General features: G+C 48.3%; 1 protein-coding gene across 1 annotated transcript; it reads right to left on the reverse strand.

Moving 5' to 3' along the window:
• Window positions 1-46,772: 46,772 nt before the first annotated feature.
• Window positions 46,773-106,054, reverse strand: LOC135873058 (sodium- and chloride-dependent GABA transporter 2). Its single transcript, XM_065397533.1, has 14 exons — window positions 105,844-106,054; window positions 95,649-95,783; window positions 93,175-93,315; window positions 91,910-91,994; window positions 87,544-87,676; window positions 79,215-79,349; window positions 60,946-61,049; window positions 53,460-53,584; window positions 52,624-52,736; window positions 51,511-51,648; window positions 49,949-50,051; window positions 49,406-49,506; window positions 48,365-48,535; window positions 46,773-46,892 (listed from the first exon to the last, which is right to left on the reverse strand). The coding sequence occupies exons 1-14, from the start codon at window positions 106,052-106,054 to the stop codon at window positions 46,773-46,775; spliced, it is 1,815 nt and encodes a 604-aa protein (XP_065253605.1).
• Window positions 106,055-123,937: the final 17,883 nt, after the last annotated feature.

Raw genomic sequence — 123,937 nt, forward strand, 5'->3', positions numbered from 1 at the left:
AAACAGCCTTTTGAAGGTAGTGGAATAGAAAAGAAGACCCCTTTGAAAAACAAGACTATCTGAAGACACATTCCTTTATTTAGCCCTGTACCTATTGGGTTCCGGGGAGTGGGCGGGCGGAAGCGGGCGGAAGCCCGCCCACTGCTAAAGGATACCCCCCCAGCCTAAGGGGAGGATCTACAGCACCTGAAACCCAACTGATTTCGGGGGACAACCAATGAAATAACGGGGACAGGAGTGTGGTCAGAGGGTCAAAAGAAGGGAACCTGATGGGGACACTGAGCAGAGAACCCCGGACAGCGCCCACTGCTCCTCAAAGGCGTCAAGGGAGCCAGTGGACGCCACCCAGAGGAACTCCACCCGGATACATGAACCAACAGAGGATCGGAAACAGGCCCCACAGTCACAGGAGTGACTCCTCCTCTCCCGGGTTTTATAGATGGCCGTTTTAGCCAGGGCCAGGTGGAGGTTGACCAGGAGGTCCCGTGACTTTGTGGGGCCACGGCTGGGGAGTGCATAGAGAAGGAGGTAAGGGGAAAAGTGCAGCCAGAAACGTAACAGAATATTCATGAGGAGCCGGTATAGGGGCTGCAACCTGGCGCACTCCAAGTAAACTTTGCCAGGGTCTCCCTCATGCCGCAGAAGGGGCAGGTGTCCGGGACAGGGGTAAACCGCGCCAAATACACACCTGTGCTCACGGCCCCATGAAGGAGCCGCCAGCTGATATCCCCGGCGGGCCTCGGGACCAGGGTGGAGTATAGGCTGCCCACTGGGGCTTCTCACCCTCTAGAGGTGGCAGGAGGTCCCGCCACTTTGTGTCGGGGCGGGACACAAGGGTGAGGAAGTGAAGGGTGTGGAGCACGAACGTGTATAGGTGTTTCCTTGGCGCGGTCTGGAAACGAACCGGCTGCAAGTCGTGCAGTCAGCTCACGGAGAAGGGGCGGGGGGGCCGGTTGGGTCCACGGGGCAGGGGCCCGATGAAAAGGTCCGGAGGGCCAGGGGTGGAGGGTGGGCGGGGCGTGCCCTCGTGCAGTAGCCGGTCGAGGTAGGCCTGAGCAGCGGGCGGCAAAGCGGCCGTCACCTCCTGAAGTACGCGCCGGGGAGTACAAGGCCTGGAGAACCCCATGCGCCGAGTGAGCATCAGGGGATCCAGCCAGTCTCCCTGGTCGTAGTCCAGGAGGTCTCCGACTCTGGTGACTTCTGCCAGGACCAACCTCTGGTGCACTGCGGGGGACTCCGCCACCTGCACACGGAGCTGGGGGTTGTGTAGCAGGGGCTCCGCGAGGAGATCTGCCCCCCCCCCCCCCCGGTGGCCGCCACGGACCTGGTCACTGAGAACAGTTTCCAGGTCCGGAGGAGGTCCTGGTAGAAGACCGGCAGCCCGGAGAGGTCTCGTGGAAGACCTCTCGGATCGAGATAAAGGAGCTACCGGTCGTATCAGAGCCCTCGGAAGCGGCGCAGGAAGGCGTGCGCCAGTACTCTCTATGCCGGACTACCTGCACCATAAAGGAGCCTCTGCAGGGCCTGGAGGCGGAAGACATGGACCTGAGTGTGGAGGCACTTCAGGCCCTGCCCTCCCTCCTCCAGGGGCAGGTGGAGGACCCCTGCAGAGACCCAGTGCAGTCTTGGCCAAAAGAACTCCAGAACCGCCCTCCGGAGGTCGGCCAGGAAGCCCGGGGCCGGGACCAGGGTGTTGAGACGGTACCAGAGCATGGACAGGACTAGTTGATTGAGTACCAGTGCTCTCCCACGAAGGGAGAGGCACCGGAGTAGTCCTGTCCATTTCCGGAGCCGCTCCGTCACCCTGCCCTGTAAACCGTGCCAGTTCTCCGGCGGAGACGGATGCGTGGCAAAAAGGTAAACGCCGAGATAGAGCAGCGGACCCGTGCTCCACCGGATGGCCTGAAGCACAGGTGGGAGGGATCTCGCCTGCCACCCATCCCCAACCACCAGGCCAGAGCTCTTGACCCAGTTGACCCGGGCGGAGGAGGCCACCGAGTACACGGTCTGGCAAGCCTCCACCCGCACCAAGTCGCCTGGGTCCTGGACCATGAGGAGCACATCGTGGGCGTACACCAACAGACCAGCCGCAGCTCCGGCTCCCGAAGCACCAACCCCGTCAACCTCCTGCGGAGGAGACAGAGGAAGGGCTCAATCGCCAGAGCGTACAGCTGGCCCGAGAGGGGGCACCCCTGCTGCACTCCCCACCCGAAGCTGACCGGCTTGGTCAGGGTCCAGTTGAGCCTGACCAGACACTCTGCGGAAGCGTACAGCACCTGGAGAAAACCCACAAACTGGGGTCCGAAGCCTAACGCTCGCAGAGTGCCCAGGAGATACCCGTGGTCCACCCTGTCGAACGCCTTCTCCTGATCTAGGGACAGGAGGATGAATGACAGACCATCCCTACACCCAAGCTCCAAGAGATCCCAGACCAGATAGAGGTTATCAAAGATGCTACGGCCCGGGACAGTGTAGGTCTGGTCTGGGTGGATCACATCCACCAGCACGGACCCCAGCCGCAGCGAGATGGCCTTCGCTACGATTTTGTAGTGCGTGCTGAGGAGCGAGATGGGATGCCAATTCTGTAAGTCGCGGAGGTCCCCTTTCTTCGGCAATAAGGCGAGCACGGCTCGCCTGAACGAAAGAGGGAGGACCCCACTCTGCAAGGACTCGGCCCAGACGGTGACTAGGTCCGAGCCAAGGATGTCCCAGAACACGCAGTAGAACTCCATGGTCAGCCCGTCCATGCCCAGAGATTTATTGGTGGGCATGCGGCGGAGGGCTTCCGAGAACTCGGCCAGAGAAAGAGGCAACTCTAGCCGGTCCCGGTCGCCCGTGCTGACCGTCGGGAGTCCGTCCCAGAGCACTCTGCAAGCGGTAGGATCAGTCAGATCCAGGGAGAAAAGGTTTGCGTAGAAGGCCCTGGCCCTCTCACACATCTCCACCGGATCAGTGAGGGGGGTGCCGTCCTCTGCCAAAAGGCAGGTGACGTGCTTCTTAGCCCCCCTCTTTTTCTCCAGGGCATAGAAGAAGCGGGAGCCGCGATCCATCTCCTGAAGGAGGCGGATGCGGGATTGAACAAAAGTGCCCCGGGCCCGATGATCGTCGAGGGCTCGGAGCTCCTCCCACTTCTCCCGGCATGCTCCGCAAAGGGATGGATCCTCAGGGCTGGCGGCCAGACGCCTCTCTAGCTCTAAGAAACTCCCGTTCCAACTGCTCTATCGCCGCATCCCTCCGTCGGCTGGCGCCCCGGGTGTAGTCATGACAGAAGAGCCAGGCGCACACCTTTCCTAGGTCCCACCACCGCCACGCCGAGGGAAAGGCACGCCGCTGCCCTCGCCAGACCAGCCAGAACTCCCGGAAGGATGCCACGAAGCCCACATCCTCCAGCAAACTATTGTTAAAATGCCAATAGGCCAGCCCCGGCCTCTCCACACAGAGAAAGGCTGTCACAGTGACTAGATGGTGATCTGAAAAAGGGGCCGGCCGGACGTCGGAGGAGTGGGCCCGTGAAAGATGGAAGCGTGACAAGTAGATGCGGTCCAACCGGGAGTGGCACGACCAATGGGCTTCCACCCGGACATAGGTGAACGTGGAGACATCGTCCAGGTAGTGGTCGCGCCAGACGTCCACCAGGGAGTGATGTTCCACAATCTCCCGGAGGACGTCCGCGGCGGCCGGGCTCTGCTCGGTCCCCGAGCGGTCCCGCTCCTCGAGGGTGGCGTTAAAGTCCCCGCCCAGGACCAGGCACTTGCGAGGATCCAAGGAGCCCAGGAAGGCGGACGCCTGCTGATAAAAACGCAGCCACTCCGGGCCCGATGTCGGGGCATAGACGTTGACAAGATTGACCACAAGCCGCTCCATGCGAACCCAGAGGTGCAGCAGGCGGCCCGGCACAGCCTCGGCAACCCCCAGCACCTCGGGCCGTAGGTTGGGGGAGAACAGGGTAGCCACTCCAGCCGTACGAACTGTGAGATGGCTAAAGTAGACCCTGTCCCCCCACTCCAGCCGCCAGTTGTCTTCGGCAGCCGGATCCATGTGGGTCTCCTGCAGGAAAATCACAGAGTACCCTCCCTCCCAAAGGAAGGAGAGAACCTGGCACCTGCGGAGACCCACTCTACAGCCCTGGGTGTTCAATGTTGCAAAGGTAATCTGTGACATGAGGAGGGCTGGGGGGATCCTCACTGGCAGGGACGCTCACGGCCCCCGTTGGGCCGCGCAGCAAACTGTGACCCACCCCAAAGGCGAGCAAAGCGTCATGGAAGCTGCGGACCCGCTGGTAAGCCACGGCGCCCTGCTTCCCGGTCCTTTTACCCTCCCCCATGAGGGCCCTCACGGCCCGGAGGATCTGATGGAAGTCCCCCCATCGCTGGAGAGCAAGCAGCACCTTATTGCGGGAGCCACGGACGTCTTCCAAAAACTCCCACAGCTCTTCTCGCAGCGTATGGGGGGTGGGGTCACTGGCTTCTGGTCATCCTCCGCTGGGGCCCCTGGCACGGCCCCGTGGCCCACCGAGACAGGCAAACAAGGGGCAGGCCCTCGATGTGGCACCCAATGGGCCAGCGCCACACGGCCCGCCTCAGACCCCGGCTCAATGGGGGGCGGCAGAAGGAAGATAGCAGCCCCTAGTGGGTCAGGACTGGGGAACACAAAGGGCACTCCCTGGGGGTCATCCCCCGGGAAAGAGAAGGAGACGTCCCCAGGGGCGGCAATGGCATTGCGGGAGGTGGAGGGGATAGGGGCGGGGTCAGGAGTAGGGTCGGGAAGAGGGGCAAAGGCGGGATCCTGGGCCCCATGAGCTGGACTGCTGGAAGGTGGCTCCTGTCAGTCAGGCTCAGGGGTCTGAGGGTTAGGGAGGGGGTCCCCAGTCATGCTGGGCACAGGCTCAACTGCAGATGTAACAGCCATGGCATCAGGAGGTGGACAAGCTTCGGCGGGGCCCCCACCCGGGAAGGAACTCGGTTGCCCCACGCCAACGAGGGATACCCCTGGTAACTCGGGTCCCGGCCACGAGGCACCGGCCGTCGCCCCAACAGGCTCGGCGGCCGTCAGCAGGTTGCCACCCGCAGCCGGGCAGGTTGAAGAGTCCAGGGGCTCCTCGGAGGCAGGAGCAGTGGTTAGGGGCACGGAAGACGGAGAAAGGGGGGCTGGGGTGAGGTCAGCTAGATCGAGGCCTGCTGGCAGAGGGTCATCCTCCCCCTGGGTGACCGGGGTCAGACCCAGGGCCTCGATCTCCTCAAAGACGGAAGGGAGCTCACCTCCCACCCCCCCGGGGTCTTCCCCGCTAGCACCCAAGGTGATGCTTGCCTCGTGCATTGCAGGGGGTGTAGGTGGCAAGGGGGCAGGAGGGGCTGCAACGGGGGCCTCCACGAGGAGGGACTGTGGAGGATGGATGGTGGTATTCTCCGGTGCTGCCACATCTTCCCCAGCCAGCAACGGTAGATGTAATGCACCCACGGGCAAGGCGGAAGGCTCGGCAGCGGTGCCCCCCTTCCTGGTTTTCCAGGGGGCCTCCGCACCGGATGGCAGGAGCAGAGCTCGAGCCTTCCGCTTGCCCCGCTTTCCCTGTGCTAGGGTCCAGCCCTCCATGGCATCGTCTGCGGGCTGGTCAACAGGGGTTGGGTCAGGTCGGGGGGCAGGGACGATGACACACGGACTCAAGGAGGTAACAATGGGGCAGCAGGAGGGGGGGCGGATTCCCCCTGGGGAGGGCCCTCTCCCGCGCCCGGCAACACCCCCACCGCACCCTCCTCTATGGGCCCCGCCACAATGCACGCAGCGGCTCTCCCGCTCGTCCGGGCATGTTGGGGGAGGTACCCCTTGGGCCCGAGCGGGAGCAGTGGTGGCCTGAGAAGGAGGGGCGGCTCTGGCTGCTGGGCAGGCTGGGGCGCCAGCAATGGTGGGGCCAGTGCCCTGCCGGGGACCGGGGGTCCCGGGCGCTCCTCCGTGCCGGGCCAAGGGGCAGTCCCTCCGGACATGCCCCATCGCCTGGCAGAGGTAGCACCGGGCCTCCCCCGTAGAGTAGTGCACCCGGTAGTGGGCCCCCTGATAGGGGACCAGGAAAGACCCCTCGAGCGCCCCTCGGCCATGTGCCACCGGCGGCAGTTGAAGCTGCACGTGCCGGCGGAACGAGAGGACGTGACGGAGGGCGGGGTCTTTGCAGCCCAGCGAGAGAGGGCTGATGATGGAAATTGGTTTCCTCAGGGTAGAAAGGGCGGGCAGCAGGGCGACATTGGGGAGGAAAGGAGGAACGGAGGTTAGGATCACACGGACACCCAGGTCCTCCAGCGGCTCCAGGGGGACGAACACGCCCCCCACCGCCAGGCCCTTCTCCACAGCCTTCTGGGTGGCGGCCTCCAAGGCAAGGAAGAAAACAACCTTGCCATACATTTTGGAGGCCGCCACGATGGCCATGGGCCCCACCACCCTCGCCAACACCCGCATGTAGGTCTCCACGTGGGGCGAGGCGGGCACCAGCTGCTATAGATGAAAGCAGAGGCGGAGGTTGGACGAGGTGATGTAGCGGCAGGCGGGGGGGGCCGCCGCCACCTGGGCATAGGCCCTGGGGGCCGGGGGAGGGGCACCTGCAGAGCTGGTGGAGGGAACAGCGGGGAGGGACGCCGCGGCAGTGTGGGCAGCCCCTGCCATGAAGGGCCCAGTCTTCTTAGCGGGGCTCTTCCCTTTCTTTTTGCCCTGGCCTTTTCTGCCGGCCGGGGAGGGCTCCCCCAGAATCGGAGGGGGCAAGGGACATGGCAGCAGCGGAGGTCACCCCGTTGCCCGCCGCTGCCGATGCCTCAGCGGGGGCAGTGGCAGGTGGTCCGGCAGCGGCGGTTGAGGTAGAGGTGAAGGGGGTCATTGGGGGGGCAGGTGGGGGAGGGGCGGTGGGGCCTACATGGGGAGGCTCGCCCGCCGTGTTTCCCGCCATGATGAGCAAGGAGGGAGTGAGAAAAACACTGGAGAAAAGGGGGAGGGAAGGGGAAGCATGTCAACCACTCCTCCCCGCTAGGCTGCAGGCAGGGGAGGAGGGTGCCAAAACAGGGGGGGAATAGGGGGGCTATCAAGGGCTTGGGGGGGTGCCAGTCACCGACCTAAGATGGAAACCGGCTCCTCTAGCTGCACTAGGGGAGGGAAGGTCACAATAACAGTAGGGGGTGCAGTGATTAACCAAAACGGGGTGGGGGGCACAAGCACATGGGAAGGGGCATGGGCACACGAGGGGAGGGGTCAATCCGGGCAAGGGGGGCGCAAAGGAAGGGGAGCAACCAGGCTGGGAGTGGGGCAGAGGAACCAAGGGGCTAAGTGTAGGGCTGGGGTGGGACAAATGAACCAAGCTGCAGAGGGAAAAGGGCAGGGCAGGCAAACAAACTGAAGCTAGGGAGGGACAAAAGGCTACAGGGGGCAAATGGGGTAGGCAACAAGGGGCAAAGCTGGGGGGCCTGTCGCAAAGGGGAAGGGGTCAGGCCAGGGGGGGTAGGTGCGCCCATGAGCGCTTGCGCAAAGTCAATGTGCGGGCTGCCTGCTGCTGCAGGCCCAAATGATGGCAATAGGGTGTGGCAGGCCAGGCAAGCAGCAGAGTCCCAGAGGCAGGAGCGGAGGCAGATGGTAAATGGGCTGTGGGGGTGGTGGAGGGGGCAACGGTGGTGGTGGGGGTTTGGGGGGGGGACACAGATGGACCAGGGGGCAGGCTCCACGCCACACCCCGTGTCCCCACAAACACAGTCTAGACCCCCACCACTAGAGCACAGTTCGAAAATTACTCAGTCCTGAATGGCCCCCTCCACAGTGGTCTCCAGAGTCCTGTGCGCTCCCCCAGCAGCCGATGGTCGATGTAGTCCTCTTCCTCCACCTCCAGGCTCCAGCAGCTCCCCAGGACAAACACGGCAGCAGCAACAGCAGCTCCAGCAACCCTGGCGGCCAGGCAGGAAGGACCCCCCACAGGTGGTAGTGGTGATGGTGAAGGTGGGGTCCTGGCTCCTCCCTCCAGAGATAGTGGGGAGGGGGGGCTGGCCGGCAAGGCCCCCCCACCCCTCGCTCAGTAGCAGCAGCAGCAGTCCAGGGAAGGAGCTCTAGCCAGCAGCAGCAGCCCAGGGAATAAGGGAGAAGGAGCTCCAGCCAGCAGGGCAAGTGGAGAGGAGAAGGGAGAGCTCCAGCCAACAGGGCAGCCAGAGGACACTGAGCACGCTCTGTAGCAGGGTGGACACCCGATCCTGCCTAGAAGGACTTAAAAGCAGCCCTGGAGAGGGCTTCAGCTCTAAAAGCTGGGCTGATTGGGGAAGCCACTGCAGCTGAGCCACACCCCAATCAGGCCACAGCTAGCGTGTATAAGAGGTTAGGAGCTCAGAAGTCTCTCTCTGCTTGTAGAAAGAGAAGGGCCTGGCTGCAAGGGAGTTGAGCAGGGTACTGGGAGTGGAGCAGGGCTGGGGGAAGGCTAGAGGAGCTGGGGAGCTCCAGCCTGGAAAACCCTCAGGCTGAGGGCCTAAGACCAGTACTGGGACTACAGAGGGGCAGCAGGTCCAACCCAACCTTGCCTGTGATGAGTGGCGTATACTGACGTCTGCCCCAGGGAGTGGGGCTAGATGGTGATTGGCAGTAGCCTTACACTGAGGTGAGGTGGGATTAGTGGGTGGGGGTTCCCCTGGGTGGGGAGACCCAGAGTGTGGGGTACTGCCAGGGGGGCAGCATCCCAGAGAAAGGGGCACTGGGGTCCTGGGAGGGACACGGGGGGGTGCTGGGTAAGGTGGATCAAGGAAAAAAATCAATCAGGTTCTTAAAAAGAAGGCTTTTAATTAAAGAAAGAAAGGTAAAAAATCATCTCTGTAAAATCAGGATGGAAAATAACTTTACAGGGTAATCAGATTCAAAGAGCCCAGAGGAACCCCCTCTAGCCTTAGGTTCAAAGTTACAGCAAACAGAGGTAAACCCTCTAGCAAAAGGAACATTTACAATTTGAGAAAACAAAGATAAACCTAACACGCCTTGCCTGGCTGTTATTTACAAGTTTGAAATATGAGAGACTTTTTCAGAAGATTTGGAGAGCATGGATTGATGTCTGGTCCCAAGAGGGAACCACCCCCAAAACAAAGAGCAGAAACAAAAGCCTTCCCTCCCACCAAGATTTGAAAGTATCTTGTCCCCTTATTGGTCCTTTGGGTCAGGTGTCAGCCAGGTTACCTGAGCTTCTTAACCCTTTACAGGTAAAAGGATTTTGGAGTCTCTGGCCAGGAGGGATTTTATAGTATTGTACACAGGAGGGCTGTTACCCTTCCCTTTATAGTTATGACACCCTCTTTTTAACTTATTAAATAAACACATGAAAAAACAAACCTACCTGAAGACACATTCCTTTTGCATATGTTTTAATGAAATAGAGCAGGCAGAAGCACCCCAGACCTAAACCCACAAAACCCTTACTAAGAAAGTTTTTCCCCAAGGTTTTTAGTGAGAACCATTTGAAACAGCCTTTTGAAGGTAGTAGGTTAGAAAAGAAGACCCCTTTGAAAAACAGGCTATCTGAAGACACATTTCTTTATATGGCACCCTTGGCATAAGTGTTTTAATAAAATGTAAGTCTGAAGAAACAGTTCAGGGTTAAAAACCTGTTTATAAAAGTAATAAAGTTTTTTCCTAGGTTTTAGGCTAACATGGTTATTTTTTAGTAAGCACAATGTGAAAACAGCAGGCTTTTGCAGCTGTCAGCAACAACAGCCTCTGTGACCAGAGAGAAGGCCCTAGGCCTGCTTTTAAAACAAAATTATGCCAAATACTTGTATTAGAACGAATAGTAACTTTAACTGTAAATAAGCTTACTATAATAACTTTTTAATCATTAAAGTTTAAAGAAAAAGTATGTAGCCAGAGGATTTTTTTTTTCCAGGAAAAAACAAGTAAAAGGGCCCCTGCTCTGCTCTTATCTAAACAACCAGGACCTTCTTTTTTTCCCCACATTGTAACAAAAGCTGACCGGGTGTCAGGCTCCCCCCCCGCTTGCCCCACCGGGGACCCACGGCCACCAAAGCCGCTGGGGGAGACCCCGGGCCCGGGCCGGACTGGCCCGGACTCGCTCGGACCCTCTGCGCCCGGCCGCCAGCCCGCAGGACCACCCCGAATCCCTCCGTGGCCACCCACACCCACACTCCCCCCCCCTTTTTTTTCTTCTTTTTTAATGTTTGTCCTTGGTTTAAATTTAAAAAAAAAGGGGGGGGGAGGCTCCATATCACTGGTAAAAAAAAAAAAAAAAAAAAAGCTAACTTTTTTACATAAGCTATTTTTTCTTGTGTTTTTTGTATAAATCCAAACTTTAAAAAGCAATCTTGTTTTTTTTTATTGAAACACATATGTAAACTCCCCTCAATTGCCAGTTTTCATATTCTTACCCAGTTGTTTTGATACTTTAAAAACACTATTTTTAAAAGGACAGGCTAGTATCTTAAGCCTTTTTAGTTCACTAAACTTCTACAAAATATCCCTAAGAGGGGCCTTGTTTTTTTACAGCTCAGTCAATACTGCTTTTTTATAATAAACTTTAAAAAAAAAACAATGCTTCAAATAGCCCTCACTGCATACAGAATATCCTTTAAAAAGGTCATGTTATGTTACATCTCAGTCAATTCTGTATTTTCATGTTAAATGTTAAAAACCTTTATATAATAAAACACTGCATGTTAGCGAGTGTTAAAAGTATGGGGGGGGGAGTCAAGGGTATCTCTAAGCTTCATGCAGTCACAAAGCGGTGGTTTGTGTCTTTTACAATCAGTAAATGGAATAAAATACTTTGCATTGAAAGATACTTGTTATAACTTTCATAATATCACCTTTTTTAAAAACTTTAACAGCATTTAAAAAGTTAGGAAAGCAGTCTTTAAAAAAAAAAAAAAAAAAAAACAAGCAAACTGAAGGAGTGACCCCTAGAGCCTTGCTAAAACAGACTAGCCATGCATGGAGCACTGGCTAACCTAATTAGTCTTATCTGTTTTTAAAATGTAGAGAAAGCTCCAGCCTGTATTGTATTTTAATAAAATCTATGGACCCAAAACAAACACAGGAGCTTGTACCTGTGTCTCAGCACACGGGCTGCAAACATTTAAAACCAAAAACATTCTGATAATGCAACAAAAAAATTCATACTTAAATCTAAAAGTCCTAGGAAAATAACAGCTTATTTAGTCCCCACATGAATTTGTTAAATAGTGGGGAGGAAAATAAACTTCTCTCTAATCCACTGGATTACAGAATAAGGGGCATATAAACTAGCTGTTACTAAGGTTCTGTGGTTTTCACTCTGGGGTGTTTTCTGCATGCTCCTTTTTTTTTATTGAAACACGCTTGTAAAAATGTTAAATAAAGGGCTCTGTCGTCATATAGGCTTGTCTTTTAAAGTGTTTATTCCTTTACAAAACATAATATAACTTTCACTTGTATTTGTTAAAAAGCAGGCAAAGAAGCAGCCTTCTTATCTCTGATCTACTGGTTTACAGAGGCTGTTTTTGCTGACAGCTGCTTTGCTGCAAAAGCCTGCTGTTTCAAACTGTCCTTACTAAAATAAATGACCAGTGCGAGCCTAAAACCTAGGGAAAACTTTATCACTAAACATTACTTTTATAAACAGGTTTTCTGTGTTTTTAACCCTGAGTTGTTTCTGCATACTTACATTTTATTGAAACACTTATGCCAATGGGGCTAAATAAAAAAAGTGTCTTCAGGCAGCCTGTTTTTCAAAGGGGTCTTCTTTTCTAATCCACTACCTTCAAAAGGCTGTTAAAAGTTGTCTCACTAAAAACATTGGGAAAAAGAACAGGAGTACTTGTGGCACCTTAGAGACTAACAAATTTATTATAATGAGAGTATCCAGTTTTGAGAGCTCATTCTTAATCTTTCCCTGTTTGCTGTATAGGATGCTGATCAGGTGGTTTCGCAGTTTCTTTGAGAGTGTGTGACACAGTCTCTCAGCATAGTCTGTGTGATATGTAGATTGTAATGGATTTTTTACCTTTAGTCCTTTTGGTATGATGTCCATCTGCTTGCATTTGGAAAGGAAGATGATGTCTGTCTGTATCTGTACGAGTTTTTTCATGAAGTTGATGGATTTCCACTCCATACGGCTAAATGCAGTGCCTTGCATAATGACAGGTTTCAGAGTAGCAGCCGTGTTAGTCTGTATCCGCAAAAAGAACAGGAGTACTTGTGGCACCTTAGAGACTAACAAATTTATTAATAATGAGAGTATCCAGTTTTGAGAGCTCATTCTTAATAAATTTGTTAGTCTCTAAGGTGCCACAAGTACTCCTGTTCTTTTTGCGGATACAGACTAACACGGCTGCTACTCTGAAACCGGTCATTGGGAAAAAGCTTACTTACAAGTAAGATTACTTACAAAGCGATGCCTTCTTTACATAACAAAAGGAAAATGTTTAGTTTAACAAGTCTTTGGTATAATTTTGTTTTAAAAGCAGGCCTAGGGCTTTCTTGTTATGTTCTGGCCCTCTTAGCTCTGATCACAGAGGCTGTTCTTGCTAACAATGGCTTTGCTGAAAAAGCCTGTTTCATATTGGGCTTACTAAAAAATAACCACGTTAGTCTAAAACCTAGCTAAAAACTTTTTTATCACTATACATTACTTTTATAAACAAGCTTTCTGTTTTTAACCCTGGACTGTTTCTGCAAACTCGCATGTTATTAAAAAACCTATACCAAAGGACTGTGTCTTCAGATAGGCTTGTCTTTTCAAGTGTTTATTCCTTTCCAAAACAGAATATAACTTTTACTTGTGTTTGTTAAAAAACAGGTGAAGAAGCAAACTCCTTCTCTATGATCCACTGACTCACAGATGCTGTTTTGCTAACAGGAGTTTTGCTGCAGCTTCACATTGTTTTTACTAAAAAAATAACCACCGTTAGTTTAAAACCTAGGGGGAAACTTCTTAAAATTGCTAGGCAGCAGTTCTGCAGAAAAGGCTTAACTAGACTGGGACCCAGGAGACCTGGTTTCCACTCCAGGCCATTGACCTGCTGGGTGATCTTGGGTAAGTCACTTCCTGCCCTGTACCTTAGTTTCCCCATCTGTGAAATGTGGATAATGATACTGACCTCCTTTGTAAAGTGTTTTGAGATCAGCTGATGAAAAGTACTATAAAAATCTAGGTATTATTATTATTATTATTAGGCATAGATGTCCCTTAAACTTTTATCTACAGAAATCCCTAAACTGTCCCAGGTTGTTGACTGCTGAAACACAAGTGCGTTTCCCTGTGGCTCAGTGGGGTGGGGAACCTGTCAGACCCCCACACTGTCACAGTCAGCCAGATCTCCTACCAACATGTCATTCTGAATTCTAGCCACTTCTGAGAGTTCTCTCCTGACAGCCTTCTCTAAGCTTCCCAAGCGGGCAAAGCAGCTTTCACTGCCACCTCATCTGCAGCAGATAGGCCACCCAGCTAATGATTTCATCGCAATGCTTCTGCACAAGAGCAAGGAAGGAGAGAGGAAGTGTAGATGCCTCTCGTTTGATCTGTCACAGTCTTCACTACGCTCCAATTTGCTGTAGCCCAGTGCACATCATCACGCAGGATGAGGCTTTTGTCTGTGCTGATGGAGATGTTGTTCGATGCTGGGAGCAGGCGGCTTAACTTCATTTATTTGAGATGGACCTGAAGCAAAACCACAGAGTCAGCCTCCTTTTATTCATATCTCTTTGTATTATGGAAGCCCCTAGGGGACTCTGGTTAAATGGGGGGCCCATTGTGCTAGATGCTGCACCTACACCATAGAAAGAGAGTCCCTACGTGGAGAAGGCCATGGGAGGGAGAAAAGAAGGCTTATCATTATCATCTTAAATCCCCAGTGGCAACAAAAGAGGGGACCCACACCCAGGCAAGTGTTAAATGATGATCACCAGCCATTGACCAGCAGGGGAACTGTAAACAAGGGATTTAGAATTCAATAAGATACAGTCGTGCAAGCACCACACAATGGGGATTACTCAACTCTGACTCAGCAAGGCCCACCGGGACATGAATTGGGATCTCCTCTCTCCTCCCCGACCTGCACTGAAGGCAACAGGAACTCTGGAAAGACAAAGACTTTGAACTGGGGAGATTGGTCTCAGGCTGAGCAGGGAATTCATCCTGTGTATTAAGAACTATAACCTGCCTGTAATATCAGGTGGGGCAAGAAAAGCTGCTTGATTCAAAATTTACTGGGTTTGATAACGTTTAGGATTTGGAATGCGCGTTTATTTTTATTTCTTAGGTAACTCTTTCTGACCTTTATGCCTCCCACTTATCACTTAAAACCTATCTTTCTGTAGTTAATAAACTTATTTTAATGTTTCATCTTAACGAGGGAGTTTGTCTGAAGAGTTTGGGGAATCTGCTCAGATTACAGGCTGAGGCATGTCCACCACCCGTTGAAGGAATGGCAAACTAATTAATGAGCTTGCAGTGGGGCGGGGGAGAGTTACTGATTTTTCCCTGGGTATGGTTCGTGAATGGCATAGAGAGCATTCATGCAATGCAGCTGGGTGTGTCCCTGCATGTTGCTCACTAAGTGATCACAGCGCTTGGAGGGGTTTGCTGCTTGTCACTAGCAAAGCATTGTGAGAGACAGCCCAGGTTGGAGAGTTAAGGGGGCACAGCGATCCCACATTCCCAAGCTGCACCCCAGGGGTTCATCACACCTATTCCCCTCCCAGCTCCCATCCCAATTTTTCACACTTGCTATCTGGTCACCCTAGTTCAGTAGGTAGGACAAAATTATGGGTCACTGGTTCAAAGTGGTTCTGTAGTTTCAGTTAGTTCTGGTCCCTCTCCTAGTGGTGCTGGAACATTTTTAATAGTGGGGGTACAAAAAGCCAGCCCCCTTACCCCTGTCTGCACCCTGCCCCCCAGAGCTGGGGCTGGGAGCAGGGCTGTCTCTCCAGGAGTGGGGAACTGGACAGGGATAAGGGGGCTGAGTCTGGGGCCAGCAGCCAAGACTCCAGGCACGGGGCTGGCAGCTGGGACCTCCGGATGTGGGGCCGGAACCCTGCATGGGGGGCCAGGAGCAGAGGCCAGGTGCGGGGCTGGGAGCCAGGACCCCGCATATGGGGCAGGGAGCAGAGCCCCACGTAAAACCTGGGGGTGCTGCAGCATCACCGTACCCATAGTTCCTGACCACAAACTACCCTGAACCTCAGAGACATCAGGACATGGAGCTGGACTTTGCAGATGGCCCTTCTCTCTATAATAGGCCAAACCAAACTGCAGTGACTCTGCGGTAGTGTATACCATAGCAAGCATGGGATAAACACCTAGGCAGACAGATGGCAAGGAGTGCTGTCTACTAACAGCAAGCCGCAGTGCCTTTGTAGCCTAATTTTCCTATAAAAAAAGATGAGATTAAAAATATACCCGTTATGTCAGATGGCATCCAGGCTCTCTTCTTGGGTCCCCAAGTAACTGGCAGGGCTGCAAGTGACACAGATGCTCAAGGTTTTGTGGTTTACTCAGTAACAGCTTCTCTCTCTCTCACCAGTCACACTATCATGCAGCACAAGTTATGCTGCCTTTTGTCAGTTCACCACCTTTGTTTTGCCTGTTGCTTCTAAGAAAAAAATCTCTGTACAACCCACAGATGTGAGGCCCTATTTCATTCCTTTCCCTCGTGCTTTCAGGTCAGAGGAGATTCTGGATGGTTTCTTGTTTCCTTTTAACACTATCCACTCTCAGGGACCAGCAGCAGCCTCACCACATCATTTTCAGACACAAAGTGTAATGCATTCTGCATCTCTTAAGAGGCTAGTTTTTCCCATCTCCACCTGTTTTGCTATCTCAAATACAGTGGTGCAAGTAGAAATCGTGTCTTGCTGGTATGCTGCACTCATGGGAGGGACACAAAGGGGTAGCATGTGACCTCCCCAAGTGACCCCGCCCTGCCCCCAGCCCAGGGCCCCCACAGTCTCCCTGTCTGTCCCCTTCCCATGATCCACATCTGTCCCACATTAGCTGAGGGTGGGAGAGCTCTGTCCTCCTCCCACTGCGCTGGAGGATTCACGAGATGCAGCTGCATGGAAGGGCTGGGGGCATTACAGCCACACCAGAGGAGCTGCCGGTGGGGGTCCTGGCAGTCCCACATTCTGCTTCTTTTGCCGCTGTGGTTCCCAGGAGATCAGGGCTCTCCAGAACCGCAGCAGGGAAAAGAGCAGAATATGGAGCCGCCAGGCAGCCCCACACCGGCAGCTCCTCCGGCATGGCTGCTGTACCACCCTCAGCCTCGCCCCGCCCCGCTTGCCCTGTCCTCTGGCAGTGCTGCTGTACAGACCTCAGGCAGGAGGACTCAGAAGATGCAGCTGTGTGGAAGGGCTGGGGACGTGGCTGGTGGCGGGCTCCTCCTGTGTCTTTCCAGTACACCGTACCAGCTATACATATATTACTTGTACAGCGTACTGGACCGTAGCACCGTACTTGCACCACTGCTCAAATACCTCGAACTGGAGTAAAAGACACTTGATAGGAGCAGTCTGCAGTCTAGTAACAAAGATGCTCCCAGTCGATACTTCTGGGAGACCATCATTCTCAGTCTCTCCTTCTTCAGAAAGCACCTTCACCAGTAAAGTTTTCCTCCCATTTACATTAAAAAGATTCTATGCTCCATAAAAATATCCTGGATCTGTGTTACAGCCACCTCTTCTGTTCTGTTCCTGATTCTCTGACCACGCTCGCTGATGCCTTTTATTGCAGCTTTCCAAACTCAACACCTCTATCTGGTGCCTTTATCTGCATCTGTAGGCAGCTTGTCTGTGTGCAACAACCAGTTTGTCAGCTTCCAGGGCAGGTGGGCGGTTTCCTATCTGGCTGCTTTAACACATGACACTGCACAAAAGAACTGCAGCTGGGTGGGTCAGCATGCGGCCTGAAACACTGTTTGCAGGTGGCCACTTTTCACTGGAGGGATTTATTGTGGGAGAAATGGGGAACCACATGGGGATTGAAATTCAGACAGCCACTAAAACAAACGACCACAACCTGGAGGTAGCAGTAAGTACAGGCTACACCATTCAGCACATGGCACTTCTATGAAGCTTCTCTTCTTCAAAGTCCAGTCCTAGAATGAGCTGTTCTGTTCTCTCACTAGCCACTTTTTTGTTCGGTATGTGTACAGCCCCTAGCACAATGGGGCCCTAGTCCTAGGCACTATTGCAATAATTAATAAGAATAACCCCACGCAGAACTAAACAGAGCTTACCTCTCCCAGACCAGACACTGCAGGGTGCATCTGAAAAGAACTAGGAAATTATTACATACATTTATAATGGTGCCTGTTGTTGTAGCATTTGATATCACACTATTTAACAAACCCTTCATTAGATTGACTTATAGGATAATGGGGAAGTGGGAAGATCATTCATAAGTACCAAAGAGACACAATGTGGAAAACTGTTTTATCATCTCCATAAACTTGTGTTCATTTCTCCCCTTCTTCTCCTCAGTATGTTTCTAAAGCTTTTCTATCAGTTCAAGTGCTGACAAAGTGGTTGTACTGTGCCAGCAGGTTGCCATGAGATGTTTGCAGAAGTATCTTCAGTGACTTTTCAGTTGGGTTGAGCAAGGCACAGGGAGAAAGCGTCACGTGGTAGTGACCGTGAGGGTTTGAAAATCCGAGTGGCAGTATGACCCGCTGAGCCTGAGCACCGGGACAGCTTGAGCAACCAGTCCCGAAAGCAGATTTTCAAAGGACAAGCGCCACCCACTCTCTCTTTTGAATATCACCCTTGTTGGTTGAGGGTCAGATTTCCAAAGGCGCTGAGCACCTGCAGCTCCCATTGACTTCAATTGGAGCTATGGGTGCTATCTCCACTGAACATCAGAACCTGAGAGCCCAAGAGAGGGCATCCAAATCCTCTACTGAACAACCAACAAAGGAAGATGCTCCTCCATATATTTTCTCCCCCACCCTCCAGCAAACAAGGTGATTGTTTTTGTGAATGCTGTAGGACGAGGGGGATTCTGCTGTCTTAAAGTTCACATCTACATTTGACCACTTCAGCCACATTACCTCGAAGTACATGAGACCCTGACAAATCTTAACATTGAGCAACGAAATGGCAGATGAAACTTACCATCGAAAAATACAAAGTAATTCTTATTGGAAGGAGCCATTTAAAGCATCCTCCTGCCCACTGTCAATTCTGAATGAGCTGTAATCTTACAGCAAAGTAATCTAGTTGGCAGTGTGGACAGTTGGATCACGGTTTCTCAGCATCACTTTTTATTTGTATCACAGTAGCATCCAAAGTGAGGATGAGTAATACATTGCACTGGGCACTGTACAAACAGTCAAAGACATTCCCTTTCACAAGGAACCTACACTCTAAATAGGAACAAGAGGAACAGGGAGTGTAAAACACAATTGAATGGGGCAAGGGAGGAGTCAAAGAGTGAATAGGATGTTGGCCTATAAGAAGGGAATAGAATAACCTGGAAAATGCTACAATACTGTTATATAAAGTGGCAATATATGGTCAGCTAAAATACTGCATTATGTTTTGATCACTGACACAAAAAACAGTGTGGAAAGGGCAGTCAAGCCATCCTGTGGTTCAAAAGCCTGGGTACCATGCTCAGGGCAGACTGTTAGGAAGCAGGGCACAACCCCCAAATTGGTTGTGAGCTCTATACTTAGATTTCACCAACCAGTTATCAAGTGTACAACAGCCTTAAGATGGAGGCTCAGGTAGTCCCCTTGCATACTCCAATCTGTCTTGCTACCCAGGTAAGCTTGTCTTCGTAATAGATGGCCCCTTACAATTCAGGTTACTCCCAGTCCCAAAGGACTAATCAGGTCAATTGCACATTAGATCTCACACCAAAGACAACGCTTGTAGCCAATCCTGTATAAAATATCTAGCTATTCATCATACAGGAAAATGACACAAGAATTATTTATAAGGCTAAAGCAGGTAAACATACGTACACACAAATGAGTTCCAATGTTAAGTTTCAAAAAAATAATTGAAGCATGGGCAGTGGGTAGAAGAGGCTTGGGGAGGCTGAGCCTCCCCAAATGAGGCAAGAAATGCCAGATGCGACAGTTCCCTTTGGAGGCACGCCGGCCCACTGCCTTTGGAGCGCCACCGCTGAAAACTCCTGAGAAGTGGGGGGCCGCCAGAGCCCAGACTGAGGCCCCACCCCCATTTGGCCTCTTCCCCCATGGCCCTGCCCATGCTGCGCCTCTTCTCCCTGACACTGCGCCCTCGCTCCCCCAAGGCCCTCCCCGCCCACTTCTCCCCCCCCCCGCGAGGCCTTCCCCAACCACGCCTCTTCACCCCCTGCCCCGAGGCTCTCCCCACCCACCACTCACTCTTTTCCGCCCCTTGCCCTGCCTTCCATTGTTCACTTTTAAGGCAGGAAAAAAGGGGGAGGGCAAAAAAAAAAAAAAAAAAAGGGTTGGAGAGGAGCGAGCAGCGGTCGGGGGGGTCTCAGGGGAAAAGCTCGAGCTGGAGCGGGGCCTCTGGGCGGAGCGGAGGTGGAGCATGGGCAGGGCCTCAGGGGGAGGAGGTCAAGCAACGGTAGGGCCTCGAGCAGAGCGGGGGGAAGAGCCACAGTCCAGCTGCTGGTGGCCCCCAACTCACACACAAATTTCTACAGATCTCACGCCCAGCCAAACACATGCCACCTATGAACAGAAGCTGCTATAGTGAGCAAACTCTAGATGTCCTTTAGGGCTGACCCAGGCTGAGCACTGGGGCTCTTTTGCTTATCCTTAGCACTTCTTGCCCTTCACTGTCCAAGCAGCATAATAATACAGTTCCTCCTTGTTAGGGGTTTATCCCTACCCCCTTCTGCTTCAAGTTGCAAATTTAACTGATGGGTTGAATTCACTTGCATGTCTGCTCTTCACTGGGGGTGCAGGGTCAGGGGAGAGCCATCAGCAATATTTTTTGTCATCTGATGTTCCATAATGATTTGCCTGGTATCAATGGGACTTCTTTGTCTGGCAGAACATCGACTAGTATTTCACGCTAGTTAATGCTTCTCTCCTGGCTGGTGATTTATGCAGTTACAAAGGCTTACAATGCAAATGTCCAATTATCACCTTATGATATGGGATAGAGATGTTAGACGTCAGATTGATGCCTGCAGGAATTTACAAGCATTCAATACAGCCGAAACACAAAGCACATTTTTATTAATCTAACACCAATTTGACCAATAGTAATACCCAGGTTAGCCAGACTGGTTCCACCTATGGATTTGTCAGTGTTCCACTGAGGCATGGGGTCCTTAGCATAAGCTGGCACCTGATTGGCCAGCATCACAAGGGCAACAACAATGAGGAGAGATAACGGGGGGAGGAAATCCATAGAAGGAAATATTAAAAAACAGGATTATTTAGTGCTGGCCGACACACAGATTTTGCACCAGTAGTACTGTATTGGTTTAGAAAGAGGTATAGTTAAAGCGGTACAAAAGTGCCTCTATTGGTACTGTTTATGCTGTGCCGCTGTAAGATTGCTAGTGTAACATGGAGACTTCAAGAGAGACAAGAAGGTGAATAGCAAGAACCTTACCTCCCAGAGCTGGAATAAATATATACTTGTGACTCACCAGCCACTCAATCCCAGACCCCATCTCAAATATACCAGGATGGGAGAGGAAGGCCAATGAGTGACAATGGGGAGAGGACTCCTGCCTGGAATCACATCAACTTGGCTGCTTTCCACTGATCCAGGCCAGCATCTAACATGGGGCTGCACAGATAGGTGCTGGAACTAGGGGTACTGGGGGTGCTGCCACACCCCCTGGCTTGAAGTGGTGTTCATCAGATACAGTGTTTACAGTTTGATTCAATGGCTCTCAGCACCCCCCACTATACACATTGTTGAATGGGTTCTTAAAGCCTGGCGGGGGATTAGAGGAACTATCCTGCCAAGACAGAGATGGGCCCAAACCAAAAATTCCCAGATCCCAACACCTCTGCATTTTGGAGGATCGGAAATCTGGATCTGAATTTTGCCACTGGGGCCGATCTCCGCTTCCAAAGTCTCACATGTGAGGCCACTGCTTTGGGGGCAGACTCAGAGCCTCAGAGATCACTGGTGGCCAAAGGAGCCAGTGCTCCAGTTCTGTAAAATGAGACCAGTGACTCCTAAGGTTCTTTAGCAAGGTTCAGGGGAGACATAGCCTCTAAGATAGGGTCCTAGGGATAGCACCTGGGGGTGGGGGAGCCCGCCTCTGAATCTGGGCCAAAAGGTGTGCTTGATAGGTGGTGCCAGAGCCTCTGGTTCCATACTGTTCTAGACACATTTCTACCAAACCCTCCCAAACTTGCCTGTGCTTTATGGAGTCTAATCTCTCCTGAAGCCACAGAGCAGGACACACATGGTCAGAGCCAGTCCTACGTCCTGCGAGGCCCTATGCAAAGATTGTTAGGGGCAGTGTGGGCAAGGAAGAATTAGGCAAGATTTTCATAAGCCAGGGAAAGGGTTTGCCAGCTAGAGGGAGAATTGGGTCCCTGTCTTATCCCTTTACACCTAGCAAATGTATCAGCCTATGCAAGTGCACACTTGGCATCCACCGAGGGTCAGCCCTGCTTTCTACATCTGGAACGGTGCTCTAGGGGCCTTCTGCAGGACTCCTGGCACCTCAGGCAGTGTCCCTGGTCAGTCTTGGCACTACATCCAGCAGTACAAAGTGAGCACTGCCTGCTGTCTCCAGGAAGTCATTAACCTCGTCACTCTAACCACAGCAAGTGCATGGACCCTGAACTCCTGGTCAGGTGCAGCGCTGTCAGGAGCTGCCTTCCCTGCTGACAGACAGTCCCATCTTCTGTTGGCAGGTAGGACAGACATACTGTGATAACAGAGCAGCCATGCTCTCAGTCTCTGTGGGTCCCACGACTGGAACAGAAGAGGGTCCTACAGGACAAAACAGAGGAGCATTGGCAGAGATGTGTGTGGCCCAGGACTGGAATATCAAGGGGTCAGACAGTCGCAGTTGGCGGAGCTATATAGGGGAAGCCAGCGTGACACTCGTCGAAGCTGTGCTCAGCTCTGTCAAGGTTACAGCTAGATTTACTCTCACAAAGCACTGAAATTCCCTTCCCAAGTACAGACGGACACAAACCAACAGCAGCTTTCAATTGCAAGCTTTCCCCCAGAGCATCTCTTTAGCCTGCACCCAGCCATCAGGTTCGGACTGCGTCCCTGCCAGTTCAGGGAAATCTGGCTGTTACATCCAAGGTTATGCTAAAGTCCAAAGCTTACTCATCCGGTGTCAGCAGCTGCTGAGTGGAGAATTGGAGCAAAGATATTTCCAATGGGATTGGCAGTGACCATCAAGGACTACACTGAAAGCTCTGCTCATTCAAAGGAGATATGGAATATCTTTCATGAACTTTTAATATAACCTGTTGCATGTACACTCATCCAACAGGCCTGTGCGAACATAGTGATCCACACGAATGTTATGTGTGCGTAGATGTGTACTTGCAGACAGACTGGCATACAGGCACAGACATACAGACCAGTGCCCTCCAGGACCACGCCACCTATAAATGGGAGCAACTCCTATGAAGTCACTGGAGTTGGACCAGCTGAGGATCTGGCCCACAGATATGCCTGTTGGTGCATAGGCATGTTACTTGACCACTCTCACCAGTGCGCAGACAAAACTCCTTCTTCCTAAAGACATCTTAGCTGCACACATTCTCTCTCACTCTCAGCAAGGGATTCACAATTAGAGCTTGGCACATTTTTTCAGGTGAAGAGTTTTTCTGATGAACACTATTCAGTCAACCTGGAACTATTCCTGAACCTAATACAAATTTGCTGAATAGTTTTAGCCAGAGAGAAATTTCCAGGCTAGATTCACAAAACAGCCAGAGGAGGCAGAGGTTGGGGACTTTATAGCTGTTAGCCCAGTGCACTCAGCAGGGATGTGGAGACCTAGGTCTGAATTCCTGCTCTGGAGCAGGGACTTAAACCCACGGGTCCCCCAAGCTCTGGAACAGGGATTTGAATCCAGCTCTGCCCTAACCAGGGGACTCTTAGCTCTTCTGGGGTGGGGCTCTCTCTCCATCTCTCCTGTTGAAATTGTTGTGCTTTGTATAAAATACTTGAATAGTCATTGGGCCGGAGACGTGTACCAATGAGAATAACTCTCTAGTCTGGAGATTAGGGCAGTCCCCTGGAATGTGGCAGATCCAACCTGTGCCAATGTTCATTGGCAAGTCCCTGTGCCAATGAACATTTAATGCCCTAAACATCGGTCTAAGGCTATGTCTACACCAGCACTTTTGTCAATAAAACTTTTGTCAGTCAGGGGGGTGAAAAGACACACCCCTGACAGACATAAGTTACACTGACAGAAGTGTCAGCGTGGACAGTGCTATTTCGGTGGGAGAGATTCTCCCACCAACATACCTAATGCCACTTGTTGGGGGTGGTTTAATTGTGCCAAGCGGGGAGCTCTCTTCTGTCAGCATAGAGCAGCTACACAGGAGACCTTACAGCAGCACACCGGCATCGGTACAGCTGTGCCGCAGTAAGGTCTCTAGTGTAGACATGGCCTAAAAGTTACAAGGGGGCCACCCACCTTCATTCAACCCAGCACAGACTTCTTCAACTCACTGATATTTTCCACAATGTTCAGATCCGGGTCAACAAAAACCAATAGTTTTTCCAGTACCAGCAAACCAAAAAAAAGGGCAGTTCTTCACACTACCCTATTCACAGAGCTTCCTTGGATCAGGACATTCCCCAGCAAACACACACCCCAGGAACCAGGAAAGTTCTTCTCACAGAGCAGCAGCCTGCAGGCGCCCAAGTACACACCAGGACACTGTTCTCCCCGGGCAGATGGTGTTTGAAGAGAAGGAATTTCTATACTTTGCTTACACCAAATGAAATTCCTGCAGCCTGTCCCACTGAGTCCTCCCTCCCACTCCCCATACACCCTCTCAACCCATCCCTGCTTTACAACCCCGTCACTGCCTGCTCCCCCTCAGTGCGTGTCCTTCTCACAGCCCATAACTGTATCTGCCCATCCCTTTTGCTACCTGGCCCATGCACTCCCTAACCCTAATGGTACCTATTGCCTGTCCCTCTCACAGCCCTGTGCTCTCCACCCCACTAGCAATCCCTCGGTGCCCATTCCCTTTGCTATCCATCCACCTCTCTGCCAATCTCTCTAGCATCCCTTGCTACCAAGTCCCCTCACACCCATTTCCCCCTCTGGTGTCCCTACCTTCTCGCCTCAGAATTTCCATTGGAAATCAATAAGGAAAGTTCCCTTTAGTTGGTCCCTCAAAATTAATTCCTTTACTTTCTTCAGGTCCCCCTTCCTAGCCTAACAGCAGTGGGGGCTTCTCCCTCTCACATACTCCTTTGCCCGCCCATCAAAATACTTCATGCACCCCTGGACTCCAGTAAGCAGTTCTGTTGAAATGTTCATGAAGCCTGCAGGGTCACTGCCTAAGCCACAGTCAGGGGCTGTGGAGTTCCCTATGGCCCCAGCACAGGCAGCATGACATACAGACTCAGACAGACACATGGACGGAACAATTACCCAGCTCACCTGAATCCACCTCAAGTCTCCACAGGCAGCGCAGTACTGTCCCACTGAGTCACTGGGTGGCCAACAGGCAACTCATTATATGCAAGAACAGGCAAGTCAAGGTGCCTACAACTCAGGGAGAAAGGGGGTTGGGAAAAAGATTCCTCCCTCTCTCCTCCTTCTCCCCTCCCTCTCTCCCCACTCCATCAGATCTCCCTGTTAAATTATTATCAAGTTCACTTGTGGGTGGAGTGGGAGAGAAGGGGAGTGTGTGTGAGCAATGGAAATTTCTCCTCACCTCCCTTCCAATACTTCCCTCTCCAGACCTTTAACTGTAATAGGAAGCACTGGCAGAGAGAACACGCGGGAAATACAGGCCATGCCAGGCAGAACTAAGGCCAGAAGTTTGCAGGCAGCAGTTACAACATTCAGTGGAACTAATCCAAGTCCCTTTACGCCCACTGGAACGAAGCAAGCTCTCCTCTCACACACAGTTTGATAAAGCCTAACCAGACTGCCTCACACTCCCAGCTCTTTAAACTGTGGAATCCCCTTACAGTGCCCTGGGACATGGAATGAATCGCCTCAAACTCCACCAGGAATGATTATGCTAAACCTGTTTCAGTGCTGGAGCTCAGCACAGAACAACAAGAATGAAGAATCCAGTTGTCAACTTGCCAGTGCCTCCAGTTTTCTCATCAGCATTCAGTATCTTCCCCTCTCTTTGGCCCCTATCCTGCAGGCAGAGACCCATGTGCTAAAGCTAAGTGTTTGCAGGATCGGGGCCTATACATTCACACAGGGATCTAGCACATGTCCTGATCCATTTATCTGGGTTGGACACTACTGGGTGCTGAGCACCTTCAATTGCCATCAACAGTAGCCCATCAGGTGGAAGTTGAGGGCACTTGGGGAGCAGCAGGAAGCACCCAGCCCCTGGCTGTGCTGGGCCTTCTGAGAGAGACTATAGGTTCTTTTATATCATTTCCCAACAAAATCCTGCTTAGACTCTAAAAGGCAGCTGGTGTGGTCATATCTACAAATACTCAATGACTCCTGATGGAGGCAAGGAGCCCAGAGAAGTCTGGGCAGTGTTTAGATGGTCACCTGTGAATGGTAGTTCCATCAGCATAAGCCATAATACAGCCACTCAGGATTGTGTTATATGAAACAGGGGGAAAGAGCCTATGTTCTATTTTGGAGTGCATTTGTCTCCATACAACCACTGAACAGTAGGGCCAGAGCCTGATCCACTCTACCAGTCCTCTGGGCTGCCAGTGCCACATAAAGAGACTTTAAAGCTGCTCTAATCGGGCTGCTGGGAATTCCTCCAGCTTGGGGGAAAGCTGCGTGCTGCCCCTTCCCAGCCCCAGTGCTCCCAGTATAGGGGAAAGATCCAGGCTAGGGTCAGGGGGCTGCTGTATTCTCTTGATCTCTGGCTGGTAGAACAATCCCTTGGAGCTATTACAGCCAGTATAAATTAAAGAAGTTAACTGGGAACCAAACTGGCCTACAGCACCCTTGGGACTTGGGGGAGCATGAAGTAGGGTTGCCACCTTTCTAATGGATAGTAACCGGACCACTGAGGCCCCGCCCCCTGCCCTGCCTCTTCCCCCCAAGGTTCCACCTCTGCACCCCACCAGTTACACAAGCAGCCTGGCCCCGGAGGCAGCTGCTACTGCTGCGCTGCCTCCTTCCCTCTGCTTAGGGTTGCCACAGATTAAAAAAGAACGGACATCAGGGCTTGTCAAATGGCACCCAGACACACAAGCCCAAATCCAAACTGTTCGGGTGAAAACCTAGCATGAAGGTGGCCCTGTGGCCAAACAAAGCATGGCCAGATCGAAGGATCAGAGGCCTAGTTCCAGTATTAAACATGAGCATGCTAGCCACGGTCAAAGCACTTGGCTTTAATCAAGAGATGGGCTGATGCAGCAGTAAGGTCCCCCCACCTGGGCACAGAAATAGGCCTATTCTTGTCTCACTAATGACAGGAAAGTCCAGCTCTATAAGTCTCTAGTGGGGCTAGATTTAAGATCTAACAGGGATAAGTCTGAACATCAAGGGCTTGTCTTAAAGATGTACTGCTTTAAACCATAGCAATAAAGTTCAAGTGGTACAATCCACACTAGTGTGGGTGCAGTTATAATGGGATAAAATGGCTTATATTGGCATCGCTTATTTCTAGATGGGAAAGGGAATATACCGACATTTGTGGAGCTGGTAGAAAATGTTGATTAGAAAATGCCGAAACACTTTGAGGGAACGTATTGATTTTGCTACATTTTTCAAATGGAAATGATCAGCATGTTTAAAACTTTTATGTACTGTAAAACCAAAACAGGTAAATAAGGGCCAAACAAAATATTTTGGAATATTTCGTTTTGCAAAAAATTCCGAGATTTCTACTTTTCATCCCGATCCAGGAGAAAATGAAAACTCAACATCTCAGAATTTCCCAAGGGATGGGAATTTCAATTTTTTTGCCTAGCTATACTAGTATGAGGCACCTTTGTACTGCTATAACTGCATCCACACTTGGAGTGATGCAGGTATAACTATTCTGGTTTAAAAAAAATAATCTCTCGCCCTCCACTCCCTCCCACTCCCCAAAATAGCTATAGTGGTACAAACTCTGTGCATAGACCTGACCTGAAAAAGGCCTATCAAAGCTGTAATACACTCACTGCTCTCTAGCAGCTCCCTGGGGATGAGGGAGACAGTCCCAGATCAGATAGCGCATGGATGCATAACTTGTGTTGATAACCAGAGGCATTTTGAGGCACACCATATGCAGACTCCTAACTAGCATACCTGCAAACGATAAGTGCATGACAGCAAACTGATCTCTGCGTTTCAGGATTTCTTTTCTGGAGTTCCTAAAATGCAAAGGCAACTCTAGGGAATAAACAGCATGTACATGAAGTTCACAGCAGCTACTAAAATGGGGAGGGCAGAGAAATAATAAAAAGGGACCTACCAGCATAGAGGTGAGAAACATGGGCAGGAAACAACAAAATGAGATTCAAGCTGGAAAATAAATCCAAGCCTCTGAGATATCTTGAAGCACAGCTATGCACAGGGAGAAACCTAGAAAGCAGTAATTCTGAAAGCGGGACTCAGGTTGGGGGTTCAAAGGGTAGGAGGTGGTATTTTACAAGCTTCACCCACAAAATAAACTCCACCCACTTGAGTCACCAAAATGAGGTGCCACTCACAGTAGACTACAGATATTCAATATATGATCATGTGCATCACTTCGCTCCACTGGGTTCCCTGACCTCACATCCCCCTCAGTACAACTTCAGTATGCCCATAGGCTCTACTACAGGGGTTCTCAAACTGGAAGTCGTGACCTCTCAGGGGGTCGTGAGGTTATTATGTGGGGGGGGGGGTTGTGAGTTGTCAGCCTCCACCCCAAGCCCCACTTCGCCTCCAGCAGTTACAATAGTGTTAAATATAAAAAATACATGGTTTTAATTTAGGAGGAGGGTCACACTCAGGCTTGCTGTGTGAAAGGGGTCACCAACACAAAAGTTTGAGAACCACTGCTCTACTACATCATTGGGCTTTGCTCCTCTGTGATTGCAGGGGGGAATGCTAGTGGCATCTCCCAAATGCCACCCATTTGTGACATCAAAATGAGACATCATTTGCAGGGAATTGTGCAGATCTGTGATCATCCCTCTCCTTTTCTACATGAGTAATTAAATAGTTAAGGATGTTGAAATTTAAATTCTCATCACTGGGCATCTTACATTATCACCTCTCTGTCATGAATGAGGAAATTCACACCTCTCAGAGCTGTTGTTCCAGGCTCTGTTGCAGAATGATTTGTATATTGGTAACACTCAATTCTCATTTTCGAGTGTAGAGGTTCCAGTAGGGTGTATATGGGCATACTGGCTGTTTCCAAGCCCTAGCTGAAAGCACCTAGCAGCTATAATGGAAAGTAAGTCAGACATGAGTTTGCAAAGAGACTTGGTAGCAAAATAAACCCAATGCTATTTTGCATGGTAGCAAAATAAACCCAATGCACTTTTGAGCTGTGTACACAAAAGTATTATGTCCTGGACTGGGGAGGAATAGTCCTTCTTCAGATGGCTCTGGTACAACCACATGTAGAACATTAAATTCAGTTCTAGTCACCTCATCAGGGTGCATGGTTTGATCCCACTCTGCCCATTATCTAAAGGTTTGGCCGCCTTTGCCATTCATAGTGGTGTTTCCAGTGATAATTTACAAGTTGCTTTAGATGGGAGGAGCCCATCCTTGGGGAAGGATTTTCCTGCACCATTGATGTCAGGAAGCACCATGTCCCCTTGTAGGCTGTCTCAACAAAGAGGCCGAGAACAGACTGGGCCACATTAGAAGTGGTCCCTCCTGGTCCAGCATGAAGCAAATGGAAAGAGCAGTTTGAGAAGCCCAAAGCACTGTTGCCCATACTCCACCTATTCTATGGAGAGGGGCCTCAGTTTCCAAGGGTGCCACCCAGTGCCTTTTGCACTGAGGCTGTCCTCTGGAGGATCACTCATCTATTTGGAGTCCATTCTCAGCTTGCCAGGCACACAACGTGCCTGCCAGACATGGGCCATGAACTCCAACACTCCTAAGGGACTGATGCTGAGCTTGACAGGCTAGTATTTACTCTGCCCCTTCAGCCCCTGGAGGCCTTTGTTATTTTCCATTGGCTGACGATGGGAACAAGTTTTATCTCAGCAGTATTCTTCTCATCCCCGCTCTCTATTCACCTCTTGCCAGCTGGCAGGGCTCCTCTGCCTCCAATTCTCCCTGCCCCTTTCTTCAAGCAGGTGCAGGTTTTAGTCAAACTCTTTGGATCTATTTTTCACCCTTTCACCTCTCTGTTTAGTCATGACATGTCTTCTAAACAATCAGCTTGGGGCCTGGGAACTCCCTTCCTGGCACACCAGAGACACACTGTGGGTGAGGAAGGGAAGGGCTGCCTAGAGGAGGCATGCAAACCTTTCCCAGGGGCAATAACAGTTCCCAGGGTCCTCGTTCATGGAAAAGTAGAGCCATCCCAACATGCCCACAGAGATGCTGCAGCCCATCCCAGTGCTCAAGTCCTGGGAACCACTCTCTGCCCTCAGCAGGTGCCAACATTTTCATGGCTGCATAGTTACAGCGTTGCCATCTCTTGTGATTTTATCACAAGTCTCATTGTCACATTTTTCTGGAACCCCCCAGCTCCTAGAATTACTCCTGGGGGCATTCTGCACCAAAAAATTAAAAATTCTGTGCCTCAAAATTAAAAATTCTGCTAATTTTATTTCTCGAAATAACACTACATAATCGCACCAGTTTCAATTATTTTGGTCATTTATTTCAAAATACCTATCAGCAAGTATGTCTGGAACAATACCGACACACAATAAATCCCCCAGGAATAGAGAGTTAAAGAAACCTGTATGACAACCCAGTTCCTGTTTCTTTGCCCCCTTACTCCCCACCCAGGGCCCAGCCAGGGGGGCCTGACACCCACAACCCGTCCCCACCAGAGCCCAGCCACACACACCCCAGCCAATACACCCAAACCCCTTCCTCCCTAGAGCTCAGCCATGGCACCCCACAGTCCAGATACTCGCCCTCCTTTCTTCCCCAGAACCCAGTGATCCAGAGGGAGAAATAGCCTGATGCTCAGACCCAGGCTTGCACAGAGTTTCCTGCGCACTGTCCTCTCCTTCCCTCAGGGCATGCTGGGAACCCTCTAGCTCCCTCCCCCTCCCCCCAGCTGCGTCTTCTATGTGCGAACTGGGCTCTGCCAGGTCCAGCAGCCCCTAGTGGTGGCTAGCAGCTTTGCAGCCTATTTCTGGGGAGGTGAGGAAGGAAATTCTGCGCATACAGTGTTAATTTCTGCAAAATTCTGCATTGTGCAATGGCGCAGAATTCCCCCAGGAGTATAGAATCATGGGATTAGGGGAGACTCAGAGCGTTCATTTAAAAAGTTTCTAGTTCCAGGGGTTGCAGAGAAAAGCTTGGCAATGTGACCTGAGTGCACGCGAAACGTTCAGAAACCAGAAGGCAAAGAAAAAGAACCCTGACTTAGTTACTTTTAAAGTGTCGTGATTTTGGGGGCCCGGCTCATGATTTCTGAAGGGTGGCATACTAATAATGCACGGACCGCGGCTATTGCTCTCACTGGGACCACGTGGATTTCACAATCATTAGCAGGGATAGAACCCAGATCCTTCTGCTGCAAAGGCCCCTCTAAGGATATGTCTACACTTCACGCAGGAGGTATAAATTCCAGCTTGAGGAGACATACCCAAACCAGCTCCCATCGAGCTATCACGCTAAATATGGAGTGTAGCCACAGTGGCACACGGCGGGGTGCTAGCCGCCCCGAATACAGGCCTAGTGTCTTGGATGATCACGTACTGACTCGGCTAGCCTCTCCCATGGCTTGCACTGCTGTGGCTACTCTGCTATATTTAGCATGCTAGCTTGCTCAGAGCTAGCTCGGGGTATGTGCCCTCGAGGTGGATTTACACCTCCAGCTCCAAGTGCAGGCATACCCTAACCTGAGGTAAAGACAGCTCTGGTAACTGTTCTAGCGTTAGGGCTTATAGCCACCGTGGGCCTCAAGGACAACGCGCGCACACACACACAAGCAGGCCCAACGCTCTAGCTAGCAGAGGGCACACAGCAAGCAGTACATCCAGGCGTGCCCACAGACACCCTGCAGCACCGCCCTAGCAATGACAGCAATTCCTAGGAGCCTCTCTCCTGGCCTGGCAGGCACAGCTCTCCCCCCATCAGCCAAGCTGCCTCCAGAGGTAGTAGAGTACCTGCAGAGGTCCTGGAAATAAGGTCAATTTCAGACAGCACCCCTTACCCCATAGTTAGTGTCGCTCTTGATCCACCAGCAGAGCAAACACTGGGGACGCAAACAGTGGCGCTCAAATACGATTGATGCAATCTAGGAAATTACTGCATTCAAACAGCCAGTGCTGACATAAGGGTATATTTCTCCCAAGTGTTCTTTATCACATGTGCTGCCTTCTCCACAATCAAGTGGGGCTATCAAGGGACAACTCTAATGTCTCCGCTCCCCCCTGCCCCCCAAATCTTTGCACCACTGGATGGCTGGGCACAGCTCACAAGATCCTCTGCTGGTGGTCTAAGCTTCCTGCCTCACCTGCACCTAGACTTCAGCCAACCTCTGGGAAAAAGTGCTCCATGAGTGAGGCGCACTCATGCACTTGTGTGGAACTAGATATGCAGGCATGCATTGTGACAAAGTTCCTCCTCTATCTTGGTGGGTCCTGCGCTTATTGGCGGATTTTCTTGCCTCCGAGATTCACCATGTGGGTTGGGGAACAGCCAAGAGACCTTCCCCTCTGGAAGAACCCACAGTCCAGGTCAATTGGGAGGTTTGGGGGGAACCCGGGCCCGCCCTCTACTCCGGGTTCCAGCCCAGGACCCTGTGGACTGCAGCTGTCTATAGTGCCTCCTGTAACAGCTGCATGACAGCTACAACTCCCTGGGCTACTTCCCCATGGCCTCCTCCAAACACCTTCCTTATTCTCACCACAGGACCTTCCTCCTGGTGTCTGATAACGCTTGTGCTCCTCAGTCCTCCAGCAGCACAGCACACCCTCTCACTCTCAGCTCCTTGCGCCTCTTGCTCCCAGCTCCTCACACTCGCACCACAAACTGAAGTGAGCTCCTTTTTAAAACCCAGGTGCCCTGATTAGCCTGCCTTAATTGATTCTAGCAGCTTCTTCTTAATTGGCTCCAGGTGTCCTAATTAGCCTGCCTGCCTTAACTGGTTCTAGCAGGTTCCTGATTACTCTAGTGCAGCCCCTGCTCTGGTCACTCAGGGAACAGAAAACTACTCATCTAGTGACCAATATATTTGCCCTCTACCAGACTCCTGTACCCCACTGGTCTGGGTCTGTCACAGCATGCACATAGCCACATGCACACAGACATGCATGTTCACACACAGGAAGTCATACAAAGACCTATGCAAACACACACCAGCACACTCATATACAGATGCAGCAGAACCTGGGGATTAAGAGGGGCATTCTGATTTTCTACAGTGCAGCGAGGAGATAGGTCAATAATCAGCAAATGCTTACACTACACCAAAATAAAATCCATAGCTTAGCAAGAGACGCCTGAAATTGTGACCACTCCACAGAGTTGTGTTGCAACCCTTTGTTATGTGCATTATGGTGCCTTTAAGCGAAAGCTGGGAACAATTCAGCCTCCTTTCCAGAAGGAAGGGGGCAGTTCTCTTGGGAGTGAAGCCGCAGTCAAAACCAGCCAGATGCTGCTGGCAGCTGATTGTCACCAGTGGGGAGCACAGGAGGCTGTTCTGGGGCACTGGGAACCCTAATGGGGAGAATCAGAGCCAAATGTTCACCATCCAAGGAGAGGCCTGTTTCACAGAACACTGCTTGACAAACAGACATTCCCCAGCTAAACAGTCACCTGCTAGAACCAAAATGCAGCTTGTAGTGAGGCGGTGTGGCTCCCCGCCGCCCCGGAGCAGGACGAGCCCATCCGCAGGCTGGAGTGGGCGGAGCTAGGGAGCTCTAAGCCCGCCCCTCAGAGGGTAAGGCGGCGACCCGGAAGTATAAAGGCTCGCCCTCAGAGCTCACTAGAGGCCCAGCAGCCGGGGAGGCCAGACGTCTCCAGCCTAGCCCATGACTAGGAAACCCCCGCGGCCCAAAGTGCAGGCCAGGACTGGCCTGACTTGCCCTGCACTCGCTACCAGGAGGAGTTGCCGGGCCTGCTGCTCGCTCACTGCCCCGAAGAACCCATGGGGTGGGATCCCCCAGAGGACAACACCCTGACACAGGTACTACCCGAGGGGGAGGTAAGAAGTAGCCCGGGGGCAGCCGACCCTAGTCTGGCTGCAGCACTGTCAGAGCCCATGTCAGTGTGTTGTGGCCAGGATCCCCACTGACACAGCAGCGGGTCGTCTACCACTGCTAGGGCCCCGGGCTGGGACGCAGTGGAGTGGGAGGGCCTGCGTCCCCCCTGCCACCCAACTCGTGGGTGGCAGTCTCCCCCTCTCCCAGGCCTTTTGGAGGCTTGGGCTTCCTGTCATTGCTCAGCTCTGCCTGAGCTCCTGACTCATTACTGTTTGTACTGTCACTGCTCAGCCCTGCCTGAGGGCCTGAGCTCCTGACTCATCATTGTTGCCCCGCCCTGACCCAGGGCCTGGGCTTATTGCTACTGTTTATACTGCCCCTGCTCGGCTCCTGTCGGAGGAGCCTGAGTGTCTGATTCATTGCTGCCCCACCCTGACCCAGGGCCTGGGCTTACGGTGCTTATTCCAGTTGCCGAAAGGGCTGCTGAGGGAGACCCCCGCGGACGGACTAATTCCCCCGAACATCAACTGTGTGTAGTGAGCCGATGTGGCTCCCCGCCGCCCTGAAGAGGGTTGAGCCCCGGCTAACCCTTGTACACGTGGTGGAGAACGCAAGCATGATCCCTCGGCCCCTGTGACAAGGGGCCTCAGTGGGAGAGCCACCCCGAGAGAGCCATGGAGATGGATCGACTGTTTAAGCTTCTGACGGAGAACCAGGAGGGGCAGCAGGCAGCTGCCCAGCTCCAGCAGCAGCTCATTCAGCAGCTAGGAGCCCAGCTGCAACAGCTGGTGACGGCGTTACCACAACACGTGGACCTGCAGCCAGGAGACGTGGCTGGGTCACCACGCACCACCGCACCGGTGCGGCTAACCAAGACGGGACCTGACGATGACCCCGAGGCTTTTTTGGTAACATTTGAAAGGGTGGCACTGTTCGACGGGTGGGCTCCTGACCAATGGGCCACTCTTTTAGCCCCCTACCTGACCAGGACTGCCCAAACGGCATACCGGGGGCTGGCTACAAAAGAGGCAAGGGATTATAACCGGGTAAAGGCAGCGATCCTGGACGCCTTGGATATCAGCCCAGATACCTTTCGGCAGCGGTTCCAAAGCCAGACATACCCCACAGGCACCAGGCCCCAGCTGGTGGCCCAAGCCCTAAAGGAAGCGTACAGGTGGTGGCTACAGCCGGAGAGGAGGACGGCAGAGGAAGTCACGGAACAAGTCATTCTAAAACAGTTCGTGCACATCCTCCCGGCCCGAGGACGGGCCTGGGTGCTCCGCCATTGGCCAGCGACGTTAACAGCTGCCGTTACGCTGATGGAAGACTTCCTCATGGCCGAAACGCCGGTGGGGCCCACTATCCGAGCCCAACCCCCTGGGCCAGAACGCCCTAACACTGGGGAAAAAAGGAGGAGGCCCCGACCGGGCCGCAGAGCCTTCCCCACGGGCAAGAGGCTCGCCTGGGGCTCCGGGTCAGATGCCCGAACTCCCCCCTCAGCCAGGATCTGCATACCCCCCCCCGTGCCGAGTGTCTTGGGGACCCATCGGAGTCCCCCCAGGGGTCCAATGGGAGCCCCCCACCTGGGGCGGTCTCCCTGAACTGGGGCCCTGCTTTCGTTGTGGGAAATCTGGACATTTGCAGCGGGACTGCATGGAAATGGACTGCAGCTTCGGCCAGGTCTGTGCAGGGGACATCAGGACCCAGTTACCACAGGCTCCCAAGATCACAGTTCTGGTAGTTGTTGGAGACCATCCCACCCAGGCCCTGATAGACTCCGGCTACGGCCAGACACTGATTCGCCAGGCTTTGGGACCCCGGGCGGACCCCCACTTGGGAACAATTTGCCCGCAATGCATCCATGGCGATGTCCGGCCCTACCCCAGTGCCTGAGTCCCGTTAACAGTGGCCGGGGTCACCCGACTAATCCTTGTCGGCCTGGCCCCCCGACTTGCATACCCAGTGATCCTGGGGCAGGACTGGCCCGCATTCGAGGAGATTCTCCACTCGACCCCAGCGCTGGAAGGAGAGTGTCACGAGGCCCTACCGGAGGATGACGACGGGACCCCAGAACCCAAGGCAGGGACTGAGGAAACAGACAATCCCCTGCCAGAGCCCTCTGTCGAACCCTTACTCCATACCGATTTTTGCCGAGACCAGAGAGCAGACCCTACCCTGAGCTGGGCCTATGAACAGCTAGCGGCAGTCGATGGGACCATTGTCGACCCCCAGCGCGCAACCCAGTGGCCCCACTTCAAGCTACGCCAGACCATCTTTACTGGATCGACCACAACCCCCGCACAAAGGAACCACGAACACAGCTGCTGGTACCGCGGTGTCACCGACAAGCCGCAATGAAGCTCGCGCACGACATCCCTGCTGCCGGGCATCTGGGCCATGAAAAGACCCTCGCCCGGATTTTGACGTGGTTCTTCTGGCCCGGTGTTCACCAGGAGGTGAGGAACTATTGTAACTCCTGCCCAGAGTGCCAGTTAGCCACTCCCGCACGAGTACCCAGGGCCCCCCTAGTCCCCATGCCCATAATAGAGATGCCATTTGAGCGAGTGGCCATGGACCTGGTGGGCCTGCTCCCGAAAAGTGCTTCAGGGTTCTAGTATGTCTTGGTCATCATTGACTACGCCACCCATTTCCCAGAGGCCATCCCATTGAGGAGCACCACTGCCCGGACCATCGCCGGTGAACGGGTGAAGGTCTTTTCTCGAGTGGGCCTGCCCCGGGAAATCTTAACGGACCAAGGCACCAATTTCACCTCCCGGTTGTTTCAGCAGGTATGCGAGCTCCTAGGGGTTAAACAATTACGCACCTCCGGCTACCACCCGGAGCCGGACAGGCTGGTGGAACGATTCAACCGGACCCTCAAGGAGATGCTGCGGAAGTTCCCCCCCCAGAGGAGCTACGCCAGTGGGACCAGCTGCTCCCTCCCTTGCTGCTAGCCATCTGCAAGGTACCCCAGTCGTCGACAAAGTTCTCTCCATTTGAGCTGTTATATGAACGCTGTCCACGGGGACTGTTGGACTTAATGCGGGAAACATGGGAACAGTCCCCCTCTCCAACCCAGGGCCTCCTGAAGTATGTCCTCCAGCTGCAGGAGTACCTCGCTCAGGCTGGGGCCCTGGCTTGCAAAAACTTAAAGGCCGCACAGGACACAAAGGAGCAAACGTATAACCAGGAAGCGCAGGTGCGTGCCTTTGAACCAGAGGATCGGGTCCTGCTCCTCCTGCCATCGAGCGAGTCGAAGCTACTGGCCCGTTGGCAGGGACCCTATGAGGTAGCTCGGAAGGTTGGGCCTGTCACATATGAGATCCACCAGCCCGACTGGTGCAAGAAGACCCAATGATACCACGTGAATTTGTTGAAACTGTGGCAGGAGCGGGAGGGCCTGCTGATTAACCCTTACCCGCCAGAGCCTGAGTTGGGTCCCCGCGCGCCCCGACCGAGGACCCCGCTGTCCCCCTGCTCAGCAACACCCTCACGGAGGAGCAGCACAAGCAGGCCCAATGTCTCCTACAGGCATTCCGGGGAACCTTTACGGCCCTACCCGGATACACGACCCTAGTCCATCACTCCATCCAGACCGAGCCGGGAAGGTAATCCAGGAAATGACCAGGCCGCTGCCGTACCGAATGCAACAGGAGGTGGAGGAAGAAGTACAGGCCATGCTGGCCTTAGGAGTGAGTGGCATAGTCCGGTGGTCTTGGTGCCCAAGCCCGATGGCACCCGGCACTTTTGTATAGACTTCCGGCGGGTTAACGCCATCTCACGGTCGATGTTTATCCTATGCCCTGCGTAGATTAACTGCTTGGCCGCCTAGGGGAGGCCCGGTTCATTACCACCCTTGACCTCAGTAAAGGGTACTGGCAGATCCCCCTCGATTATACCTCTAAGGAAAAGATGGCATTCGCCACCCCAATGGGACTCTACCAGTTTATGCAGAAGCCTTTCAGCCTCCATGGGGCCCCGGCGACGTTCCAGCGACTAATGGATCACCTTTTGCGGCCCCATCAAGACTATGCGGCAGCCTATTTGGATGATGTCATTATATATAGCCGCCACTGGGAGGACCACCTGGAACATGTAGCGGCGGTCCAGAGATCCCTGCGACAGGCGGGACTGACAGCCAACCCGAAACAGTGTCGCATCGGGTGGCAGGAGGCCACGTACCTAAATACACCATAGGGGGAGGACGAATGAAACCCCTCGTAGGGAAAGTTCAAGCCCTGGCAGCCTTTCCACCGCCCACCACGAAACGCCAAGTACAACAGTTCCTGGGGCTCGCCGGATACTATCGGTGGTTCATCCCCCGGTTTGCTTCCATTGCAGCCCCCTTAACAGGACTGTTGATGAAGGACAGTCCCCGGCAGGTGCGGTGGTTCCAAGACTGCGACCCTCCAGATGTGTCTCTGCCAGGAGCCAGTCCTATACAGCCCGGACTTCAACCGTGGGTTCATCCTCCACACGGATGCCTCGGAGGTGGGGCTAGGGGCCGTCCTGGCCCAAGAGGTTGATGGAGACGACCACCCAGTCCTATACCTCAGCCGAAAGTTATTTGCCCGCGAGAAGAACTACGCCATGATCGAGAAGGAAGTGCTAGCCGTGAAGTGGGCCTGCAACACCCTACAGTACTCCCTCCTCGGGGCTCTGTTCACACTAGTCATGGACCATGCCCCCCTCCTATGGTTGACGAGAATGAAAAATAATAACAATCAATTACTGCGGTGGTATCTGGCCTTACAGCCCTACGCTTTCACCATCCGGCATAGGGCTGGTAAAGACCATGCGAACGCAGACTTCCTGTCCCGTCTAGGAGGGATGGAAAAGCCTGGCCCCGACGAGCGGGAGCCTGACGTGGGGGGGGGGGGGGGTGTAGTGAGGCGGTGTGGCTCCCTGCTGCCCCAGAGCAGGACGAGCCTGTCCGCAGGCCGGAGTGGGCGGAGCTAGGGACCTCTAAGCCCGCCCCTCAGAGGGTCAGGCGATGACCCGGAAGTATAAAGGCTCACCTTCAGAGCTCACTAGAGGCCAGACGCCTCCAGCCTAGCCCGCAACTGGGAAACCCCCGTGGCCCAAGGTGCAGGCCAGGACTGGCCTGACTTGCCCTGCGCTTGCTACCTGGAGGAGTTGCCGGACCTGCCCTGCGCTCGCTACCCGGAAGAGTTGCCGGACCTGCTGCTCGCTCACTGCCCCGAAGAACCCATGGGGTGGGACCCCCCAGAGGACAACACCCTGACACAGGTACTACCTGAGGGGGAGTCTGGAAGTAACCCGGGGGCAGCCGACCCTAGTCTGGCTGCAGCACTGCCAGAGCCCATGTCAGTGTGTTGTGGCCAGGATCCCCACTGACACAGCAGCGGGTCGTCTACCACTGCTAGGGCCCCAGGCTGGGACGCAGTGGAGTGGGAGGGCCTGCATCCCCCCTGCCACTCAACTCGTGGGTGGCAGTCTCCCCCTCTCCCAGGCCTTTTGGAGGCTTGGGCCTCCTGTCATTGCTCAGCCCTGCCTGAGCTCCTGACTCATCATTGTTGCCCCGCCCTGACCTAAGGCCTGGGCTTATTGCTACTGTTTCTACTGTCCCTGCTCGGCTCCTGCCAGAGGGGCCTGAGTGTCTGATTCATTGCTGCCCTGCCCTGACCCAGGGCCTGGGTCTATTTCTGTTGTACCGCTGCTGCTCAGCCCCTGCCCAAGCGCCTGAGCACCGGACTCATTGTTGCCCCGCCCTGACCCACGGCCTGGGCTTACGGTGCTTATTCCAGTTTCTGCAAGGGCTGCTGAGGGAGACCCCCGCGGACGGACTAATTCCCACGAACATCAACTGTGTGTAGTGAGCCGGTGTGGCTCCCCACCGCCCCGGAGAGGGTCGAGCCCCAGCTAACCCTTGTACACAGCTGTATCTTTTCCTCTGCGCAAGATCTGCACCCCTGAAGCCAATGCACCCCCACACACGTCCCCTACCACAGTTCCCTCCTTCAAGAAAAGCTGCCATTGCAATCAATTAGCAAGAGTCCTGCATTCATCCTTTTGCTAATAAAGCTGGGGAAATAATGGTTCACCTGAGGAGCAACACAGCTGGTTGCCCAATTGATTTGATCCACAAGGCAAGAGATATTGGGGTCATTCATGATATTTCCCAGGAATTTGCTTTTTTCCATAATATCTTATCTGCTAGCAATTCTGACAGTGCCACAAAGCACAGAAGCTTATTTTTGAATATGCTGCATTTTCTTCCCCTCCCCCCAGACTCACACCCTTAATAGAAACCTTCTAGATTTTGAGATCAAGTGGAAACGTGCACACACACACACACACACACGGCTTCCAAAGCCATGACGGCTCTAGAGTTGAGTGTTCCTGGTATTTCTTTCCAGCCTGAATCAAAGGAAGCAACAAGTACTGTAATCTCAGTGAGAGAACACAGTGCACATCTTCCATAAAACATGCTACATCTACTCTACTTCACAAAATGGCAGCTGTGCACACAGATAGGCTGATGCCTTAGAAGTTCAGCAGCGTAGTACGAGTCACACAGATATATCCCCAACAATTCCACACAGCTCAGTGCAGTTCTTTCAGTTCCTTTCCCCAAGATGTCCAACGTCCCATTAGATGAGGATGAATTCTGTCTGATCTCACCTCCCTGGGGGCTCCTGTCTTCCCGAAACACCACATCTGCCCTGAATTCTTAAGCAGGGAAAGGAGACTAATGACATCATCTATCACCCCAATGCACTAATTAAGATAGACCAAAAAATCCTAGCCAAAAATCTTGGCAATGTCCTTCCAACCTCAGTTCCTACCAAAATTGTAACTCAGTCCACAATGTTGCTACTTGGGCTTCCATTGAACTGAAAACAGGCTTGGTCTTTCCTTACACAGTGAAAACTATAATTGGATGTACTGGCCACGCCTTGTTGAAGTGACACATAAATTTGTGGTAGAGCCACATTTCTTATCCTAAACTCTCCATCCCTCCTACGAGGCTTTGGGGTTTTTTCGTTTGTTTGTGGGGGGGTTTTTTGCCCATGTGTTGCTCACCATATCCCAGAAGCTAGCTGAGTGACTGGCTCACATCTTCCATGCATCCATCAACAGTCATCCTGAATACTGGCCAGGAGATGTCACAAAGTCCACAAAAGATTCACAAACTGGGATTCCTTGCCGGTGCTTTCCCCTATGGGAGCACATCATTCCCACCCTTTTGCACTAGTTTGGGTGGAGAGGGGCTGTCAAGGTCTCTCCTCTTCAGGATGGATGTGATGAGGTGAATCATCTATTGCGCTGCACCAAAAAGTAGGGACACAGACTGAGATGGAGAGAAGGCAGAAGGGGCCTCATCAAAGTTCTCAGTGGTAGCAGTAGAAGAGGTGTCTGTATGCAGGGGCATGTAGCTAATGGAGACATCTGCTGACAGTCAGCCTGTGTGATTCTGTAAGAGAGACATTTGCTCTGTTAGGGACACTGGCAGAGAGGGCCCCAGAAGAAAGATTACGGCAAAGCCTTGGGCATCTGTTCTCTCCATGCCTGGGTGGCTGACTGGACAGGAGATGAACCTATTGGAACAAGACATAGGTTCAGGAGACCAGCAGATACCTGGACTACACAGGCTGTGAGGGTGCAAAGAGCAATGTGGATCTGGGAGGACAGGCAAATTGGGGTTGGTTGTGGTACCTGCTGGCAAAGTGGTGGGATTGTGAACAGCTAAGGTGGAGACTCTGAATCACCTAGTACAGCCCTTTCACAAGTACTTATACCATAACTCCCCCAGATACACTTCCCACTACCACTGCTGTGCCTGGTGCTCCAAAAGGAGGCTGCTATAGAGACTCCCTGGATTGCAGGTCAATGACACATGGTCTTGGTTGTCAAACACCCATCATTTTCTCCACTGAAATGCTCATTCACACAAGCATCTAGGAGAGAGTCTTAACAACATTGCGGTGGATCTCTGTCTGGCAGGATCCTGCAATGTTGCCAAGCAGTTCATCCTTACCCTCCTACTCAGGACTCTGCATTTTTAAAATTTCTTCTTAGTGCCGCCTAGGAAGGTGCCCCACCTCACGCTGGTGGGGGGGCACCACCCCCCACCCAGCATTCACCTTTCTCACTATCTGAAGCCACAGAGATGTCACGTGATCCTTTCTGCAACCTAAGAAACCGTTGAGGAAATTGCATCATATTTAGAGTAGCCAAAAGAGCGGTCAGTTTTGGAAAAATCTCCCTCCTCGGGCCCAGAAGCAGATCTAGCACAAACAGGAGAACTCCATTCAAAAAAAAAAAAAAACAGATGGGGAAGCACTGGATGTGGGGTGGTGGTCTCGCTTATTTTCCATATTGTATCACCGTCACCGCATCTTCTTCCGGTTAAAGGAACTCCAGTTTCTTCCCCAGGCATCATTGATGCAAGTGCTGAGGGGGGGTGGGGAAGGAGAAAAAGAGGATAGATTTCTTTTTAAGATCAGATGGAAAAGAAGGGTCTGACCACTTTCCAGGGATTGCTGAGGCAATTCACAATCTCATTAGCCTCTTAATTTTGAATGCAAACCTCTAATTTTAAAGAACGCGTAACAGAGGAGACACAGCTCTCTATATTCACCCCATCTTCCCAAACTATTAGATTCACTTTTCAGGCTAGGTGGCCGATTTGGGACTTCACGAGTGGGGTATCCAAAGTCTTTGCATGCCTCTGAGCTAATGTAACATACTTGTCTCCCCAGGTGGAGCAGGCAGGAGTAATGGTAAAGTTCCTGTTGATTTCAATGGCAGCAGAGTTGGGCCAACATGAGTGCTTGAAAATTGCACACGCTAAATTCTGGTGCATATTCCTGCCCTGCTCAGGCTGGGAGACTCTTAAGTTGCCTAAGAGAAGAGCCATGCAAAGACTTTTGGAACTGGACGTCTGGAGAGAGAATTTCAAATATAATCAGTTCAAATTCAATCCCCTGCCTTAGACTCAGTATACAGGGTAGATCCCAGTACGTACCAAGCTGGGCTTCTTGGTTTCCAAGAGTTATCCTAATTCACGTGCCTTGTTTTACTGGTTCTTTTGTAATGACCCTGTAGATTGATTTCAGCTCAGAGAGTCCTTATCAAGAGCACTCCCATTTAACTTACCTGCTGCATCATCAGTTTGTCTTTTGGGGGCACTTAGAGCAGCTGGGACATTTCACCCCATCAATGAGCTGGCTTTGTCCATGTGCCCTAGTCACTGGAAAAAAAGACTATTTTGATTAAGCAGACGGAACTAGAACACTTTCCACGGACCTCTGGACTCCCTCTTTGATTAAATATAACTCACTGGACATTACACAGCGGTAATATTTATATTAATAGTAACTTGCACTGGAAAACCCTACAGAGATTAATGGAAAATGAAAATCTCTATAGATTTTTTGGAACAATCCTATAAAATTCAGTGGAGAATAGTAGCCCTGCTACTGCATTCTTCAGCAGATTGAAAAACAAAAAAACCCCAAGAACCCGATGGAAAGGATTTCATTCTCTATTAAATCCCATTGGTTTTCAGTGTCATTTTTATAGGTCTGTACTAATTTCATATGGAATCCTATTGCTAACATCTCTATTAAATTCTATGGGACTTTTCCATAAGAGCCTTTCCATAGATTTCAAAGTACTTTCAAATATTGACTCTCATACCACCACTGCAATATAGGGAAGTATTACTCTCTCTATCACAAATGGGGGAAACTGAGGCAGTAAGGTTACAAGACTTACTCAAGGCCACACAAAACCTGTGCCAAAGCCAGGAACTGAACACAGATCATCTACCTCCCAGTCTTGTGCTTGAACAACCAGACCAGCCTTTCGCCCATATACAGGAACAGTAACGGAGTCTTTTCAGAAATCCAAGTCATCGGTTGGGGCTTTAAATGGCACCGTGCCGGGGATGACAACAGAGTCTGGCCACAGGTCCCACATGCAAATAAAATCCTATAAATGAATCAAAATGCTCCATGGTCCCATGAGCAATTCTGGGAAACAGAAAATTGGTGCTTTTGCTCTGGATGCCAGAAATCAGGCTTCCCAGGCCCACCTCTTGCAACCTGCCACCCTGAAAGGGGGTGAATGCTGCCACATGTGCTGATAAGTTATGGGCCTTTTCCTTGCACATGATCCACCCCAGGGACTGCAGTCAGAGGGCCCTGACCCTGTTGTTAAAGTGCTCTCATATTGACGACTTCATAAGAATCCTTCTGAAGAAAAGATTTGCTCAGCCCTTTGGAACTTACCAGAGTTTCAGACGAGAAAGGACCCCCAAGTCACCCAGTCTGATCTCCCGTATATCACAGGCCACTATAGTTCACCCAGATTCCCCTATGTTGAGCCCAATGACTTTAGTTCAACCAAAGCATTTCAGTCCTCAGGAGAGCACACTGTTGTGTGTCACAGGCAGAGAACAGCGGATACAGAGATGCTACCAATTCCTGAGGCCCCTGTGAGGGCAGGGAATTGATTAGAGGAGAAGACACGGCCTGATGATGCTACTAGGTGATCCATGTCCCTTGTTGCAGAGGAGGGCAAAACCCCTCGAGGGTCCCTGCCGGTCTGACCTGGGGGAAAATTCCTTCCCAACCGCAATTCTGGTGATCAGTGTGACCCTGAGTATGTGAGCAAGAACCAGCCATGCACCTAAGTAGATCTCTACACTGCAGGTGGAGGTGATATTGCAGCTTGGACAGACATACCCATGCTAGCTGTAATCCACCGGTACCTAGCACAGCTAAAACTAGCCGTGAAGCCATGGCGGCATGGGCTCCAGTGCAGGCTAGGAACATGTGGCCATTCCACTGCGTCCTCACTGCTATTTTTAGCTGTGCTCGGTAGATTACAGCTCGTGCAGTTATGTCTGTCCGAGCAGCAATCACACCTCTGACTGCACGGCAGACATAGCCAACGAAAGAGGCTGCTGCGCACCACCTCAACGCACCGGTCCACCCGGTCTGGTGTCCTGTCTCCAGCTGTGACCAGTCGCTGATGCCTCAATTGTGTAAAAATCCTTCTGGTCCCCTGTAGGTGACCATATCTATAGCACCTTGCATAAAGTCACAGCTGACACTGTTCCAGGGGAAAGGGATTTTAATTACTATTCTGCCCACTTCTTAGGGCACCAGCTCTGACCACAACAGACCCAAGTTAAGGTCTACGTCCCCCCATGGGATCAGGATCCTGCTGCCCAGGGAGGCTGGGAATGAGAAGCTGAACACTAGCTGTGCTGGACTGTAGCTCCTCCTTGCACCAGGAATGTGATTTCCGGGATGTGAATCTGGCTGCCTTCACAAATTGGGAGCTTCCCAAGCCTCTGGCCAGCTTAGCTGTAAATTCACCCGAATGACTATTTTTGCAATGGTTGCTAATATATTAGCAGGATCTAAAGTAGCGAGGCCACCTTGTGACTACCAGCAGCAATTGCACCTTTTCTGTTTTGTTTTTGATTAAACACCCAATTGGGATATCCTGAGCGGTCCTAGTGAGAGCTCACAGTAAGGGCTCAGGGGACTGAAATCCTGCAGTAACATATACAAGGATTCAGCTGCAATCCAGAAATTGCTGGGAGACTTGGCTCAACGTCGTGTGTGCTCCTGCTTTGGAACACATTAGGTGAGGAGAGAAAAAAAAAGAGAAAAAAGAGCACCTGACCTCTGGAGCCAGGGAGACATTATGGTCTCCACCCACCCTGAATATTTACATGGGAACTTACTGCTTAAAGATGCCATCTCAACAATATTCACAAATAAGTATTACATTTACATTGGGCTGCACAGCTCTGCCTGAGCTCCTCAATTCTGACCTCCCAATACACCAGTCACTAACTGCCATTCCAGTCCTAAGGGCCCAATGCAGATCTGCTAATGCACCTCCATGCTGGCCTCCAGCATCCCCTGCTACTCCAGTTCTCCCTCCCATCCACCCTGCGAAGCACCTGAACTGCAGAAACCTCCAGACCTGCCCTAATACCATAGTCCTGACCAGCAAAGACTTCCTTAGTCCTAAAATCAAGCCTCTCCCCTGGAGAAAACACAAATGCTCTGCCAGTGCATTACTCTACTCCTGCTCTTGCTGTATCTCCTGCCGTTTCAGTCCGGCATCCCCACACAGCCTGGCCAGCACACCTCACTCCTGCCTTGCAGCAGCCTCTACTCTTGGGTTTCAGAGTCACGGATCTGAGCTCCTACCTTCCTTTGGGTTTATCAGCTCTGTTCAGGGCCTGACGAAGGAAGAGGCATCCATGTGGCCCTCCTTGGGATGGTTCTTATAGGTTGGATGTCAGTGCCGCCCTTCATTTAAGATAATTGTAAAAAAACATTTAAGCTCCTATATGGAACCAGGTAGCTGAAACAACAGAGGCCTCCATCCACAACACAGGCACAAGCCATTTGTGGGTGGAGAGGTTTTGTTGGATATTGTTTGGAGAAGGTTTGTGTGTCTGTGGAAGAGAGGCAAAAAAGCAGAGAAGCAGGGAGAATCACAGCAAGGACAGAGTCAGGGTAAGCACTGGGAATGTGGCCCTGATCAAAAGCTGAGAGAGAGTTTTGGGCTAAGTGCTGACTAGAGGCTTGGAACTGTGAGTAAAGACACAATCTCTTATTTAATTCCTACTGTGGTCAGAGAAATGGGACTTTGTACATTCCTTGTAAATAAATAGGAATGCTTGACTCCATCATCAGTTTCTCCTAATAACCACTTGGGTCAAAAAGGAGTAACAGTCTATAATTTTTCTCTAATTCTGGGAGGTGAGTGAGGGGAAGTCGTATCTAATTTGGTGTGGACTTTCCTCTTTAGACTAGCCACACACACTCCATCACCACCTCGGACTTGGCTTCTTGGGCCACCAAAATACCCATCACCCCTGCTCAGAGAGGTGGTCCTGGCAGATTGGACTCTGTGTAGTTTTGGAAACAAGCAGCACCTCTAGGAGCAATGACTCCTGGAGTGGAGGGGAGAGTTCCCTTACAAAGAAAGCACAAGAGACAAAACTGAGGCAGAGCCACTCAGATGTGATAAGATAAAGGATTTAATGGAATGAATGGAGAGGTCCTCAAAGTCCATGTCGGAGAAGAGCCTCTGTGACCCTTTGACAGTCTCCACTCCAGGGCTGAGCCTCTCCTGTCCCATCCACTGGAGCATTGGGGACTCTCAGCTGTTTGAATCCGCTCCTATGTGTGCTCCCCAGGAGACGATTAAGGTGCATCGCTGACTCCACACTGTCCCTGGAGACCCTTCTATGGCAGCCCCTGCTGAGCCCATCAAATCCTCCAGCGAAAGAGAGATCAGCTCACAAGTCCTGCTCCTCTCAGAAAGTGGAGAATCCTTGAGTCATCTGACAGCTAGAAGGAGTGTATCAAACAATCCAGGGGGCCACAGTGCCCCTAACAATGGGACTCTAGCTCTGTCAGCATCAGGAGGCCAGGTCTGGTGGAAGGAAGGGGCTGCCTCACACCCAGACTGAAAGGTAAGTCCTCATCTGGGCAGACCAACTGGCGGAATCTCTGAAAGACAAAGTCGGATGTTGAACAAGGGTGTAGGGACGGATCCGGCTCACTCACAGCCTCCTCCCCCCAACTGCACCCCCACCAAACAGCCCCTTTCTAAGTAGCCTTCCAGCAAGGGCTGCAAGGAGGGGAGAGGCAGGGAGGAATTTGGTAATCACGTCTGGATCTCAGGCTGAATGATTCCCAGTTCATGACATGTAGGCCCTCCCCCTGCTGGGATGCCAGCCTCTTAAGTCCAGGGATGTCCTAGAATAGCCCCAGTTCCCACATCCAGATATGACAATTTAAACAACAGTTGAAAACCACCTTGGCTGTTTGAACAGCAGCTGGGAATCCCCAGGGCTTGTGTGGGACCCAGGGAAAATTCCCTTCCATGTCCCTGACCAGCGCTGTGATGCTGCCAAAACAAAGTCAGCCTCCCACGTATCGACCCCAGCTTTTACACCTGAGCCATCCAGCACGTTTCAAATGCAGACCAACCCCATAATACTTCCTCATAGTCAGGGCTGTACACATCCAAAGGTCACTCCTAGGGTGTGCAGAACGGCACTAACCCAGCCCCTGTGGACATCAACAGATGCTCTGCCGATGGAAATGTCAGCAAAAAGCAGAGGCTTTTCTCCACAGGCAGGGAGACAACAGAGGTTTTGGGCCCAGTTCTTCCTTACAGTCCATCCCCATGCACTGCTCTAGGGGGCGAAAGTTGGTGGAGAAAGCTCAGGGATCCCCAAGTGCAGAAGGTCTCTAAAGCCAGCTTACAGGAGCCTCGTGGCAGGTAGAGGACATTCTGGAGGGAGGTGCATGGTCATAGCATGCTGTGTTCTGGCCCGGGAGAAAAACAGTGCAAGTTAGAGCGGCCCTGAGGCTGCGCTAACTTACACCAACTGCTGTGTAGCCATCTGGCTGCCTCACAATACAGGCAGTGTAAAGGTGGCTTCAAGCCTCCATTGATTCCCCCACCACTCTCCATTCCAACAATGAGATGGGGGGAGGGGGGGGGGGACTCAGCAGGGAACCTAGAGGTCCCAGCATGCAGCCTAGCCTGCATCATACACTGGGATCCATAGTCCCCACAGGTCAGACCTCCACACTTGAGATGAGGGCAGCCCACGGGCTATCTGTAGACCCCAGTGGACTGCGTTTGGCCTGGGGCCTGCACTTGGTCTATCAGCACTTCCCACAAAGCTGTTTTCCTACGGCATTTGACAAGTGATGGAGAGCCAATAACTGCGACGCACAGGAAGGCAGCTAGTTCTGTGTAGCCCTCCAGCCAGCTTGAATTCAATAAAGCCACTAATTCTTTACAGTAATAGACTGAGCTTCGGTAACTTAATTCTACGCTCCTGTTTATTAACCCACAACACACCAATCACACCTCAAGAGGCTGTCACTCCAATATGCCAGTGACCTGTAAGGCCCCCATCAGCCCCTCTGTGGACCATACCCCACTCTCGACGCAGCAGCCTCACCTCTCTCAGGGAGCCCTTAATCATGGAGAGTTTGTAGACAATCCAGAGAGGGATGCAGACCATAGATGAGAGGGCCAGCAGCCAGCCCAGGGTGTCTCCCCACCAGGGGTACACGTACTTCTTGTTGTAGGTCAGAGGGATATATTTAATCAGAGAAAACAGGAAGGTCGCCTGGGGAGGTGGAAGAAGCCAAGAAGAGAGGGAGGGGGGAAGCAATGCCATTAGCCAACACGATCTCCCTTCTGACTTCACACCCGCAGCAGGACTTCCTTGGGACAGACAGCCCCCGAGGGGCAACAATCAGAGCATCCATCAGACCCACTTGGGTGCTGCTGCCCCTTCAATTAGTGTTTGTTATCTCAGCCAAGAGCTCGTCCTAGCAGCAGTCCCTGGCGATCTGTTCCCTCCCCCAGTTATTCCATCCCCACTCACGGATATCCATGGTGATCAGATAGACCACACAGCAGCAGCAGGGTTAGAACCTTTGGCTTCCAAACCACAGGCCACTTGAGCTAAAGTGGGAGTCTGCTCACTAGGGGTATGTCTACACGGCCAGCAGAAACCTGCTGCAGCGAGTCTCACAGCCTGGATCTACAGATTCGGGCCCATTCTATAGCACTAGAAATAGTTGTGCAGACATTCAGGATCGGACTGGAGCTCAGGTTCTGAAGCAGAGCCTAAGCTCCAGCCCAAATGTCTACACAGCTTTTTTTAGTGGCATAGCATGAGCCTGAATCTGCAGACCCCGGCTCTGAGACTTGCTGCCGCGGGTTTCTGCTGGCCATGTAGACGTACCGTAGCTGTCAGTAGCGGTAGGGTTCTTGCCTTCTACGGATCAGCTGCTGGAGGACAACATGATGGCCACACTGAGCCAGTGAGCCATTACAACCTGGCCCTCTCCATGGGAAAGTGCTTACTACCTACTCAATATGTCCCCAACACAGGGGTCCCAGAGCGATCCATTTCCCCCACTCCCAAAACAACCTAAACCAGCCCCACTCCTCTCTCAGGCCCCCAGACCAATGGTCTCCAAGCTCTCACCATGCAGACAGCTGGCGTGATGAAGAGCCAGCAGTATTTGATAATAGGCCATGGCCTGTAACCAATCATGTCTTCAATGTTATCATAGAAACGATCAGCACCTGAGAAAGACAGGGAGAGAGACCCTGTTAACAAAAGGGAACAAGAGTAATGGTCAGGGCCCAGAGAGGATACTGACCGACAGGAAGACCCATGTGGAGAGGAGGGAGCTCAGAAATGGGGCATTATGGGTAATACAGATAAGCGCAAACAAGGGAAATTTGTTAGGGTCACGGACTTCCTTGCTGGCATGAGGCAGCTTCTCCAGCCAGCTCCCCCAGGGCTCTGCTGTCAGGAAGCTCCCAGCATCTAAGTCCCTGGGCACAGAAGTGAGGACACGTTGTGCTACTGTCTGTAAAGGGTTCCAATGTACCAGGTTTACAAAGGGGATCTGTGGCCTGGTGCTCTCGGGGATAACAGAGAGACCAGCCCCAGTGAGGGGACAAGAGTCCACTCAGGGATTCGGAGTCAGTGAAAGCTGCTGGCCGCCAGGCCTGTACTCACCATACACCCAGCCGATACAAAGCGTCTCAAAGATGGCAACGAAGAGCAGGCACATGCCGCTGGCAGCGTAGTAATCGAAGAGCTGGAAGATGTACATCCCACCCTGGGAGGGGGCAAGCAGGAAGAAGAAAGTGAGAAGAAATCTCACTAAGGAACAGGTCAAGCCGTTCAGCTGGAGAAAGAACCAACTCAAGTCTTTGGCACCTTCCTGCCCCACCCTCTCCTGACAGAGCCTGATGACAAGCATTCCCCTTATAAGCCCAACCTGGCCAAAACCTGATCTGCACTGGGGACCTCTGTGGAAATCCCGTTTTCCCCAGATCCCATCCCTGCTCTGTCTGCAGCCTCTCATTTCCAGGAAAGGATAAGTCACTGTTCAGGAGTTTGGAGTTATTTTTAGGAGAGTCTGAAGAAAAAATAAGCCTGGTAGTGGGAAATGGGAAAAGAGACCCACAGGTCAGTATATCTCTAATGTTCAAAAATCAACTCAGACTCCAAATTTGCACCCAGATATAACTGAGTGCAATTTTGCAGGCACAAATCATTGGGGGCCCAAATTTTAGCTGGCTTAGTTGCCTAATTCTACAGGCGCTGCTACAACATGGGCCTGCAATTAATTCCAGGCACAAAATTGCAGGTGCAAAATCAGGGGCAGCTTTTCAAAAAATCAAGCCCAAAGAGAGACAGAAGGAGCCAGAGAGAGAGAGAAACCCACACACAGGAATCACCCCCTCCCACTGCCAAAAGGGAACCTGGGCCCAATTCTGATCTCACACCAGTTTTTACGCCAGCAGAATTCTATTCACTTCCATGGGGCTAATCCCAGTTTACACAAATAGACGTGAGGTCAGAACCAGGCCCAGAGGCTTGCTGTACACATAGTGCTCACGAAGGTCCCATCAAGTAGGGAAGAAAGGGATAAAGATGCTCCAATAGCCTTCAGATGAGACAGGGATAGGGCTTGGTTTGCATGAAACTCTGAAAAGTCCTGACCTTCAAAACACTCTCTCAGAGGCCAGCACAGAGGAATGGTCCACGAGAGTTTAGGACAGGCAATGAAAGCTGCACTATCCAGTTGAAATAATTTTTAGTGAGGCAGAATGTAAAACCCTGCGCTGGAATTGGGCCACATCACTGCAGAGCAGCTCTTGTCAAATACACCCCGGAATCCTTACTGACCACTCGGGTCAGGACTCCCCTTTAAACCCCGCCCCAAAGCTGCCAACTCCAGCAGCACAGTGCCCACTAGTCCCGTGCTGAGATTCAGTACTGAAGTAAGAGGGCAGAGCACCACCTACTGAATCAGTAACACCACTGTTTGCAGCACCTGGGGTGTGCCTTAGAGGTCTCCCATCTGAGCACTGACCCAACACTGCTTATCTTAGGAGAGCACATAGACTACAGCCCCAGGTGGAATTGCTGCAGCTGGGCTCCTAATCCAGCCACAGGGTCTAAAGTCCTCTTTCTGCCCAGAGGGATTTCAGTCAGACGTGACCGGAGCACCCCACAGACTGTGAGCTACAGGAGGGGTGGAGGGAGGGATTCCTGTCTCTGAGCTCTACCTCTGTGAGCATGACCAGTCCTACAAGGTAGGAGAGGATGGAGACAAGCAAGATGAGGATCTCACGGCGGTTTTGCTTCCGGAAGATGGTGGGGTACATGTCGATAACAGCTGTCACCAGGCTCTCCACACAGACGAACTAGGAAGAAGAGAATTCACACACCTGTCAGCACGCTCCTACTATGCCAGCTGGCTGGGCTTCATTGCTCCACGGCCTCTTGCTCTCAGGACAGGTTTCCCTCAGCCAGGAGAGACCGCACACATTCAACATCGGGAGCTAGCCCCAGCCATGCCACGGCTTCCTGGGAACTTCCATTCGCATCCATGCCTCAATCACTTACTAAGGGCATGCTGCTGGAAACCAGTGCCAGGCCATTTTCCAATCCCCCACTAGGCGTGCTGCTGAAATCAGCTCACAGCCTTCCTTCCATCATCCAACAGCCAGGCTCTAAAATCCATACCAGTGCCATGCTGAGCATTCCCACTAGGGGGTGCTGCTGAAACCACGGCCCTGACTCCAGAAGGTATTGCTGGAAACCAGCATCATGGTTTCACAGGACATCTGCTCAGACCCCTTCCCACACAACACCACAGAATGGGCTGCAGCTCTTCCCTATGCTGCATGGGCTGGATGGAAAGAGGAGGCTCGCAGTGAGCATGACATTATTATTATCATAGCGCACAGACGCTCCAACTGAGATTGGGGCCCCATTGTACCAAGCACTAGACAAACACATAGTGGGACAGCTTCTGCGCCAGAGAGTTTACACTCTAGATAGAACAAACAGGCAATTGAGGTGAAGTTACTGGCCCAAGGTCACACAGCAGGTCAGTAGCAGAGCTGGGAATAGAACCCAGGTCGCCTGAATCCCCGTCAAGTGCCCTGTCCACTGGGCCCGTCCGTGTGTCTGAGCCCATACTAGATTAAGTGAGAGCTGACGGGGGCGCTCTACTCTGTCTGGACAGGGGAATGTGCTTTGCTACCTCAGAACTTGTACCCAGGTCTTTCCCTCACCACCTGGCCATTTATCAAGTGGAATGTGTTGGCTGTCAGTTTGAAGGGAAGCTGGCCAGACAAGAAGGAAGCACTCGTGTCCTGTCTGTGCATCTGTACCTGGCTGTCCAGTCCCAGCAGAACAACCATCAGGAAGAAGCAGCAGGCCCAGAATGGGGAGAAAGGCAGCATGACGACAGCTCGAGGGTATGCGATAAATGCCAGGCCAGGCCCTGTGAGAAGAGGGTCATTTATAGTAGATGGTAGAGACCAAATCTAGAAGCCATCAGCTGCACCATCGCCTTGCCAGGCAGTGAGGAAGAGGTCACCAAAGCAGAATCAGGGAGATTAGCAGCTCAGAACTGGTCTATGGCACCCACCCACCTGCAAAACACACCCCACCTTCCCCAATGAATTCACTCCTGGCACTAGGAAGCACCATTCAAGAAACAGTGCCTCCATTGCTGGGTGAGGAAGATCAGAGGAACCAGAGCAGGCTACGGCTCTACTGCCAGGAGTGAGGGCAGACGAGCCACAGCAGGCTGTGGGCTCCACCTCCATGGCTGGGGCTGGGAGCTGGTGGACTCCTAATGTCCATGCAGAGCAAACAGGAACTCAGATCTTAATGTTTCATGCCAAAGATCCACATGCCGTAACCACCTTGGGACTCAGTTTATTTATCTCAGAAGAGCTGAATTGACCCTTCTGGGATTTGAACCTGGGGTTGCAATTAATCTCGTTTCATTGTGGTTCATTGTGCCTCTTAGGGGGTCAGCAGCTTTGGGACACCCCTCAGTCACTGTTCTCTGCTCTGCTCTCTTTACAGGAGCTCTTTTGTCCGAGACAATGCAGAAAAGGAGTCCAGGGTCAATGTCAGGTGACCAGAGATTTTCCCACATTAGCAATGGCCCACCCTACCCTGCACGCTGCTCTTCCTGCACACCGAGCCTACTCACCTGACTCAGCTACCTCAGATATAGGCACGCCTTGTTCCTGAGCCATAAAGCCCAAGATGGAAAAGATTGCAAAGCCAGCCACAAAACTTGTACCACTGTTCAAAAAACACAGCGCAATGCAGTCCCTGGAAGGAGAAAAGACAAGCATCAGCATGGGGGAACCAGCCAGCCAAGCAGAAAAGAACATCAGCATGGGCTGGGCGGGGAGAAGCCAATCAAAAAGAAGCATCAGCAAGGCACAGCAGCCAATGAGATGAAAGCGCCCACATAGAGACACGCACATATGTCTATATTAATCATTTCTATGCAGATGTTTGAGCAGATGTCTTGACAGTGTGCGGCTGTGGATTCATCTGGGGATAAATATAGGACATGTGCATCTTCACATAATAACACTGATGCTGCTTCTTCATCCCACATACTGACAGCCTCATAATGTCACAAAGCCTAAAATAAATTCAGAACTCTTTATTTATTAACATCAACCTGTCTCTCTTTAGATCAGGTACAGTTGGCCCTCCATTACCACAGTGTCTGTGTCCCTAACGATCTTTATTTATCCTCAACACCCTTATGAGGTGGGTATTCTGTCCATTTTTGGGACCAGGTCTCCCAGGTCCCAAACTAGAACCCTAACCACCAGGCCATCCTACTTCTTATAGCAATTGCCATACAGAATCAGACCTGTGACCCATCTAATCCAGTATCTTCGCTATGACCGTGGCCAGTACTGGATGTGTCAGAAGGTGCAAAAAACTGCAGAGAGAGTAATTATAGGATGACCTGCCCAAAAGGGAAGTTTCTTCCCACCACAACCTGATCAATTAGTGGTTGTCTGATAGGATACAAACTCTTATGTTTCAGCTTATCTAATGTACCTGTGGATAGTCTCATTGCTTATATAAATGCCTGATTCTTTTTTGAACCCTAGTCAACTTCTGTCCCCAAGAATATCTTGCAGCAGTGAGTTCCACATGTTACTCACATTAGGGTTTTTGCAATTTTGTTGTATCAATTTTAAATTCATTGCCTTTCAGTGCCACTGGCTGTCCCCTGGTTATGAGACATGATAAACAGAAGCACCCAATTCACTTTCTCTACTCTATTCATTTTGTATACCTCTATCATGTCTTCTTTTATTCACCAAATCTTTAAACTAAACAATCCCAATCTTTTCAGTCTCTCGTCATACTCAAGTCTCCCCATGCCTCTAGTCATTCTTACTGTCTCTGAACCGCTATGTTTCTGTTCTGTCTTTTAGAGATGAAGAGATCAGAACTGAACACTACATTCCAGGAAAGGCCACACCATTGATTTCTATTCATTTATGGCATTTAATATATTCAGTATTATCTATATCCTTTCTTTATACAATTTGTAGCCAAGAATTCAAGACATTAAGTATATTTAGGATATAGAGGTGAAATGTAAGTATTAGTTAATGTTGTAACACAGGGCCTACAGGCATGTAAGATATTCAGTTTAGTGACACAAGGCCTTAGTCCTGAAACAGGTTGGCATAACCCATTGACTGAAAGATAAAAGTGTATCAGCAAAGTGTATGATTACAGTAAAAAATGTGTTAAGTGTTGATGGTCTGGAAACTATGCATCAATAGATTGAAAAATAGGTTGCAATGAGCCAGTTAACACTGCAAGATGCCCAACAGTGACATTTTGCAGGATTCTCTAATCACTGCTCTACAGCCAAAATGCCTCTGAAATAAATGTAGTCAAACTTTACTAATTCTGGGTCACTGAGAACGAAAATGATGCTTAAAATTGTTGATTGGCTCTAGTTTTCAAGATATGCCATTGGGTCAGTATATACGACCCTTGACTTGGGAATGGCGGAGGATAAGTGAGTTATAAAGGGAAGGGATCTCAATTTAAACCAGAAATGACTAAAATACATCTTTGACTGGATCTATGAATAAATCTATGACTGGGTTTGGACAGTACTTGCTTTTTAGGCAAAACAATGAATGATGCAATCTGAAGCTGGTATTGCGTCATACATGATATGAATTGCATCATGTTATTCCTAGAAGTCATGGATAATGCAATCATAACGAAGCTTACATCACTCTGCTGAACAAATTGCCCTATATCAGCTCTAGAAATCATACAGTGTCGTGCTCTCTTATTTGTCAGTGTTTGATTTTGCAAAGGGACACATTTCTGTTTAGCCAAAGTGAGCAGAGATGCCTCGTACTTGTGTGAACAGTGCAGATAACTTCTGCTATGTTTGTGGTGAAGTGACTTTTGCATCACAAAAGCGCAGTATAATCATTATGGTTAAGAAAGCCTATCACCTTTATTTTGGCTGCAAAATTGGAGATCAGGACAAGAGGTGGGCCCCACACATATGCTGCAACACTTGTGCAACAAATCTTCGCCAGTGGTTGAACAGGAAAAGGAAATCTATGCCTTTTGCAGTGCCAATGATTTGGAGAGAGCCAACAGATCATCCCAGCAATTGTTACTTCTGCATGGTGCCTCCAGTTGGGAAAGGTGTGTCAAAGAAGAAAAAGTGGACTGTGCATTATCCAAACATTCCATCAGCTATACGCCCAGTACCCCACGGAGAAGGACTGCCGGTTCCTGATGCACCAGAATCATTTTCACTTGAGTCAGACGAGGAAGAGGAAGAGGATGAAACTTCTGGTCCTGAACCATCAATGTCACAGGACCCACATTTTCTCCCATCCTCCTCCTCTGAATCACACCTCATAACACAAGGTGAACTGAATGACCTTGTCAGGGATTTGGAACTACCCAAGAGTAAGGCAGAGCTGTTGGACTCCAGACTACAGCAGTGGAATCTCCTGGCAAGTGATGTTAGGGTTTCCGTGTTCCGTGACCGTCAAAAGGATCTTGTCCCATTCTTCTTCGTGGAAGGTGATCTTGTAGCCTGCAACAACATCGATGGTGTGATGGCAGCCCTCAACATCGTTCATGATCCAGATGAGTGGAGACTGTTCATTGATTCATCGAAGACGAGTCTTAAAGCTGGTTTACATAATGGCAATGTTTTGCCATCAATTCCAGTTGGTCATGCAGTCCATATGAAGGAAACCTATGACAACATGAAACAACTTTTGAGGTGCATAAACTATGACCAACATCAGTGGCAGCTTTGTGGCGATTTGAAGGTTGTTGCTCTCTTGCTTGGTTTGCAGACTGGATACACAAAGTACTGCTGTTTTCTCTGCGAATGGGATAGTCGTGCAAGAGATTCCCACTACATCAAGAAAGATTAGCCACTCCGACAGTCATTGGAGCCTGGGAGGAAAAGTGTTCAGCATCCACCACTTGTTGAATCAAGGAAGATTTTGTTACCACCCTTACACATCAAGCTGGGTCTGATGAAGAACTTTGTCAAGGCCATTGACAAAACACAAGCAGCTTTCAAGTACCTCTGTGGAAAATTTCCAAGGTTAAGTGAAGCTAAGATAAAGGAAGGTGTCTTTGTTGGTCCTCAGATTCATGAACTTCTTTGAGATGATGCATTTGACCATGCACTGCGTGGCAAGGAAAAGACGGCATGGAAAGCCTTCCAGTTAGTGGCAATAAATTTTCTCGGAAACAACAAGGCAGACAACTACAGGTTGTTGGTGGAAAACCTCCTCAAGGCATACAAAAACCTTGGTTGCAACCAGGGCCGGCTCTAACTTTTTTGCTGCCCCAAGCAGCAAAAAAAAGCGCCGCCCCCGAGCCCCCCCCCCGCCGAGTGCTGCGCCACGCCGCTGGAACCCCCCCCCGAGCGCCGCGCCCCGTGCCGCCCCCCCCGCCGAGCGCCGCGCCACACCACCGGAACCCCCCCCCCCCCGAGCGCCGCGCCGCCGGAACCCCCCCCCAGCGCCGCACCGCGCTGCCGGAGCCCGCCCCCCCCCCCCGCCGAGCGCCGCGCCGCCGGAGCGCCCCACCCCCCCGCGGAATGCCACGCCGCGCCGCCCCCGCCACCCCAAGATTGGCCGCCCCTTACCAGGCGCCGCCCCAAGCATGTGCTTGGTTGCCTGGTGCCTGGAGCCGGCCCTGGTTGCAACATGTCACTAAAGATACATTTTTTGCACTCTCATCTAGATTTTTTTCCACCGAACTGCGGAGCAGTGAGCGACGAGCACGGCGAGCGATTTCACCAGGACATTGCAACAATGGAGAAACAAATCAGGGCAAATGGAGCCCATCAATGCTTGCAGACTATTGCTGGACAGTGACAAGAGATGCTCCATTTAATGAATACAAGAGACAAGCCAAGAAGCGCCACGTAGACACTGAATAGGACTAAACTATGTACAGAATAGTTTTTTGCCTTTTGTTTCATAATAAATTTTATTTATATAACCCTTTTGCTGATTTTTAAAGTGTTACATAAACAGGACAGGTGAAATATTATCGTGTAAAGCAACCATAAACACATGAAAAGACCTAGGTTTACAATTTATGATTAAAACTCTACTATCTACACAATATACATAGACATAAAATGTAAAAACTTAAATATCTTAGAAACAGTAGCCAATCAGTTGTTTTAATTGTCATATTTGAATTCAGCACATCAAAATACATAATAAATAGCACATTTTATCTCTGAAGCAGACGACGTCTCAAAAATTGTAGACCAGTGTAACCTTAAGTTGCTATAGTAACTCATTAACATAGATGTTAATGAGAATAAAGGGAACTAAGGAAATTGCCCAATTTTCTATAGGCTTCTCTAAATTAGTGGGATGTGGAAATATGAAAAAGGGATTGAATCCCTTATGCGTATATATGGGCCTTAGTAGACGTAAGCATAACTCAGGATAAATGGGTGTTGACTGGCCTGTGTGCTGGGGAGCGTGAGGGGGCACGCATGGGAAGATGCCAGGATGACAACACCAGGTGACTATGATGGTGATGAAGATGATGACTGACACTCCAGGGTCTGCCAGCAGGAGATGTCATGCCAGTCAAAGGGCTAAACACTTTGCACTCTCTATCTGCTATTGTATTTCAGTGGTTGTGGGATTGGTTTATCTGCTGAGTGGATTTGTTAATAAAGGGACTTGTGATAAATTGCAATTGTTTCTCATGTGCTTCTAGGGTCTCGGATTCTAATGGGACTGATAATAATAGCCCTCTGGAGATGCTGTAGCCCTTTGGAGACTGAACCGATATTGACCACTATGTTCTAACAGATTAATAAATAATATTAATGAATCCATCCATCAATAAGGCTATAACGCTAATGCTGCATTTGCTTTTCAGACCCCCTGCACAATGAGTAGTTCTCTTCATTGATCCACCCACAATAACACCCAGCTGTTTTTCCAGAAAAGTTACCGTTAATTTAGGACACACAAGGTGAGAGCAGTGCAAATTATTCATTTCTACATAAATTACTTTGCATATGTCAACATTGAACAGCATCTGCCGTTACGTTGGCCAATCACCTAGCTTGGTTAGGTCCCTCTGACATTCCTCACCATCTTCTCTAGTTTTGACTGACCTAAATCATCTTGTTGCTGTCTCACTGTCCACCCCGTTTTCCAAATCGTTAGTGACTATAGGGAACAATACTGGTCCTGGTGATCTATGGGGCACCCTGATGTTATTTTTTTGCCACATTGAAAATTGACCGTTTATTTCTACATAAGCCCCAGGCTTGCAGAAAGTAGGACAGACCCATGAGAAATAGAACTACCTAGGGAAGAGGATGGTATGAAGGACTGGCACCAAAATAAAGAGCTATTCATCTAGCACAGCTCAGCAGTAAAGGAATGTTGTTACTATTTGATGGCTAGATGGTTAAATGGCTTGTATGGAACACCACTATCACTTTCTACTTCAAAGGCACCTTCCATCTGAGGCTATCAAAGTTCTTTACAACCTTGCTGTGAGGTAGGTAATTGTCATTATCTCCATTTTGCAGGTAGGGAAATGGACACACAGATAGATTGCCTGTGTTACCAAGGTCACACAGTAGGTCAGCAGCAGAGCCAGGAAAATAACCCAGGTCTTCCTGTGCCATGCCTCAAACACAAATCCTTTGTTCCTTTCTCTGCCATCCTTCTTCCCCTCAAATGAGATGGGGGGCCTCTCAGTCCAGTTCTCACTGGACAGGTGTCCACGCCACCACAACTGGCAATGAACCTAATCTTAAGGGGAGAAGAGACTGCGGCACCAGAGTGTAAGCTCCTCAGGGCACAGCACAGCCCATGTCTTTAGCTTTTAGAGAAGCACCATGCAAACCTACAGGGGCCACAGTAACAACAAACAAATTCTAATATATTTAAAGACAAGAAATCCCAGTTTAAAGAGTAGTTGAACTGACAGAGTAGGAGGGACTTGTCTGGATATAAACGCAATGCCCCAGTTCTTCCCACTTCGTACAATTCATCTGGATACCGTGCTGACAGATAAACGTTGCATCAAGATAAAAGGTGTTCTGATTGGTGAGTGGGCAGCTTTCTGGGGCTGCACGAGCCTTTCACCGCTGGGGAGACAGTTCCAAATGCTGGAAGCATCTAATGTGAAAATGACTTGGCTCTCACATTCTTTCCCACCTGCGCACTTCACAAGACTACCAGACAACTTGGTATAATTTAATAGGATTGCCAGTTTCTGTTCAAGGATAGCCCAGCGCTAACTAGAACAACAGGGGGAAGGCTGCATGTTAGGAGTCAGATGCATTGGCAAGACTGAATGTGGTTTCCAGGACTGGAATGCCCGTGGTTGCTGTAGGACAAGAGTGAGGTTTAGTGTGTGAGGGACCAGGACTGCAATCGCAAAGAGAATTGCACGGTGAGGGTTGACTGGAATGGCAGAGCTTCAGAGGGAAAGACTCAATCATTTGTGTGTTTTCTAAATCATAGAATCATAGACTATTAGGGTTGGAAGAGCTCTCAGGAGGTCATCTAGTCCAACCTCCTGCTCAAAGCAGGACCAAAACCAACTAAATCATCCCAGCCAGGGCTTTGTCAAGCTGGGCCTTAAAAACCTCTAAGGATGGAGATTCCACCACCTCCCTAGGTAACCCATTCCAGTGCTTCACCACCCTCCTAGTGAAAAATCCACTCACAAGCCTTTGTAAAGGGGAGAATGCTTCTGCTTAGTGGCACCATAAGCAGAATTCCGCCTCAGAGCTTTTAAAGGGTTACAATGTGAGCAAGTGGCAAGCTCGGGGGGGGGGGGGGAGGAGGACCTCTCACCTGTGAAGCAGCTGGGAAACTACTGAAGTTCCTCCTGAGGACAGATCATGGAGGATTCGATTTCAGAAACATGGCAGGAGAAATTGGTTTTCAAGTAAAGCAGCAACTGGCAAGAGCACTCTTCTGCCTCAAGAGGAAAGAGAGCATGAGGCACTTCCTCAAACTTAACCTGGTCAGCTGTCTCCTTTGGCAGAGCCGTCTGCTATCTGCAAGGGCTCAATGGCATTCAGGGAGAAACATGGATACAGTGGGGATGGGGGTCCCTGAACAATAGAATCTCATCCCGATTACCTGTAACAGTTGTTGTGGTACTTGTTGTAGCTACCCAAGGCTGTCAGGCACCCCAGGCAAATGGCGTAAGAGAAGAAGATCTGCGTGCCTGCGTCCATCCACACCTGCAAGGAAGAGACAAACACAGCTGACGAGGCGAAAAGGTCAACATGGCAGGCAGCTACACAGATTCCAGAAAGTGAGGAGAGAGCTGGGTTCCAGAGGCCAAAGGGCTGGAACGGTGACAGTGAGAAAAATTAAACATGGGGTATGCAGATAAGCATGCTCTAGGACAGAATGTCTAGATACAGCTGGGTTCTAGAGCTGCCGTGTACAGGATCTCCTAAATTCTAGAGCATGGTCAAAGCACCCACTGGTGTTTAGAGTCACGTGTGGGAATTCCAAGGACCTTGTAAGGATTCTGATTTTTCCCTTAGAGCAACCTACAAGACTTTGTGGCTATAAGAGCTCTCCAAACAGCGACAGGAGATCAGATGCCACAGAGGAGACTCCAACTACTGGAGCTAAAGGAGGCTCTCCATTTGCTGTTAGCAGTTTAGAAGCTATGACACAGAGTGTGGCAGTTCTGATTCCAATCACTAGAGGGCAATGCTAAACATACAGACTGGCAATGTATTCTAGTATTACTTGACTCTGAGGCTTGATATTAAGATTCAAACCCTTAAAAACAAATTCATGAAAAAACTTACTTGAAACTGTTACAATAAAGAGTTACTAAAAGAGGAAACAGGAGAGAGATTTTAAGTCCCTGTCAGAGATCATGAAGTCCATTTGAACTACATTGCAATCACTGTCAAGGACATGTCTGAGTGTTCTAAGGAAGTCACATCATATGTCTGTCAATGCCACCTTTAATCTAAAAGCCTAGCTCTATGCAATCACCGATACCATTCACATTCATTCAAAAGGCTTCATTATAGCTTGATGTAGAGACAAGCTAAAGGAGAAGTTAATGAGGAAGGAAATAATAATGATTATTAATGATAACACCGCCCATTTCATACCACCTTTCGCCTTTAGCACTCAGGGAGGCAGTGAAAAACAGGGTAGGAAAAAGAAGGAAGTCAGTCTTAGCTAACAACACTGCACGAGAGTTCACTGGGTTATTTACAAAAAGAGAGGCAATGAGGACTAGTTCAATAGGAAGAATATAATTAGCCAAATTACAATGTAGCCAAGACACGAAGGTCAACACCCCTCCTATCTCTTGCAAGAAGTGCTATAAACTACAAGCAATCAGGGCTTTGGTTTTAGGGCCTGATCCAAAGCCTATTAAAATCACTGGAAAGACTCCCATTGACTTCAATGGGCTTTGAATTAGACCCTTCTCTCTCAGGCAACAAGAAAGATGGTCCCCTCCTGCATCTTCTGGGGGCACAGCTGAACCATCTCTCACAACACTTTGACTTTTGGGCAAGCCCACCCTATATGCCCCAAATCACCTCTCTCTGTAGTTGCTCCCACAAAAGGGATAACTTTGTTCTCTCTCTTTTGTACAAGTTCTCCAATGAACAGCAAGCAAGCCCAATGTAGAATATCAGGGTAGGTATTCAGATCGAAGGTGTGGTTGAATTGTTTCTTTCCCAGAACTCTTCTGGTTCATCTGTATGTATTTCTTTCTCCCAGGCTATTGTGTGTGTCAGTGTTGATTTGAGTCAATTGTCATTGGTGGTTTGGTTTTGTCTTTTTTTATTCTTATTCCCATGTCAATGTGCATTGTAACAGGATGCTGCGATCCCTTTCCCTGTTGTTTTCCAGAGGAAAATCTGTTCTAGCTCAGTGGGCAGCTGCATTAAACGTTTTTCCCGCAATCACCATAAAGTAGCAAAATCTGTAAGGATGGTAGAAAAGGCAGAGCTCTTATGTTAAACTTTCTTTTGATTTCTTCCATAGACTGTTTCCCTTCTGTAAGGGATCCAGCCAAAATTCTCAATCCATCCTCCATCAAACTCAGTGGAAAGACTCCCAGTGATTTCATTGGGTGTTATGTCAGAGGTCTATGATCTGTGAGGCCAGAGGGAACAGAGAATGAAGTTTGCCTGGAGATAGCAGGCATGCAGAGGGTTAAAAATGAATCACTCTTGCTATTGTGTAGGCTATTGTCTTTTGGCAATTTAAGGTGAACAGATCCCAGTTTAATCAGGTCAAGGCATGTCTACATGGGGAAAATCAGGAAAGTTCATCCAAATTCAGAATTAAAGTGCCCTTAATTCGATTTAGTTTGTGAATTAAGATAAATTGAATTAATGGGTTTTAATGTGGTAACTAATTCACTTTAAATTCACAACTTCAGTTCATTTGGATTAATTTTCCTGAGTGCCTCCACGTAGGCAAGCCTATAGCATTTTATTTTGGATGTCCAGTGTTAGAGCTTTGGTTACCATCAGAGCTCAGTTTGAACCCCACCAACTCACCATATTGGTTGTATTTTTTAAAAATCCAGCCAACAAAACTGTTGATTGCATACTAGAGATCAGAGGGCCACCTACATATTGCACTATCCATTCACCTGTGCCCAGGGCCGGCTCCAGGCACCAGCCGAGCAAGCTGGTGCTTGGGGCAGCAGCTTGTAGGAGGCGGCATTCCACCCAATCCTAGGGTGGCACGGCCGCTTTTGTTGTTGTTGTTGTTCCGCTTCGGCCGCCCTGTAGGGGGCAACGGCGTGGAGGACGGGAGCGCCCTGCAGGACGGGAGCGCCCTGCAGCAAGCCCGGCAGGGCAGCCTGCGTCCTTCCCTCCCAGCCGACCGGAGTGGCGCGGAGCCCTCCCGGCAGGAGGCACGGCGGGAGGAGCCGCGTGGCAGCGCCCCGCTGAAGCCCTGGCCGCCCCCCTTCTCTCTCTCCCCGCTTCCTCCCCCTCCCCCCACTAGCCAGGGCACATCTGCAGGGCAGGGAGTCCCCCTGCACCCTGGCTCCGGCCGCGCCGCAGGTTTGTTTGTTTGTTGCTTGGGGCGGCCAGAAAGCCAGAGCCGGCCCTGCCTGTGCCCACCCAAGACAGAGCCTCACAAAGCTGGAGCAATCACTGAGCACTTGAGCAAGGGGCTTCATTTCACCTACAAAGTGCAAAGGGTGGAGAGAGCAGCTCTGCCACTTCGGGCAAGTGCTTAGAGAAAGAAGTACTTGCCCTAGCAAGAGTTAATGCTTTAACCAAAACACTTTGTGTTGAAACTAATGCAAACAAAACTTAAGCTTGGCCTGTGAGCAGGGGATACATCTATTCCCCCAAGGCCCTAACCCAGTGGTCCTCAACCTGCGGCCCAATCAGCACAGAGCTGTGGCCCATTTGACATCCTCAGGGCCATATGGTAGTCCACAAAACAAATAAGTGTTAATATTACTCTATCCTATAATCATCTATAAACATATGGATCTACTGTAAATCAACCTAATCAGAGTGAGCACCAACTCAGATTATAGCTATCTTTATTCTCATTGTAAAATTATAAATGTGTTTCTTGAGCCAGGGGACATTCCATTTGTGGTTTGTAAAACAGGTCTTCTCGGCCTCACTGAAGCTTCCTGCTGTTGCTCAAGCAGGCTGCTTAGGTTGTGTATGGTTCTATGATGAGGTCCCCTCTAACCTCCCTCCATTTGTGGTAGTCCCAAGTTCTCCAGATCTCTTGCACAGGTAAAACCACCTCTAGTTCATCATGAAAGGTGCCTCTCTACACCTGATCCAGAGCTATCCTGGGAACAATATTTCTTGTTGGATTACACAGATCAGGAGTTACTTAAAAAAAAAAAAAAAAAAAAAAAAACCCTCTCTCCTGCAACTGCTGAGTTCTCTCTCCCACAAGGACTTGGGAGAAATACATTTTTTCAAACAAAAAATTCCTTCTGCATGTCTGACAAAAATTCCTTGTCATTTATTAATTTTATGATAGTTGGTCATGACCTTTCACCAGATAACAAAAATTAATTTTAATCAGATTTTTTAAAACTTAAATTGGATTTTTTTATTTAAATTATAAGAAATTGTTCTTTTTAAAAATAAACCTGTTTAAAATGAAATCTGAATTTAGTATAAAAGATGCTAAGGCCTAAACATATTACAATCTCTTAAAATATTTAAATACAAAATAAATATGCTGAATCCATGAACCTCTATCAAAAACTTTGCATTAAAAGATGCTTTTCTATATAAAAAAAGAATCAGGGGGGGGAAATCTAACTTTTGAGATCAAGCTTTATAAATACAGCACAATAGGTTGTGTACTATATTAAGGGCTTGATCGTGTGGGGGACCCAGAGGCTACTGGATTCAAGAGATTGGTAAAGTCATCACAGGCGTTGGGACCCTGCCTGTGACTCCAGGAGACACCATTCTCTATCTCAGGGTCTATAACTGAAAGCCATATGTGGAGTTGGAAAGGAATTTTCCCCCAAGTCAGATTGGCAGGGACCTTGGGGTGTTTTTGCCTCCCTCTGCAGCATGTGGGTGAGAGTCACTTGCCAGGATTATCTGGGTATGTCTCACTTAATCATTTCCCTGCCATTGCAGGGGCCTCAGGCACTGGTGCACCTTGGTCCTTCCTATTCTCTGCCCGAGGCACATCATAGTCTAAGCTCTTGTGGGGCTGTAAAGCTTTGGTCTAATTTCAGTTGTTCAGGTGCTGGGTGGTGTTGGTGGCCTGTGATATACAGGAGGTCAGACTAGATGATCCAATGGTCCTTCTGGCCTTAAACTCTATGGCTATGTCTACACATATGGTAATGTGTAGAGTACATGCACTGCACACACACCTACATGAGTACAAACAGCAGAGTAGACAGGGAGGCACTGCTTAGATAAGCAGAGTAAAGACATGCCAGAACCTCAGGGTATGTACCCTATATGGATCTCCACACAACCGAGCAGTGCCTCCATCTACACTGCTATTTTTAGCCTGCTGCTGGAGCCTTTCCCTGCATCCACACTGCAGAATGACAGGGCTCGGACTCAAGTCACAGTGGGACTCAGGCTCTGACCCACCAGGTCCTAGGACATGGGTCCTGAGTGCTTGCTGACCCAAGTCAGACTGATTTGTGTGTGGACAGAAGGGGGGCTTGGGCTCAAACCTGAGTCAGAGCCTCCGGTTAGTGTGCACATACCTGTAAGGGCCAAGATCCTGGGGCTAGTCAGCCCTGTGTAATTAGCCCTGCTTTGCCACATCTCTGCTGAGTGTAGGACTTAAAAAGAGAGGAAGCCCAACAGTTAGGGGCTGGCTGCCGAGGGGAACAGTTGAACTGGGTTGTGGCTGGAGCTCAGAGACACAGGAGTGGAACTAACTGCTCTAACGTGCCCCTGGAACAAGGGGCCGGGCTCCAGGGCCAGTGATCCACACAAGAAATAAGGAGCTGAAGAGGAGCCCAAGAGAGAGGAGAGGCTCAAGCCCTGAGAGGGTTGAAAGATGTTTTGATAGGGTTTAATTTTGTTTGTTATAGTGAGAGGCCCAGAGAGAAGCCCTGGGACCTGCTACTCTGCTAAAGAAGAGTGTGATTCTTTGGAAAGACTTTGCTGCTGGTAAAGGGACTTTGGTGATACCAGCTTGGGGTCTGACCAGCTACAGCTGGACTTGGATACCCCACAAAGGGATTGAACTTCTAAGTGACGGCTGGAGGACTAGGCCACAGAAGACCTAGTCAGAGGCGAAAAATAGGAGGCAGTGGTGACCGAGGGGAAAGCCCAGTAACCCTGCACCCAGTCACTCTGGGGAGGGGCCCGAGAACACAATCCAAAACCACTTTCACTGGTTGCCTGAGCTGCCAACATTTCTTTTGAATTAGTGAACTTGCTTTATTGACATAGCTGGAGATATGGGGCATTCAAAGAAGTTATCCTGGGGGCAATGGGTCGTCTTAATCAGCCATCATAGCAGGATGTAAAGCTTTTAATGAAGGGGCAAGCTGGGAGCATCCTACCTCCCAAGTTGCCACCTTGAAAATGTCTGCAGAGATCTTCATCACCTGCCCAGCTCATGGATTCCAGAGTAGGAACAGTGCCTGCACCCCTCTGCCTAGTCTCTCTAAATGCCTTGTGCAAGAGTGGCCCCCCACCCTCCCAGGGCTACAATGCAGGGTTTAGACCACCAAAATGAGAGATGTGGTGATACACTCACCATCATTACCTCTCCCATACAACTATCGATTCTCTCTGTCCCCTGGCCCTACCTCCCCAGCTTGCTCTGCAGAATTGCTTTGCTCATCTGTTCTACTGAACTCTCCTCCCATCATTTCCTCTCGCCTCTTCTCCCTTGATGCTCTTTCTGTTGCAGAGAGCTGCTAACATCCAGAGGCTACCCATGTCCTGTGATGCTGGCAATGCGGCTAGCCAAGGCTCCACAGCAGGAGCAGGAGAGTGAGATGCACACCATCAGCTGCCACCTGGCCTCAGCTTGTCCTGTACATGGTAGTGGCTCGTATGCATGCTCAGACAGCTGAAGTGCCGAGGGCTAGAAAGACTGTACAGAGGCTATTTGGCTGCCACCATGCCACAAGACTAACTGGCAGCGTGACACATCTGTCCCGATTGGATGACAAACTTTATAAAAACAGAAGAGTAAATAGCATCATTTCCCCCACGAATCTCTGTTCTTCATTCACAATCAGATTTTCACCTTGCCCCAGACATTTGTGGGAACAAAAACCTGCTTGCCCCAGTGATTGTGCAGAGCAAAGGCCATTGGGATGGGCAGAGAGAACAGCCCGCAGGAACTAGAGCACCTGGCTGTGCACACTGCTTTGCAGCATGGCCTGGTGGATGGAAGTTGTGCCTGGATTCTATTCCTGACCACCACTGATTCAGTGAGAGACACTGAACAAGTCTCTTGGGTCCACATTTACAAGCAGGACCTCTGATTTTTGGGACCTGTGCTTGAGACACCTAGAGCCTGATTTCCAGAGGTGCTGAGTTAATTAATATTTACACTGTTTATACTAAGCACAGCGCTCAAAGGCCCTACTCAGGCTCAGGGCCCCGTTGTGCTGCCAACTGTACAAACATAGGAAGACACGGCCCCTGCCCCAAAGAGTGTACAGCCTAAGGGTTACAGTGCACCTTTTGGGCACAGCCTTTAGCAAAGGGTGGTGTGCAACGCAACACCCAGGAGTAGAACTGAGGGGGAAATCACACAATTCCTCCCCTGCTGCCCTCTCACTCCAAGGTGAGGGAGGAAGGCACAGAATAAGTTACTGCAGCTTCTCAAAGGGTCCTCCCCTTTACTTTTCCCATCATGCCTGGCCAGGTTAAGGGTATGTCTACACAGGAACTAGACACCCACAGCTGGCCCATGCCTGCTTACTTGGGCTCACGGTGCTCAGGCTGTGGGGCTGTTTCACTTCTGTGAGAGAGAGCTCTCTCTCTTCTGTGTAGACATACCCTTAACCTGGCCTGGAACCCGGGGTCTAGGACCCTGTGAGATGGGAGGGTACCAGAGCCAGGGCTGGCCTTACCATGAGGCGAACTGAGGCGGCCGCCTCAGGTGCCAAATTGGGGGGGGGGGCGCCACTAGGACCCAGAGTGTAGAAAATTGTGTCCGCTGCTGGAGCATATGTATTCTCTCTGCTTTAGAGGCACAGAGATGGTGGAGTGCTGTGCTGGAGGAAGGAGGGCACAAGAGACATAACAGGCAGGCAGCAGAAAAGGTGAGAGGGAATAACAGAAAGCAGCAGGAGCTGCAGGGAGAGAGAGGAGGAGGAGGAGCCTCTTAGGTACCTCTCTAGCACCCCCAGGAGCCTGGACTGATTAACACCAGCTTCTCAGGGAGCTTCCTGTTTCCTGCTGCTTCCCTGAACCCACTTGAGGAGAACAGGCAGTCAACTGAAGTAGTAGGAGCCAGTTAGGCCCTTAAGACACTGATATCTTCCCTCACTCAGGCCCTGCTACCAGCCTGCTTATTTGTCCCCTTCAATTGAGTGTTGAGAGCCACTATAGCTGGCACAGAACAGCAGTCAAGAGTGAAAGAAGAAAACGCCCCTCTAGGGCAGCATTCAGAAAAAGCAAACAAGCAAAGGAAGCTTTTCTATCTAAGCAGGAAGGAGCTCTCCTGAGATACATAGACACAAATGTTCACGGTGAGGATGTAAGTGGTAAGGAGATGCTTGATCTTCCAGTTAGTCAGAGTGCAGGTGACTCCATCTCAAATGGATGCAACCATACACATTCCTGAAGAAAAGTGTAGATCAGAGAAGAGTGTGGTGGAGGTGCAAGAAACAGCTGCTGCTGAGTTTAGTTCCTTAAGTCTAGATGATCCAGGACTATGGACCAACTTGAGCAGTAGCCTGAGGGACTTCCTTGTACTGCATGGGCCACAGCAAGTGAAAAATGTCATGTTCCCCAAAGACAATGAAAATAGAAGTTTCCATCCAACACATTACTGGCATGAAATCCCCAATGGTGACAAAGTGGAGAGGCCATGGCTTATGTATTCAAAAACCCAGAATGCTGCATACTGTTTTTGTTGCAAACTCTTCCAGTCTAATGTTCCAGCCACATTGGGTTCTACAGGAACAAAAGACTGGAAAAATCTGGCTAGAAATCTGGCATGCCATGAGAAGGCAGCAAATCACCAGAGAGCATTCCATAGGTTGAAAGAGCTTGAGATGAGACTAAGGTTAAAGGCCACCATAGATGATCAGCATCAAGAGAAGATTGCATCAGAGTCTCTTTACTGGCAAAATGTTCTGAAAAGGCTCATTGCCATTGTAAGAATGCTTGCTACCCAAAACCTAGCACTGCGTGGCACTTCAGATCAGCTGTAACTGCCAAATAATGGAAACTGCCTTAAAATTGTTGAGCTGATGGCTGAGTTTGATGCTGTACTCCAGGAGCATCTAAGAAGAGTCACCACCCAAGAAATGTACACACACCACTACCTTAGAAAAACAATTCAAAATGAGATCATACAGTTACTGGCAACAAAAGTCAAACAGAAGATTGTGGTAGATCTGAAGTCAGCAAGATATTACTCTGTTATTCTGAACTGCACACCTGCCATCAGCCATATGGAACAAATGACTTTAAAGGTGCATTTTGTAACAACAACAACAACAGAACCTAGTGAAAATGTCCCTGCAATGGTGACATTTTCTAGAATTTATTGACATTGATGATACTACAGGAGCTGGTATGACAAATGTGCTTCTTAAAAAGCTGGAAGATACGGGAATTGCGATAGCTGACATGAGAGGTCAGGGCTACAGTAATGGTGCCAACATGAGAGGAAAGAACAGAGGAGTGCAGACATGGATCCGAGAGTTAAACCCTTGAGCTTTTTTTGTCCCATGCAGTTCTCATTCATTGAATTTGGTGGTCAGTGATGCAGCATCAGCTTCTAGTAAGGCTGCTGAATTTTTTAATGTAATTCAAAGCATCTATGTATTTTTCTCTGCATCAACTCATCGATGGCAAATTTTGAAGCAACATCTGGGAACATCCTCTCTGACACTGAAACCACTGAGTGTCACATGATGGGAAAGTCGAGTGGAGGCGATAAAGCCTATCAAACACCAAATTGGGAAGATAGATGATGCCATAGTTGCCATTATGGAGGATAATGCTATGACAGGAATTGTTCGTGGGAGAACAGTGGCAGAGGGAAATGGAATCACCAGAAACATACATAACTTCAAATTTCTGTGTGGCTTAGTGTTGTGGCATGACATACTATTTGAAATAAATGTTGTAAGCAAGAGACTCCAACGTGTTGACCTTGATAGATCTGGAGCAATGGAACAACTGGACAAAGCAAAGTCAAAGCTACAGTCTTACTGGACAGATGAGGGATTTCAAAACGTTCTGAAGAGTGCACAGAAGTTGGCAGAGGAACTTCACACTGAAGCTATTTTCCCACCCATTCAAGAATACAAGAGTCACCAAAGAAGACAACATTTTGATTACGAGGCATGGGATAATCCCATAAGAGACCCCAAACAACAATTCAAAGTTGAATTCTTTAACCAGATGCTAGATTGTGCAATACAGTCAGTTGAAGAACGTTTCATGGAGCTCAAGTAACACAGCAGTATATTTGGGATGTTGTGTGATATTCTAAAACTCCTCACTATACCTGAAGAAGACCTACACCAGCAATGCAGGGCACTAGAGACAGTGTTGACACATGATGACATGCGCAATATTAATGCGAGTGATTTAGGTGATGAACTGAAAGCCCTTTCAAGAAACATTTCAGCAGGATCAACTCCAAAGGCTGTTCTGGAATATATGTGCAAAAATAAGATGACCACCCTCTTTCCAAATGCTTTTGTTGCTCTGAACATACTTCTAACACTTCCTGTAACAGTTGCCAGTGGAGAACGCAGCTTCTCCAAGCTGAAGTTAATAAAAATGCATCTACACTCCACAATGACACAGGAGAGGCTGGTTGGCCTTGGAACCATCTCAATAGAGCATGAACTGGCCCAGACTGTGGACCTTCAGCAGGAAGCAGTTCCAATCTTTGCAACCAAGAAGGCAGGGAAAGCACCACTTTGATTATTCAAACGGATAAAAATGCCAGTGTTTACTATGCAGACAAGAAAAGTTACATTTGCTGTTCAGGCATTTGAAAGTTAAGTGTTACTTAACATTTTTGAACAAGGCATTTTAAGTTGTTAGTTCTCCTTTATTGGGGTAGGTAGCAGAGCAGTACCATGAGAGGAGTAGAACAGGAAGAAGGCAGAATTGAGACCTTTCAAAGTTTTGGCCCAAGCGAGGGGGCATGGGGGCATCATTTGAGCTCCCCGCCTCAGGTGCCAAAATGTTGTGGGCCGGCCCTGCCCAGAGCTGGCATGGGCCAGCTGAGGGTTTTCCTTTGCCGTGCAGACATACCCTTAACCTGGCCAGACAGTGGCAGAGGGCATAGCCAGAGCACCATACTCCCTGCCCCTCCTTCTCTGAAAACCAGGTCGTAGGTGTCTTAAATTATACCCCAAAACCTAAGGCAAATCAAAGATGGGACCAGAGCTTGGAAGCTCCTGCCTCCTAGTCCCATGCTCCATCCTCCGCTCTAGCCTGTGCTGCCTCTCAGAAAGGCCTAACACAGTCACTCACCTTCTGTACGATATTGGACCAAGAAGTCAGTCCAATAATAGATATTACCTCACCCACCTTGTCTCTCCAATATCGTGGGACCAACACAGCTATAAAAGCACTGCATTCTATAAGATACACATTTCACAGTGTATGCAGAGCAATAAGGGCTCTTTGCCTCTGTGAACTTTCCAACCACTGGGCTGAGCAAGAGGGGCCGTTTTCCTTTACCTACCCTTTAAACCCCACAAGAAAGCAAATATGTTTTTGTTTGAAACTGCAAAGCACAGCTGCTTGTAGACAGGAGGTGGGAGGAGGGAATCCACTCCCTGCCCCTTGTTTACACAGCCCAGGAGGCAGAGTTCTAGAGCCTGTTTTTGCTCAGCCCCCTCCCGCTGTTTGATGAATTAAAAACGACTAATTGTTCCTTGGATGTCAGCACCGTGGACAAACTCAGCATGGGGGTGCAGCCACAGGCTGAGTGATCTGGCCAGCAGAACTAATTCCCAGTTCCACAAACTGGAGGGGTTCAAGAGAGACGGTGGGGAGGGGGCAGCAAGATAAACACAGCTGTACATCATTCCACTAGGACAGCGCACGGAGGTCCAAAAACAAGAAGAGATGGGGAGCTGTGGAACTGGCCCTTGGAAGGGGAAACCCAGCCCAGAGCCATCTAGACTGCAGGGCGCAAAAGCCAGGGAAGAGGAGCAAGTAGCATCGCTTTGCAACGTTACCCTACCGGCGCACACCTGTCAGGTGACAGGGAAGAACCTGGGGATGCAAAGCAAGAGAGCAAGCAGAGGCTCAGTGCAATCAGGTAGCAATGCGCCTACCGCTCCAGTGCAGCCACAAGCCAGGCTCATTTCACTGGATACAGATAGATATATGCCGTCCCGCATGCCCCTACCAATGCGCATGGGAGCAGAGATCAGGAGGCCACGCAGACACATGCCTGGAGATACTATTAGACATAGGCATCCACAGAAGAGAGCAGAACATCATGTAAACAAACATCATCTATACACACACACACACACACACACCAGCACTCTTCCCTCCATGGGTGAGGCAGGAGGCAAAAAACAAACACACCCGCCAATATTCTCTCTCTTTCTCAGAAATGGAAAGGGGGCAGGGGAGGCGACAACCAAACAAGAATGTACAGAGTCAGTTAAAGGCTTGCCGGGAAAAATAAATAAGGGGAACAAATAATATTTAGCTGAATCCAAACACGCTCCCCCCTGGCTGTGAAGCATCGTGGCTCCCCAAGCAGTGACAGCAGCAGCAGAGTGGTGGTGAGGGGCCCAGCTGGGGCTTCTCCTAAATCCAGATTGAAGCAAGGGGATTCAAATCCCTCCCTCACCATGGGTACAAAGCCCCATGCTTCCCTCCTCCCTCAGCCATGTAGGTCAGACAGCAAATTCCTTCACAGCCCTTTGTCCCTAGCAGTGATGTCAGAACAAGCCATGTTCTGAAACAAACCCTGCAGATTCCCACTCCCTCCTGATTGGCCACCCTCTCTGACCTCCCTCCATCCACCAGATGATGCTTCCGCAGGGCACCCTAACCCCTCTCCCCCAGGCCACCTTTGCCGTAACCTCCTCTGGAATCTCTCCCCTGATCTGTGCACTGCAGCTGGCAGAGAGGGGTGTGGGCAGGCTGCAAGGAAAGAGGCCGACCTCACTGTTTGGAGAGAGGATGGTGCATCATGGGGCCTAGGGTAAGAGAGCAGCTTAAGCTAAGATTTTTGTACTAAAGATCAATGCTATTTCTAACAACCCAGAAACAGGCAAAAGTTAACACAAGGAAACCGAAACAGGCAGTGTTATTAAATAATATAAACGAGAGAAGGGGAAAATACGCATAGACAAGTTCTTTTAAAAAAAAAAAGGGAGAGAAACAGGCAGCTGTCTGACAAAATAAAATCGACTAGGCAGAGGTTATTAAAAAAGAATTGAAATAGACAGAGGTTTAAAAAAGACAAATGCTTCAGAGCCAGCAAGTTGGGCATATAGGGCCCAAACCTGCCAGGGGTGGAGCTCTCTGGATCAGGGAAAGCACTGACACATATTTAACCTGATGCCCAAGCAGTCGCTCTGAAGTCAGTGGAACGCCTCATGGAGCTAAGAGCTTCCTGGGTCAGGACCGGAGTGCTCAGCCCCTTCTGGGCTTGAGCTCATTGTTAGCCTCTATAACCATGGGAGCTTATTACTGTTATGTTCACCCGCCATCCTGTTTCTCACACTTTCTTGTTGCGTCTTGTCTCAAGTTAAGCCCCTGTCCTGCTTGGATCCTTGGGGGCAGACATTTTAACCGTGTCGTATCTCATCAACTTCATTGGGACTCTGGGCAGCTGTAAGTGTTCCCCCATGTGGGTCTCACTGCAGAATCGGGGGCACAGACTGCAAGCTCTTCCTACACAATGTCCTCCTACGTGTCTGTACAATGCAGGGCCGGCTCCAAGCACCAGCCCACCAAGCTTGTGCTTGGGGTGGCACCTGGAGGGGGGCGGCGCGGCGCTCCGGCCGCTGGGGAGAGCGGGGCCACGGCCGGGCTCGCCGCCCTCCCCCCGGTGCTCTGGCCGCCCTCCCCCCCGGCCGCCGGGGGGAGAGTGGCGAGCCCCAGCCGGGGCTCGCCGCCCTCTCGCCGCCCTGCCCCCTGCGCTCTGGCGGCCGGGGGGAGAGCCTAGCCCCGGCCGGGGCTCGCCGCCCTCCTCCCAGGGCTCCGGCCGCCCTCCCCCCCGGCGCTCTCCCCCCGGCTGCCGGGGGGAGAATTGCCGCCCTCCCCCCGGGGCTGCGGCCGGAGGCTTTTTTGCCTGGGGCGGCAAAAAAGCCAGAGCCGGCCCTGGTACAATGCCTAGCAGAGAGGGGCCCCAACCACCAATGGAGGCTTTTCAGCACTACTGAACATAATTAATTAGTTCTTATATAAGCAGAATGAGTTCCTGCTAGCCAGAGGGACAGAGAGAATAGGGAGGGCTTTTAGAAAGGTCAGTAGGAAACCAACACTAGACCACAGGTTCTCAAACTGCAGTCTCTGGAACCCTTGCTGTTCATCCAGAGAGCTAACTGCTCCTCCTTCCTATTTTCAGCTGCTAAATCACATGAGAGAGAGCTAGAATAGATTCATGGGCATTGAGGCTAGAAGGGTCAACTATCATAATCTAGACCGGGGGTTCTCAACCTTTTTCTTTGAGGCCCCCCCAACATGCTACAAAAACTCCACGGTCCACCTGTGCCACAACAACTGATTTTCTGCATATAAAAGCCAGGACCAGCATTACGGGGTAGCAATCAGGGCAATTTCCCACGGTCCCCCACCATAGGGGGCCCCACAAAGCTTAGTTGCTCAGGCTTTGGCGTCAGCCCCGGGTGGTGGGGCTTGGCCCCCCGGCTTCAGCCCCATACAGTGGGGCTTCGTCTTTCTGCCCAGGGTCCCAGCAAGTCTAATGCTGCCCCTGCTTGACGGACCCCCTGAAACCAGCTCGCAGCCCTCCAGTGGGCCCATGGCCCCTGGTTGAGAACCACTGATCTAGATTGTCCTCCTGCTTAACATAGTCTGAATTTTCTAGTTTCAGCTCAAAGCACTGGATTTTGTTATGCCTTTGGCTAATAGATTACATCAGGAATTTCCCAGTATTAATTTCCCACGGAGTTACGTGGGAAATTATGTGATCAGTATGTGTCCTTGAGGCACTCTTTCTATTGAAATGGGCCACCTGCTGTGAAAGAATGAGACCTTCTGGGTTAGAGAGAACATAGGATCAGTAATAAATGAGGAGGGGGGTTAAATTAATACTGCCCCCAAAATGGCTGGGATACTCAACTCCTTTTTTTAAAAAGAAAATTGTCATTAGAGCTAGTCAAATCATTCCAAACGAATCGTTTGTTTGGTGAATTTTACCTCGTCCTGTTTGCATATTGTCCAGGGGCAGATCAAGATTTTCTCAGAATTCTTTATTACTCAAAATTCTTTGTGGAATTATTTCAGTGACTAGTTCTTGGTCGCTGGCTTGCCCACAAGGAGTCCGTTATATTTGGTGTTTTAAATGTAAGCATTTTACAGAGGGAGAACTGAGGTACAGAAAGGGATCTATGAAAGTCCCTGAAACCTAACATGTAAGACCAGGAGGACCATCAGATCATTTAGTCTGGCCTCCTGTATAATACAGGCTGGAGAATTTCAAAACCTTGCCCAAGATTACCCAGTAGAGTCAGTCACAGACCCAAGGTCTTCTAAATATCAATCCGATGCCCTGGCCACTGTACCATGCCTCAACTGTACATCCTTCTTGGTATCACCCAAAATAATTCCCCTTCCTCCTCGGCAATGACACCTTTCAAATATTTGTAAGTGGTTATCATCTCCCCCTCTTCTGATGTATCGTTTGCCCATCAGTGAGGCGTCTGGTTGCGAGGATCAGATTGGAACGGATGTGTTTTATTTTCTATAATGATTTGCCACCAACAGACTGCAGGTCAAAAATAGTTACAGCTTGCAGGAGTGCCCTCTAGAGCCAATTAGAGCCTGCTCGACCTGACTGGGCATCAGAATGGCTAGCAGGAGTCACAATGTCCTTGCAAAATGGAGGCTTTACTATGACACACAGCAGAGATTGGGGCGCTGACCATTCCTTATAGATTCATAGATTCTAGGACTGGAAGGGACTTCGAGAGGTCATCGAGTCCAGTCCCCTGCCCGCATGGCAGGACCAAATACTGTCTAGACCATCCCTGATAGACATTTATCTAACCTACTCTTAAATATCTCCAGAGATGGAGATTCCACAACCTCCCTAGGCAGTTTATTCCAGTGTTTAACCACCCTGACAGTTAGGAACTTTTTCCTAATGTCCAACCTAAACCTCCCTTGCTGCAGTTTAAGCCCATTGCTTCTTGTTCTATCCTTAGAGGCTAAGGTGAACAAGTTTTCTCCCTCCTCCTCATGACACCCTTTTAGATACCTGAAAACTGCTATCATGTCCCCTCTCAGTCTTCTCTTTTCCAAACTAAACAAACCCAATTCTTTCAGCCTTCCTTCATAGGTCATGTTCTCAAGACCTTTAATCATTCTTGTTGCTCTTCTCTGGACCCTCTCCAATTTCTCCACATCTTTCTTGAAATGCGGTGCCCAGAACTGGACACAATACTCCAGTTGAGGCCTAACTAGCGCAGAGTAGAGCGCTCATGTGAAAGTCTTATAGAAGTTAATTGAAACTTACAGCCTTGCTGTTAAATCCTACAGGATGATTAAAACCACTATAGAAAGGTGATCATTTTCTGTTGAAGTCTATAGGACATTTTTCATATAGGAGAAGCATCAGGCATGAAATGAGGAGCTTCCCAAATCCGACATATGGATGGAAACAACCTCTCCACCTGCTGAATTTCATCCCTAGTAAGTTCTACGGGACTTTCCAATACATGGGTTTCCATAGTACTTTCCATCAGGGAACATCAAAGTGCTTTATTAATATTAACAGTGCAATTAATAAATGTATGTAAATGAGTTGAGAGTCACTGACTTTCACTGGCAGTTGCGCTTCTAGTACACACCAGAAAGGGTTGGCCAGTATAGCTATAGTGTAGATGCAGCTTATTCCAGCCAAAAAAACAGCATTTCCTGGTATAGCTTATACCAGTTCCCTAAGCAAAATAACTTTTCTGCCAGGGTAACTGGGCCTACACTCTGGCTTTTGCCAGGGTAAAAGTGTCAAAAAAGTCACCCCCTAGCTGACATTACTATGCTGGCACAAGTTTCTAGTGTGGACCTGGGGGAGGGAGTTCAAAAGAGCCTAAGTCTTGTAACATCCTTACCACAAGGGAGGTCACTGTCACCTCCATTTAACTGATGCATAAACAGAGAGCGAAAGGCCTCCATTTTCACACATGGGTGCCTGACATTTAGGCTTCTAAATCATTGTTTAGGCCCATAGTTAAAAGTGGCCTGATGTTCAGAGGTGCAGAGCTCTGGCTGTCACTGATTTGCGCAGGATTTGAGTGTGTCCGCTGACTCAGAAAATCAGGCCAGCTTTTACTTAACTTCGTGATTCCACATTTATGCACCCAGATTTGAAAATGTTGGCCTAAATGACCTGCTCAAGGTCATAGAGAATCAATGGCAGAACCAAGCACAGAACCCAGCAGGTCCTGACTCTGACTCCCCAACTGGAAGCACTAGAGAATGCCGCCTCACATCCAAAGAAATCCATTCTCCATGCACAGAGCGGTGCATCAGGGGCTTGCTACAGCATGGCCTCCCTCAGTCATCCCCCTCCCCGCATACTGTGCATTCACGCATCTGTACTCAAAATAAAAAATGCTTGGCCTGGAGCGGAAAGAGTTAAAGGGGTTACGAAGGGTTTCGCTGACCTATTTTCCAGGCAGGCACCCTTTAATCTCCTTTGGAGACACCTTCGCACAAAGGCTGGTACAGCAGCTCAGCTGGAGCCAGGATTTAACGTGGAGGAACTTGTCCTGAAGAGATTAAAAACGGCAGTCGGGCACTGAACCTTCAGTCAAACTGGCAGGAATTTCTAATCAAGGGAAAGGGGAGAGAGGAAAACAAGGGAGATGGGGAGCAAGGTGTTTAGTGGATTGACACTACAGCAGCATTCAGAAGTACCTTCCTCCCATACTCTAGGACGGGGTAGGAAGGGCTGATGGCCTCCGCTTTGCCTCCAATGATATTAAATATCACAGCATTCCATCAAAAAATAAAGGTTCCTAAATCTTTGTGGCTCTGGGGCCTCCATTCCCCCTTGATCTGGCTCAGGAGAGGAGAGGAGTTTTACAATGAGTGTCTCCAGAAGACAGAGATGATTGACTGGTGTCACCAAGCAGCTAAGAAGTTTAGTGGCCCCATCAGTAGTGTCTGAAGCCTACATCATTTACCAATAGCATCAGCCAAGAAACATCATGGAGAGAAAGGGCTTTGGGATTTTGGGAACTCTGCTGGTGAAAACTGAACAGTGAAGCTAGCTTAGTTGGGGGACCCTGATGGTGTCAGCTGAATGCTTGTGAATGTCAACGTGCATTACGTTCAGAGGGGGGAAGAGGAGAAGGAGACAGAAGAAGAGTGAATGAAAAGGAAAAGGCAAAGAGTAAGAGAGAGTGGGGAGAGAGAAGGAGAAAGAACAGGGGGGAAATTAAAAGGGGGAATAGGGGCAAAGAAGGGAATTGGATGGAAGAGAAAGAGAGAGAATTTCAAACACATGCACACACCCAAGCAGAGCTCAGCCAATCAGTCCTCCTTCCATCTTACCTGAGGGTCCATGAGACGAGTAAGGTCTGGGTAAAGGTAGAACAGGACGCCCTGCATCGCCCCCGGCAGAGAGATTCCCCTGATCAGCAGAACTACCAGCATGAGGTACGGGAACGTGGCAGTGAAATACACCACCTGGCAGGAGAACACAACAGAGCAAATGTGAGAGGGCAGCCTGGGGAAATGGCCAGAAACCTAGGACACCAATGAAATCTTGCCACAAAGGGAGCAAGTGCAGTGCAAGAGCAAGTTAGAAAGGCCAGGATGAGACAGGATCAGCAAGATGGGGGCAGGGAAGAGGCAGGATTACTATATTTTCAGGTAGTCTTTAAAGCTGAGTAGAAAGCAATTCACTTTTACTGAGTGGTTAGAAAAGTCACAATGTGGCCATTATATCTACAACTAGATAATCCCTCTTTAGTCTTGGCCCTGGGGCGGGGGGGGGGAGAATCGATCCAAGTTACGCAACTTCAGCTACGTGAATAATGTAGCTGAAGTTGACGTACTTAGATCGACTTACCATGGTGTCTTCACTGCGGTGAGTCGACTGCTGCCACCCCCCCGTCGACTCTGCCTGTGCCTCTCGCAGCGCTGGAGTACAGATGTCAACAGGAGAGGGCTCGGGGGTCGATTTATCGCGTCTAGACTAGATGCGATAAATCAATCCCCGCTGGATGGATCGCTGCCCGCCGATCCGGTGGGTAGTGTAGACATACCCTTGGTAGTGATCTAAGCACCAGGCTTGGTCTTAGCTAGCGTAAGTCAGGGTAGCTCCATTGAACTCAATGTAGTTCCATCGATCTACACCAGCTGAGAATCTGGGCCCTTATTTTCATCTGCTCATTCTGACAGGAAAGCGAAGGAAGGAGTCATACCAAGCAAGTCTCTTGGTATGGAGTAGGCCAGGAGAACATAATCTAAAACTAACAAGATGGATGCAAATAGCAGCTTGTCCTGGTACATCTCCCTTCATGATGAGACAGTCCTTGGGATATCATCAAGGAATCGTCAGTAGTAATAAGAATTAGTCTTATTGTTTGAGGTGAATGTAACCTAGCAACAAATAGCCATTTCAACTCTTTATTGAAGTAATACAGACATGCACTGGGTGCCTGGGTGTTGTAAGACAGAAGCCCATTTAAACTGTGATGTCACATCAAAAACCTTGCAAGTCTAAACTTTCCCTCAGCTCTGCCGGTCAGACAGACCTGGTAACAAATGGGTTCGTAGGTAGGGGCACTTGTGCCATTCCAGAGGGTGCTATTGTTCCTGCCACTACTTACAGTAGTTCACAAGTTGTGATTACAGGTGGAGAAACAGTATGTGGAAATGATGGGTGTGTCTATATCACTTTCTGGACTGCTGAGTTCCATACTGATGTTAGAGCCAGGATACAGTCAGCAAGTTCAGAGAATGTGATGGTTTTCTGGTGTCTGAAGCAAACAATGGTTGACTTAACATTCACATGTATTCAGGGTGTGAACCTGATATGGTTTTTCAATATTTGCCAGTTTCAGAGCAAGGGGTTTCCAGTGGCCACCATCCTGTCTCCCTTGTACTGCAGCATCAGCATTGAGCACTAAGACTAGCAGCTGGCACTTGGCTGAGACTCACTGCTTCATGTTTCAGCTGTTCCTACATAAAGAGCAATGCTGAACACAGACATCCCATCAACATCAGGACCGAGTGACTTAGAGCTGTTGCAAGGAGTGTTCTAATACTCAGGTAGTCCAAAATAGGGGTCTTTATGCATCATGTGTTCTACTACTTAGCCTACTTGCCTTATGAATAAGATGGACTTAGATATGTTTGAAAGCCCTTACTTTGGCAAAGTAGTTGCATTCCTCTGAGGAATACTGAAGTCCAATGTCCGTGCTAATCCTTTCTGGGATTCTATGTCTTGCAAATATAACTTGGGTTATTGTGGTACTTTGGGGATTGTTCAAACTAATTGCTATAGTAATCCACAACAATGACATACTGTAGTCTTCATTAATGACAGGTTTCAGAGTAGCAGCCGTGTTAGTCTGTATCCGCAAAAAGAACAGGAGTACTTGTGGCACCTTAGAGACTAACAAATTTATTAGAGCATAAGCTTTCGTGGGCTACAGCAGTGGGCTGTAACCCACGAAAGCTTATGCTCTAATAAATTTGTTAGTCTCTAAGGTGCCACAAGTACTCCTGTTCTTTTTGTAGTCTTCATTGTTCAACATAAACAAATCAGTGCCCATGGGTTGACATGGTTTTGTTGGCATTTCATGCAGAATCACTGATGCGCTTGCATTTACTATATACTTTTTAAGGCATATCAGACATCTTAAGACAAGATGGTTAACACGTACTAGGCCAAAAGAATACGTCAAAGTCTCTGTTTGGATTTTTCCATGGCCATGTGCCTAGTGAGGTTTATCTCCGAATATTTAGTCTGAATGCAATAGGATAACTGTTTTTTCACCTTTAAAAGGTTATGCCACACGAGAGTGAAAGTTCATCTGTATGGTGCCTGTATTGCATGATGATGTGAAATCATTTTCTTTCTAATTTCTCCCCATCCATCCAATATTACTTGTTTCATTTGTTCATCCTTCCATTGGTTACCTCTAATCTTCACCTGTATGCTGGAACATTCTATGCACCTGCATACTAACTCCAACATTTGTCTTGACCCAAGTACCAGTGACCCAAGTACTTGATCCAAGTACCAGGGGGGCGGGGGTGTATTTTCCTGGGGAATACACAATTTGGCTATTACCCCTCTGCAACTGAAGACCCTGTCTGTCACCTGGGTGGTAATGCGATGAGTGGTTTCTTCTGGACTGATCCAAGCAGTTAGTGGTCAGATTCAACTGTAACATATGCTTATATATGCTGACAAAAGGGATTGTACTCAAATACAACTACATACATGCATGCATATACATTTTCCCATTTGTGCATGCTGTTCTTCTGGTGGCATGAAGGACTTTGATATACAACATAGTTGCTAGCCTTCCTAGAGCAGTGCTGCACCAATTCCCTTCCTAGACCTGTCTGCTGATAGTTTTGTTATGATCAAAGTAGGAAACCCACTGCATCCATTTCTTTTATTAGGATCATCAATCATTGGTATTGCAGTGGTGCCTAGAGGCTCCCGTCAGGGACTGGGTCCCCATCATCCTAGGCATTCTACACACACATAATGAAGAGGATTCCCTGCCCCAAATAGCTCACAATAGAACTATGTTCTTTATATTCTGCCATATTTCTTATACAAGAATTGCCCCCTCTTCTGCAGGATTAGGTGGTAGTTCCATGTCCTCTACCACAGTGATGTTTGCTGGATCTGGATTCATTCTATCTGCCATAAAGCAATCTCCAACCCATTTTCTGCTGGAATGCAAATCATGCTTTTTCCTAGGTCAGGTGCGCATCTTTTTCTCGGTCACCTCCAGTGGTGCTGGAACTAGGGGTGCTGAGGCTGCTGCTGCACCCCCTGGCTTGAAGTAGTAATAACAACCCAAATACATGGTTTCTGTCATCAGCCCCTCACTATAAAAATTGTTCCAGCACCTTTGGTCAGCTCTGAAGTAGGGAAGGGGAGAAAGGTTTGCATGATGTCCTCCCTTTGAATAAGGAAATACTAGAATGTCATTGATGATGGCTACAACTCCAATGAATCCTTCACATAGCTCATCAGCCTTGCACTGTATTTTATCTCTGGCTCAGATTGTGCCAAAAAGGTAGGTGAAGGAATCCACATCCACAAAATTTGTGGTCTTTTGGATTGACTGTTCAGGACGTTTACTTGACTGACACTCTGACCTTGCATCCAGGACACTGAAGAAGCTTAGAGGTAATGTCTTCAAATATTGGCAACGGTTTTGCCACTCATTTAAGGTCTCAAGGATTGACGCAGGCTCCAAATTTGCCTGTTGAGGGCTTCTGTACAATAGCTAGCAAGTAAGTCCAGTCTGCAGGTTGTCATTTTAATGATTATCCCTATATTTACTATGTGATCTACTACCTGATTCAAGTGATCAGAGTATGCAGGTCAGGTCTTTCCTGGCCCACAGATGAGTGGGGTGAGAATTGGGGTAAGATAAAAGGAAATGTTGGATGGTAATAGCCCATCTGCTTTGAAACTTTCTGTGGGAATATCAGGCTTTGCATTCCCATTTGGATCTAGAGATTGCACCAGTTTTATAAGTTCAAGATCCAAACATGATTCCAGGCCCATAAATTGGTGCTGCCCAAGTGCCCACAACAGATGATTCAAGCTTCATTGTGGTAGTTGTATATCTGCTTTGTAGCTTGCATGGGCTCTCTCTTTTAAGCTTTTCATTTGATGCTTGCGAGTGACTGCTGTGAAACTGGCAGTCTCCATTTGGAGAATGTTTTCTCCGGTTTAAGAATGTATCCAGCAATGTGAACATCTGGGTCTAATGAGGTATTACTCGATGCTTGGCTCAGGCACAATCTTTTTATTTCTTGAGCATTGTTAGCACTAACCATATCGCTAGAAACCTTGCTGGGATCAGAAACATTGTTCTGTCACACGCTGGTCAATAACATACATGGTCATGTTGAGTCAGAGCCACGTGCCTCTGCAAAGTGATTCCATCTGTGACAATCTTCTCCAGGAAAATGCCCGTACTCATGTGTCTTCCTGGATATCCATGCACAGTTTTCTGTGCCTTGGGATGCATGAGGTCACTCCTGCTGCTTTTAGTGGCGGGGTGATTTCAGGTCACTCTTTGTCCCTTTCTTTTGGCAACAGGTAACTCCCCAATACTGGCAAAGCCTTTCCCCTCGGATAGGCTTGCATTCCAGCAGCCATTGTTTCATGCTGGGTTTCTGTACATTGATCACCCTAGCTGCATCTATGTCTGTTTCTAGGGAAAGCTGAGCTCCTTCACTGAGAAGTCTCTCTCTGACCATGGGGTCTGTGCCAAAGAAATTACTCTCACCATTCTTTTTTGTTAAGATCCTTTGGTGTTTTTGCATGGAATATGTATCTAGCATCAACTGGGTTTGCTTTTTGCATAGCATATGCTTTGTAAATTAGTTTGCAATGCCTTACCATCATGCCTGCTGGGAGTCATGTGTTATAGACGCCTCTGCCTTCTTTCACCAGGCCACAGCAGTAACTGCCTTTTTCTTCTTCATATTCTGCTCCATAGGAACCAGAGAGGATCGTCTCACAAGGTGATTTCCCTTACTCCACCCCTCCTACTCCTACAAATTCTTAAGAGGTTTGCCAGCTTCTGAGGCCATAGTGAACTCAGGAAAGCCACTGACATCCATGCTATCGCTCATGACAAGTGGATTCGGTCAGCTCTACCACCACGTCATGGTTCTGTTTTTGTTTAAAGTGCATGAAGAGGACACCGTTTGTTATTAAAACCTTTTTATGTCCCTCTGCGCTTGCTGACTCCAAGCATAAAGCCAACTGGGAATGGTTCAAGAGGGGGAGCAGAAACTAACTAATGATCTTACAGAACATGCTACTGTCATTTGCATTAACAAAGATCAAGGAAGCAGGGATGGGATGGAGTCAGGCCAGAGTTACACAGCTCTGTTCCAGAAGAGAATGAGTAAGAGAGAATGCAGGCAACCAAGGAAGTACAGCTAAGGTGAGCAGGACGATTAACAGAGACACCTTTATTGTCACGGGGGGAAAGGGGTGCATGCAGGAGAGTATTGGTCTTGTCACCAAGAGAGAGGGCGGGCTTGGTAGCTGAGCAGATTAGGTCGGGGTGCTTATCATGGAGCAGAGGAGTTATTCTCTCTTTCCCTGTTAATTCCAGTCTCCCTCCATCCACTGCCCATTATTGCATTTATTAGAATTTGCACTTCTACTGTGCCTTTTATTTGAAGATAAGTCGCTTTACAAACATGAGTGAATTAAGCCCCATCTCCTGTCAGGTAGGCAACATCTCCTTGCAACACCTGCCTCCTCCCTCTCCCTCCCCACCCCCGACCTTTGTTAAAGGACCCTGGGGTATGGCTGCCTCTTTGCTGGGCCCTGGTCATGCTAGTTCATCTGCCTGTCCACTTCCCAAACCAGTTATTTGCAGGCACTGCAGACCAGGGCACTCCACGCTTCAAAGCACTGAGATACAACACTTAGGTTCATAGAGTCCAAGGCCAGAAGGGACCACTGTGATCAACTAGTCTGACCTCACGTATAACACTGGCCATAGAACTGCCCCAAAATAATTCCTAGAGCAGATCTTTTACAAAAACATCCAGCCTTGATTTTAAAATTATCGGTGATAGAGACTCCATCACGACCCTTGGTAAATTGTTCCAATGACGGATTACCCTCATTATTAAATATTGACCCCTTAATTCCAGTCTGAATTTAGTCTCGTTTCAGCTTCCAACCATTACATCATATTATGCCCTTCTCTGCTAAACTGTGGGGCCCATTATCAAATTTCTGTTCCCCAGATATGTACGTATCTAGATAGACTAATCAAGATAACCCTTAACCTTCTCTTTGTTAAGCTAAATAGACTGAGTTCTTTGAGTCTATCGCTATAAGGCATGTTTTCTAATCCTCTAATTAGTCTTGTGACTCTTCTCTGTATCCTTTCCAATTTATTAACATCTTTATTGAATTGTGGACACCAGAGCTGGATACAGTATTACAACAATGGCCGCACCAGTGTCAAATACAGAGGTAAAATAACCTTTCTGCCCCTACTCATGATTCCCCTGTTATACATCCAAGGATCGCATTAGCCCTTTTGGCCACAGCATTGCACTGGTAGCTCACGTTCAGCTGATTATCCACCACAACCCCAAAATCTTTTTCAGAGTCTCTGCTTCCCAGGATAGAGTTCCCAGCCCGAAAATACAGCCTACAGTCCGTGTTCCATTGTATACATTTACATTTAGACATATTAAATCGCATTGTTTACTTGTGCCTAGTTTACCAAGCAATCCAGATGATTCTGTGTCCATGACCTGTCCTCTTCATTTACCATGCCCCCAATTTGTGTCATCTGTAAACTTCATCAGTCGTGATTTTATGTTTTTTTCCAGTTCATTGATATATACGTTAAATAACAGAGGGATCAGAATTGACTCCTGCAGGACACCACTAGAAACACACCCACTCAACGATGATTTCCCATTTACAATTACATTTTGAGACTCATCAGCTAGCCAGCTTTTAATCCACTGAATTTGTGCCATGTTAATTTTATATAAACAAGATGGGTGAGGTAATATCTTTTATTGAACCAACCTCTGTTGTTGAGCGAGACAAGCTTTAGAGCCAGACCGAGCGAGGAGGAGAAGAAAAAGAAGAAGAAGAAGAACTCTGTATGCCTTGAAAATTTGTCTCTCTCACTAACAGAAGTTGGTCCAATAAAAGATACTACCTCATTCACCTTGTCTCTCTAATATCCTGGGACTGACACGGCTACAACTACACTGCATGTTAATTTTATATCGTTCTAGGTTTTTTGTAATCAAAATGTCATGCAAAAAGTCAAACACCTTGGACATTCTTGGATGTCTCAAATTGGCAAATAACTCACAAATAATTCAGTCAGGACGTGGGTGAGCAAGCAGGAATGGAAAGGAGTAAGCTGGGGCTGGTTTACCCCAGGAGTAAATTCACTGGCAATCCCCCAGTTCTATAACTTGTGCTAGGATACAGTTCTCTTTGGGGCCAAGGGCAGGAGATGGAAAATTCCTTTGGTCCTGAGGCAGAGGGGGCCCTTTGGTCCTTCAGGGTTTCCTTAGCTATCACCTGAAAGATTTGGAGGCTACTCTGAACCCCAGCTGCCAGCTGGAGAAGGAATGTTCTCCCTAATCTTTCTGTATAAGTGGGGGATGGGTGGCTGGCACATCACACACGCCCCCAAATAAAAAAGATCCTTTAAGGACGTGGGAGAATCACCAGCCCATGCCAGGTAGCCTCTCCTGAAGACCCCAATGGAGGGAAGGTGGCAGCTCCTTGAGGACCTGGGCTGAAGGAGTGGGAACGTGCGGGGAGAGCACTGGGCCTCCCCTGCAGACATTTATTATAAGAATGGGTCCCAGTGTTTTCTGGAGTGATGAGGTAGCTGGGGGTGGTAAAGGGAGTCCTCTTTGGGGGAGGGGTCCAAAGACAAGTGTTCTTCTTGGAGGTTCAAATTCATAGAAACCCATCTGCTCCCATCCCCTGCAGATTCCAGTTCACAAACTCCTTTGGGAGCTGAACCCTGCTGGACTTGCCCAGTGCTAGAGGGAGTTGCCAGTTCTCATTGGGTCTGGGAGAGCTGGGTTTCAGCTCAGGAGCTGCAGCACCTTGAACTGCAATGAAGGCGGAGGCCAGACCTGAACAGGCACTCACCTTGCCTGTGGATTTGACTCCTTTCCAGATGCAGAAGTAGCAGATGACCCAGGCGAGCAGGAGGCAAAGAGCCAGCTCCCAGCGCAGGCTTCCCAAGTGCTGTATGCCAGCGGAAATCTTCAACACTCTCCTCCTGGGAAGGCAAACAGACTTTGAGTCTTGCTAAGTTCAGCCGTTAGATCCTCAATGACCAGCCAGTCCTCAAGGGCCCCTGGTGATGCCTTGCAGTTTAGGGAGATCAAGCCCTAACCCTGAACTGTGCACCTCAGGAAAGCGCAAAGGACATTCCTCAACTGTTTCCCTCTCAGAAATGAAAGGCCCGGTGGGCAGGGTCCCAGCCTAGGGGGCAGGAGACCTGGGTTCCATTCCCAGCTCTGTCACTGACCTGCTTGGGCAGGACACTTCACCTCCGTTCCCTCTCCATCCCTTTGTCTTGTCTATTTAGATTGCAGGGTCTTTGGGTCAGGAAATCTCTTACTACATGAATGTACAGCACCTAACACAACATGGCCTCTGATCACAGCTGCTGCATACTGCATTACAAATAAGATTTCCCTACCCCTCAGAAGTGCTTTAAACCAGCTAGTGTTCTGACATAGATCACAAGGAATCCTACATGAGGACCACCCTCAGCTAATTCCTTCCAACTCCGTTAGGTAGGATGACAAAGGATTGGGATCACACAGTATAAAGCTATTCCCCTTTAGGAGCCAAAACTGCAAGGCAGCATGTGCCATGCCCAGGACTGTAGAAGACCATGTGACAAAGCAAGAGAATAATGGAGATCACTGAGGACGCTAACTACATAGCAGCTTCCCACGCTGCAGCTTCTGCTACTCTTTCCCAGCTGTGCTGCCCCAGCTGCTGGAGAATGGAAGTTGCTGGCCTCTCCCATAACGTCGTCTGCACACCCAGAGATCAGAAGACAAACTCCTCATCTGTTCTGCAGTCCCAGCCCACAAAGGTTGGGCCAAGTAACACCCTAGAGCATCAGCAATTAGAGGCAGGTGATGCACATGTGCCCTCTCCTGCTGCATCATCCAAAAACTAAAAGATGCACCTCCTGGAATGCCAACAATCCAAGATGGGTGATGCACTTGCACCCTTTCCTGCTCCACAGCCCCATCATCCAGGGACCAAGAAAATGCCTGCTCTCCCCATCAACAGTCCCGCACAAAGGCAGGATCTCACAGAGCCCAAGGGAAATCCCCCTTTGCTTTCTGGCATTTCCCCATCTCACTTATTTTCCTAGTGCCAGCTAAATGGAGGCCTCCTGCGTGCATGCAGCAGTGAACGGCACAAGGGCATACAGCATGAAAGGACCCTGGCAGGGTACAAGAGCGTAATGGTAACAGAGCATGGGACTATAGACGAAGGGGGCACCAAGTGCAGCTCAAGGGAGCCCCAGAAGGGCACACACTATAATGCAGATTTGCATCTTTCAAGCAAACGTCTACCCTCTTCCCCTGGCCCCTACCCTCCATTTCCCAGCGACTGAGAGCAGAGCCTGCTTCTCCCCTGTATCAGAGGCTGTGACCGAGAAGCTGGAACCATGGAAATTTCCACTCCCGTGTGCTGTTGTCCCAATACTACAGAACTGTTCAAAACATTGATTTTAACCTCAGTCTCTTAGCTGCCAGCCACGGGCAGAGCAGGCCAAGAAATGCCAGCCCTGCAGCTCACGCTGTACACGTGACAGTCCGAGAGAAGCCATGGGAGAGAGAAGAGGGGGGATAAACAAGGAGAGTTAGTGAAAGGCAGCATGAGAGAGAAGAGAAGCTGACTATGGCCAGAACTAACTGTTTGCTTATTAACAACACATTGACCCAGCTCCTTCCCTCCCAGAAGGAACCCCCCGCGTTCCAATGTGGATTATAGCGGTCAGAATCACATCCCTGTGCTCAACTGAAGCTTACACAGGTTGCTGCTCAACAGGGCACAGCAGCTCTGCACAACAGTTTGGGACACGCAGGGAGGAACACTGCAGCCGTTTACATCTTCAAGAGGGATTTAGGGTCGCCGAAGGGAGTTTACTCTGACTGAAATGAAGCCGAGACACTGTGCTTAGCAATGCCCCTCCTCCCACCAGGGGCTGTGGAATCTTCAGTGATCACAAGCCCTTGTTTTTACATCTTATACAAACGTCCCCATCCTCCAACATGCTGGGCTGAGTACTGATGCCAAGGGAGAGTCCCACCTGCTGAGTCACCAGCACTGAGTCCTGCAGCACTAGTGTTTCTTGAGGGCCCCCCAAATTCACATACTGAGAAGGCCCAACCTTGCAAGATACGAGAGGTGTGGCTGCTACCCTATGGATGTCCACTGATCTCACCCCATTCCCAGCTGTAGAATCATAAAATCATAAGGTTGGAAGGGACCTTAGGAGGTCATCTAGTCCAACCCCCTGCTCAAAGCAGGACCTAATCCCCAACTAAATCATCCCAGCCAGGGCTTTATCAAGCCTGACCTTAAAAACCTCTAAGGAAGGAGATTCCACCACCTCCCTAGGTAACCCATTCCAGTGCTTCACCACCCTCCTAGTGAAAAAGTTTTTCCTAATATCCAACCTAAACCTCCCCCACTGCAACTTGAGACCATTACTCCTTGTTCTGTCATCTGCCACCACTGAGAACAGTCTAGATCCATCCTCTTTGGAACCCCCTTTCAGGTAGTTGAAAGCAGCTATCAAATCCCCCCTCATTCTTCTCTTCTGCAGACTAAATAATCCCAGTTCCCTCAGTCTCTCCTCGTAAGTCATGTGCTCCAGCCCCCTAATCATTTTTGTTGCCCTCCGCTGGACTCTTTCCAATTTTTCCACATCCTTCTTGTAGTGTGGGGCCCAAAACTGGACAATACTCCAGATGAGGCCTCACCAATGCCAAATAGAGGGGAATGATCATGTCCCTCGATCTGCTGGCAATTCTCCTACTTATACAGCCCAAAATGCTATTAGCTTTCTTGGCAATAAGGGCACACTGTTGATTCATATCCAGCTTCTTGTCCACTGTAAACCCTAGGTTCTTTTCTGCAGAACTGCTGCCTAGCCACTTGGTCCCTAGTCTTTAGCAGTGCATTAGATTTTTCCATCCTAAGTGCAGGACTCTGCACTTGTCCTTGTTGAACCTCATCAGATTTCTTTTGGCCCAATCCTCTAATTTGTCTAGGTCCCTCTGTATCCTATCCCTAGCCTCCAGCGTACCTACCACTCCTCCCAGTTTAGCGTCATCTGCAAACTTGCTGACGGTGCAGTCCACACCATCCTCCATATCATTAATAAAGATATTGAACAAAACCGGTCACAGGACCGACCCTTGGGGCACTCTGCTTGATACCGGCTGCCAATTAGACATGGAGCCATTGATCACTACCCGTTGAGCCCGACAATCTAGCCAGCTTTCTATCCACCTTATAGTCCATTCATCCAGCCCATACCTCTAACTTGCTGGCAAGAATACTGTGGGAGACCATATCAAAAGCTTTGCTAAAGTTAAGAAATAACACGTCCACTGCTTTCCCCTCATCCACAGAGCCATGTACTGCCAGTGTTTTCCACGTTATACTAGCCCAGGATGAAATTACAAAGATAACCCATAGAGTAACTCTGAGACCAGTTCAGCTTCTCTCTGGAGCAAAACAAGGGCCAAGTTCATCCCTGGTGCAACTCCATTGATATCCTACTTTAACTCCACTGTGTCAGTGGAGTTTATACCCAGGATGAACTTGACCCGATGTGTCAAGAACAGATTTAGACTGAAAATCTGTGAACCCGTTGGGCTACGCTGAGAAGGGATACGATCGTATAAAGAGTGACCATGAGCAGGTTGAAGAGAAAGAGGATATGGGAGAAAAGAACAGTTGTGTTGTAACCAAAAGGAGAGAGAGAGAAGAGAACAGAAACAGGTAGAGGATGTGAGAAGAGAATGTGAGAAGAGAATGATCAGAGAATGAGTAGGACCGGGGGCAGGAGAAAGAGCAGTGAAGACGAGGTCTGTTGGCAGAGAGCCAATTCTAACCTCATTTACCCCTGTGGAACCCCTCACTGAAGTCAGGTGTGGGGACAACATTTGGGTCAGAGTGCAGGAAAGACAGGGAGGATCTAAATAAGACAGGATGCCAGAGTATCCTCTCAGGCACACCTGTGTGAATCCAAAGGAACTCCACTGACCTCAGTGAAGTTACTGTAAATTAACAGAACAGTAATCAAGAGCAGAATTTGACCCATGTTGTTCTCCTGGGTGCTGTCCAGTTTAAAGTGTTGTGAAAACCCTGAGGTGTATAAACTAGGAAGTGCCTGGAAGGGCTGAGAGTCATGGTTGGGGGATTGTAACTCCCAGAGGAGTCAGAGAAACACAAGCTTTTCACTTACTCCCAGAACTCGATGACAGGGGAGGTGGCGTTTTCGTTCGTCACATTTAGAGAGGCATTTGCCTTCTGGAATTCCACGCAGTTCTCTGCAGGACAGGCCCAGGGAGAAAGAACATAAACAGATACAACTGGAATAGCAGAGCCCCTGGGAAACGCTCAGGGGTGAAAGTAACTTAAAGGACTTACTGGTACGCAGGGTGGCCGGGCTCCTGGGCAAGGTGGGGGGGGGGGCAGCTCTGGGCCCCTGGAAGTGGCAGGGCCTCGGGCAGAAGGGGCGGGGCTGGGGCCAGACTCCCCCAGCCAGCCCTTCAGCACTGCACAGCCTGCGCCACCCAGGGCTCTGGCAGCGATTTCAAGGGCCCAGGGCTCCGGCCACTGCCAGGAGCCCCGGGCCCTTTTAAATCGCCAGGCCCTGGGGCGGCTGCCCCTTTTGCGTCCCCCTCTCCCCCCCCCCCCCAATCAGCGGCCCTGCCAGTACAGTGCTTAAAGCGCTGCTGCAGCAGCACTTTAACATCGTCGTCCACTTTCTTACCGGTATGCCGTACCGGCCCACTTTCACCTCTGGAAATGCTGCAGATCCCCTTTCCATCCAGCAGCATAATGTTCAAAGGGAGAAAAATATTCTAAAATCCCTATTCTTGCTCAGAACAAGAGGTCCTTCCAGGGCAGGGTTGGGGTCCCATTGGCAAAGCAGTGCTGGGGAGAAACCAAGGACTGTATGATCATAAAGGTTAAATTCCCCTTTTCCCTCCAAGGGGAGGGGTGGGCCTCCCGAGTAGGAACGGGCTCCCGTTATTGAAGCAGAGCACAAAAAGCAGAGGGCTGAATATAGACTGAATTTCCCTCCCGTCCCCACAGCTGCCAGGAGAGGGGAGCCCCCTCCAGGACTGAGATCTGTTGTTGGAGCAGCATGGGGGAGCCTGCATAACACACCAACTGGTTTACTGCTCTGATCAGGCGTAGTGAAAGGCTGAAGTCAATGGGAGCTGTGGGCGGCTGGCACTTTAGGACATTTTCTAGAAGAGATCCAGCTTATCAAATGAAATTGAGCCTCTTCTCCTCTACCATCAGCAGGACTGATGTTGTGTCAGGTAATATGGCAATAAACCAGGCCTCTTCGCCACTCACACTGGCCTTGGTCCCTCCCCCACAGCAGGCTGGATGTTGCTTTTTCAGGTTAGATGGTATTTGCTGGTGGCAGATTTTTCCCAGCAAACTGATGGGGAGTTGGAGGAGGAGATGAGATAGAGGGGAATTCAGGGTTACCCGTGTTCCATTCGTGGTCACAGCTGCCCCAGGGAAGGTCTATGGTGAACGAACTGAAGAGGTAAAACAAGGCCCAGGCCAGGACGATAATGTAATAGAAATTCAGGAGTACGACGATCACCTGGGAAGCATAACCAATTCCTGCAGAGAGAAGGGCCTCAGTGTTGATAAACAAGGAGAGGAACATGAGCTGGAACAGTCTCAGGACCAGAGCCTGCCACAGCACCCTGCTTCTCCCAGCACTCCAAACCCACCTCTGTTTGTACTGCCCACTGCTCCGGTTCTCTCCCCCTTTTGCCCACCTCCTCGACTCTTATTTTGGGGTTCCCATGCTGCAATGTGAATATTGGCATGGCGACTATCCACCCATCACCGTCTTCCCAGTGATATCCAGACTACCTTCTGCTGCCTCACATTGTCATGGCAGCCAGTGGAAGCTTCCCTGGGAGACGGACTTCCATGTAAGGAAAGCGTTTGTGATCTGGGGGCTGCAACTTTCAGGGCAGTTGCCAACCGGTGTCAAGGTTTCCTCATGACCACTGCCCTACCCACATTGCTAAGTGGCAGGAGAATCCTGGCTAGATAGTCTGTAGAGACTAATGAGTACAGCAGGGTCAGAATTACACTTTAATAGTCCCTGGAACCAAACTTTTACCAGCAGAGAAAAGAAAAAAAAACAAAGGTCAAAGCTATGGAATAATGTTTAAAACTGTCCTGGATGTCAACAACCTCCAAAGGCAAAGCACTGCACACATTGGGGTCTATAGGCCAGAGTCTCCTACACCTTCAATTCGGACACAGCTGCTGGGATGTCCATAGTTCAAGTAAACCACAGTCTATTATGAGCTACTCCACTCAGGACTCACTTTAGGGAATGATGCAGGAGCGTTTGCAGAGGGGGGGAGGCGTGTTGCTTACAGGTACCCTGAGCAACATCTGCCAGCAGGCATCTCTGTAAGGAGCTCACAATAGGAGAATGGCTGCAGAGTTGTAGCTGTATAGGGTACTCCAAGCTATAGCAGTTCCAGATTCTGCAGTGTTTTCCTGAAATACTGCACCCTGTTAGTAAGGGATGATTCCTCTGGGAAAGGGTTAAGCAGGCTTTACAGGTAACTCATTACTTCATCTGTAGGTAATGAAGAATGGGAGGTTTCCTGGTGCTTGAGGATCTATGAGTGGATTGAACAGTCCTCAGGGAGGCACTCTAGGAGCAGCCATGCCTGAGGAGATGTGAGCTGCTCTTTGTGTTTTCACTTACGTATTTGTTTGTTAATAAAGCCACGCCCCAGGAAGGGATGGAAGTTTGAACTTTGCACAGTATGTGGATTGTATTTGCACAGCAGGGTGAGCAGCCACCTACTAACGTAAAGAAACAGAAATTTACCCCACTGGTCCATCTAGCCAAGTGGCCCCATGTACTCTGGCAACCCTCAATTCATTCTGTAGCTATCTCCCTGGCTTTCCACACCACCTGGTGTTATGGACAGAACACCTTGCAGCCGTTTCAGGGAAGTTGGAACATGAAGGTTTTTTATTGAATTAAATATGGAAGTGAGAAATGTCTCTCCTGTCATTCAGTTCAATATTACACTCAGTTTTGATTTTGCTCAACCTCACATTTTTAGTTTTCAATGTGGTAAAGTTTTTATTTGAGCAGCAAACTACCAGGTCTGTAGAAGTCATCAGGGGAGAAGCTGGAGGGTTTTGGCAGATGGATAGGAGACAGTTGAGACTTTTGGTAACTAAGAAAGCATTGGAAGTGTTTGGGATTCAGGGATAAACACCCCATTGGATGATTATGCTAAAATGATGTCATAGTTGGGTTTGAGAATTAACACCACATTAAGAAGACACCTCTAAGAGCTATTGTTTCAGGCTGTCTGCAAACTCAGGAAGATGACACGGCATCAGTTTAAATGTGAGTTCATATATTTTAGGTTTTCTTTGCAATTATAAGGGTTACAGCAGTTTGAATTATTTAAATAAAGTTTAGATCCAGGAGCACAATTCTGCCTGTGGGCAAATTCCATAGCCAGAGCTCACACCTCAGTGTAGGAGGTGAAGAGAGCCAGTGATGTGATTTGACAAGGACAGCAAACATGACCAGAGTGATGGGAAAGGCAAGAGGTTTTTTTTCAGCACCATTTTGGATGAACAACAAGGGAGTGAGGGGAAAGTCGAGGAGACTTTTATGGCAGGCTCTCACCTTCCTCTAAAGCATCATCACATATTGATGGTGAGAGAGGCAGCAGAATACCAGATGAGGTACATCATGAACTGAGCTGAGAGGGTAAACACAATTCTTCATGGTAACACCACAGCCACTTTCAGAGAATTTCTCAGAGAACAGCATGGGTATAGTGGGAGGGTCTCTTTTAAGAGGGATAGACGTCCCAGCTGTAGTTCCTGACCCTTGCACTACATTTCCCCTCATCCCCCCTCCAAAAAAGGGTTGCGCTCTGAGGTCTACTCACCTTCAAAGAGAGGGCAGAGCTTCCGCCAGGCAGTGATCCCTCCCTGGCTGGTGTACTGCCCTAGCGCTGTCTCCAGAAAGAACACTGGGATCCCACAGGTGAAGAGGAAGATGAGGTAGGGGATAAAGAAAGCACCTGGCAGATTTAAGCATTGTACATGGAAAAGAAAACATGTTAGACCATTGACCAACTTAGGCCTGGACTGAAAAATTCCCCCAGGACAAAGAATGCTCTAAGAAGGGTCCCTGAGAAAGGAGACACAGGTGGCAATATGGGCTGTAAAGAACAGAGAAGGGAAGGGCCTGGATGTAAGGGGCCTGGGAGACACAGGAAAGAAAAAAATCCCTATCAATTTATCAAGGAAATGGTGCTAGCAATAACCCAGTTCAAACACAATTACTGCTTGCATAGTTTCAACCATACTGTGAATGAGGCATTAAAACCTGATGGGGGTATAAAGACAAACCTGCCAGTTGCCTCGGAAAATTAAAATCTGCATCTGTGGCGGAGAGACCAGATCGCATTACACAAGTCTTGTTATTACTTCAGTTGTAAGCTCTCCTGGGCAGGGTCAATGTCTTTACATGTATTTGCACAGGCCTGTGTGGCCTATGTTCTTGCAAATTTTGGCATGAGTCTCATGATAGTTTCTTAAAGCCTCAGCTCCTAGAGTCATGTAATTCCATGAGAATCTCAGATTCATCTTTTTATAAATGTTTCTAGCTCCTAGGGTGGGGAGAAAAGCTGAAACACAAACTCTAAAGGCTCAAAAACCAGAAGGCAAATACAAAGGAACTCCAGACACACACACACACACACACACACACACACACACACACACACACACACTTACACTTTTTAAGAAATCTCAGCATTTTTTGGAAGCTGATTTATGATTTTTGAATGCTTGGAGTTGGTAATACTCAGGATGCTAACGTACAAGTATTGGATAAACTCAGCCTGCTCCCACCATTCCACCCAATTTGAGTTTTTGTTCATCTTATTCCCTAGCAGTTATTAAGAGGCAGAAGCACAACTGAAAGGAAAGTAGTACAGAAAGGCATTTCACTCACATTGGGAGCCCGGTCCTGCTGCTACTGGAGTCCATGGTAAATTTCCCATTAACTACAGTGGGAGTGAGAGGCTCAGGGAACATCAGAAGAGTAAGAAATGAATCAGGTCTATGATTACTCCATGCTGGGGTAATACTTGCAGTTGATTCTTCCGCTATACAACTGCAGGGAAAGGTCCCAGAGCTAGTCTATCCTCCCTGCTTTATTAATGCATCATCAAGGCTGCTCAATATTACAAAAATAATGGGAAATATAAACTTTAAGATGCCTGCATCAATAAACTTAGCCACATTGCATATCTTGTCTATTTCATGGGCACATTTAACAGTGAACCCAGAAATGCCTCCTTCCTTTTGCCTCCTTTCCCTCTTCTTGAGACGTTTTTGAACCATGGCCCATTATAGTACATGCTTGTAGGCCAGTCTAGAGTTTAATATATGTAGCAGAAATAAATGGGCGATGAGTAGACTCGTGTGGATCAGATGCTAGCAAGTCACCTGGCAGACTCTGAGAGGTCTGCAGAGTCCAAAGTGACACTGTACGGTTGAGAAATTCCACACTTTTCCAACAAAACGAATGAAAATCCCACAGTAATTACTGAGCAAAACCATGACTGGACCAGGCCCAGGGTCTGCAGTGATTAGAACTAATGGGTCAGCCAGACGTCAAAGTGCAAGGAAGGCCCTGATCCTGCAAAGATTTACCAACATGTGTAACTTTACTTATGTGAGTAGTCCTATTGAAGTCCCTGGGACTATTCACATAAGTAAAGTTAGGCATATGCATAAATCTTCACAGGATTAGAGCCTAAGTCTGTGGGGGGGTGGGGGGGGGAGGATATTATGCAGAGCTGGTCCAAAGTTTTCTAATGAAATCTTGTCCAAAAATGCCCAATATTGAAAATTTTAATGGAATATTTTAAATCGAAAATTGTCATTAATCAGTTATTGTTTTCCATTTTCAAAGAAATTGTTATTTAAATACATCTCTACCCCGATATAACGCGACCCGATATAACATGAATTCAGATATAACGCGGTAAAACAGTGCTCCGGGGGGGCGGGGCTGCGCGCTCCGGCAGATCAAAGCAAGTTCAATATAACGCGGTTTCACCTATAACACGGTAAGATTTTTTGGCTCCCGAGGACAACGTTATATCGGGGTAGAGGTTACTGTATTTTGATTTAAAACACACACATGTCTTGTGTCTAAGCTGACCAAAAACCTTTTTGAAAAATATTCCAAAAATTGAAAACATGGGAAATAACAAAACTTGATTCACATTTTCAATTAAAATGTCACCAAAAAAATGAAACCAGTTACAATTGGTGTATGTAATTCGTTGTTATTTGTCAATCAGCTCTAATCTTGCATGGTTTTATTTTATTTTAACAGCTTTTCACTTGTTAGTGCAACTTGCAGTGCCAGAATGCTGGGGAGGAGTGTGGGGGATGAGAGAGTTACTTTTTGCCTAGACACAAACGTTGTACCACTTTAACTACACTGGTATAGTTATACAGGCAAGTCGCATCTTAGGCGCTTTTAACATGCACGAATTCAGCTTTGTGCGGTCGGCAAAAACGGGGAAAAAAAAGAAAAACAACAATATAGAAACTGCATCTGTAGTGCGGGTGATTCTGCCCGCCATTGAACTCAATGAGTGTTTCACTATACGCCGTTTTCCCTTTATGCGCTAACCGCGGAACAGAATCCCCACGTAAGATGAGACTTGCCTGTACCAGTACATCTGCCTAGTGTGGACAGAGTTATACCAGTATAAAGGTGCTTATATTGATATAGTTCATTCCTGTATAGTTTATTCCCCTTCTCTCATAGGAATACTCTATAGGGCACCTCATTTGTGCTGATACAACTGCGTCCACACTAGGCTTGTACTTGTATAACCAGATTGGTACCAAGAAAATCACACCCCTAGCCACCTGTGTGTAGACCAGGCCTTAATCGTCTTCCCAGAGTTGCTAGGTAACAGCATCCTCCCCACTCACAGTAAGTTGATCCACCAAAAGTTCTGAAGATGCAATACTGCTATCTTGCGTTTTATTGGTTCAGGCGGTCATCACTCAGTGTCCTGTTGGGGGAATTGTGCGGGTGGGTGGGGTTCTGGAACAAGCCTAGAAGCTTTCCTTCTCTCTCTCCTATCCATATAGTTGAATTAAGCTTCTTAACAAAATCTCGTGTTTTTCAAATCTGCTGCTACTCCAGTAGTTACTCCCACACCACCACATACCCCACCTGCAAGCCAGCTGGCATCCTGCTGACACAAGAGTGGGAACAGCTTTAGGGAAATTAATTTTTTGGCCAGAAAAGTTTTCTAAAGACATCTTTGGGTGAGCTGCAGGAGCATCACAGTTCCGCAGTGTGTATCCAAGTAGGGTTCTGGAGTGATCCCATGGCACACACAGAAGGTGCTCCAGTTTACATCACATCAGCATTGGCTTGAGAATGGATCTGGCTGACATCCATTTTACCTAAAGAAGTAATTTATGCTGAATGAAATGGGTGAACTTGCTCAGGAAAACTCAAGAACTGTTTCTCTGCCTGGTTCTCCTACTTTAACGGGCTCTTTCAAGGCTTAACACCGTTCCTGTGCACTAATTGCTGCTGTTATTAAACTCCTTCCTCCATCCCCAGGCCAGGCCAATATTGTAACTGTGAGAAATTGCAAATTATAGTGAACTTCATTCAGCCCTGAATTAGCAAAGCTGCTACGTCTGCTTTCTACTTGGTCCTGGCACTCTGCCATTGCGATTGAAGTCTGCCCAGGCTAGTGCAGAAGTAGACTGGTCCTTCTATAGAGGCACTGGGCTATGACACAGAAAGGCACTGCTTTATTGACTGAATGGGAGCCCATAGGTGATGCTTTAACCTCCTTCAACAGAAAGGAGTTGAGCCTTTCAGCTAGTCAGATGCTGTTGCTTCAGAATTGCTCTCTCTTGTTTTTTAAAATTCAGTGCTGAGCTAAAGCTGGCCTCTCCGGGTTGGGTTGCTATCTTCCCACACAAACTTTGAAAAATAATGCACATGAATGTAATGTTAGTAAAAGGGGCTGGCTTGACAGCTCTGGAGGCAAATGTCCTCTCCTCACTCACAGAACAGGCTCACCCGGGGACAGCAACACCAGCCTCCCCCACACTGTCCCCATCCCCAGGAAGGTTCAGCCCTGAGGCAGAGAGGCCACCTCCAGGAACAAGAGGGGAGACCAGTCTTCATGGCCTATTCACAGTCCTTGACCTCTCTTGAGAATGCCCTCAAGGCTGTTGGTGCCATGTGGAGGGGGGTGTCCTTCTGAGGGGGACCTCTGTCCAGTAGGAAAAGTATTGCAGCCTCCCTCACTTATTTCACACAGGCTACCAAATGACGTCCCCTACCTAGCAACAATAGTTGTCTTACTTGGGCTTCATCCACTTGGACCCTGAGCTCTGGCCCTCCCTCTTCCTCAGGATCTCTGGCTATCTCTAGTTCAGGGGTTCTCAAACTTTATTGCACCATGACCCCCTTTTGACAACAAAAATTACTTCATGACCCCCGAAGGGGGACCAAAGCCTGAGCCCACGTGAGTCCCGCCGCCCCTGGCTGGGGGGCCAAAGCCGAAGCACCACCACCCTGGATGTGGGGAGCAGGGGGGCAAAGCCGAAGCCCAAGGGATTCAGCCTCAGGTGGGGGGCCTGTAAACTGAGCCCTGCCACCCAGGGCTGAAGCCCCATTAAAACGGGGTCGCAACCCACTTTGATGTCCCGACTCACAGTTTGAGAAACGCTTCTCTAGTTTGTCCATTAGCAAGATGGCTTCCAATAAACCTAAAGGTTTGCTCATTTTGTAATCCTACCTCAGACTCCCCTTCTACCGCATGGATCATAAAATGACTCACAATCAAGTCTGCACATGTATGAATGCCAAGTGGCTATTTCCTAGAGCGTACAACCCAAAGCTAGGGCAGGCTCGCCTCTGCCTGACCTCCAGCTGACACATCTTTGCTTTGTCTTTGTGTGAGGCATAGGGGCTGTTGCAATTTAGCCTTCAATGCCAGTCAATTACAGGGCTTCCTGCTTTGAGACTAGGAGTGCTGGAACAATTTGTATAGTGGGGGTTCTGAGAGCCATTCAACAAAACTGTAAACCCTGAATATGATGGAAACCACTTCAAGCCACGGGGTGCGGCAGCACCCCCAGCATCCCTAGTTCCAGCACCTATGCTTGAGACACCACTCCATTGCACACCTCAGGCATGAGGATGCACGGGTCCCACACACATACCTGGGACACCTCTTCTATCACTTCCCTGTCTCACTTCCAAGCAAAGCCTAGTCCCACCCTTAGCGCCTTCCCACACTGATTTCCTGTGGCATTTTCACACTTGGCTTGCCAAACAGCCTTCACCATTCTTTTCTCTTGGAACCTCCATGTGTAACTTGTGCCTTGCAGGGGGTTACGGTGAAAGTGCAGTACACTGGACCCTTTCAGATATCTGGTAGCACGCTATTTGTATCACAAGCTCACAGGAAAGACACGCAAGGAGTCTGAAAATGAAGCCCTATAGGCCCTGTCATAGGCTCCCAGACATCTAATAGTAAAGGAGGATGCTTTGTTAGGTCTGGCAGTCTCTTATCCTTCTTGTGGCCCAGACAATAGTGGGCATCACACATACACACACACACACACACACACACACACACACCATTACATGACCATTTTTTCTTGCCTGCACAGACTGGAAAATACATGTCACAACCATGATAAGGAACTATAATTGAGACTGGTTACATATCAGATGTAAAACACAGGGACCTCTGATGTAGTTACAGCAGTGGGGGATGGGGGTAGGATTGCCGCTACACAGACAGTCGAAGAGTGGTATAAATGTAGTGGAGCAAGGACATTTCACAACTGCTCAGGCCTGAGGCCCTAGGGACATGACAACAGTCAGAGGGAGCAGTTACTACAGAGCCAATCTGTTACAGGTTTCCGTTTTGTACTTCAAGAGAGGCCTCTTAATTGTATCTCCAAAACAGGCTCAAGTCTTAGTTCAATTTTCCCAGTTTGAATCTCATTTTATCCTGCCCCAGGCACAGGCTAGGTCAAATCCTGAAGCCCTTACAGAGTTTTTAATCTAGTGAAGCCAGGGGGAGTTTGACCCCGACAAAGGACTCTGAGGTCTGGCTTTGTAATTCTAGCCTCCCTCTGTTCCTTTGTATTATTGCTTTGTTCTCACAAATAAGATTCCAACCAAGCACAAGACCAGAGGTGGTGTGTACGTGGGGGTGATACACAGGGAGAGAGGAGAGAAGCACACCCACGCACACCCACACAGACAAGCTTCCCCAATATTTCTCCATCAGAGAGGCCAACGTCCGTAGTGAGGGTTTAACCACTTCCAGGGGGGCACAACCTAAGCCCAGTCAGAGTGAAAAAGAAGGAACAGTTATTTTTTCATGTTGGACTTGGGTATTGGATACTGAACTCTAAATATTCAAAAGATTATTCTTTGTTTGCAAAATGGAAATGAGCCAAAAAGAAAGGAAAAGTAACAAGCTGCCCTGTTTCACGTAATTCAAATAGATAATTTCTCAGCTACCCCCCATTTCACTTTCCTCTTCCCCAATAAAGGCTGTTTGGCAACCACCTCCTCACTTTACAAAAAAGAGTCACCGTATGAATCATTCTTTTTCTAACCTTGGGGGAAGGCAGCTAAAGGTCCCAAGTGCAAAATATCCAGTTCAAGTGCAGGTCCAAAATTTTTTTTTGAAAAATAAGATTAATTTCTGGTCGATGCAAAAGAAAAATATTTCAAACATGTTTAGTGAACCAAAACGTCAAAAAAGTTTCATTTTGATTTTGATGTTTTTAAACGTTCCATTTTTTAAAAATATAATTGAGAGATGCTGTGAAACAAAATGTCCTTCCAAAATGAAACATTTTGTTTTGGAAATGCTGAAACAAACCATTTTGACATTTCCAGGTTTTTTTCCCCCTGATTGAAACAATTTATGAAAATCAACCTGAATTCACAAATTGTTTTGGTTAAACAATCTGCATTTTCTGTTGAAAAATATTGCACAAATAATTTCACACAGCTTCTGTCCCCAGGTGCCAGATTCTGTTACAGATTTCAACCCCACCACAGCCTGTGCGTGTTTGGATCCATAGTTCTGGGTCTGGCTCACCTCTAGCGCTGATGAAATTTGGGAAGTCCATCTCTCTATATCCTGAACTATCTGACCAAAAACTGGGTTCTCTCTGATAAGACAGCTTCACAAAGGTTCTACGCCACCCAAAGCCGTCCCTTTCCTCTCAGGACCCTAGCACTTGATAACCATTACCACATCTTGGTTCACTAACAAACACCAGCAATAGGGGCAGGAAGGTGGCTCTGCGAGCTGCTTTTCCCATTCCAGCAGTGACCAGTCTTCACATTATCCTTAAGTACTTCCAGGGGCTGTGCAGGGAGCCCATGGGAACAGTACGGTGAATGAAAGCAGAAACCATGCAGCTAGTGACCTAGATACGTTCAAGATTAAAAATGAAAAACAAGAAAAATCCTCCCTTCTAATCCCCCCTCAAAAATAAAACAACATTCTCAAGCACCAGGTGAAAAGCAGCAAATACCAAGTGAAAGCCAATGTGAAAGTAGCTAACTGGCTAATCCTCTTCATGCCAATGGCATGAGAAAGTGGTTTAGTTAGACCCAGGAGACTTTTCCAAGTGAAATCCAGAAGATTTCAGTGCAAGTTCCCCATGCCACTCACTGCCAACTGAGAACATCCGGAGAGTCTGATTAGCAAATCGCCAAACACAAACGGGGGTAATTCCTGCTCCACACGTTGGAGAAGTTCTCCACAGAAAACACAGAAATATCTCTGACCTCTAGCAGGACTTGGGGGAAGGGGAGAGGATTTAAATTTTTCTTTAAGAAAAAAGTCTAACAGCAAAACCTAAAACCAACAATCCACCCACAAAGCGAATTTGCTGCACTGGGGAATTCCCCATGGAGAAGATGCATGGAAATACCCCCCACAGGCTCATGTATCCATTACTAATTATTACCTGCATAGCCCCAGGGTGCTTGGAAGGCAGGCGTCTCGCACACACAAAGATGCACATTCCATCTCCCACCTACATCACACTGTGTCAGACACATTACACACGTACATAAGTGTGCACACATCTCACGTACACACCATCGCAGTCAGACAAGATGATTCTGCAGGGAAAGGAAGCAACACTGGGGTTCTTCACAGACGCCAGAGGAGACTCTGAATATTACCTCAGCTCTTTTCCCCATAAAGCACGTCTCACAGACACTGCTGTCTCTGCGCTTGCACTCACCCCAATGTCTCTCCTGGAGACGGTGTACCACTCATGTTAGCACCCATTGACTAGCAATACATACCAGAAGAGAAGCAGATGATAGGATAGAACAGGGGTCGGCAACCTTTCAGAAGTGGTGTGCCAAGTCTCCATTTATTCACTCTAATTTAAGGTTTTGCGTGCCAGTAATACATTTTAATGTTTTTAGAAGGTCTCTTTCTAGAAGTCTATAATATATAACTAAACTATTGTTGTATGTAAAGTAAATAAGGTTTTTAAAATGTTTAAGAAGCTTCATTTAAAATTAAATTAAAATGCAGAGCCCCCCGGACCGGTGGCCAGGACCCGGGCAGTGTGAGTGCCACTGAAAATCAGCTCGTGTGCCGCCTTCGGCACAAGTGCCATAGGTTGCCTACCCCTGAGATAGAGAAACTAGGCCTGAATCCCCTCAGTAATGCTGCATGCCTGGCACCTCTGGAAAACTGGTGCCCTCGGGGTGCACAGGCATTTACACCTCTACCCCAATATAACGCGACCCGATATAACACGAATTCGGATATAACGCGGTAAAGCAGCGCTCCGGGGGGCGGGGCTGTGCACTCTGGCGGATCAAAGCAAGTTCGATATAATGCAGTTTCACCTATAATGCAGTAAGATTTTTTGGCTCCCGAGGACAGTGTTATATCAGGGTAGAGGTGTAGTTATTAAATGTTCACCTTCATGGCAGACAGGTCCTTCACGTACAATGATTTAATACATACATGTTACAGGATCCCATCCCTGCCACACACACAATGAGTACATGACAGGCATCCCTGCAGGGCCAGACGGACATGCTGGGTACCCTCCAGGATGTGTTTACTACACCAGTGGTTCTCAAGCAGGGGTCTGGGCCCCCTGAGGGGCCGCAAGCAGGTTTCAGGGTGTCCAAGCATGACCAGCATTAGACTTGCTAGGGCCCAGGGCAAAAAGCCAAAGCCCCACCGCACAGGACCGCAGCCCAGGGCCCCGAGCCCTGCCATGCAGGGCTGAAGCCTGAGCAATGTAGCTTTGTGGGGCCCCCTGTGATGTGGGGCCCCCTGTGATGTGGGGCCCTGGGCAATTGCCCTGCTTGCTACCCCCTAGCACCGGCTCTAGTTTTATATGCAGAAAAAGTTGTTGTGGCACTGGTGGGCCATGGAGTTTTTTCAGCATATTGTGGGGGGCTCAGAAGGAAAAAGGTTGAGAACCCCTGTACTACACCAGGAGTCCTTAACTCATTGGGAATTTCCAGGAAATATGCAGATATGCCAGGCCTGTATGTGAAGAACTCCAGCCTGGTGACTGCTGGGAAATTGGCCTCTTGGGCATAGACAGCCAGGCCCCAGGCATTTCAGCAAATGGGTCCCTGGGACACAGATGTGGACTCTGGAAACCTCTAGGAAACAAGCTTCCTAGCAGTGGACAAACACACTGAGCACTTGTGGGAAATTTGGCACAGACTGACACTCTGAAAAACTGCAAGATTTATGGTGCCAAGCGAATATGGCTGCCTCTGCCCCCCAAGGAAATGCATTTCTTGGGCAAGCGTAGCACCTCTAGGAATCAGGCCCGCTGTGCACACAGATGTATACCCATGAGGTGCAAACAAGTTCACTGACCACCTCTTGGAAACAAAGCTCTCAAGTGCAGATAGACACAGAGCAATTCAAAATGCAAGTGACCATGAAGCTTTAAGGCCAATGGAGAACAACAGAGGGAAATCAGTGGCTAGATGGGGTAGCTGATATAAGTGGTTAGAGCTAGGGCTGTACTTACCTCCACCATTCTTGTAACAGAGGTAAGGGAACCTCCAGACGTTACCAAGGCCAATAATCTCCCCAGCCACGGATAGCACATATTCCAGCTTGTTGTTCCAATGGCCTCGTTCCAGTGTTTGATTCTTCTCTTCTTCCTTCTGCTTTTCCATGCCTGGATGAGCAGGTATCGTCTCTCCATTGCTAACTGCCCCAGGGATTCTGTAATCCATCCCACCTTCAAAGGATTGGTACCATTTTTCAGCATTATGTTTACAAGTCATTCAACAAGTCAGAAATTTATAAGAACATACTGGGTCAAACCAGTGGTTCATTTAACTAAGTATCCTGTCTTCCAACAGTGGCCAATGCCAGATGCTTCAGAGATAATGAACGGAACAGGGCAATTATCAAGTGATCCATCTCCCATCATCCAGGGTCAGCTTCTGGCCATCAGAGACTTAGGGACACCCAGGACATGGGGTTGCATCCCTGACCATCTTGGCTAATAGCCACTGATGGACCTATCCTCCATGAACTTATCTAGTCCTTATTTGAACCTAGTTATACTTTTGGCCTTCACAGCATCCCCTGGCAATGAGTTCCATGGGTTAACTCTGTGTTGTGTGGAGAAGTACTTCCTTATGTTTGTTTTAAACCTGCTGCCTATTAATTTCATCAAGTGACTCCTAGTTCTTGTGTTATGTCATGGCTTAAATAAAATTTCCTTAGTCACCTGCTCAGTACCATTCTTAATTTTATAAACCTCTCATCTTATCCCCCCCTTAGTCATCTCTTGTCTAAGATGAGCAGTCCTAGTCTTTTTAATCTCTCCTTTTATGCAAGCTGTTCCATACCCCTAATCATTTTTGTTGCCACTCTCTGTGCCTTTTCCCATTCTAATATGTTTTTTGAGATGGGGCAACCAGAATGCATGCAGTATTCATGGTGCGAGTGTATCATGGATTTATATAGTGACATTGTGATATTTTCTGTCTTATTATCTATCCCTTTCCTAATGGTTCCTAACATTGTTATCTTTTCTGACTGCTGTTACACATTGAACAGCTGTTTCACAATGGCTCCAAGAGCTCATCATTTTGTATGTATAGTTGGGATGGTTTTCTCTGCACTTACCGACATTGAATTTCATCTGCCATTTTGTTGGCCAGTCACATGGTTTTGTGACTCTTCGCAGTCAGCTTTGGACCTATCTTGAGTAATTCTGTATCGTCTGCAAACTTTCCTACCTCATCATTTACCCTTTTTCCTGATCATTTATGAATGTGTTGAACAGAACTGGTCCCAGTACAGATCCTTGGGGGACCTCGCTATTTACCTCTCTCTCAGGCTAGAGCAGCTGAGGGACGTAGACAGACACACACACACACACCCCCACTAGTTACTCTTGTATCATTCCTTACAATTCCTGATAGGGTATATTATTTTTTTTTCCAATATACTAAAAGCACCTACATTAATCCAAAATAAATCTATGAAATTGAAGTTAAGGGGTGCTACCTTCTTTATTTTCATTTAAAACTGACTCATTTCAAAACACTCCAGTTCTGAAAGCGCATCCTTTAAATATTACTAATTATTATTCACTACATATATTAATTACTAATATTGTTTGCTATGTATATTACTAATATTATTGGTTATGTTATATTAATCTAGCACCCAAAGGCCCCAATCTGGACTGAGGCCACACTGTCCCAGGAGTTGTACAAACATAGGAGACAAGCCTTAACTAATTTTTTTTAATGTCTTGAAGATATTTTATAAAGGTTTTTATACCCCCCTGTTGTAGTTTATAAGGGTTTTTTCCAGTGAGGAAGCTGATTAAGTCCACAGGGAAGTCATGAAATTAACTATATCCAGTTATGTCACATGCACAAAGTAAACAAACTGACAGAGGGAAAAGTGGGGTTTTTTTTTTACTGTCAGGTGAAGCGATCTTACCAGTGTTACTTGTAAGAAGAGAAGATACAAGTTTTTCAGACAGAAATGGGATTTTTTCCACGCTGACAGCGTCCCTTTAGGAGAACAAGAACGATCAGTAAAGTACGGCTTCGATGAGGGCACAGTGTGAGTTTCCTCTGCGACAGGCTGCAGCAGCTCTGCCTCTCAAAATAGCTGCCTCTCTCTGCAGAGAGCAGAGTTCTCAGGGATTTAAAGGTCCAGCTTACAGGGGAGGAAAAGGCAGAGCAGTTATGAAATTATGTGTAACATAGGAGGGGCAACAGCTGTGAATTCCTCCCCGGCCAGTGCCCCTGCTCCATTCCCTAAAGCCATTGCCCTACAATGTCTGCTAGGTGAGGCTAGAAACGAATAGCTGTGAGCAGCCCAAAGCCAACGCTTCTATGCTACTCCCTACAGTGACTCCTGCTAGCAGAGGCTGGGACGGCAGTAGCTGTGGATTCCTGCAGAGCTGGTGCTCATACACTATTTAATAAAGTGCTTCTGCAGGTAGGAAAGCTCACAGCTGCTTTAATCCTATTTGCTCACTGTCCTGCAAAGTTCCCTAGAGAAGTCTTTTACTGAGAAAGACTGGGACTGAATTAAGTGCAAATTCCTACAGTGTTTTCAGAATACTGCAGGGACACATTGAATTGGGGTGCAGATTGTACCATGATTTTGCTGCAGCAATTCATGGGATATTTGTGCCTATTCATTCCCTACAAGGAGTACTAATGGCAGCAAAACTCAGCAGGACGTATCAGCAGAGGAGGAGGAGGATGGCTGCAGGTACTTAGGTACTGTGCATAAGCAAGGATTGCTGAGAACTATTTGAGCAATGGAAGCACATTCCTGCACACAGCATCTGCCATTGATCTCTCCTGTGTCCCACTGAGGCGACTTGTCAAAGCCCCATCTAATTCTCCTGTACAGCCATTTCTCACAAAGAGCAGAAAAACACAATGGCAACAAATGGTGTTCCCCAAAAATAGCCATAAGAGTGGGGGTTCTACCCCAGCATACTCCAGAAGGTGTGCTTGTGTACATACATGTATACACACACACACACACACACACACAGCAGTAATGAACACTCCCAAGCATCTGACAGCAATTCCTCAGAAGAATAAGAAAAACAAATTTTACACACTAGAAAATTATTAAACAAACAGCCAACCACAAGGTAACTAAAGGAGTTTGGGGAAGGAAAGCAGAAGAAAACAGTGAGCCAGTTACCTTAAGGAAGGAGCTGTCAAGGGTCTGGTTGGAGGGAAATGTGAAAGCAGTCGTGAAAGGTACTGGCTATTTAAAGTGTGGAAGAAAAATTCTGCAGTGGTGCAATTCTACACTTTGCCCAACCCACATTCCTTCCCCCACTCCCCCAGGGCTGGACAACAACCTACACATGACTGATTTCATGGCCATTGCAAAAGGGGCTCTCTCCCCAGTCCATGTGAGTGTCTTACTTTCTCCTGGTGTGGGGGGGGTGAGGGAAACTGGCTCCATGTGTACCTCTATCTTGCTTTGTCTGTCAGTCTCTCACCCTGTCTACTTCTGTCCCTCTGTCTCCCATTGGTTGTTTCTCCCCCTCTCTATCTACTTCTCTTCCTCTTTCCCTCTGTTACTCATTCTGTCTCTCTCTTCCCCCAGTTCAAGGGACAATAAATGAAAAATTCACACATGCCTGTCAAGTCCATACCAGAGGCAAGTTCACGTTCCAGGCTGCATCAGAAACAGGTAAGACCAGAACCTAACTTACAGTGAATTTTCACTGCAGCCTCTCTAACACAGATTTAAGCCTTCCCTTGGAATGCTAGTGATTGAGCATAACACATGGGCAAACCCCAGTGACCTCTCTGCATGGATTTACCTCCCAATGATGGGGGAAAGAGTGGGGCAAATTTTTAAATCTCCATTATGGATTATTACACTGTAATTATTTCACAAGCAGGATATTAAGATGGCAGGAGGAAGAGGCAGGCTCCAATGGTGGGAGTACATTCCACTAACTCTGCCCCACTCCTTTCTCAGGCCAATGAGCTCTTACTTAGGTATGTCTTCCAATAACAGAAGACGTGTGTCATTGGTGTCTCGCAAGAGAGAGCAAGACATAGCTACAGAACTAGTGAACTGCCACAGATCTCACTCTTAATGGGTGAGACATTAGGAAATATCCCAGTGAGAAATACAATCTAACAATGAAGAGTGTAGTAGTTAAGTAATTTGGACAATGATACAGTGGATTAAAAGGGGGCAAAATTATAGGTTGCATCTGCTACAGACCCACCCAGGACAAAAAAAAGATGGATTATGGAAAATTTCCTGGAGGTTCTTGAAACCACTGTATATTGTACTCACAAGGGACTTAGCTACCCAGATGTGTATTGGATAATCAGCGTAAATATGCAAAGATGTTCCCAAGTTACAAAGACAACAACTTTATGATCTAGAAAGTAGAGCTCCAGGCAGAAGAGAAGCCAGTTGGGAGGAACAATGGAGGACAACTGGGAAGTCCATTGCCAGTCATAACAAACTGTTTGACTTGAGCCAAGTCAGGTAAGAATGCACAGAATGCAGCAGAATAAAGGAAAGCAAATTTTCAGGAATTAAAGTATTGAATGAGCACAATGCAAGGGGAAGAGGTATTAAAATCCACAAGCATGGAAGAAGGCTGGAGAAGACTAAAACATAACATAAGTAAGGTACACCACAGAGATCTTCTGGGAAAAGAACAAGAAGCAGTCAGTATAGTTCAGGTACTAACTCAATAGATCTGAGGATTAAAAAAATAAGCTCATTGTTGGAAATAGAAGGAAAGAACAAATAAATACATACAGAATCAGTTAAGGCTTATGGGGAAAAGGTGAGTTCAATAACATATTTAAATGAGTTATACCAGCCAAAGAAGTTAATGGGAATGAGAAGGGCTTTGAACCAATATGTTGGGATAAAAAAGGTCTGTAGGGAAAAAAAGAGGAAAGGGATGAACTCAAAATGGCTGAGATACAGAACATTTAAAAATGTCTTCAATAAGAAGAATGAATAAAAGAGGTTCAAACCATCAGAAATATGACTGAAATAACATCATAAAAAGCAGGTAAAGGAATACTGGAAAATACAAACATAGAATAAGTGCGTTTGGACAATATGCGTCCCAGCTTAAGAGACTTATTTAGTTATCAAATTTACCAAGATACTGATACATTTTAAAATAAAGGAAAAGTGGGGAGATACCAGAGGACCAGGAAAAAGCAAATGCGGTACCAATCCACAAAGAAAGGAAAGAGAAGGGATCCTATAGCTTTGACATACCACCTCTCATTGTGGTATCTCCCAAGATAATCTTGGTTGAACCAGGTTATTATATATAGATTATAGTAGACTGATGTCCAATGGGCACATAGGTGCTGTAGTGACAATTCAGTGGGCAGTGCTCTCCCATCTGAATAACTATTAAACCAATCCCCCATCACGGTATTAGGGGGACTGTTACACTTGTGATATTGCCTATCAAAGTCTGACCACATATAAATATCCCATAGTACTTTCTGTAGCAGTAAGGGTGTTTGCCCTGATGTCTGAGCAAATTCCATCTCAAATAATTATTCTTTTTAAATTCCTCCTGCCATTTCAAGTGGACACGGTATCCTCTGCTTCCTGTCATGCAGAATTGTTGTGTGCTTTTAAACAGCTACCCCATTTCATCTCAGAAGTAGCTCATTTCAGTGGTGAGTGAAACTGACTACCTCACAGGACTATTGGGAAGGTTAATTATTCAGTGGCTTCTATTCTATACAGGTATTTATACCATAGTATCTGAGCAACTTCCAGAGGTGCATTAAGTGACATGACTAATACCTATCACATGTGGTTCATTCGCTCTCATCCTCTCCCCAGGGGGAGAATTGTGTGCACAGCAGAGAATTTTGGTTCAACAGGGGGATTGTTTTGGGGGCAAAAAGATGTGGGGTTTTTTATTCTTCTCTACAGTCACAGATCAAGTCTGATCCAAGAGTAGAGCCTAGATACCTGTCTGCCATTCACCTGCTTTAGGCCCAAGACTATTGTCTCCTCTTTATAAACTTAGGTTGGTTTTATTACTCCTCATTCCATTTACCTGAAGGTGTTTACAAAGATTTTCTCTTAAATCTGTTCCATTATTCCATTAGCAATTGAAGTTGCATTGATTGTGTGGTAACTGTCAGCATAACAACGAACAATAGCTTGCACATCTATAGTAAGTTTCAGAGTGGGGGGAGTCAAAGTGCTTCATAAACACTAAGGGCTGCGTTTGCAGAAGGGCTGGGCACCCACCACTCAAAGTGAAGTCTATAGGACAAGCATACATGAGCACAGGGCACCCGGCTTGCTAACTGTGTGCAAACAAAGAAAGACAGACATCATAACTAGTTTCAGGGAAGTCTCTAGCAGGGTGTCACAGGAATCACGGTCTGGCCTAATGTCAGAGAAAGGAAATAGTTTATTCATTTGTTTTCTAAAGGACCCATCCATCTCCAGGCATCTAAGGTGCTGTATAAAATTTAAGTATGGGTGAATCAAAGCCAGTTACTCAAATGAAACTGCAAAAGGAAAAGAAACCTTAGAGTTGGTTTCTGGACAAGGCATAGCAACATGAGTTCCCCTCAGCGTCTGCTAGATGAAGTAGGTGCATCCTTTGTGTAAGAGTGGGATTTTCAAAAGTGCCTCAGGAACACAAGTCCCAGCTACTTTCAGCAGCTCTTATGCTCCTTTATCACTCAGATGCTTTCGAAAAGTTTAACCTGTGTTGCCAGAAAAGTGGTTGACACACAATCTGTTGTTGGTTAGAAATTCCTGGAATAAAGAAATTGTTCGCTGTATTTTGCATTTGCTCTGTCCTAATTACAATCTATAATATTTGGACAAGGAGGGTTGCTACTCTCCCATTCCCACCTCTCCTCTGCAGTTCTGTCCCACTAGTTATCAACGTTTTTCATGCGTTTCAGAATTATATATTCTTGCAGTTGCTGCAGGTGACTTCCCAGATGCCAGGACCAAAATTTGCCATTAAAACTATTTGGGAACTGAAAGCCAGGGTAAATGTTATCCATTTCCACTTACCTGATAACCAACAGAATACTGGTCATTTCAGTTTTTCAAACTCTGCTAGGCCTTAGCTGAATGTGTTTGTAGAAAGAGGTAGTAGAAATGTTGCCTATATGTACAGATGGGCGATAACATACTGACCAATATCCTGCCAGGTTATAGGAACTTGCTTAAAATCGGAAAGGCTAAGACAAAATGAATTATACCTAGACAAGGACATAAAAGGCAAAAAGAAGTAGTTCTATAAATACATTAGGCACAAGCGAAAGATGAAGGAAAGTGTAGGTCCTCTACTTAAGCAGGGAAGGAGAGCCAATAACGGACAACATCAAGACGAGAGATATTTAATGCCTATTTTGCTTTAGTCTTCACTAAAAAGGTTAATTGTGACCAGATGCTTAACACAATTAATATTAACAAGAGGGAAGGAACACAAGCCAGAAAAAGAAAAGAACAAGCTACAGAATATTTAGATAAGATAGATGTATTCAAGTCATCAGGGCCTCACAAAATTTACCCTGTGGTACTTAAGGAACTAGCTAAAGCAATCTCAGAACCATAAGCAATTATCTCCAAGAACTCAAGGAGAATATGCCAGGTCCCAGAGGAAAAGAGAAGAGCAAACACAATACCTAACTTTTTTAAAAGGAGAACAAAGAGGACCCAGGGAATTATAGACCAATCAGCCTATCTTTAACTGGAAAGATACTGGAACAAATTATTAAACAATCAATTTGTAAGCACCTAGAGGATAATGGAGTGATAAGTAATGGATCTGTCAAGAACAAAGCATGCCAAACCAACCGAATTTCCTCCTTTGACAGGGTTACTGGCCTAGTGAATGGGGGGAAAGAAGTAGACATGATGTATTTTAGTAAGACTTTTGACAGTCCTACATGACATTCTCATAAGCAAACTATGGAAAATGTGATCTACATGAAGTAGCTATAAAGATGGGGGTTGGACTAGATTGGGAGTTGGACAAGATGACCTCCTGAGGTCCCTTCCAACCCTGCTAGTCTATGATTCTATGGATGCACAACTGGTTAAAAACAGTACTCAGAGTAGTTATCCATGGTTCACCGTCAAACTGGGAGGTCATATCTGTTGGGGTCTCAGGGGTCTCTGTCCTGAGTCCAGTACTATTCAATATTTTCATTAAATTATTTGGATAATGGAGAGGAGAATATTCTTATAAAATTAGCAGACAACTGCAAGCTGGGAGGGACTGCAAGCACTTTTGAGAACAGGATTAGAATTCAATGCGTCTTTGATGAGTTGATCTGAAATCAATAAAATGAAATTCAATAAAGTCAAGTGCAAAGTATTCCACTTAGGAAGGACAAATCAAATGCACAAATAGAAAATGGGGAATAACTGGCTAGGCAGTCTACCACTGAAAACGATCTGGGGGGTTATAGTGGACCACAAACTGACTATGAGTCAACAACATGATGCAGTTGCGACAAAGGCAAATCTCCATCTGGGCTATATTAACAGTAGTGTCATATCTAAGATACAGGAGGTAATTGTCCCAACTCTAGTTGGCACTGGTGAGGTCTCAGATGGAATATTATGTCCAATTTTGGGTGCCTGACTTTAAAAAAGATGCAGACAAATTGGAGAGAGCCCAGCGGAGAGCAACAAAAATGATAAAAAGTTTAGAAACCCTGACCTATACAAAAAGGTTAAAAAAACTGGGCATGTTTAGTCTTGAGAAGACTGAAGAGAAACCTGATAACAGTCTTCAAATATGGTAAGGGCTGTTAAAGAGAGGGCAGTCATCAATTGTTCTGTGTGTCTAATGAAGGTAGAACAGGAAATAGTGGGCTTAAGCTGCAGCAAGGGAGATTTAGATTAATTATTAGGAAAAACTTTCTAACTACAAGGGTAAAGTACTGGAACAGGCTTCCAAGGAAGGTTGTGGAATCCCCATCATTGGGAGATTTTAAGAATGGGATAGACAAAGACACTTGTCAGAGATGGTCTAGGTGTACTTGGTCCTGCCTCAGCTCAGGGGGTTGGACTAGATGATCTCTGGAGGTCCCTTCCAATCCTAAATTTCAATGATTCTATGTCAGACTTGAGCCCAGCTGATGGAGGAAGCAGCCATAACAAGCATATGTGAGTGATTCCTGCTTGAACCAGGACTAAATTTACAGAAAGGCATCCTTATTGCTAGCCAAATTTGAGTTTACCATGGCGGAGGCTTAATTGCTCAGGAGCATACAGACCATGTAGAGGCAGTTAATTCTGTATGAGTTACTAGTGTAAAAGCATGGATCAAATGGAAGGAGCCGCCTTCCTTGTGGGCATTTGTCTTTATAATTATGTGAACTACCAGAATTCTGAGCCAAGGAGAAACAGAATTTCCACACTGGAGTGCTGCAAAAACCAGGGGCCTTGCTCCATACTTTTGGTCTGGAGACCATGCTGTGTGTACAGGAAATAAACAGTGATAGCCAGAGCTCACTGGCCAATATGAACACAGACCAGAATGCATTGCAGGGAAATAGCCTATTCTATCCATGGTGAGTACAGAACCAGACAGCCTGCTGCTGAGAATATTCCTGATGGATCAGGTGATTTGTGTGTGTTCTGAGCTAGGTGAATATATCCCCATTGTCTCCAGTCTGAGCCCAGGATTACAGCACACTGGTGAGAATATTCTCTGTGTGAGCAGTGTGAACTTAAAATCAAAGTTCATGTTGTAGCCAGTGTGGGCACAGAACCAGAGTCAACTGCTGAGAATAGCTGCTCTATCCCATTTGGGAACCAGACCAAGAACACAGTGATCTTTGTGTACATGCTCATGTGAGTGCAGCATCAAAACTGGGTTTAAGAAGAGTGCACAAGTGTGTATTGTACATGGGAGAAGCAGTTCATGATCGTGTACATGTGTGAGAACAGGACTCACCAGAGCTTGCATGTGGGCAGGAAGTAAACTGAGTGCACACACACGATTGTAATACTCTATATTCTACCTTTGCTTTGATTTCCACTTAGTATTGTGTCGATCCCCCACTAGAATACCAGCCTCGTCCTCACACCAGCACTTTCACCAGCTCCTCCCTACACCTGCCTTCTCCCTCCATCAGCCAGATAACCCCTGGAGTCCTTGCTAGTCCCATTTCTACACAAACTGGTAACCTGAATCAACAAGGCTCCATGGCAAGATGTGTAAGTAGTGTAAGCCTCCCAGTCCTCCTGCAGTCAGACACCTCACCGCATGAACATGGACAGGGCAATGTTTGTACATTTTCCATAAAAGACAATTAACTCCGATAATTAATAGTTAACGATTGATGGTGAACCAGAGAGTATGCCTCACACCAAATGTGGGGATTGTGTGCCATGGAAGGAGGTCACTGTTTGGGGTGAGTGGTGGTAGCACTACAGTGTAAAGGTGGTCCCAGTGCTGGTTAAGAACTGGGCATATGCAAAAATCACCTGCTAAATTTTTTTTTTTTTAAAGGTAAGAAATGTGACCATCTATTGCAATAGGGACACTCCTCCTTTCTTCTCATGTTCTGTTCATCTACTCTTCCAGACATCAGGATTAAACAAAGGCAAAGACTACAAATGAGAACTGGGCTGTTTACAGTAAGAACTAGAGCACAACCATCAACTGGGTGTTCACCTTCCCACCTGTGAAAGGGAACTGAAGAGTTCTAGGATGACCGTATCTTAAACAGTTGGGTTTCCACCTCTTCTCCTGCTTCTTCCACACAAAGCCTGCAATCTAGTCCCAAAAGACTGTAACAAAGATGCACAAACAGGGCAGGAAGTAGTGAATTATTTTAAAATGTTTGTTCAGACTCATTTACAGATGCTTGAAAAATGTTCATTGTTAAGTCAGAGGATTTACTGAATGAACAGAAAACTGCCCCAACTACAGCTGTTTAAAACACAGAATTCCCATCCCACCAGAAAATCCAATATTTTGAGATTTGTTTTCTTGCTGAAACTAAATAAAAAGTCAAAATATGAAAAGTTTTCATGGAAAGAAACATTCCAACGTTGTGGAAATGTCAAAATGAAAAAAAAAATTGGCATTTCAAAATTTGAATTAGAAAGTAAAACGTTTGCAATATCTCCTCAAAAAAATTATTTTCATCAAAACATTTTCCTGGGGAAAATTTTTAATTTTGACAAACCCCACTAGTTAGTTGTGCAAAATTGTAAGTAAAAATAAAACAAAAAACTTTGACCAATCTAGCACTGAGAAGATGACGACAGGATCCTGGAGCTGCCAACGGAACACAAGTAGGAGCACAGTGATCCATGCTTGGTGAAGTGTCAGCAGAGATTTCAAAGGGGAGTTACTGATCTTGGTCTTGTCACATCCATCCCGGTCAGGTTCATCAGAGCTTCAGTGCAACCCCTGCAAACATCAACTTCCAGCTGCTTCTTGTCAGGAACATTTTGTCTCTGCTATTTTGATCTGACATTTGATTCCAGCTCAAGGCACAGAGATGGGAGGAGGGAATAAAAGGGGAGCTGGGTACATCTCCTCTAACGTACTGTCTGTCAGGTCTCTTGTGCATGGGAATACTGCAATAGGTACAGAAAGTAAGAACTCCCCTCACATGCAAAGTGTGTGCTGCCAATGCTGAACACTCTGTACTGATTCGATATTTGATAAGACACAAGAGGTGCCAAAGCTCAAGAGAAACAGATTCCTAAGGGATCATCAGAGGTAGGATGGATCTGCCCAGGACCAGGTGGCGCACTATGTCTTGGGTTTGATGCCACACCCATTTGTAATTCCAATCCATTCCTGAGCCAGGGATAGCTTGCTACATAATGTTGTACTCTCTCTCTTTTTTCTCCCAGGGTTAGGAGGTGTTTCCTCAACACTTTTAGATTAAAAGTCTTTTATGGTTCCTGATAATTTCAGGAAGTTCTCTCTCTTCCACCTACTTGTATATCATTCAGAAAGTGATACGTACAGGGAGTACAGAAAGTACAGGGCCTGAGAGAGAGGAGCCTCAGCAGGGATCAGGATGGTGTCATAAGGAAGACAAAATAATCCACTCCAAATTACAGGGGAGATGGCAGTGAAATTCTGGGACCAGCGTGTGCAATAGACAGAACTGTCATCAGAAAACCGTGTGCAGCAAAGCACGTGTGGTTGGAGAGACACCGACATTTCAATTATACATTAAAATACTTGCCTTCAGTCAGATGGTGCCGCGATGCCACTAAACATTACTGTGGAGGAGACTCAGTCTTTGAATTTCTGGCAAGCGGGGGCTGGAGCTCTGAGTCAAATGACAGTGTCAGTCTCTAGAGACTGCTGGAGGTGCAGTTTGACTCAGTCTGCCACGGACAGGAGGTGCAATTTGCACAGCAGCTGTGGAAGATACTGCTGCTTACTTTCCTCAGCCACATAGCAAACCGCAATCATGCACCCATTATCGTACTCAGGCACAAGGAGGTAAAGGATGGAGGAGTAAAAAAACCACTGAGCCAGCCAAGCCTTTGAGTATTGGCATTCACCCTAACTGGGATCAATGGAAACAGGAGAGACTTTGATTCTGTTATTTACCTGGGACCCCTGCAGTAACATTGTCTTTGATGAAGCGCAAAAGAGCAAACGACACACCTCTACATCCCAGAATGTGCTGTTGCAGCAGGGACTCTGCTGACAACCCAGAGACCGCACCTGTATCTATCAGTTCCTTTCTTACGAAGGGCAAGATGCTAGTTTCACTTAAGGAAGCTGCTGCATGGTCTTCGCTCATGAAACTAACACAATACTATTTGGCTAACTCTTGTCCAGTATCCAATCTTACATTCCTGGTTAAAAGTTATTGAGAAGGCTGTGCTAAGACAACTCCCAGAGTACCTTAAGTGCCTCAGATCTCCTTAACTCTTGTCAGTCTGGATATAGGACAGCAATTACACAGGTGCCATTGGTTGCTGATCACCTCCTGGCAATGGATGAAGATCATGTGTCCATCCTGATGTTAGAGCTATCAACTGCCATGATACCAATGACCATGAGGTATCATTGAATCACCTGTGAACTGCACCAGCAATAGATAGGGCTGCTCTTGGGCAGCTCCATTCCTCCTTGACCAAGTGTTCCCAGAAGTTGGCATGAGCCACTTGTCCTGAATCAATGTTCTGTCCCCCTTAGAGTGCTGTTATTTGGAGTTTTGCAGGGTTCCATCTCATCCCCACTCCACTCCTGTTCAACATGTATATATGGCCTTTAAGAGGGTTAGCGAGGAAGTATGGGATGCAGAATGATCAGTATGCTGACAACACCCAGCTCTTGTTCTCTACCATGCCTGACTCTGCCAGTGCTGTTGAGCACCCAGTCACATTTGGAGATTGGGACTTGGAAGAGAGGCAAGCTGTTTAAAGCTCAGTCTGGATATGGCTGAAGTGAAGTAGTGAGTAGATGTGACATTGATTTCTCACACCCCACTTGGAGGATGTGTCTACCACCAGTCACTCTCATTCACGTTCTGGGACTAGCGTTGGAGCTCCAGCTATCGTCAGTTGACCATAGAACAGCTGTGCCTCATAATGCTTTGTTCATGTGTCTGGGAACAGGACACTGCAATCTACTTACTGTGATTTGTGCCTTTCTCCAGTGCAGATGGCTGACCATTGATGTCCTATCAAGACACACCACTTACCAGGCAGGCCACTACCTTCTACATCAGTTTTAGTTTCCAAGTTGAGTTAAAGTGCAGCCCCATGTACAGGGCATTGCAATAATCCAATCTTGAGGAGACAAGTATTGCTTTGCTCTATGAAGTTCTAAAAGGCTTGGGGGGTGGGGTCCTATCCTCTTCAGAAATGGTCTCCGCACCCCTCCCCCCACCCCCCCAGGAAATACTGCCACAGCTGCAGTCCAGCGGAGGCACTCAACTTGTCGTTCCCACCAACCTATGGTACAGCATTCACTGAGAGTCCTTCAGCTTGGGAACCATTTCTCCACCTTGCACTGAAACAACTGAGTGTTGATTTTCAGGGCATGCTGCAAGGCCTGCCTTTTTACCCAGGCCTTTAAGAGAGGAAAGGAACGTTTTAGTATTGGGGTTGAATTTTTATTGGGGATTGCTGGTGGCTCTCACTGAACTAGCCCTCATTTCAAAGGCACCCAGAGTAAGAGATCTTTTTATACGTCTCATTAGATATTCAGATAGCTGTTCCCTCATTTGTATCTCCGCTGTTCATTTCTTTGCCTTTGGCATGTGACTTTACATTCATTTGTATTGAAACTCATCTCTCTGCATGAGACTCGCTGTTCTGAATCTCTCAAGTCATTGTGCAGTTTCCAGCTGCCATAGTGCATTTGTTATCCTCCTGCTCTGGCGTGATTAGAGTTTGATAAGGGTTGAATTTATTCTCTCTCCGTGTTGACTGTGCTTTCACCAAGCAGGGGTCATGTTTGGGTTGGGGTAGGGGTGGGCAGTCTGAGTATGTTCCTGTGATTGTAGGAAAGTAGGTATTGAGGGAGCATGCAATCCTTCCCATTTTCATTTGCTTTTCTAAATAAAGGAGCCTCAACTCTTTATAATAAAACAGCCAAAGCTTCTCAGCCTTTCAGCCTTCACACCATTTTCCCCAAAACAAGTTATAAAACTGATGATTTTAAAAATTGCTTCATTTTCTCAAGTAGAACATGGAAGATGAGTGAACTTGTCTGCAAGAGCTGAAGACCGGAACACCCAAATCACTACACACATGGAAAGAGAAACCAGCAACTCCTGTAAACAGCAACTCTTAGGTTTCTTTGGTCTTCCTACTGTGTCCATTTTTTAGCAACCTTTGTTTTATTAACTTACCTGGTGACAAGAGATGGTTCTACCATAGCCACAATTGGCAATCACCTATTGCACAGGGCAAAGTAGACAGTTACTCTAGGGCAGAAACTACTTGTGTCAGTGGACAAAAGGGTTGGACATTTTCTAGTTCACTTAGAGCAGGGAAAAAACCTAGGGCAAGTGCTGACTAGATGACTCTGTCCAGGTTAATTTGTAACAACTTCTCTGTGTAAACAGCTGTGTATGCAAGGATTACCCACCATTAAGGCTGCACCAGCTAGAGCAAGTTGGTACATGCAGTATGTCTGATCAGCTGGGTCAAGTGTTCGTGTTTACTAGTCCACATTAGCTGAAGGTGCAGCAGCATCTTTTGGACCTTGAATCTGCCATTTGGAGTTTCCTATATTCCTCGCTGCATTCTAGGAGCCATTTTATCTTATCTGCCTCAGTGTACCATAATGGGGAATGCAGGCCAGGAAATAGCTTTTTGCAGTATTTCTATTAACCCTTTAGGGTCCATCATTTTCCTGTTCACCTAATGTCCCAAGCTCTTCTGTGAATGCTAGAAACACCTATGTAGTCTTCATTGTAATCTTGTGGTTAGACAGGAGAATGGGAGATCAGAGTCCTCATTTCTATTCCCAGTCACTGAGACCATAGTCAAGTCAACTTATCTTCACTCCGCATCAGTGCGCCTATCTATAATAATAGATGTAATAGACAACTATCTCAGAAAGCTGTTGAGAGCCATGTCAGCTCAGGCTGGGCTCTCATAACTAAGCAGATTCGGGCTATCAACATTTAGGTGAGACTTCTTAAGACGACTTAACTGCTGCAAGAAACTGTACTTGTAGTTCAACAGATGGCTTTTTCTCTCTGTTAGTGCAGAACCAATGCCTAGCATTAGAGGGCTATACAGTGCTGGAGGTACAATCTTTGGATGAGAGCTACAACCAAAGCCCTGCCCATTTTTGATTTCTAAAGATTCCATGGCAATTTTCATAAAATATTAAGCCCTACTGACCTAAGGAAATTCCTGTCTGCGTGACTGCATTCTAGATAGGTAAATACATGCTACAGTTTCAATAGGATAACATTCTTCACTTTCTGAGCTGAATAGCTGCATACGGTTGCCATGCACTGTTAAGCAGCTGTTTTATTTGAGCCCATATGTGGCTACATTTCAGCGATGGACAAAGCAATCCCTGTCTTCTGCAATCAGTAGTTAGTATAGAAGAAAGGGCAAGAATCTCTAATGAACAATTCTGGAATAACCTGCAGAGAGAACTTCTTCCTAATATGTCAGTTACGTAATCTGCACCCTGAAGCATAAAGGGCTTAGATTTTCCAAATCAAATAATTATATATACATACACACACACACTGATATATATCAATCACATCACACATCCCATTTAACTTAATTGCGGGTGTTCTCATTAACCACATAAATGCCTAATCCTCCTTTAAATCCTGCTAAACCCTTGGTCTCAGGATTGTGGCAGTATGTTCCACATGGTAACTGTGCAATGGATGTTCCCCTCTCAGGTTCAATGAAAAAATTATCCTCATTAAGAGAAGCTCCCTCACTAACAGTTAACTACTTTACTAAACTATTATGGTGTCATCTGTATGCACCAGAACACACGATTTTAGTATGTATTTTAGTTCTGGCTACTGCAGGTGAGGTTGTTTACTATGTCTGAAAAAAATGTAGACATTTAAGGAAATGTTTTCCACAGGTTAGCTTTAGATTATGGGGGTTTTTTGTTGTTGGTTTTTTTTTGGTCTCACAAAAGACAAAATCCAAATTACTAAACAATTAGGGATTTGTGAATGTAATGCGAAGCATAATTTTATGGTTCTGAAGAGTGCTATCTTCTACCACTACTAGTTTTTTTAATAAACTTTCCAAGAGAGTTATTTGATCAGGGTAGTTATACTATCGCTTACCCTTTGAGAGCCATTTTGCCTTTTTTTTTTTTAAAACAAAGTTACACCTACAATGTAGGGTAGCTATGGTCTTTTGTCTTGGTCCTGAAAACTTGAAAGCGCATCAGATAGATTAGGCACACTCCCTCATTCCTGAGAAAGTAAGTATATCTAGCATTTCAAAGGGATGTTAACCTGAAAAAGCAGCAACCAACAGTGTGTCCAATTCCAGGAGTTACCCATTGGCTTTTTGTTTACAGTTCTCTAAGCCTGCAAGGAACGGGCAGAGCAACTGAACACTCCATCCTCTGGCTGGTGATTCTTCCCGTTGGCTCACTTGTTCTTTGAAACGCACCAGGATGAAGATTCTCCATATCCTGGCTCGGAGGAACATGAACATTCAACCTGTTTGCTAAGGGAAACTCTTCAGGGTTTTCTTTGCAGTATAATCACATACAGTATTGCCTCCACCAAGACAAAGTATGTTCAAATCATTGGTCTAAAGGAGATGCTAACCATATTTTCCCCACTATCATGGATTTTAGGAGTTATGAAAGAATCTAAGAGACCTTGGATTTTTTTTTTTTTTTTTTTTATAAGATTTCTTAAACTGAATAATTCTACTTACTGAAGTGTTCACTCACTGGTGACAGGTCCTTCTAAATGGAGACACTAATTCAGTCCTGATTAAAAGAAGGCAAAGTTTTTTAGAATGTAAAGGAAAGTGAGACTTGCTTTAACTGATTTACCAAAATAGTGGGTTAACAAGAGGTTATGATGGGATGCAAAGGATGTAAATAGGAATGGGAGTTCCTGTTCAGTTGCTATGGCATCACTCGCCACTCCTATGCCACAAATTTCTTAGCTGATGCAGTTACTGTACTACCATGGTAGCATTGTCTGAAATGCTTCCAGTTCCATGCGCAGGGCCAGTTAGGCAGAACTGCAGTGCCTCAATGCATGGATCAGATGATGGTGTAGGGAGGAGGGGTTCAGATTTATTAGGAACTGGGGAACCCTTTGGAAATCAGGGAGCTTGTACAGGAAGGATGGGCTCCACCTAAACCAAAATGGAACCAGATTGCTGGCACTTAAAAAGGCCATAGAGCAGTTTTTAAATTAAGGGCTGGGGGAAAGTCAACAGGTGCAGAGGAGCACATGGTTCAGACAGACACATCCTGTACGGGAAGATCTATTAATGGAGATTCTCTATGCCCTAGTAAGGAGGAGAGGATGGAAGATGATAAAGTATAGGTAGGATTTGATGAGAAACAGTCAAATGAAAAAGAGTCCCATTCAATTACATCATGTAACGGCAGACAGCTAAAAAGTGACAAGTTCTTAAAGTGC

Source organism: Emys orbicularis, chromosome 1 (genome assembly GCF_028017835.1).
Source record: "Emys orbicularis isolate rEmyOrb1 chromosome 1, rEmyOrb1.hap1, whole genome shotgun sequence".
NCBI classification, from domain to species: domain Eukaryota; kingdom Metazoa; phylum Chordata; order Testudines; family Emydidae; genus Emys; species Emys orbicularis.

Bases quoted from the DNA above. Each gene is read 5' to 3' on its own strand.
- LOC135873058 (XM_065397533.1), bottom strand. From the start codon at position 106,054: ATGGATTACAGAATCCCTGGGGCAGTTAGCAATGGAGAGACGATACCT. The intron at 91,995-93,174 runs GTAACCCTGAAT...CCTGTCCTGCAG, and splicing joins TGACCACGAATGGAACACGG to AGAACTGCGTGGAATTCCAG. The intron at 79,350-87,543 runs GTGAGTGCCTGT...TTCTCCTGCCAG, and splicing joins GAGTCAAATCCACAGGCAAG to GTGGTGTATTTCACTGCCAC.